The sequence below is a fragment of the Mustelus asterias genome, chromosome 8 (assembly GCF_964213995.1).
Source record: "Mustelus asterias chromosome 8, sMusAst1.hap1.1, whole genome shotgun sequence".
Taxonomy (NCBI): domain Eukaryota; kingdom Metazoa; phylum Chordata; class Chondrichthyes; order Carcharhiniformes; family Triakidae; genus Mustelus; species Mustelus asterias.
In genome coordinates this window covers 124392872-124521074 of record NC_135808.1, presented here as the reverse complement: position 1 = coordinate 124521074, position 128203 = coordinate 124392872, and the positions used below count along the sequence as shown (strand labels likewise).

Here is a 128203-nt window from a genome sequence, read left to right as displayed (position 1 = left end):
GGGGGGGAAGAAGGGACAGCCCAATTTTGGGGGGGGGGGGGGGGGAGAGAAGGGACAGCCAATTTTGGGGGGGGGGGGGGGGGGAGAGAGAAGGGACAGCCAATTTTGGCGGGGGGGGGGGGGGGGGGAGAGAAGGGACGGCCCAATTTCTTTGGGGGGGGGGGGGAGAAGGGACGGCCCAATTTTGGGGCGGGGGGGAAGAAGGGACGGCCCAATTTTTTTGGGGGGGTGGAAGAAGGGACGGCCCAATTTTGGGGGGGGAAAAGGGATGGCCCAATTTTGGGGGGGGGCGGCGGAGAGGGAAGGCCCAATTTTTGTGGGGGGGGGGGGGGAGAGAGGGAGAAGGGACAGCCCAATTTCGGGGGGGGGGGGGGGGGGGGGGGAAGAGAGAAGGGACGGCCCAATTTTCAGAGGGGGTGGAGAAGAGAGAGAAGGGACGGCCCAATTTGGCAGGGGGGGGTGTGGAGAGATGGGACGGCCCAACTTTTGGGGGGAGGGACCGCCCAATTTGAGGGATGGGGGGGGGGGGGGGCACAAAGGTTCCCAATGCCAATTCTGGCAGCTGTGTTTTGTACCAGCTGCCACTGATCAGCTTGGGGGCGGGGTGTGGGCAAATCTTCCGAGGGCTCGGCCCGGTTTTATGGGCATTCGCCGCTCGGAATGGAGGCCGCGCGGAAGGGGCTTGTTGAGGGATTTGGGGGTGAGGACGGCGGATTAAAGCGACCGCCCCCTCCTCACACACCGCGCTCCCCCCACCCTCGGGGTCCGGGCAGCCTCCCCGCGCACGCGCACTGGCGGAGTGGGGGATGGGCCGCGGGCTCGCGAGGCGGAATCTCTAGGCCGCTCGGACCGCAGCCGCGCGCCGCACCCTCACCGCGCTCCCAACGGCCGCAGCGACCTTCCTCCCCTCCCCTCCCCTCAAACCAGCCAGCCTGTGCAAACTCCCCTGGCCACCATCTCCTTTCATGACTCATCCCTCCATTGTGGCGACGTGAGTATATAATTTACTACTTAATTGAAAATTGTCCTCAACCGCCCAGGTGAGCAGGAGGGCGAACCGAACCATGATCATTCCTAGCCTCCCGCCGCTTACCGACTACCAGACGCCATCTTGTTGGTGAGGAGTCAGCGCCGGTGCCTCTGCGGGCCTCCTTTTATAAACGCACGGCGTCACGTGACGCGCCGGACTAGACGCCGCAAAGCTCGCGTTGCCTGAAGACGGGAGTGGCGGCCGAGAGGGGGAGGGGCATCCTGCCCTGAGAGGGCGGGGCGTCCTGCCCTGAGAGGGGGCGGAGCCTCCTGCCCTGAGAGGGGGAGGGGCCTCCTGCCCCGAGAGGGCGGGGCCTCCTGCCCTGAGAGGGGGAGGGGCCTCCTGCCCTGAGAGGGGGAGGGGCCTCCTGCCCTGAGAGGGGGAGGGGCCTCCTGCCCTGAGAGGGGGAGGGGCCTCCTGCCCTGAGAGGGGGAGGGGCCTCCTGCCCTGAGAGGGGGGGGGAGCCTCCTGCCCTGAGAGGGGGAGGGGCCTCCTGCCCTGAGAGGGAGAGGGCAATGCCAGGCCCTCCTGCACTGAGAGAGGGAGGGTGGGGCCCTCCTGCACTGAGAGGGAGAGTGCGGAGTGCCTCCTGCACTGACAGAGGGAGAGTGCGGAGTGCCTCCTGCACTGAGAGAGGGAGGGCGGGGCCCTCCTGCACTGACAGAGGGAGAGGGCGGAGTGCCTCCTGCACTGAGAGGGAGAGTGCGGGCCCCTCCTGCACTGAGAGGGAGAGGGCGGAGTGCCTCCTGCACTGACAGAGGGAGAGGGCGGGCCCCTCCTGCACTGAGAGGGAGAGTGCGGAGTGCCTCCTGCACTGAGAGGGAGAGTGCGGAGTGCCTCCTGCACTGAGAGGGAGAGGGCGGAGTGCCTCCTGCACTGAGAGGGAGAGGGCGGAGTGCCTCCTGCACTGACAGAGGGAGAGGGCGGAGTGCCTCCTGCACTGACAGAGGGAGAGGGCGGAGTGCCTCCTGCACTGAGAGGGAGAGGGCGGAGTGCCTCCTGCACTGACAGAGGGAGAGGGCGGAGTGCCTCCTGCACTGAGAGGGAGAGTGCGGAGTGCCTCCCGCACTGAGAGGGAGAGGGCGGGCCCCTCCTGCACTGAGAGGGAGAGGGCGGAGTGCCTCCTGCACTGACAGAGGGAGAGGGCGGAGTGCCTCCTGCACTGACAGAGGGAGAGGGCGGGCCCCTCCTGCACTGAGAGGGGGAGAGGGCGGAGTGCCTCCTGCACTGACAGAGGGCGGGGCCTCCTGCACTGAGAGAGGGCGGGGCCTCCTGCACTGAGAGAATTGAATGGCAGAGCAGACTCAATGTGCCGAATGACCTACATCTTATGGTCTAACTCACCTGTTATTCTTCAGAATATTGTCATGACAATCTTTCATATCCACCTGAGGGGGCAGGCAGAGTGTGAGATTAATGTCTCATTTCAAATACAGCAACTCCAAAGGTGATCATTTACCTAGACATGATGTGGAGATGCCTGCATTGGACTGGGATGCGCACAGTAAGAAGTCTCACAACACCAGGTTAAAGTCCAACAGGTTTATTTGGTATCACAAGCTTTCGGAGCGCTTTGGACTCCACTCACCAGTTTTGGTCACCTAGTTACAGGAAGGATGTAAATAAGGTTGAAAGAGTGCAGAGAAGGTTCACAAGGATGTTGCCGGGACTTGAGAAGCTGAGTTACAGAGAGAGATTGAATAGGTTGGGACTTTATTCCCTGGAGCGTAGAAGATTGAGGGGAGATATGATAGAGGTGTATAAGATTTTGATGGGTATAGATAGAGTGAATGCAAGCAGGCTTTTTCCGCTGAGGCTCGGGGAGAAAAAGACCAGAGGGCATGGGTTAAGGGTGAAAGGAGAAAAGTTTAAAGGGAATATTAGGGGGGGCTTCTTCACGCAGAGAGTGGTGGGAGTGTGGAATGAGCTGCCGGATAAAGTGGTAAATGCGGGGTCACTTTTAACATTTAAGAAAAACTTGGACAGGTTCATGGATGAGAGGGGTGTGGAGGGATATGGTCCAAGTGCAGGTCAGTGGGACTAGGCAAAAAATGGTTCGGCACAGACAAGAAGGGCCAAAAGGCCTGTTTCTGAGCTGTAATTTTCTATGGTTCTACGGAAGGAGCAGCACTCCGAAAGCTCGTGATACCAAATAAACCTGTTGGACTTTAACCTGGTGTTGTGAGACTCATTTACCTAGAGTTTACACTCAAGTCCCATGCTGAGACTTGAATCCTCAAACAACCTTTTGCTTCAGAGATGTGAATGCAGTTCGCTGGGCTACAGCTGACAGTAATTGTTCTCTGCCATACTAATTAAAATTAAGCTTTTTACTTCCTGCGAAGAGCAGCTGGTTGTTCTCAGAGGTGAATCAACTCGCTACATCAGCACTACACTGGAACCTTTGGGTGAGCAAGGAGAGAAATGTGATGACATACAGGAAGAGGTGCAAAGACAGGGGCTACAATATTAGTGTGTCAAGGAAGAGAGATGTTTCATCCCATCACTATCAAAATACTTGTTCATGCCTCTTCAGGTCAATTACTCTGTTGATTGATCATTATACTACATCACTCCTCTCTGTTCTCCAATTCTACTGTGCTACTTGTGATTCCATTTCCTCCTGAGGAAAAGATCTACAGGCATTTAGAGAGGCAAAGACTGATTTGGGACAGTCAGCGTGGCTTTGTGAATGGAAAATCATGTCTCACGAATTTGATTGAGTTTTTTGAAGGGGTAACCAAGAAGGTAGATGAGGACAGTGCAGTTGATATTGTCTACATGGACTTTAGCAAGGCCTTTGACACTGCATGGTAGGTTGTATAAGGTTAAATCTCACGGGATCCAAGGTGAGGTAGCCAATTGGATACAAAATTGATTAATGACAGAAGACAGAGAGTGCTTGTAGAGGGTTGTTTTTCAAACTGGAGGCTTGCGACCAGCGGTGTACCTCAGAGATCGGTGCTGGGCCCACTGTTTGTCATTTATATTAATGATATGGATGAGAATTTATGAGGCATGGTTAGTAAGTTTGCAGATGACACCAAGATTTGTGGCATACTGGATAGTGAAGAAGGTTAACTAGGATTGCAAGGGGATCTTCATCAATTGGGCCAGTGGGTTGATGAATGGCAGATGGTGTTTAATTTAGATAAATGCGAGGTGATGCATTTTGGTAGATCGAACCAGGGCAGGAGCTACTCAGTTAATGGTAGGGTTTTGGGGAGAGTTATAGAACAAAGTGATCGAGGGATACAGGTTGATAGCTCCTTGAAAGTGGAGTCACAGGTGGACAGAGTGGTGAAGAAGGCCTTCGACATGTTTGGTTTCATTGGTCAGAATATTGAATATAGGAGTTGGGATGTCTTGCTGAAGTTGGGCAAGACATTGGTAAGGCCACACTTGGAATACTGTGTACAGTTCTGGTCACCCTATTATAGAAAGGATATTATTAAACTAGAAAGAGCGCAGAAAAGATTTACTAGGATGCTACCAGGACTTGATGGTTTGAGTTATAAGGAGAGGCTGGATAGACTGGGACTTTTTTTCTTGGAGCGTAGGATGCTTAGAGGTGATCTTATAGAGGTCTATAAAATAATGAGGGGCATAGATCAGCTAGATAGTCCAACATCTTTTCCCAAAAGTAAGGGAGTCTAAAACTAGAGGGCATAGGTTAAGGTGAGAGGGGAGAGATACAAAAAGGATCCTGCAGGGCAATGTTTTCACACAGAGAGTGGTGAGTGTCTGGAACAAGCTGCCAGAGGTAGCAGTAGAATATTATCTTTTAAAAAGCATTTGGACACTTACATGGATAAGATGGGTACAGAGGGATATGGGCCAAAGGCGGGCAATTGGGACTGGCTTAGTTGTTTAAAAAAAAGGTGGCATGGACAAGTTGGGCCGAAGGGCCCCTTTCCATGTTGTAAACCTCTGTGACTCTATGGCATTGAGATAGAAAATCAGCCATGATCTAGTTAAATGGTGGAGCACACTCAAGAGACGAGTGGCCTACTCCTGCTCCTATGTTTCTATTTTCCTTGTGGCTCAGTTAATGCCCTTACCTAACAGAAACAGTGACTCTCATATTTGAATCAGAATGTTCCATGTCAGGATTTCAGTGCAAAAATCTAGGCTGACACTCCTGTGCTACACTGTGCGGGATGACACCTTTGGATCAGATGTTAAAATGAGGCCCATTCTGTTCTCTCAGGTGGATACAAAAGCTCCTATGGCACTATTTTGAAAAAAGTAGAGGAGTTATCCCTAGTGTCCGAGCCAATATTTATCCCTCAATCAACACCACTAAAAACAGAACATCCGGTCATTATTGCATTGTGGGAGCTTGCTGGGTGAAAATTGGCTGCTGCATCTCAACAGTGACTACACTTCAAAAGTACTCCATTGGCTGTGGAATGATTTGGTATGTCCTGAGGTTGTGAAAGGCTGTGTAAATACAATACTTTGTCTGAGTACAGCTGTGGAATCTCCCGCAATAGCTTCTTGTGATCATTTCTGGGATCCCTCAAGGATCTATGTCCAGTTGTCTCCTCTTCCTCATCTATGCTGCCACTCGGTGACAACATACACAAACGCAGCACCAGCTTATATGTGATGGTTCTAACACTCACTTCTACCTCTTTGTACTTCCCTGACAATTTTCACATGATTAGCTGGCTTGTCCCGCATTGCTTTGGGTGAGTCAAAATGTGCTTCAGCAGAATACATGGTACCTAGGAATAGAACCAGGCCATTTAGAATATAGAAGCATAAGGGGTGATTAGACTGAAGATTTTGAAAGTAATTGATAGGTTTCATAGAGATAAACATTTTCTGTTGGTCAAACGGTTTACGACAAGGGGACAGAACCTTTTAATCAGAGCCAGGCTATTCAGAAGTGAAGATAGGAAACACTTCTTTACACAAAAGATGCTAGAAGTGTGCCATTCTGACCTACAAAAAGCAGTAGATGCAAGCTCAATTAATAACTTTAAATCTGAGATTGATGAGACTTTTGTTGGGGGAGGAGGGGGGGGAGGATATGGGAACATGGAGTCACAATTAGTTGGATGCAGTTAGGATATAGATCAGTCATGATTCCATTGAATGACAGTGCCTAATTGTCAGTGCCTGACAATGGCCTAATTATATTGCCATCTCCTTTGGTTCCATATACCGAACAGGTGCCGGAGTGTGACGACTAGGGGAATTTCACAGTAACTTCATTGCAGTGTTAATGTAAGCCTTACTTGTGACTAATAAATAAACTTTACTTTACTTTTAGTCCTTCAATTCTGTTACACCACTCCATTAGATTACGGCTGATTGGTATTTCAACACAATTTTCCTGTCTTTTTCCTACCCCTTAATGCCCTTCCCTAACAAAAATCTATCGATCTAAGTCTTGGAAATTTCAGTCAGATCCATCATCCACAGCCACTTTGGGACACAGTTCAGATTTCCACTATCCTTTATGCGGAAGATAGAAGCCAAAACCTTTATCCATTTACTGTTCTTTTGCAAGTGACTTCACCCTCCTTCTGATTCGGACTGTGCAAACATTCCTGTCTTACTTGCTCCAGATTTGAACTTCATAGGATCCCTATAGTACAAAAGGAGGCCATTCAGCCCATCGAGTCAACCACAATCCCACCCAGGCCCTACTCCCGCAACCCCACACATTTACCCTGCCAATCTCCCCGACACTAGGGTCAATTTAGAATGGCCAGTTAACCTAGTCCGCACATCTTTGGACTGTGGGAGGAAACCGCACTGACCATACTCAATTAAGCATTTTGTCCTCATTCCTCCTCACCATGGTGACAGAGCATGCAAGAACCTTAACTCATTTCTTTGGAATGCCTTCCTCTCAAAACTTTTTTGCCTCTTCACTTCCCTTTCTTTGCACTTTTTAACATTTCTCAACAACATATTTTCAGTTAAGCATTTTCCTTTTCATTTCCTTTATGTTGTTCTACTCCTGGGTAAGCATCTTGGAACTACAAAAGTCGTGAATGTAGCCCAATCCATCACGCAAACCAGCCTCCCATCCATTGACCCTGTCTACACTTCCCGCTGCCTCGGCAAAGCAGCCAGCATTATTCAGGACCCCACGCACGCCGGACATTCTCTCTTCCACCTTCTTCCATCGGGAAAAAGATACAAAATTCTGAGGTCTCGTACCAACCGACTCAAGAACAGCTTCTTCCCTGCTGCTGTCAGACTTTTGAATGGACTTACCTTGCATTAAGTTGATCTTTCTCTGCACCCTAGCTATGACTGTAACACTACATTCTGCACTCTCTCGTTTCCTTCTCTATGAACAGAATGCTTTGTCTGTATAGTGCGCAAGAAACAATACTTTTCACTGTAAATACATGTGACAATAAATCAAATGAAAGGGACACTTTTTATATTAAAGGGGTGATAGATACAAATGCCATTTGTTGTGAAGCTGCTACTTTCAGTTATGATAATCATCAGTAATATTCAACATCTGGTACTAACTGTGTTTGAACTAGAACAGTCGATAGTATGTTTGCGCCACTAATACTGATGGTTTTTTTAAATATTAGTCCAGATTTCAAAGTCAGTGGTGAAGCAGCATTACTTGTCACTGACCTTGAAGAAAGTTTACCACAAAGATCTAGCAATTTCTCCTTTCCCAACATTAGTTTCAATCTGACGCTAATCACAGAAGCCCTGGTACAGAAGCAGGCTATTCGGCCCATCGAGTCTGCATCAACCACAATCCTACCCAGGCCCTATCCCAATACATGCATTTACCCTAGCCATTGCCCCTGACACTGAGGGGCCATGGCCAATCCACCTCTTTGGACTGTGGGAAGAAACCGGAGCACCCAGAGGAAACCCACGCAGACACGGGGAGAATGTGCAAACTCCACACAGACAGTGACCCGAGGCCAGAATTGAACTCGGGTCCCTGGCGCTGTGAGGCAGCAGTGCTAACCACTGTGCCATCGTGCCCCAAGTCAAGGGTTTATCAAGGCATCCAACAACAGTTATGTTATCAAACAGGGCAAGCAACAAATCGCATTGCCGTAATCTCACAGACAGAAAAACAGGAAGTATAAACTGAATCTTTTCACTTTTAAATTAAATTTTAGAGAGAATGAATTTTGCCGCATATAATTAAATTAACATCAAGACATAGAAAATAGTAGCAGGCCAATCAGTCTTTCGAGCCTGCTCTGCCATTCAGTATGATCATGGCTGATCATCAAATTCAATATCCTGATCTTACGTTCCCCCATATCCCTTGATTCCTTTAGCCCCAACAGCTATATGCAATTTGTTCTTGAAAACATACATTGTTTTTGCCTCAACTACTTTCTGCGGTAGTGAATTCCACAGGCTCACCACGCTGGGTGAAGAAATTTCTCCACATCTCTGTCCTAAATGGTCTACTCTGCATCCTCAAGAGTGTTCCCCTGGTTCTGGTCTCCCCCACCATCAGGAACATCCTTCCTGCATGTCCACTACAACTCTCACCAACTTTTACAGATGCACCATAGCTAACATTCTTCCTGGTTGTATCACAGCTTGGTATGGCTCCTGCTCTGTCCAAGACTGCAAAAATGACAAAGGGTTGCGAATGAAGCTCAGTCCATCACTCAAACCAGCTTCCCACCCCATTGACTCTGTTTGCACTTCCCACTGCCTTGGAAAAGCAGCCAAGATAATCAAGGATCGAATGCACCCCGGACATACTCTGTTCTACCTTCTTCCGTCGGGAAAAAGATACAGGTGGCTGAGGACACGTACCAGCTGACTCAAGAATAGCTTCTTCCCTGCTGTCATCAGACCTTTGAATGGACCTACCTCGTTTTAAATTGATCTTTCTCTACACCCTAGCTATGACTGTAACACTATATTCTGCACTTTCTCTTTCCCTCCTCTCTGTATGGTATACTTTGTCTATATAGCACGCAAAAAACAATACTTTTCACTGTATACTAATACATGTGACAATAATAAATCAAATCAAACCCTGTCTAGTATGTGAGAATTTTATAGATTTCTACATGACCCCCGCCTCATTCTTTGGAACTCTAGTGAATATAACCCTAACCAACTCAATCTCTCATCATACGCCAGTCAAACCATCCCAGGAATCAGTCTGGTTCTTTATCTGGAATTAAGAAAGAAGGTGAAATATCAGAAGAATAAATTTCCTGTAAGCTCCTCTGATCTGAACTTAATTTTTGGGACAAGACAAAAAAGGCAGCAGACAATAATATCAGTGCAACAAGTTAGCAGAATTTATTAAGTAAATGATTGAACATAAATACTTAACAATCGGTGATGGTATTCAACCTGCTTTCGATCCTTGTTCCTTAAAGCTGTCTGGAATCCTCTCTGGATCCTCCTCTTGTGTCAAGGTTCCTACTTTTGTATCCCCAGGTCTGCCGAAGTGAAATCTGGGACATGATCCTCTGCCTATGTGCAACTGGGCTATCTGACCTCTTGCTTACATGTGGCCTGGCTATTTACACTGGGCTTATTGATACCATTGGCTGTCCATGTGACACTGAAGCCCATGTTCGGCACCAAAGTTATAGAATCCCTAGAGTGCAGAAGGAGGCCATTTGGCCCTTTGAGTCTATACCAACTCTCTGACAGAGTGTCTTATCGAGGCCCTCTTGCGCATTCACCATGGCTGATCCATCTAACCTACATATCTTGGGTTGCTAAGGGAGAATTTAGCATGGCCAATCCACCTAACCTGCACATCTTTAGACTGTAGGAGGAAACCGGAGCACCCATTAGACATAGGAGCAGAATTAGGCCACTTGGCCCATCAAGTCTGCTCCGCCATTCAATCATGGCTGATTTCCACCCCGAGAAAACCCATGCAGACATGGGGTGAATGTGCAAACTCCACGCAGTTACCTTAGGCTGGAATTGAACCTGGTTCCCTGGCACTGTGAGGTCTCACGACACCAGGTTAAAGTCCAACAGGTTTATTTGGTAGCAAAAGCCACTAGCTTTTGGAGCAGCGAAAGCTAGTGGCTTTTGCTACCAAATAAACCTATTGGACTTTAACCTGGTGTTGTGAGACTTCTTACTGTGAGGCAGCAGTGCTAACCACCGTGCCATCCAGCAATCTTTCTGTGGCAAGCCCTCTTTTTTTTCATAATTAATCCTTTAGTTCTCCCATAGTTGCAAACAGTACAATCAAATATTACAAATCAGAACATTCCCATAAATAATACAAACATATTAATCAGAACTTCTTAAATGAAATAAGTAACGTATTTACAATTTCCCACATTATTATGAATTTAGTACACCATCAAAAACCTAGTTGCATCTCATACATTAGGGTGTAACTTCGTTGAGGGATTTTCCAAGGTGAGAGTGGAAGTTCTTGTCATTGGTTTCAAATTCAATGCAGACCAGTGAGGGACTGCAAAAGTGCATGTTGTGGGAAATGTAGAATCACTTATAGCAGCTTCTGCATTTCTGTGTCTAACAGTACATGTGTGGACTCCAGAAGGAGCTGTAGCAAAACAATAATTGCAACAAATGCTACTAGTTATGCCGCCATTACTGCTGCAAAATCCAGACCATTATATTTGCCACTTCAGCAGACGTTGCATAGTAGCCCAGCTGAAGCTGGGAATTCGGAGCAAATTCACAGAGAATAGGAAAAGAATTGTGGAGTGGAATTGATGGGAGCAGGTTAGAAGTCCAACAATACAAAAATCGCAGCTGAATTTTCTAGTGGATAATTAATCAGGGAAGAAATGTGAAGTAGGAGAGCATTTTATTAGTAATGATCATAATATAATAAGGTTAAAGTACAGTTTATTTATTAGTCACATGTATGGCTTACATTAACACTGCAATGAAGTTACTGTGAAATTCCCCTAGTCCCCACACTCCAGCACCTGTTGGGGTACACTGAAGGAGAATTTTGCATGGCCAATGCATCTAACCAACACGTCTTTCAGACTGTGAGAGGAAACCGGAGCACCCGGAGGAAACCCACGCAGACACGGGGAAAACATGCAAACTCCACACAGACAGTGACCCAAGCCAGGAACGCGGGTACCAGGCACTGTGAGGCAGCAGTGCTAACCACTGTGCTACCGTGCCGCCCCCGATTAAGATCAAGAGTAGGACAAAGACTAAGGGTAACAGATTAGGAAAAAGCAAATTATGAGGTAATGAGGGCGAAATTTAGAAAAATAAACTGGGAGAAAATCTTGAAAACAAGGAGAAAGAAAATCAGTGTGAAATCTTTAAATCTCACTCCCCTGCAAATTGTACCAGAACACCAGTAAATGCATGATGCTTGAGTATGTTGCATTGGAAGTGCCATCTGCAATCTTATTTAACTAATAGCGGAGAATACTGACTCCCTCCACTTCAACCCTGTGTTACTTGAAATAAACATCCTGCATTTGTTGCTGTAAATTGTTTTACCTCAGCAAAAGTTAGGTGGGCGGGAACAAACAGTTTGTGTCTGTTCAATTAGACTGTCAGACAGCAAGATTATTGAGTAAATTACATCAAAAGTGCCTCTGAATTTAATATGAGCATTGTGCCTCCCAACGCTATCAAATTAAGGAATAGGGCTTTTTTGTTTTCAATTCTCACGGGAATGTTGGCTGCCTAAATTACTGCCTGCCTGAAAATCATTCCTCTCGACATGGTGTAAACAAGTTAAAAATCAGCCCCACTGGATTCGGTTCCCAAATTGACAGTTTCCGACTGAAGCTGTAAGTATTTCCCCTTAGAGGGGAGGAGAGATCTTGACATTCAACTTGAGCTTGCTTTAGACACTTTATAGCTTTCAGTTACAGAGCTTGAAGCAACATTGGCTTGTTTTGCCTGACAGAAGAAGCATTTAGAATATGCATAAATGCTTCACAATTAACTATCCCCCAAGCCAGTAGTGTGAGAGGCTGCTGGAACATGTTCTGTTATTTATAATTCATTGAATTTGAATAAAGCCACATTTTTCCACTAGTGAAAAGCTCTCCCAAGGCAGGATATGATAAAAGCTGAGAGCTATACAGCTAAATTTAAAATGTTCTGTTTGTATCTTCAGATCTCTCCATGGCACTCAGCCTCTGCAATATTCTTCAGCTTCTTTCTTTCTCTTTTGCAACTTTCAAACGTGGCTTTTTGTGCATCTCCTTTTCCTATCATTAATAATAGACTCTTCCCCTTTATCTATCATGGCCTCCTGCCCAGATCTCCTTCCCCAAACATCTTGACCTCCCCAGTTTAAAAAAGAAATAATCTCAAAACCCTAAGGTTTATTTACTAGTGTCACAAGTAGGCTTACATTAACACTGCAGTGAAGTTACTGTGAAAATCCCCTAGTCACCACACTTTGGCACTTGGTCAGGTACACCGAGGGAGAATTTAGCTTGGCCAATGCACCTAACCAGTATGTCTTTCAGACTGTGGGAGGAAACCGGAGCACCCGGAGGAAACACACACAGACACAAGGAGAATGTACAGACTCTGCACAGACAGTGACCCAAGCTGGGAATTGAATCCGGGTTCCTGGTGCTGTGAGGCAGCAGTGCTAACCACTGTGCCGTCATGCTGCCCGAATGGGATGAATCTAGGAACAGTAACCCTCATTGTTAAAGAAAGAGGGAGAAAGAAAATGAGAAATTGCAGGCCTTTTAGTCTGACATTAGTAGGAAAATTGTTAGAACAGTTATATAGGATGTGATAACTGGACATTTAAAAAATAATGATATGATTGGGCAGTGTCGGATTTATGAAAGAGAAATCATGTTTGACAAATTTGTTGGAGTTGTTTGAGGATGTTACTAGCAGAATAGATCAGCAGGAAGCAGTGGATGTGATGTATTTGGATTTTCAGAAGGCTTTTGGGCGGCACGGTAGCACAGTGGTCAGCACTGCTACTTCACAGCTCCAGGGGCCTGGGTTCGATTCCCGGCTTGGGTCACTGTCTGTGTGGAGTTTGCACGTTCTCCTCGTGTCTGCGTGGGTTTCCTCCGGGTGCTCCGGTTTCCTCCCGCAGTCGAAAGATGTGCGGGTTAGGTTGATTGGCCATGCTAAAATTGCCCCTTAGTGTCCTGAGATGCGTTGGTTAGAGGGATTAGCGGGTAAATGTGTAGGGATAAGGGGGTAGGGCCTGGGTGGGATTGTGGTCGGTGCAGACTCGATGGGCCAGATGGCCTCTTTCTGCACTGTAGGGTTTCTATGATTCTCTTGATAAGGTCCCACACGGGAGGTTAGAAAGCAAAGTTACAGCACATGAGATTGGGTTAATATACTCGCATAGGTTGAGAATTGGTTAACAGACAGAAAACAGAGAGTAGGGATAAATGGGTCATTTTCAGGATGGCAGGTTGCAACGACTGAGGCGCCAGAAAGATCAGTACTTGGGTCCCAGCTATTCACAATCTGTATCATAATTTGAATGTGGAGTCCAAATAATGGCCACGATTCTCCCATTGCGACCCACAACTTTTTTGTCGGGTCGCGGTGGGAGATGTGTGTCTTCGGCCTTGAACAGGGATTTGCGCATGTATCGGGTAAGTAATTTAAATCTTTTTTGCATATATTTGAGGTATGAATATTAGTTAATTATCGGGACCTTTCAGGAAAACCCTGCCAGAATGAAGGGGGGGGGGGCAAACAGAGCCCCCCAGGGGATCGGGCTGGTGGGGTGGATGGTACTCCCTGGCCATTGGTACCCTGGCAGTGCCAGCCTGTGCCCCTGGAACTGCCCAAGGGGCAAAGTGCCCATGCTCAGAGGACACCTTGGCACTGCCCACCGGGCATCAGGTAGTGCCAAGAGGGCGGGGCCTATTGTGGGCGGGGCCTAGGGACAATTGGTGGGGTGAGGGGGGTCCCGCTTCCACTCTGCATGGGGATCGGTCTGGGATAGAGGGAGGGCAGTGATTGGAGCGGGTTGGGTGAGGGGGTGGTCAGGCGTAGGGGTGGGAGTGTGTTGCCTCCGGGGGGGGGTCTGATCCCGGGGGGCTCAGCAGGGGTGCAGGGGCAGAGTCTGCTGGGGTGAGAGGGGTGGGGGGATTGCCACTGCTGGGGAGGGGGGTGGATTATACATCGGGGTGCTTCAGGGCAGGGGAAAGCCTCAGGGCTGGCCCCACACAGAATTGTTGTGGGGGTCGCAATTGGGGGGCTGGAGGGACAGCACTGCGGTGGCCCCGGACTGGCCAGCAAACGGGATGTTGACAGTTTGGGGCCACTGCGCATGCGCAGAGTTCCAGAACTGTCAAACTCTGACATGAATACGCCCCGCCCCCCCCTAGGTTTATAATGAGGTTCCCGACTGGGACCTCTTCAGTGCGCAGAGTGCGGAGATTCAGGTGAGAAGCTGAACTGACAGAATAGTCGGGATTTAGAATAGTTCTCCCACCAATTCAGCACTTTTGGGAGAATCGTGGCCAATATTTCCAAGTTTGCTGATAACACAAAACTAGGTGGGAATATCAGTTGTGAGGAGGATGCAAAGAGGCTTCAAGGGGTTTGAGATGGGCTACGTGAATAGGCAGGAACTTGGCAGATGGAATATCGTGTGGATTAGCCCACTTCAGTAGAAAAAAACAAAAATGCAGAGTATTTTTTAGATGGTGAGAGACTGGGAAGTGTTGATGTCCAAAGGGACGTGGGTGTCCTTGTTTATAAGTCACTGAAAGCTAACATGCAGGTGCAGCAAGCAATTAAGAAGGCAAATGATATGTTTGCCTTTATTGCAAGAGAATCAGTGCAGGAGTAGAACCTTAGTGTGACTGCACCTGGGTGCTGTGTACAGTTTTGGTTTCCTTACCTAGAGAAGGATATACTTACCGGAGAGAACGTGTAACTAAGGTTCACCAGACAGACCCCTGGAATAGTGGGATTGTCCTATGAGGCAACATTGTGGAGACAGGGCCATATTCTATAGCGTTTAGATTGGAGAATTAGAACTGATTTCATTGAAGCAGACATAATTCTTATAAGTCTCATCAGAATAGATGCAGGAAAGGTGTGTGTGTGTTCGTTCGTTCTATATTTGAAGATATCAAGGGATTTAGGAATGGTGAGGAAATGGTGTTGAGGTAGATAGTCAGCCATGTTCTAGTTGAACAGTGGAGCAGACTTGAGGGGGTTAATGGCCTACTCCTACTTCTCCTATTTCCTAAGTTCCATTACTGATTTTAAGTATTTGTTTCTCTTCCCCATCTCCCCGTGTAAAACATCATTGGATGGTTTCTACCTTAAAGAGCTTTTTTAATTGTAACTTGTTACTGCTATAGTGACAAACTGATGCCAGTAGACATTTCAGTACAAGGCACCTGTTACATTCCTGGTGCACTGGGCAAATGAGGCAACAGAGTTGCAGTAAAATACAGAATTGCAAAGTTGGTCCTTTTATGGTTTCTGAACAAATGTCGTGAGTATGTGAAGTCCAATCTATCCCCATCTAGGGTAGCATGGTGGCACAGTGGTTAGTATTGCTGCCTCACAGTGCCAGGGACCAGGGATCGATTCGCGGCTTGGGTCACTGTCTGTTCTCCCATGTATGCGTGGGTTTCCTTGTGTCTGCATGGGTTTCCTCCCACAGTCCAAAAGAGGTGCTGGTTAGGTGCATTGGCCATGCTAAATTCTCTCCCAGTGTACTGAACAGACACCTGAGTGTGGCGATTACGGGATTTTCACAGTAACTTCATTGCAGTGTTAATGTAAGCCGACTTGTGACAATAATAAATAAACTTAAGACTTAAACTTTCATAACTGAGCAGATGACACGGAAAGAACGTGCTCTCATTCAGGAATGTTATTGACAAATTCAGGAGCATCAGGCACTGAAGTACAACTTCTTCATGAAAGAACACTGTTAAGTTATGAAATCCAAGATCACATTGGGCCTGAACTTTCACAGAGTTGGATTGTCACTCCGCTCTTGCTTTCTTACCTTGCAATTTAGCTGATCCTTTCTCGCACGACCTTCCAATTCAGGCCGAGCGGGTACGGTGGGGGGTAGTGAATTCCTGTGATCTTCAGCCCAGGGTTCAGAGTCGGAGATAAGGAAGCCACGTCTCCTTCTTTAGTGGGGTTGGGGGGTGGCTCGGGTGCAAGGGTGGGCTCCACATTTCTCACCTGGACTTCCAACCTGGGCTTCCTGAGAAATGTGGAGTGTACTTGCTTCTGGAGTCCTTCCCTCATAGTACAGGAAACAAGCCTTTATGGCACTAGCTGCCGTAGTCGGTTTAAATTTAAGGTTTAAAGCAGTGGTTCCCAAAGGGTGCGGAGCGCCACACTGCTGCAGCAAGAGAGGATTGAAGGCAAGTGTGGCGGGAAGATTCAAGGACAATCAAAGAAACATTTACATATGGATTAGATATTTTTCCAAAGTGATTGTTTTATATTTTCTGGATGTCCCATGATATTATAAAGTAGTTGTGTTCTATGTTATGAATCAAGCACTGCTAGGAGTTTTTTTTGTTTTTGAATGTATTTCTTATCAATAAAAAATTTGGTGTGGCGTGAGCAAATTTTTATTCCGAAAGTGCGGCCCAGTGAAAAAAGTTTGGGAACCACTGGTTTAAATGTCTCAGCCACTTAGACAAGCTAGGAGAGAAGTTAAGCGTAAGGTAAGTGGGGGTCAGCTGCTCTGGAGGTGTGTGGGGGTTGGATGGTCAAGGGTGTATTCAGTAGGTCTTGGGGTAGTTGGTCAGGTCAAGTGGAGGGTCAGTGCGATAGTTATCATGAGCTTTGAACTGGTTTTAATCCTCCCAACATTCCCTGAGCGACCATTCTGCTAAGTAAGTCAGAAGAATGCTAAATTGCCCCTTAACGTCCAAAGATTTGTAGGTTAGGTGGATTGACCATGCTAAATTGCTCCACAGCGTCGAAAGATGTGCATGTTGGCTGGATTGGCCATAGTAAATGTTATGGGGATAGGACAGAGGGGAGGGCCTGGGTAGGATGCTGTTTTGGACAGTTAGTGCAGACTCGATAGGCCAGATGGCCTCTTTCTGCACTGTAGGGATTCAATGGATTCTAAATCTCTGACATTAAATCGGAGCTTTGGGTGATTTCCAGACACAACGGAAGTTGAAATTTCCTGGGCATTTTCCACGTAGTCAGTGTGTGGAGTCTTCTGAGTGGTCTTTCAGTGCATCTTCCAGGGCACCTCTGAGGTACAACTCTCGGAAGATCTGGACCATTGAAAAATATAAATTTTGGCCTAAAAGCTTTTCCCTGTTACGAAAACTAATATGAGAAGCAATTTGTAATTTCAAGTTGGAAATATCAGCTTCAGGGCAGGTGGGAGAGTTGCCTGGCAATTCTATTAGTTTGGGAGAAGCTGTATATAATTTCCCAATAATATATGACTTAACCTTTTGAATGTGATGATCCGAGTGTTATTTCGTCTGTTAGGTTATTAAATGGAAATAGCAGGCACTACACAACAGCACCATCTGCAGCCTAAAGATGCAACCACTCAATTATCAAGGGAGACGGTGGCATAGTGGTAATGTCACTGGACTAATATTTAGAGGCCCAGGTTTATTCTCTGGGGAATCCTACCATGGTAGCTGGTGGAATTAAAATCCAATAAATCTGTAATTAAATGTGAATCTCAGTGTTGTCAATTCAAAACCATCAGGCTCACCAGAAATCTGCTGTTCTCACCTGCTGTGGCCTACATGTGAGACCCACAGCCTACATGTGAGTCTAGGCAGTGGTTGACTTGAAATACCCAAGCAAACCGCCATTCAGTTGAAGGGAAATTAGGGGTGGGTAACAAATGTTGGCCTGGCCTGTGATGCCCAAGAAAAAAAAATCCACTTTCACTTCATTTCCCTTTCCTCTGTTGTATAGTTTATTGCCTTTAATGTAGTAAGCTCTCCCCTAAAGCACAGGAATAATAGCAAGTCACATAAGGAGTACAGGTGACTACAAGTTACTCAAAGAAGTATGTTTTGAGGAGAGAGAAGTAGCAAGATGGAATGGTGTTGAAAGGGAATTCCAGATAGTTTAAAGTTTATTTATTTATTAGTGTCACAAGCAGTGTTAATATAAGCCTATTTTTAAGTAGGCTTACATTAACACTGCAGTGAAGTTACTGTGAAAATCCCCTAGCCGCCACACTCTAGCACCTGTTCGGGTACACTGATGGAGAACTTAGCATGGCCAATGCACCTAACCGGCACGTTTTTCGGACTTTGGAAGAAAACCAGAGCACCCAGAGGAAACCCATGAAGACACGGGGAGAATGTGCAGACTCTGCACAGACTCACCCAAGGCTGGAATTAAACCCAAGTCCCTGGTGCTGTGAGGCAGCAGTGCTAACCACTGTGCCACCCAGATCTTAGAGTGTCGGCAGTTGAAGGCTTGGCTGCCAATGGCAGAGTGATGAAAATGGGAGTTGGCAAAGGATCAACTTTAGGGCGGTTCAGGAACCTTGACTGCTAGAAGGGCTGGAGGGGGTTACAGAGATGGGAAGGACTGAGACCATGAAGGGATTTGCAAACAACGATAGTGCCTGTTATGGATCATTGTTCTCTGCTAACTAAAATTAAGCTTCTGTAAAAATTGCATGATATAGAATAAGGTCAGACTCCCACAACAGTTCCAATCCGTGTGTCTGCAAATCAAGGACACTACTAATGTAGCAGGTTCCAATTAGATTATACCAAGGACACATCTGACAGAAAAGACCAAATTTTGATACATAGAGTGAACTATCACCTAATGAGTATATAGAAGCAAATGATGTACAGAAATGATAAACTGTTGAAAATACCAGAGGACTGTGAACAAACCAAGAGGCTTTAAGGTGGTTGAAAGAAATATAGAGAAATAGCTGGATTTCACATGTCCAACCTTATGCTCCAAGTACAATGATTAGGCCATGGGTGCTTTAGAACATAGAAAAGCTACAGCACAAACAGGCCCTTTGGCCCACAAGTTGCGCCGAACATGTCCCTACCTACTAGGCTTACCTATAACCCTCTATCTTACTAACTTCCATGAACTTATCCAAAAGTCTCTTAAAAGACCCTATCAAATCCGCCTCCACCACCACTACCGGCAGCCGATTCCACGCACTCACCACCCTCTGAGTAAAAAACTTCCCCTAACATCTCCTCTGTACCTACTCCCCAGCACCCTAAACCTGTGACCTCTTGTGGCAACCATTTCAGCCCTGGGTAAAAGCCTCTGAGAATCCACTCTATCAATACCTCTCAACATCTTATACACCTCTATCAGGTCACCTCTCATCCTTCGCCTCTCCAAGGAGAAAAGACCTAGCTCTCTCAACCTATCCTCATAAGGCATGCCACCTAATCCAGGCAACATCCTTGTAAATCTCCTCTGCACCCTTTCTATGGCTTCCATATCCTTCCTGTAATGAGGCGACCAGAACTGGGCACAGTATTCCAGGTGGGGTCTGACCAGGGTCCTCGTAATTGGATTATAAGAAGCCCAAAGAGGATAGGTGAAATGGCCACTGTCAGGCAAGAAATGCCAGTGGCACAGGAACAGTAGGACCAAGTCCTTGCTCGTGACTACAGATCCAGATCACTCGGAAGGACAGACTGTCAAAGGTCATAGAGGAATGTGTATGAAAGGAAATTTTTGTGAAAAACATAAGTAAAGCATATTTATTAGTCAAAGTAAGGCTTACATTAACACTGCAATGAAACCCACATATACTTTTTAAAGTTTAGAGCAGAATTTCTCATTTTTTGAGGAGTGTTTCAGCAGGAGTGAAACGGCATGGAAGCCATTAGCCCCAGTGGCAGCTTCCTCCTATGTGAGCAACATATAATAAAAATCCAAGGGATCGGGTCCTACAACGTCATACTAGTGGAGCGGGCTCAATTGGGGTGACCGTTATAAAGGGTATCCCAAGACAAAAAAAAAATCAAAAATAGAGCCCCCTCTGAATACCACCCTCCCAAACACTTCCCCCCCCCCCCCCCCCCACTCCCTATGGAACACTCTCCCACACAACAACCTCCCCCCACCAACGGAGCAACCCCACTGACACTGCCCCCTGAGCCAAGCACTCACCTGACCTCTTCTGCCAGGTTCTGTGGCCAGGTGCACACCGTGGGAAAATTGTTGTGACTCACACCAGTGTGCCCTTACACTGGCTTGAATGGACAATCTAATAGAATGCGTATAAACCTGATTACATTTATATGTATTCTAATCACGATCTCGGCATTGAACATTGAGATTCCCATTATGCCACTGGCCAGGTTGTTGGGACAAATCCCACCGGCATAAATCGCATTTTGGGGCTCCCATATATGATGCTACTGTGCCTTTAAGCAATGTATTTTAATTATGTTTCTCTGCAGTTCATTTATCACAGAAATCACAGAAACCCTACAGTACAGAAAGAGGCCATTCGGCCCATCGAGTCTGCACCGACCACAATCCCACCCAGGCCCTACCCGCAAATCCTTACATATTTACCCACTAATTCCTCTAAACTACACATCTCAGGACACTAAGGGGCAATTTTTTTTTTAGCATGACCAATCAACCTAACCCGCACATCCTTGGACTGTGGGAGGAAACTGAAGCACCCGGAGGAAACCCACGCAGACACGAGGAGAATGTGCAAACTCCACACAGTGACCCAAGCCGGGAATCGAACCCAGGTCCCTGGAGCTGTGAGGCAGCAGTGCTAACCACTGTGCTGCCCCAGACCTTCTGTGCTTGTTGCTGACCTGTCTGATTAGATGGACTTTTATTGCTGCCTCAGTGGTTTAAATGGGTTTTGTTTACTTTTAATCTGGACCTAATGCCCAGATCCTGGAGTGTTACAGGTTTACGACCCTTTTGAATTGTTAGCGGGGGAAGAGTGGTTGACAGAGCAGGTGACAAGAATTTACTTTCAGTTTTGGCTGCTGGCTGCTGTTTAGTTAGAAGGTATGTGGAATCCAGGCTGACAACATTGTTTCTGTGTGTCTTCCTGGTATTAGAAATTCTGCTGGCTAGTTTGGAAGCAGTCTTTCTTCCTTTTTGGAGTGCAAATTTTGCTGTTGGTGGTTTGTTAGCTAGAGGCAAGCAGTAACATTATTTTTACCTCGGGATGTTGGAATTTCCAGAACGGAGAAACCAGAGTTTCAATTTTCTATCCAACGGACCAATTCACAGCTAGTATTGCTGAGATTGCGAAACCACGTGAGCATTCTTATTTTTCTGTGCTAAACCTGTGGAAGGTGTATGTTTATAAGGAGGTTTGTTGCGTTGGAACAGTACATTGAGCTGTTAAGGTTTATACAATATCATTGTTGCTTTTTTTCTTGTTTGTAATTGGTAAAAGCTATTTTCTTTCTATGCGTTAACTATATTCTTAAGTAAACTTTGTTTGATAAAAGCTCCCTAGTGGGTCATTTGAATCACACCTGAAGTGAAACATTTCATGCCAACCCTAGCCAAATTCAAAGTGCAAACTTATGGTCTAGCTTGACTTCATAAAACATCTTGGAGTTTCTGATCTGGATTATGACACATGAGATTTACTGCTCTTGCCACCTATCCTGCCCCTGGAAATGGGAGCGGAAAATCCCTCCCTTAATATACTGCATTCACTGCTCACAATACATTCTCCTCTGCTTTGTACTACTCAGCTACTAATTTAAACACCCTCCAAGTTCTCCAGTTTAATGTGACAAACAAGAACAGGAGCCGACTCTTAATTCTCTTAACAATCTTTCTTTATTTAACACTTTAGGTACCAACTCAAACTTAAACAGTTGCAATAATATAACTCTTTTACTGAATTTTAACTCTTAACTGAACATTAGCCCTTTAACTGAAAACAAACACTACTCGGTTAGAACAAGGTGGCCACGTCCATTCCTGATGTAGGATCTATCCTCATGGTCTTCTCTGAAGATGTTCTTCAGGACACACTTCTGCAATGGTTGATCTCTAGAGTTGTCCCCAGAGACAAAGAACTGCACACCTCTTTTACCCACAAATTGTTTCACATGCTTCCAGAAGATTCTCTGGCACCCAGCCAATGGTGTAACCAGAAACCGATCACATGATTCAAACAGCCAATGAAATTACTTGTAAACGATGCCATTATGCTTGGTTCAGATTGCATGTGAAACACATAAACTCGGTGCCGTCAGGTCTAAGTCAAAGTAAACACTTTCCCATATTTGGTCAACACAGGAAGCTTCAGGTTACAGTTCACAGACCAGGCCATGGCTCACAGTAACTTTACGACCTGCATCCGTTTTTAGTTATAAATTGACTGAAAATCTGAGCATGTTTAACTCTCAGCCAGAATAGCCCTTCAAAGCCAACATTGCCATTACTGTTGTTAAAATCATTGTTGTAGTCGTTCTTTCTCAGTCTACATTTGGGAAGACCAGACATGGATTGAATGACTGCGAAACACCTCTATTCAGTCCACAAGCATGAACTTCTAGTCGCCTGTCATTTTAATTCCCATGATGTGGAGATGCCGGCGTTGGACTGGGGTGGGCACAGTAAGAAGTCTCACAACACCTGGTTAAAGTCCAACAGGTTTATTTGGTAGCACAAGCTTTCGGAGCACTGCTCCTTCATCAGGTGAGTGAGGAGCTGTGTTCACAAACAGGGCACATATAGACACAAAATCAATGTACAAGATATTCCAACCATTATCTTGTAATTGAGTTTGTGTCTGTATATGCCCTGTTTGTGAACACAGCTCCTCACTCACCTGATGAAGGAGCAGCGCTCCGAAAGCTCATGCGAGCAAATAAACCTGTTGGACTTTAACCTGGTGTTGTGAGACTTCTTATTTTAATTCCCCACATTGCTCTCACACTAAGCTCTCTGTCATTGACCTATTTGCAGTGTTCCAGTTCAATGCAAGCTTGAGAAACAGCACCAGATCTTTCGATTAGACGCTAGAAGGCCTCCCGACTCAAAACTGAGTTCAACTATTTCAGACCATGATCTCTGTCCTCATTTTGTTTTCTTTCTCTTTGAGCTTTTGATGTCATTCTCTTTCTCCCCCTTTTGCTTTCTGACTGGTGCTGTTCATTATTCTGCCATTCACACATTCTCTAAAGACATATAATCATAGAATTCTACAGTGCAGAAGGCCATTCGGCCCATCAAGTCTGCACCGATCACAATCCCACCCAGGCCCTATCCCCATGCATTTACCCCAGCTAGTCCCCCTGACACTGAGGGAGAATTTAGCATGGCCAATGCACCTAACCCGCACATCTTTGGACTGTGGGAGGAAACCGGAGGACCCGGAGGAAACTCACGCATCTTTTGCTTCCTTACTTGTCTTATCACCACTCCCTTTTTCACTCTGTAGCCCCAATTCTTTTGCTATTTAACCCCTCCTGTAATCCACCGTACGGCAAACCTTCCCTTTTGCTTTTTCCACCCTTGTCAGGCTTCACTTGTCAACTTTTTTTCCTGTTCTGATGAAAGATTTCTATCCACAGGTGCTGACTATTTCCAACATTTTCTCTCTATTTCAAATGTTCATTATTCAAAGTATTTTGCTTTCTCTCAGGAGCGATTTAGGAAACATTTATACGCACAAAATGTGGTAGAAACTTGGAACTCTCTGCAAATGGTAATTGTCGCAATATTAATTATAAATCTTAAATCTGAGATTGATAAGTTATTGTTAGCCAAAGGTATAAGTTATATGGGGCAATAGCTGGTATATGGAATTAGGTGGCAGGTCAACCATTTCAGTGAATGGTGGAACAGGCTCAAAGAGCTAAAAGGCCTACTCCTGTTTCCATGTTCCTAAATTGATAACATCAGTGCCTTGATGTTGTGCATGAGATACAATGAGTGGAAACTACAATAACAAAAAAAGTAGAAGTTTAACTTAGAGTTTAAGGTTCCAATGCTAGGCACAGAGGTGTGGTATTGTTCAGATCATTCGCTGGAAAGAAGGTGTAGGTGTTCACAATTGGAGACAATGGTAGCAGCATCTATGTTTACTGTGCTTAGAGTGCTATAGTCTCCAAAATCCCAGGGAGATACATATCAACTAGGAACAGGAGTCGGCCACTTTGACCCTCGAGCCTGCTCTGCAATAAAATCATGGCTTAACTGATTGTAACTTCAATTCACATTCCCCACCTGTCAACCCCCTGCTTATCAAGAATCTACCTCTGCCTTAAAAATATTTAAAGACTGCTTCCTCTGGAAAGTGTTGAGAATGTCAGATTATAACCAGTTATCCTTTAAACGGTTCAGTTACTTCCAAGATAAAAGAGAGTTAGGATATCAAGCATTTCTACCCTGAATACAAGGTCCAAGTGCTTTACGTTGCCAAGGAGTTGGTTTTTAAGACAGAAGATACCCCTGAAACACTCAGACACAGTCACCGGAATTTTACCGTCCTACCCGCCGCGGAGATCGGAGCGGGCAGGGGCGGACCATGGAAAATTCCATTGACCTCGGGGGGGGTTTTATGGTTTAGGGACGAACACAGCCGTAAAATCCCATCCAATGAGTCTGGCAGAATACAGGAGATGGAGCAGCTCAAGGCCAAGTGTTTTTGATGGTTCACCACATAGGAATCCAGTCAAGAACTCTTGCTTGAATTGGATTGGAAAGACCTAATTTGTGAAGACTTGAAACAAAGCCCGACGATTCACCTAGATTGCACGAGAGGAGGATTCTGTGGGAAAATCCCTCACATGAAAGACAATTCTGGTGTTAATAGCTATCGGGAAAAAGTCAGGAAAAGAAAGGAACGGAAGTAAATACTCAGAGCTAAGAATCACTTCGGATTGGGTCCGGGAAAATTGAATAAGTACTTAAGGGTTAGTGTAAAGTATACCTGTGAAGTGGGTTTTTTGGTTATGTTGAAACTAAAAGGGGAAAGTTGTGTTCTGTAATTTAAAGCATAAGTTGCCTACAAAAACAGCAGTTAGTCAATAGTGCTTTTAGTCTGTTACAGCAAAGGTCTTAATGTGAAATCTTGTGTTAATCTTTCAGCTATTCTCTGGAAGTTCAAATTTCTTTTATAAAGGTCACTACAGAAATAAGATATGGCAATTGAGTTTTGAATGAACTGATGGAATCCATAGAGGGTAGATGATGGGAGGCTGACCAGGAGAGTAATGTAGTAATTCTATCAAAAAATAATTATCACATGATCAAACAAAAGCAGAAATTTAGTTTAATTAGACATATTTATATATTCAGAAATGCACAAAGATAACAGTACAGTGACCATGAAACAAAGTTAATCACCAAAACCAACCTTTACATTCCGTGCAGAGTGCACGCTGTTGGAGTAAAGTCAAAATTAAAGGACACAAAATAGTTACCTGGCACAAAATGGACTCTGGGAAAAGACATTAAGATGTGCTGACTTGGGCACAAACATTGCACTGCAAGTTAAAACCTGTTAGTGTTTAAATTGCTGCAGGAAACAGATCAGACCTGGAGGCACCTTAACTTTAGATAAATGCAGGACCCAAAACAAAGAGTTTTGATAATGAGATCAGTCATTGATGGGGGACATAAATGCATAAATGTATCTACTCTATGTACAACGATGTGTTAACTGCCGATGTCCGTCCTTGTCTACTCTATGTATAACGATGTGCTAATGGCTAATGTCCGTACTTGTCTATTATTTGAAAAAGTATAAAGATGCTCAACTGCCATTGTAAAATTGAGAAGGTGACTGCGCGCACTGTGGAGAGCCCAGCGCTTCTCCCAAAGCTTTGTCCGATAAAACTGCGTGTTGAATGTTTAAGTCTGACTCCAAGTGGTGATTTTCCCACAACAATTGGCGTAGTCGGGCAGGATCTCACTGCTGGTGAGTTGGATCGGTTGGCCTCGATCAGCGAACTGGGGTAGAGATCATTGAATCTATGGGAGTCAGACTGAGCCAACAATGCAGTTAGAAATGCGTGAAAATTAAGGGAATTTATGGTATAGAAATAAGTATTGATTGTTAACGGTATAGAAGTAAGTATTAACCGTTACTTGTGCTGATCGACTAAAGAACAAGGAAGTGCCTGTCTCAAACGCGCAGCCTTAGACAGGTTGTTAAGAGGGGAAATCCCCCACGCAAAGGTCAGGACCCTGAAGTGGGCGTAGAGGCACAAGGTCACTTAGGATCGTGAAGCACAAGTGGCAAAGGTCATTTAACATCAAACTCTGTAGTGGCGAACAAACGCAGAGTTTGCCACCTGTTTGCATGAAAGTTTGTGTAGTTTGTGTACTTGTCTGTCACATTGAAAAGCGGTGCAGAAAAGGAGCTGATCACTCTGACCTAGAGCTGGACTCCGGTGGAGAAAACACGTTGCCGAGGAGGTAATCGTGGCCGGGGGTGTAGAAGTCTGTGAGATGGCAGATAGAGAAACTAAGTGGGGACCTGCTGGTTCTCTCATTGATAAATATATGACAGACAGACATGCGTTGATTAGGAAGATGCAAAGGGATGACTGGGATGTTTCTCAGACCTTAGAACAACAGAGAAAGTGGGTAGATGGGGAAAAGAGAGACAAAACAAAAAAGGCAGGGGTATTATTAGTACATCAATTAGCTGGACTAATTGAACAAGTAGCCGCTTCCACTAAAAAGTGGAACGAGGATAAGGATAAGATTAGAAATTTAGAATCCAGAGTAAGGGAATTGGAGAAAAGGAATCGAGTATTAGAGCAGAATCAATGGAGGGGAAACTGTTCCTCTGCCCCCTTATGAGTCCATACAACAGGGACCAACCGCCCCTCCAGAGGAAGGGGAAGCGCTAGAACACAACTTGATGCCAGTAACCGAGGGGGAACAGATGCGCAGCCAAAAGCAAATTACAAACCATTCACCCCGGGCGAAAGACAACAGATAATGGCCTCCCTGGGTAAACTACAACCTAGAAGCGCAAACACTAAATTTTGGGAAGAATTAGATACGGTTTGGGTCGGACACCAACTGCACCTAAGGGATATACACCAATTGGTCAGAGCCGCATGTCCAGCGGATAAATGGAGGCAGGTAGCCGGAGGGCCCGCCAGTCCCCCAGCACAAGACTACAGTGGGGGACGTTGGACACACGCAGTAGCCCTAATAGCAGAAATAGATGCCCAACAGGCACCCTTCGCCCTGTTTAAAACAGAAGTCCAGAGAGTTTTAGGAAATGCTCCTACCAATTGGAGTAAAATCACAACAACCAAGCAACAAAAGGGGGAAGGAGCTTCTGAATACGGGGAACGGTTGTTCCAAGTATACCAGGAATGCTCAGGGCAAGGGAACCCGGACCGTGGGGATCGAGCCTTCATCCAGGCTTTCAAGGATGGGCTCTCCAGCGCTCACCAAACCATCCTAAAGATGGGAGTGATCATGTCCCAGGATTATGATGAACTAGTGGAATGGGCTAGTGGTGTACTTGGAGGCAGGGAGGAGAAATCTCAGACGAGGATAAAACCGGAGAGATTGTTGGCTCAGTCTGACTCCCATAGATTCAATGATCTCTACCCCAGTTCGCTGATCGAGGCCAACCGATCCAACTCACCAGCAGTGAGATCCTGCCCGACTACGCCAATTGTTGTGGGAAAATCACCACTTGGAGTCAGACTTAAAGATTCAACACGCAGTTTTATCGGACAAAGCTTTGGGAGAAGCGCTGGGCTCTCCACAGTGCGCGCAGTCACCTTCTCAATTTTACAATGGCAGTTGAGCATCTTTATACTTTTTCAAATAATAGACAAGTACGGACATTAGCCATTAGCACATCGTTATACATAGAGTAGACAAGGACGGACATCGGTAGCGGGAGCGGAACTAAGCCCAAACTGACCTGTCTCAGTTGTGGCCGACAAGGACATTTTGCAAAGGAGTGCTGGGTCCCAAGGAAAGGGAATAAAATTGGAAACAATGGGAAACATTGTAATCGCTGTCATAATAAAGGACACACGGAAGCAATATGTTGGGACAAACATGGGAGACCCCCGCCCCGATCCATGTCCACAGCAGAATCGGAGGAACTAAGGAACCTCCGAGATCAGCAAGACTGACGGCCTGCAGCCCCCATTCATAAGGGTAAGAAGGAGGGAAGGATCTATGTGTCTGCACTCGTAGGGGGCAGGCAATGTGAGATGCTGGTGGACAAAGGCGCATCCATATCTGTCACCGACCTTCCCTTACCCACTACAAGTAGGATGATTTATCTAACAGGGATAGGAGGGAACAAAACACCCGCCTACCTGAGCGAGACCACGTTAGTAGAAATAAATAATTTGTCTCTACCTATAAGATTCTATGTATGTAAAAATAACGAGGGTACAATAATGGGAAATGATTTAATGAAGGAGTATGAGATTTTGATTGACTGTGGGAAGGGAGAATTAATCTGGCCAAAACAGGACGGCCGGAAAACCGGAGTAGGAAAACTCACAAGTCACCTCGAGACTATCAAGGTGGCCACAGCCACCACCAGAGATTGGCGACTAGAAACAGAAGGGTTTGGAGCCATCTGTGCCTCCGTCCCCGGAGTTTGAGCCGAAACAAAATTAGATACTGGCTTAACCAAAACTGACCTGATAAAGGTGCCCGGACCGGAGCACAAGCCCCACAGACAATACCCGATAAAACCGGAAGCAAAGGCAGCTGTAGTAGAAATAGTTAAAGGGTTAGTGGAGAAAGGAATCCTGAGGGAAACTACGAGTGCCACTAACTCCCCTACCTGGCCGGTGAGCAAACCCGATGGAAGCTACAGGGTCACAATAGACTACACTGGCCTCAATAAAGTCACGTCCAAATTGCACCCCATTGTAGCAAGCCCCTCGACAATCCTGAACGGATTGTCACTGGAGCATAAAATCTTTACTGATATAGCCAATGGATTCTGGTCCCTACCCTTGGATCCCGAATCCCAAGACAAATTCGCCTTTACAGTGGGAGACAAACAGTACACTTGGACTCGCCTACCGCAGGGATTCCACAATAGCCCCACTATCTTCCATCGAGTAATGAGTGACATCCTGAACAGGGTAGAACTACCAGAGGGTAGCACGGTTCTACAATAAGTGGATGATATATTAATAGCCTCAGAATCTAAGTCAGGACATCAGGGAGCACTATACCTAGTGTTGAATGAACTGAAAACCGCAGGGTTAAAGGTGAGCCCCAAAAAGGCACAAATCGGGAAAGCACAAGTCCTGTACCTAGGACATTTAATATCACAAGGGCTTAAAGAGATGGCAACAGACCGAAAGAAGGCGGTACAACAAATGCCACGGCCAGTCACCGTAAGAGGAGTCAGGAAGGTGCTGGGACTGTTTAACTATAGCCGAAGTTTTATCCCGGAATTCGCAAAGTTGGCAGAGCCTATACAGGGACTAGTTAAAGGGGGAAAGCCAGCTTTAAACCCCGTAGAATGGGGATCTGAGCAAGAAGAGGCTTATAATAAATTAAAGGCAGAACTGATATCAGCCCCCGGACTGGGACTACCAGATTCCAATAAAGATTTCCACATACACTGTAATAATGAAGGGGGGTTCTACTCTGCAGTAGTAACGCAAGATCATGGCGATAAACGGAGACCCATAGGTTACTATTCAACAGCAGAAGGGCCGATAGTTACTGGACTGCCAAGGTGCATAGCCGCCTTAGATTGTGCCGCCTGGGCCGTAAAGGTTAGCGAACCAAAAGTAATGACAGGAAATATAATCCTCCACACCAAACACCCCTTGGTGGAAATGCTAAATACAGGAAAACTAAGGTCCGTCTCGAACATGAGAAGGGCTAAATGGGAAGCTGTCCTCCTACCTCCCAGCAAATCAGTTATAATAGTAAGGGACACAGGAGATAACCCAGCAGCAGGAATCTTGGTACAGGAGAACCACATAACTGTGGAGATGTAGATATGGATGTAGAGGAAGGTAGGGTAAAGGATGTACCTTTAGCAACAGCTGAGGAGACCCTTTTTGTAGATGGCTCACCTAAATATGTGGAAGGATCACCCCGGACAGGGTGGGCAGTAGTAAATGACAAATTAGAAACAGTAAGGTCAGAAAGAATTGACAGAGGTCTATCCGCGCAAGTGGCAGAACTAGTGGCACTCACACAGGCACTAGAAGTGTCTGAAGGAAAAACGGTAAACATATATACCGATAGTAGGTACGCATTCGGGGTAATACACGATTATATGACGGCATGGAGTAGAAGGGGGTTGGTAACCACTGGAGGAACTCCTATTAAACACCAACAAAGGATCGAGGCATTACTATAAGCCAGCGAGAAACTCCGAGAAGCGGCAGTAATAAAAATTAAAGCGCACCAGAAAGAACCAGAAAGGGATAACCCCGATTGGTTAAATTACAAAGGGAACCAAGCTGCAGATAGAGCAGAGCAATTAGCGTTAGAGCAGGAGGCAGTTGGCGAGCTGCCAATAGCAGTAACGGGCCAGACAGGAGACTAAATAGATATTCGGGACTCACACGAGGATACCTCGAAAGAGGAAAAGGGGTAGTGGGAAGCACAAGGAGCGAGCAGAGGGACTGATAACGTTTGGAGACGAAATGATAAGGTACTGGCACGGGAGTGCATACAAAACACCCTCTTGGAACTACACCATGGACTCTCACATGCGGGAAGAGATGCCATGGCAATTAGTATAGGAAAAGAATGGTGGTGGAAAGGGATGGGGAGGGACATAGCCCGACATTGTCACCGATGCGTGACAAGCGCGCAATACAACCCTGGTTGACCCATAAAAATTAAGATGGGACACCAGCCCCGACCAAAGGGGCCCTGGGAACATCTGCAAATAGATTTCACAGGGCCACTACCACAATCCCACAGCAAAACCTATTGTTTGGTTATTATAGACCAGTTCACCAGGTGGGTAGAAGCATTCTCTACCAGAAATTGTACTGCTACCACGGTGGCTAGAATATTGGCGGAGGAGGTAATCCCTAGATGGCGAATACCCATACAAATTGATTCAGATCAAGGGACGCACTTCACCGGAAAGGTGGTAAACAGTGTGCCAACTGATGGGAATAAAACAAAAATTCCACATCCCTTACCACCCGCAGAGTTCTGGAATGGTAGAACGCATGAACAGAACCCTTAAGAATGCCCTGGCCGAAGCCATGCAAACGCCAGGAAAAATGTGGACAGAAGTATTACCTACTATATTAATGAGGTTAAGAGCCACCACAAACTGGACAACCGGATTAACCCCTTATGAACTAATGACAGGACGGGCGATGCAATTACCAGAAAGCATCATAACAGGTGGGGCCGATGTAGGCCCACTAAAAGACAAAATTAAACGATATGTTTTGGAACTAAGCGCCCAACTAAAAGGGATGCGTAAATTAGTAAAGGATAATCAGGACGAAAGAGACGCACAGAGAGAGCTTGAAATGCTCCCTGACGTCCCAACAGCAGGAAGTCGTGTCCTAGTAAAAACATTACCTGAAAAACCAGGGTTTGCACCAAAATGGAATGGGCCATATGAGGTTATAATTAGTGGAGATACCTGTGCCTGTCTGGACTTAAGGGGGAAAGGTGTATAGAAACATTGGACCCAGCTGGAATTATACAAAGAAACGAATGAATGATATTAAAGTGACCAGAGTGCTTTCCCCAAAACAGGTGACGACTACAAGCAAGGACTTCCCAATCGGCACAGAATTCCTTGCTGATGGCCCGTGTCACTATCTTTCTCCGGATATGCCCCTTTTGAAGGCATGGAACAGTGAGTGGTCCTATTGTCCCCACCGCAAAAAGGATCGGGAGGCGGCACGGTAGCACAGTGGGTTAGCACTGCTGCTTCACAGCTCCAGGGACTTGGGTTCGATTCCCGGCTCGGGTCACTGTCTGTGTGGAGTTTGCACATTCTCCTCGTGTCTGCATGGGTTTCCTCCGGGTGCTCCGGTTTTCTCCCACAGTCCAAAGATGTGTGGGTTAGGTTGATTGGCTATGCTAAAATTGCCCCTTAGTGTCCTGAGTTGCGTAGTTTAGAGGGATTAGTGGGTAAAATATGTAGGGATATGGGGGTCGGGTCTGGGTGGGATTGTGGTCGGTGCAGACTCGATGGGCCGAATGGCCTCTTTCTGCACTGTAGGGTTTCTATTTTAAAAGAAAAAAAAAATTAACTGACGCGTTCGGGTTGGCAATACAGCCTTTGGAAAGTTGTTAACATAAAGTAATAAGATTGATACTTGCCTGTTGCGAACATGTCTAAGCTCGTGTATATGATTGTATTACTCTATGTTGTCGCGATTGTAAAATTGACTGGGCTAGAGGATAACTTATTCCACAAGGTTCATGTACATTTACACGGTAATCGAACCGTGTGTTACCCACTAGCCCAATCTATAGAGGCCCTATTTGTGGCCACTGGGTGGTCCCCCCATGACTTATATACGGCAGGTACCTCAGACGCACCCTGTAAAGGCCAAATAGGCAAATATAAAAGGGGTATACAGGGAAGATGTGTGAAACTTATAAATCCCACAGATCCTGTGTGCAGGGGGCTCCAGGGAGTGGGAGGAAGAGTATGCTCAGATGATGCAAGCTACCCGCTTTGCTTCGCAGGGCAGGGATGGGGATGTGCATATGCCTTGGTCCCCAAGAATGTTTCCTGTGTACAGACACAGTGTGTCCGTCAGCACTGTCGGGTAAATAGAGATCAGTTTACTTGTACCTGTAACGAGCAGAGATGCCTGAACGTAACCGCGGGGAGGCAACTCATTTGTGGTCAGTGTAATGGGACTCATGTCAGCTCAGCCGAATGGACATACCCGTTTGATACTTACCAAGTGGTAGGATCAGGCAGGGAGTCAAGTGAACCAAGCAATTGGCGGTATACACAAACCAATAACCATGATATTAAATGCTACCGGGCCAAGAAGGGATTTGTGTTCCTCTTCAACGGCACCTTCACGACAGCAACACCAACCCTCCCGATCCTTTTTGCGGTGGGGACAATAGGACCACTCACTATTCCATGCCCTCAAAAGGGGCAAATCCGGAGAAAGATAGTGACACGGGCCATCAGCAAGGAATTCTGTGCCGATTGGGAAGTCCTGACTACACTGGGATCGTCACTCGGCTACGGGTTCCTTGGGACCCTGTCTCTGGGGGGGGGGGGGGGGGGGGCAGCAGGAGTAATTAGTGCCAAAAATAGAAACCATATTATCTGTGGATTAACTGTCCTGGGAAACAGCACATCAAAGGCACTGGAGGCTGTCAACCAAGAATTGGCTGAATTAAGATTATACGCACAGCAGACCCGCTATGCAGTAGACTATCAGTTAGCCCAACAGGGGGGAGTATGCACAATAATAGGAGACAAATGTATAACGCATGTTACAGATGAATCTTACAACATCATCCAAGCAATTAACAATATAAGGAAGCAGCTCAATGACTTTAGACAAGGCCCCAAGAAAGGGAATAGCTGGCTCTGATGGTTAGTGGGGGGGATCCTGGGGATCCTATTTAATGCATGGACTGATCATTCTTGTTGCAATAATAATTGTCTGTTGCATAATTGTCGGATGTCTTAATGTCTGCTGCAAAGTAATGATGACTCGGATTGTGCCAGGAGCCAGTGTGATCATCGAAGAAGTACACCTGATGGGAACTCCCGAAGATACCGAGGACGACGAGGAAGGAAAAGGCGAGAAAGTGGACATCTACCTGTGAACGCGCAACCTGTTGGTTGCGAGTCAGGCATATCAATTGCCGAATCCGTGATGCTGCTACTGTTGGTCCATTGGATTGTTAAATCATAATCCTGATCAAAAGGGGGAGTTGTTGGAGTACAATCAAAATTAAAGGACACACAATGGTTACTTGGCACAAAATGGACTCTGGGAAAAGACATTAAGATGTGCTGACTTGGGCACAGACATTGCACAGCAAGTTAAAACCTGTTAGTGTTTAAATTGCTGCAAGAAACAGATCAGACCTGGAGGCACCTTAGCTTTAGATAAAAGCAGGACCCAAAACAAAGAGTTTTGATAACGAGATCAGTCATTGATGGGGAACATAAATACATAAATGTATCTACTCTATGTATAATGATGTGATAACTGCCAATGTCCGTACTTGCCTACTCTATGACAGTTATCACATCGTTATACAATGTCCATACTTGCCTACTCTATGTATAACGATGTGCTAATGGCTAATGTCCGTACTTGTCTATTATTTGAAAAAGTATAAAGATGCTCAACTGCCATTGTAAAGTTGAGAAGGTGACTGCGCGCACTGCGGAGAGCCCAGTGCTTCTCCCAAAGCTTTGTCCGATAAAACTGCGTGTTGAATCTTTAAGTCTGACTCCGAGTGGTGATTTTCCCACAACACACGCTACATACATTTCTAATAGATTTGTTATTAAAATCTTGGAAGCTAGCGTTTGCTTCAATTCAATTCTAAAAATTAACTTAGAATTTATTGCCAAATGATTTTCACTGGTAACCAGAAAATGCAGCATCTCCCTCAAAACAATTGCAACACATGTAGACCGGACAACTTTATCTTCGACCTTGCTGCTGCGTTTGAAAGAAACACACTCTATTGTCAGTTAAGAACAAGTCCTTTGCTGTAGTGAGTAGTACTGACATTGGAACATCAAGTTAAAAGTAGCAAAAACACATAACTTGATGGAGCTTGCAAAGTACCTCACCCTGGGCAGGATCTGGGTAAACCCACTTTTATTTCAATGCTCTCTGTTCATAGAGTGAATCATGATGATAACCGGACATGTACCATATGGATTGCAACACTGATATGTGTTATTATACTGAGGAATCACACCAATCTCAATCACTACCAGGTGAAACCTCAAAGCATGAATGATATTTAAAATGGCTGGTGGTTCCTGCAATTTTTAACCCGTTCACTTCAGTGCTTTGAGGAAAGAAAATAAGTTGAAGATTTCTGTCATAAGGCCAGCACAGGTTGATAGGTAGAATTCTGCTCCTTGAGTGAAGTTAATGGCTTTCATTTCCAGTTCCTCAGAATGGTCTCTGCTGAATCCAGTGTGCTATCTTGCTGTAAAGAGGAAACAGAAAGACAACTTACATAATGTACTAACTAGAGACAAAGAACAAAGAACAAGAACAAAGAACAATACAGCACAGGAACAGGCCCATCGGCCCTCCAAGCCCGCGCCGCTCCCTGGTCCAACTAGACCATTCTTTTGTATCCCTCCATTCCCACTCCGTTCATATGGCTGTCTAGATAAATCTTAAATGTTCCCAGTGTGCCCGCCTCCACCACCTTGCCTGGCAGCGCATTCCAGGTCCCCACCACCCTCTGTGTAAAATATGTCCGTCTGATATCTGTGTTAAACCTCCCCCCCTTCACCTTCAACCTATGACCCCTCGTGAACGTCACCACCGACCTGGGAAAAAGCTTCCCACCGTTCACCCTATCTATGCCTTTCATAATTTTATACACCTCTATTAAGTCTCCCCTCATCCTCCGTCTTTCCAGGGAGAACAACCCCAGTTTACCCAATCTCTCCTCATAACTAAGCCCCTCCATACCAGGCAACATCCTGGTAAACCTCCTCTGCACTCTCTCCAAAGCCTCCACGTCCTTCTGGTAGTGTGGCGACCAGAACTGGACGCAGTATTCCAAATGCGGCCGAACCAACGTTCTATACAACTGCAACATCAGACCCCAACTTTTATACTCTATGCCCCGTCCTATAAAGGCAAGCATGCCATAAGCCTTCTTCACCACCTTCTCCACCTGTGACGTCACTTTCAAGGATCTGTGGACTTGCACACCCAGGTCCCTCTGCGTATCTACACCCTTTATGGTTCTGCCATTTATCGTATAGCTCCTCCCTACATTATTTCTACCAAAATGCATCACTTCGCATTTATCAGGATTGAACTCCATCTGCCATTTCTTTGCCCAAATTTCCGGCCTATCTATATCCTTCTGTAGCTTCTGACGCGAATATACCTGCTTTTAGTGTGTGCTCTGTGATTTATCAGCAGCACGGTTGGTAAATAGACCATGCCCCCAACCTCCATGTGTAAACCAGTAGGCTTACCTTGACAAAGCAGAAGCGAATGTACTTCTCAAATTGGCTCTTGGCCTGGTCACTGACAAATGAGGTCACAGGGATGGCTGCCAGTCGCTGAAAGAAAATTAATGTTTTAAATTATAAACTCTTGAGCAATGTACAGAGATAGACGCATCCAGGTGCAATTCCATGGCCGCGATCTAACGTTGACTGTCGGCACAAATCCCGTAATGGCCACTAAATCTCCCAAGAAGCCTAAAATGGGATTTGCACTGGCGAGATCTCAGAACAAAATCCTCTGCACCGCCTCCCCCCCCCCCCCCTCCCTTCGCCTCCGATGACGTGATCAGGTTCACACCCAGGATGGGCGCAAGCCTGATTTACATAGATGAGCATACATTATAATATAATTATAGGGTTTGACGCCATAACATTTACCCTCTCCATATCCTCCCATCCAGTCGGCGTGATGTCACGCCGGTGCGAATCGCTACTGGGGGTGTGCCAACCTGGCAGCGCCATGGACTGGGGAGACCCATTGGGGGAGTTCCCCTTTATGTGTGGTGTGGTGTGGGGGGAATAGGGGGTGGGGGGGGGGGGTGCGGTGGAGGAGCTTTTATTTAAATTGGAGAGCAGAGCATCCTTTAAAAAGGGTGCCCCGATCTCAGGATTCTTGACCTTGCGGAATTCTTTAGGCTCCGCCCCTCCAGCTGACTGTGTGATTGCCGCTTCCCCTTTGAAATTGCACAAAGTGTTGTTTGATACGGCGAGAAAATCCGGCTGTGCCGCCTGCGAGCTGCACGTAGGTTTTCCTGCCTGAGCCAAGATTCAGCCCCATGTATCTGCATCGCACACGATCATAACAAGTAAACAACCATTCCAAAAGCAACCTATTATGGTGGTAAGGAAAACAAAGGTATGCTATATTTTAGTTCTCCAGTCTGTGTCTGTTTCCTATCCATCTTTCTTCCAACGTCAATTTTTATATCCATATTAAATGGAGTTTGCAGCATAGAAAAAGTCACTGCCATTTAATTGATCTACACCAGTGTTCATACCCTACATGAACTCCAAAAGAGAAAACGCTGGAAAATCTCAGCAGGTCTGGCAGCATCTATAAGGAGAGAAAAGAGCTGACATTTCGAGTCCAGATGACCCTTTGTCAGGAATGCTGCTCTTTTCTCTCCTTACAGATGCTGCCAGACCTGCTGAGATTTTCCAGCGTTTTCTCTTTTGGTTTCAGATTTGAGCATCTGCAGTAATTTTGCTTTTATCCCAGTGAAGAACTCCATCCCATTCACCTTTCCCACTCTTTCCCTTATAACTTCCTGTTCCCATCTCCCTCGTACATCCCACATTTATGAGTGCCTATGAAAACTTGCCATGCTGTAATTACACCCTCACGTCAATGATGGTGCTTTCATGTTTTGTACCTCCCAGTTTTGCATCTCCCAGTTCCTTGTCTTTTCTGCAAGTCTGTGTTCCAGCCAACTCTGCAGCATTTCCATCCAAAGCAATGGAAAAGAGGAATGAACTGCTTTAGTTTGCAGCAAGAAAAGAACTTTGCGAAAAGATGCTTTTAAGTGGATTCTTTTCTTGGATGGTTGTTAAATTAGAGGCTTTATTTTATACTGCAGTTTATTGATAGACACTGAACTCCGATAAAAGCAAATTACTGCAGATGCTGGAATCTGAAACCAAAAGAAAAAAATGCTGGAACATCTCAGCGGGTCTGGAAGCATCTGTAAAACTGAACTCCAATGCTTGGTAATGTGCCATGTGTTGGACCCAGCTTTGTAAAAAACCTGAGATCCTTCTGTCTGCAAAGCCATGGATATAAATTCTCTCTTTTTAAAGATTCATTCATGGACTGTGGGTGTTTCTGGCCAGGTCAGCCACGGATATCAATTCTGTCTTTTTTTAAATTCATTCACTGGATGTGGGTGTTGCTGGCTAGGCCAGCATTTATTGCCCATTCCTAACTGCCCTCAAGAAGGTGGTTAGCTGCCTTTTAAACCGCCGAAATCCAAGTGGCGTCGGTACACCCACAATGCTGTTAAGCAGGGAATTCCAGGATCTTGACCCAGTGACAGTGAAGAAACGTGATATGTTACCAAGTCAGGATTGTGAGTGCCTTGGAGGGCAACTTGCAGGTGGTAATCTTCCCATGTTTCTGCTACCCTTGTCCCTAGATAGTAGCAGTCGTGGGTTTGGAAGGTGCTGCTTAAGGAGCCTGGACAAGTTCCTGCAGTGTATCTTGTAGACGGCGGTGGAGAGAGTGAACGCTTGTGGATGGTTGCCAATCGAGCAGGCGGCTTTGCCTGGGTAGTGTCAAGCTTCTGGAGCTGCACTCATCCAGGCAAGTGGAGAATATTTCATTACACTCCTGACTTGTACTTTGTAGATGCAGACTTTGGGGAGTCAGGAGGTGAGTTACTCGCCATGGGATCCTGAGGCTCTGACATGCTTTGTCGCCACAGTATTTCTATGGCTAGTCCAGTTCAGTTTCTAGTCAATGGCAACCATCAAGATGTTGATAGTGGGGGATTCAGTGATGGCCCAATCCACCTAGTTTCTTTTTCCAAAGACAAATACGCTGAAGGTATAACTTCCTGTACAACACAAAATAAGAACATGATTTCTCTTCACCCAAAACACAAGACAAGGAGCTCTTGTGGCAGAGCGGGTAGTCCATATCTTTAAGCTAGAAGCTCTGATTTCGAGTACCACACCAGGAATAACGATGAAGGAAAACGCATTCATTTTGCGATCAAACAGGTTGATTATCAACCTATAAATCTTTTTGGTTTGATTTATTATTGTCACATTTATAAGCATTCAGTGAAAAGTATTGTTTCTTGCGCGCTATACAGACAAAGCATACATTCAAAGAGGAGGAAAGGAGAGAGTGCAGAATGTAGTGACATAGCTAGGGTGTAGAGAAAGTTCAACTTAATGTGAGATAGGTCCATTCAAAAGTCTGACAGCAGCAGGGAAGAAGCTGTTCTTGAATCGGTTGCTATGTGATCTCAGACTTTTGTATCTCTTTCCCGACGGAAGAAGGTGGAAGAGAGAATGTTTGGGGTGCGTGGGGTCCTTGATTATGCTGGCTGCTTTTCCAAGGCAGCGGGAAGTGTAGACAGAGTCAATGGATGAGAGGCTGGTTTGCGTGATGGATTGGGTTACATTCATGATCTTTTGTAGTTTCTTGTGGTCTTGGGCAGAGCAGGAGCCATACCAAGCTGTGATACAACCAGGGGAAGTTTTTGGAGGGTTTAAAAGTGCACCAAAGTATACAGCGGGCAGCATCGTAGTGGGCAGCAGAGTGAGTGGGAAGCTGAGTGAGCTGTCAGGGCTTTGGCTCACAGGGCTTGGACGAGCAGGGGTGAGTTTTTGTTTCCTTACACTCTTATTAACTTTTCACTGTCTTACTTGACATAAAGTGTCCAGTATGAGTGTGAAACCAGTGTGTTGTTCCCAGTGTAGGATGTGGGAAGTCCTGGAGGCATCTGGCCTCCCGGACATCCACATCTGTGAGGGGTGTGTCGAGCTGCGGTTCCTGAGAGACCGTGTTAGGGTTGGAGTCACACCCAGCACAGTGGAAGGTGGTTGTGGTTGTTGGAGGTCAATCATCTCAGTCCCAGGACATCACTGCAGGAGTTCATTCATCAGGATAGTGTCCTAGGTCCAACCATCTTCAGCTGCATCATCAATAATCTTCCTACCATCATAAGGTCATAAGTAGGGGTGTTTACTGATGATTGCACCAGCAAATTTTGGCACCATTTGTGACTCCTCAGATACTGAAGCAGTCAGTGTCTATATGCAGCAAGACCTGGACAACAATCAGGGTTGGGCTGATCGCTGGCAAGTCACATTTGCTCTGTACAAGTGCCAGGCAATGACCAAAAAGAAAGAATCTAACCATCTACACTTGACGATTAGTGCTGAATCCCCCTTTATCAACATCCTAGGAGTCAGCATTGACCAGAAACTGACTGGACTAGTCATATAAATACTGCGGGAACAAGAGCAAGTCAAAGGCTGGGAGTTCTGCTGTGAATATCTCATTTCCTGACTCGCCCAAGCTGCTCCAACATCTACTAAGGCACAAGTTAAGAATGTGTTCCACTTGCCTGGATGGGTGCAGCTCCAACAACACTGAAAAAGCTCAACACCATCCAGGACAAAGCAGTCTCCTTGACTGGCACGCTATCCAATAATGCCCAGTCCGCTGAAAGGCCTGTGTGAATCATATTGATGCCAACACCCTGATGTCAAGTTGGGTTAGGTTGATTGGTCATGCTAAATTGTCTCTTAGTGTCCCGGGATGTGTAGGTTAAAGGGATTGGCGGGATAAATGTGGGGGGTTGTAGGAATAGGGCCTGGATGGGATTGTTGTCGGTGTGGACTCGATGGACCGAATGGCCTCCTTCTGCACTGTAGGATTCTATCATCAATTCCCCATTCCATTTGGTGGATTCTGGACCTGCCTCTTTGCCCTACCTCTTTGCCTCTGTGTGGTGGAGATAGTGGTGATGCGGGTTGGAACTGTCTTCAGGCAGAGTGCTCAGGAAGAAGAATGAGGAAGAAGATTGGGAGCAGTATTTTCACCCGTCTCTTGAGTACAGAAGCAGACAGTTGAGCAGACAGGCTCGAAAATTCATGCTAGCTGTTTGGTGTGCTGATTTGCTGGCATCATCCAACCCAACAGGCGGGACCAGTGGCTGAAGGGTCACCCATCCACATGCAGAGGTTGGCCAACTGAGGATTGTTAATGGCCTATTAAAGCCTTTGTCAGAAGCTGATTAGAGTTTTCCAGTCGGCTCAACACCCAACTCCCACCCCCAGCCACTCCTGCGCTGAGGAGTCAGGGAGTAGACCAATTGCCTGGAGGTGGCCTCCTAGTGACAGAATGGGAGGGTGTGAGCAGATTTGGGGAGGTTTCCAGGCAGGCTTTGTGCACCCCCTCCCCCCCCCCCCCACCCCGCCCCCATCCCGGTGGCTTAGCCTCAGCTTGTGGCCATAGCCACTGAGACCATGGCAGGTTTTTCTGGCCCTCTTGCAACGTGCTTTCCAACAGTGGAGGCAGCTCGCCATCAGCCATTGGCAGGATCCTCCGGTCCTGCCAAAAGGTCTACAGAGTTATGTCTGGCTTACCTGCCCCTCGCCAGGGAACCTGCCATGGGTGAAGGGATCCCAATTTGACCTTCAGGTTGGGGTCCCGACCCCAAAGGCAAATTCTTATCCTGGAAGTTGAAATGCCACCATGGCAAATTGGGAATTTAAATTCTGTTAAATTTGGTTATTTTGTGAATTGTTACCAGGTAAGTTAGCATGTACTCGCATTCATATAGCACCTTTAACATCTTACAACATTAATAATCAAAGCTGCTGGGTTGCCATATTGGTTCACTAATATCCTTCAGGGAGAAGATCCAGCCTCCCCTACCTAATCTGTCCTGCACCCAATTTCAGTCCCACATTGTTAACGTCTTCATATTAATGTCTTAATGTTGGACGGCACGGTGGCACAATGGTTAGTACTGCTGCCTCACAGCATCAGAGACCCGGGTTCAATTCTGGCTCCAGGTCACAGTCTGTATAGAGTTTGCACGTTCTCCCCGTGTCTGCATGGGTTTTCTCTGGGTGCTCCGGTTTCCTTCCACAGTCCAAAGATGTGCGGATTCGGCTGATTGGCCATGCTAAATTGCCCCTTAGTGTCAGGGGATTGGCAGGGTAAATACGTGGGGTTACAGGGATAGGGCCTGGATGGGATTGTAGACGCAATAGGATGAATTGCCTCCTTCTGCACTGTAAGATTCTATGATTCAATAAATATAGCCTTGACAGCATCGCCCATATCCGCAGAATGGATACTAAAATAATCTTGATAATGGATACTAAAATAAACAGAAAAAAGACTTGCATTTCTATAGTGCCTTACATATCCTCAGGATGTCCCAGAATGTTTTATAGCCAATTAAAGTACATCTGAAGTGTAGTCAATGTTATAGTGTATGAAATAATAAAGTCCTGTGATTTGAATTTGCATGCATAGGAATATTACCATCGAGCAGATCAAAGGAGAAAACTAGTTTTAATAGCAGAATGGGGCCTCGAGCACAAATGCGAAATCATTGATTGACTCGAGTTTTCAAGGAGACACCAAGGACAACTATTTCCTTACACGCCTATACAATGTAAAATAATCATCTGCAAATGTGCCAATGCCTCAGCAAAAAGAGGGCCAGGAAATGTAAGTAAAAAATGAAAACTACCTGCTCGGGTCTCCTCTGATCAAAGCCATCTTCCTGCTCTTTTAGCCAAGTGAGAAGCTACAGTGACTTCATCGAACAAGCCTCTGGTTGAAATAGCAATGGCACCATTGGATATTCAAAGAAGAACCCTCGTTGGTTCTGACAAGAGTCTTTCCCACCTGCTCAGAAGAGCAAGTTCAATCTTGGACCCGTGGGAAGGCAGCAGAACTCGAAACAACTCAAAGGTGACCTTAACTAGCTGCTCAACCAATTACTGTCTTGACAGCTGGTTAAAGGCGGTACAATGGCACAGTGGTTAGCACTGCTGCCTCACAATGCCAGGGACCTGGGTTCGATTCCCAGCTTGGGTCACTGTCTGTGTGGAGTTTGCACGTTCTCCCCGTGTCTGCGTGGCTTTCCTCTGGGTGCTCCTGTTTCCTCCCACAGTCCAAAGATGTGCAGGTAAGGCGCATTGGCCATGCTAAATTGTCCCTTATTGTCCCAGGATGAGTAGGGATTAGTGAGGTAAGATGGCAGATGTGGGATTACGGGGATAGGGCCTGGGTGGGATTGTTGTTGGTGCAGACTCGATGGGCTGAATGGCCTCCTTCTGCACTACAGGGCTTCTATTCTAAGGTTGCTCCTTAGAATATTAGAAATGAAGGTCGGGATTTTCCATCTGTTCCTACCCACCTCATGGCATGTTTTGCGGTGGCGGAAGCAGACCACCATTGGCTGGCAGCAGGATCTTCCATTCCCACCACTGTCAGTGGGTTTTCTCATTGTTCACAACCTCTACTGCCAGGGAACTCGCAGCGGGGGACTGCTGTCAGTGGGACCAGTTAATCCACTGGTCGCAACAGCTGGAAAATCCTGCCAACAGCTTATGATCTATACAGCTTCTGCCTTTGCTACTACCTGAATCGCTGTAAATTGGGAGAGGGGAGTGCGGAGCGAGACAGGGTAGATGCAGGGAGGATGTTCCCGATGCTGGGGGAGTCCAGAGCAGAGGTCACAGTCTGAGGATTCAGGGTAGACCATTTAGGATGGAGATGAGGAGACATTTCTTCACCCAAAGAGTGGTGAGCCTGTGGAATTCATTACCACAGGAAGTAGTTAATGCCAAAACATTGAATGTATTCAAGAGGCGGCTGGATATAGCACTTGGGGCGAATGGGATCAAAGGTTATGGGGAGAAAGCAGGATTAGGTTATTGAGTTGGATGATCAGCCATTATCGTGATGAATGGCGGAGCAGGCTCGAAGGACCGAATGGCCTCCTCCTGCTCCTATCTTCTATGTTACATTTCAACTTAGGAAGGAGTCTCTGCTGCATATCTCTCTATGACAGAAACGATGATAGCTGAACCATGGACTACTTTCAGGGAGATAGTATTGTAGGCAATGTTAAGGTATAGTCCCTTGAAGGGGAAAGGTAGGACAAATAAATCTAGAGCACCTTGGATGATAAGAGAGATGGAGGTGAAGGTGAAGGTGATGGAGGAAGAAGCACACTTATGACAGATATCAGGTAGAAAATACAATGGAGGATCAGGCTGAATATAGAAGGACCAGAGAGAAGTGAAAATCTAAGAAGAAAAGCAAGGAGGGAGTATGAAAAATGAATAGCAGCTAACACAAAAGGGAATCCCAAGAAATTGAAGAGGCACTGGTGATAATTTTCCAGTCTTCCTTACACAGGGGTGGTGCTGGAGGACAGGGGAATTATATCCTTCTTCAAAAAAATGGGTGCACAGGATAATGTAGCAACTAAAACTAGGCTTCAGTCGTAGGGAAACTTCTGGAAACTATAGTTCGGAACAACAATCAGTGGTCACTTATGACAAGTGCCGGATTAAGGAAGGCCAGCATGGATTCATTAAGGGAAGATCATGTTTAACTAACTTGCTGGAGTGTTTTGAAGAGGTAACAAAGAGGGTTGATAAGGGCAACACTGTTGATGTGGTGTAGGTGGAATTTTAAAATGCATTTGGCATAGTGTCGCATGACAGACTTGCGAGCAAAATTCTAGCTCATGGAATAAAAGAGAAAGTAGGCACTTGTTTAAGAAACTGGCTGAGTGACAGGAAACTGAGAGTAGTGATAAATAGTTGTTTTATAGATTGGAGGAAGGTTTGTAGTGGAGTTCTCCAGGGGTCAGTGTTGGAACCCTTGCTCTTACTGATTTATATTAACAAGCTAGACGATGATGTGCAGGGCAGGATTTCAAAATTTTAAATTTTGCAGATGACATGAAGATTGAAAGTGTTGTCAACTGTGATGAGGATAGTCTAAAGGAGGTGCAGGAACAAAGAGACCTCGGTATAGATATACATAAGTCATCAAAAGTGGCAGGGCATGTTGAAAGAGCAGTCAATAGAGAATATTGTATCCTAGGTTTTATTAATAAGGGCATTGAGTACAAGAGTAAGGAGGTCATGTTGAACTTGTATACGGCACAAGTTAGGCCTCATCTGGAGTACTGCGTTCAGTTCTAGATACCAGACTTGAGGTAGGATATGAAGGCATTGGAGCGAGTACAGAGGAGATTCACAAGAATGATTCCAGGGATAACCAACTGCAACTATGAGGATAAATTGGAGAGGTTGGGACTGATTTCCTTGGAGAAAACAAGGCTGAGAGGAGACTTGATAGAGGTATTCTAGATCCTGATATGTATGGACAGGGTAAATAGTGAGAAACTGGCCTCTTTCAAGAATACGTCAAGAGCTGAAGGGCACAGATTCAAAATAATGGGGAAAAGGTGTAGAAGTGATGAGAGGAATAATCTTTTCACCCAGAAATCTGGAATGAGCTTCCTGATATGGTAGTGAAGGCAGGTTTGAAACATAGAAACTTAGAAATTGGCACCAGGAGTAGGCCATTCTGCCCTTCAAGCCTGCACCTCCATTCAATATGATCATGGTTGATCATGCACTTTCAGTATCCCACTCCTGCTTTCTCTCCATACCCCTTGATCCCTTTAGCCACAAGGGCCACATCCAGCTCCCTCTTGAACATATCGAATGAACTGACCCCAACAGCTTTCTGTGGTCGAGAATTCCACAGGTTCACAACTCTCTGAGTGAAGAGGTTCTTCCTCATCTCAGTCCTGAATTGCTTACCCCTTATTCTTAGACTGTGACTCCTAGTGTTGGACTTCCCCAACTACAGGAACATTCTTCCAGCATCTGACCTGTCCAGTTCCATTATATTATAATATATAATAATTATCATATTATATTGTTATATTATTATAGTATAGCATTATATTATATCCCTATCCAGTTTGACTGAGGAATTCAATAGGGAATTGGATAGCTATCGGAAAAGAAAGATCAACATAGGTCCAAATATTCTGATGAAAGATTATTGACTCAAAATATCTGCTTTTCTCTCCACACGGGCTTCTTGACCTTCTGAGTACTTCCAGCAATTTTTGTTTTCATCTCATGTTTTGTGGAGGCTCTGCGAATCTTTAGAAACAGCAGTCAGGACCCAGGTCTGAAAGTTCAGTGGCACAGTGGTTAGCACTGCTGCCTCACAGCACCAGGGACCCAGGTTCGATTCCTGGCTTGGGTCACTGTCTGTGCGGAGTTTACACATTCTCCCAGTCCCCGTGGGTTTCCTCCGGGTGCTCCGGTTTCCTCCCACAGTCCAAACGACGTGCTGGTTAGGTGCATTGGCCATGCTAAATTCTCCCTCAGTGTACCCGAACAGGCGCCGGAGTGTGGCGACTAGCAGATTTTCCCAGTAACTTCATTGTAGCGTTAATGTAAGCCTACTTGTGACGCTTATAAACTTAAAACTTTCCTGTTAGCTAACCAATCTCCAATCCATGACAATATGTTGCCCCTTACACCATGAACCTTTATTTTCTGCAATAACCTTTGATGTGACACCTTATCAAATGCCTTCTGAAAATCTAGGTACAGTACATCAACTGGTTCCACTTCCTCCACAGCACAGGTTACTTCTTCAAAGAATTCCAATAAATTGGTGAAGCAGTATTTCCCCTCTGAAAAAAACCATGCTGACTCTGCCTGATTACTTTGAATTTATCTAGGTACCTCATTAGAGCACATTTAATAAGAGCTTCTCATATTTTCCCTCTGACAGATGATAAGCTAGCCTGTAGTTTCCTGCTTTCTGTCTTCCTCCCTATTTGAACAAAGGAGTTACATTCGCTATTTTCCAATCTCATGGAATCTTCTCCAAGTCCAGGGAATTTTAGAAAGCATCGGGGGGGGGGGGGGGGGGGGGGGATTCTCCCAAAAGTATTGAATTGGTGGGAAAACTGTTCTGGATCACGACTGTTTTCTCAGTTCAACTTCACACTCGAATCTGCCCACTCTGTGCAATGCAGAGGTCCCAGTCATGAATATCATTAAAAACCCAAGGGACGGGGCCTTTTCACGCTGGAGTTTGACCGTTCTGGAACCCTGCGCATGCGCAGTGGCCCCGATCTGGCAGTCTCCCCCTTTGCTGGCCAGCCCGGGACTCCTGCAGTGCTGCCCCTCCAGTTCCCCCCCCCCACCACAGCCCGACCGCAGACCCCACAACAATTCCCGGGCCAGCCCCGACCTCCCACCCGTCCCAGAGCGCCCCGATGTCCAGCCCCCCGCATCCAGCAGTAGCGATCCCCTCATCTCTCTCACCCCGGCAGTCCCCCCGCCCAGGGTCAGACCCCCCCTCCCCCACCCCCCCCCGGAGGCAGAACGCCCCCCCCGGGAGGCAGGCTCCACCCCGGCAGACCACCCCCCCACAGCCCACCTCGATTGCTGGCCTCCCTCCACCCCAGACCGATCCCCATGCAGACTGGCAATGGGACCCTCCAACCCCACCGATCACCCCTAGGCCCCGCCCACAGTAGGCCCCACCCCCTTAGCATTGCCCAATACCTGATGGGCAGTGCCAAGGTGCCCCCTGGACATGGGCACTTTGCCCCTTGGGCAGTGCCAAAGGGCACAGGCTGGCTCTGCCAGAGTGCTAATACCCAGGGGGCACCAACCCCCCACCGCCCAGCCCCCCTGGGGGCCCCGATTGCTCCGCCTTCATTCAGGCGGGGTCTCCCGCTAGTTCCCTGAACATGGGGAGCTACCCTAAACCCTGCTGGAATGAAGTACTCCTGGCGGGGTGGGAGATTCTATCGGGCCGGCAAATTCCCGATAATGAAATGCTAAGCATATTTAAATTACATTAAAAAAAGATTCAAATTACTTACCTGCCTTCCCACCGGTTTCCAGCATGGTCTGGACTGCGCGACTGTTCTCCGGCTCTGGGAGATGCGCATGCGTTCCTGGCGCATGCGCAAATCCCGGAAAAAATCCGACGACGCGCATCTCCCACCGTGAACCCGTCAGAAAAGATGCGGGTCGCGATGGGAGAATCGCGCCCATGATTTCCCTTTCACGAAACCATGTTGACTTTGCCCGATTACCTTGAATTTTTCCCAAGGGCCCTGAACAACTTCAAACATTTTCCCTATCTCTATCAAGGGATAGGGGACAAAGACAAGTAAATGAAAGACAGATCAGAATGAACGGCCTCCTCTTGTTCATATGATTCACCAGGAGGTAGAAGGGAAGCAATGATCAAAGCCAATTCTCATTCCTATGGCTTGAATTCCCAAAGCTGAGGTCGATGAGAAGAATTTGCATTTAGAGAGCATCTTCATGTCCTGAGGACATTCCAAAGTGCTTCACAGTCAATGAAGTAGGTTGAAGTGCAGTCGCTGTGGGTAGTAAAGGCCCTGTATGCCCTGTTTGAGAGCAGATATCCACTCCATCTGATGAAGGAGCAGCGCTCCGAAAGCTAATGGCATTTGCTACCAAATAAACCTGTTGGACTTTAACCTGGTGTTGTTAAAACTCTTACGGTAGTAAAGGCAAGCAGGACAGCCAAATTCCAAGAGATCTCATGAACAACAATGACAAAACGATGAGATCAACACTTTTTAGTGGTGTCAATTAAAGATTAAGCATTGCCCGGGTTATGAGAAATGCTGTGCTGTGATCTCCCTTTATGAGAAGGCTGGGCCTCAGTTTAATGTGTTATCCAAAAGCCCAGCACCTCCAACAGTTAGCTCCTTTAGTAAGGCATGCTAGAGAGCTCAAGTCTCTGGAGAGGGGTTGGAACTCACAACCTTCTGATTCAGAACCACAGTCCACATTGACATAAAAAATGGCATCTTTCTGTGCCGCAACATTTCTGTGATAATCAACATGTGAACACTTATTTTATATCATTGAAATCAAGTTGACCGTACCTTGTTTTTAATCATCCACTTCACAAAGAGGTTGTCATAAGGCTCATTCCCTTCCGTCTTTGGGAGATCCACATCTGGAGGGAATATTGTGCAAAAGGATGAGAAGAAATCGATAATTTCATTGGCTACGTTAGCAAACTTAAAGGATCAGGTATGACATTTTTCAGATTTTGGTGACTCAGCGTCATACTGGACAATGAGCATTGACCAAACAACTCTAGGGCTCCAACGCTCTTTCAAATGAAAAAATAAATTGAGTATGCGCCAAAAAAGTCTTCCTTCCTCCTTGTCCTTACTGTTCACTGCTGCTCAAGGTGGGCACTTAATCTACAACAGAATCTTACATTCTTTGAAGGCTCACCCCGTTTGCTCATTGCCAAAATGGTGAACTTTGGCAGCAAATGTCAATAGACCATTCAACCCCACTGGGGGAATCACCACTGAGTGGAATACTGTCCTGATCCACCCAAAAATCACATGCCTTTCCCCCAACGTGACAGAATGACAAGCATCAGGGGGAAGGAACCAGGACCTCTGCCCTTGCTTAGAGATCAAAAGATCATTCAACCACTGCCTCAGCTGCCAAACCTGCCCCACAGCAGGTGTCTGACAAGAACCTTGGTTTAATGGGTGAATCTACCATATTTAGTTCTTAACTGGAACACTCTTAGTCTGGCGGTTTTCTCACAGTGTTTGGCAACAGGCCCAGTAAATGGTGTGAGTATTTCTTTAGCAATCCCATGACTATTTCTGATTAGACCAATAGCGAAGTAAAGCAGCAGGCAACCTCCTACTGACAGCTGTCATCTGCATCTACCCTTGGATCACTTTCAAATCAGAACTGTGGGCCCATTTATCCTGCACCGTGTCTTTAATTTGTTGAGTCTAAAGTCAGACTTGAGTATACGATGGGACAAATCCAATTTTCCATTCACAACAAAACTCCTCTGTTACTTTAATACATCATTCAAGAAAGAGAAGGAAACGGTTACGTGTCCCAGTGGGCACCAGCACAGGATCCAAGTACCCAAGCAAAGCTCAACAATGGTGTTGAGTTAGTGAACAATCAGTGCTTTAAGCGGGGGAGGGGAGGAAAAGGAAAAGCACTTACTTGGCACAGTGGTTAGCACTACTGCCTCACAGCACCAGGGACCCGGGTTCGATTCCCAGTTTGGGTCACTGTCTGTGTGGAGTCTGCACATTCTCCCCGTGTCTGCGTGGGTTTCCTCGGGGTGCTCTGGTTTCCTCCCACAGTCCAAAAGATGTGCTGGTTAGGTGCATTGCCCATGCTGAATTCTCCCTCAGTGTACCTGAACAGGTGCAGGAGTGTGGCGACTAGGGGATTTTCACAGTAACTTCATTGCAGTGTTAATGTATGATGTGGAGATGCCAGTGTTGGACTGAGGTGGACACAGTAAGAAGTCTCACAACACCAGGTTAAACTCCACTCCCTGAGGCAGGAGCAGCGCTCCGAAAGCTCGTGATTCCAAATAAACCTGTTGGACTTTAACCTGGTGTTGTGAGACTTCTTCGTGTTAATGTAAACCTACTTGTGACACTAATAAATAAACTTAAACTTAAAACTTACTTAGAACTGAAATATTGGCAATCATGAAGTATCCGCCTTCAGGGATGACCGGCCTCATCCCAGCAGCATGAAGAAATTCCGCCATCCGATTCCGCTTGGCTTCCAGTTCCCGGGATAGAGAGAGGAAGTAGCATTCCTGCTCCTTCAAGATGCTATGCTCCTTCCGAATACCTTGGGCAACAGCTTCCTGTGCAATAGAAGGTGACAGACAACTTCAGTCAGCGTGCTTTTATAGCTTTCCAATCAGACCCAAGTTGACATATTTATTAGCTCGTAAAGATTCAGTGCAAACATGACACAGGATTCATGGCACAGAAATGGCCTCCTTAGCCCACATGTACATGTGGACACTTAGGGCCACAGGAGTCTCTTCCCATCAATCATCATCTTGCCCCATCAATACAATCTTCTATTTAAGAGCAAAATACTGCGGATGCTGGAATCTGAAACAAAAACAGAAAATGCTGGAAAATCTCAGCAGGTCTGACAGCATCTGTGGAGAGAGAATAGAGCCAAGGTTTCGAGTCTAGATGACCCTATGTCAAAGCTGATGAAGGGTCATCTAGACGCGAAACACAAGCTCTATTCTCTCCCCACAGATGCTGTCAGACCTGTTGAGATTTTCCAGCATTTTCTGTTTTTGTTGGCAGCACGGTGACACAGTGGTTAGCACTGTTGCCTCACAGTGCAAGGGACCTGGGTTCAATTCCCACTTGGGTCACTGTCTGTGCAGAGTCTGCATGTTCTCCCCAGTGTCTATGTGGGTTTCCTCCAGGTGCTCCGGTTTCCTCCCACAGTCTGAAAGACGTGCAGGTTAGGTGCATTGGCCATGCTAAATTCTCCCTCAGTGTACCCGAACAGGCGCCGGAGTGTGGCAACTTGGGGATTTTCACAGTAACTCCATTGCAGTGTTAATGTAAGCCTACTTTTGATCAATAAATAAATGTATTTACTCCTCTCTCACTTATCTAGCTTCCTCTGAATCACACCTATACTAGTTAGCTCAGGTAGTGAGTTCCACACTCCAACCATTCTGAAAAGTTACTTCTGAATTCCCTACTGCATTTTTAACAACTTATATTTATATTAAAAATATTAAGCTCATCCAAACACAGCATACATTGGGTAAATATTATTGATATATTTTGCTGCTATAAAGCACATTCACATTGGGTTCCACCATTAATGTCATTGCAGAATAAAGCGTAGAAAGATCCCAGGTTCAACCATGGCCTGCACCAAGTTACTTGATCCCCCCTGACAACTGCCTCATGGGACTGCAGGATGCCTGCATCATATAACCCTTTCTCCACTGCCACCCAACCTCCCCATCCGGACATAACCCCCGTGGCCAAGCAACCTGCTTTTACAATCCACCATAAAGTAAAGTTGGGCCGAAGGGCCTGTTTCCATGCTGTAAACCTCCGTGACTCTATCTCCATTGCTTCAAGGACAACAAGCCCAGCTGCTCCAACCTAACCTTGTAACTAAGTCCTCTCATCCCTGAAGCCATTCTGATAAATCTCTGCACCCTTTGAGACCCCTCACATGCTTCCTAAAATGTGGTGAGCAGGACTGGACATCCTACTCCATCTGCAGCCTAACCAGAGCTTCATAAAAAGTTCAGCATAACTTTTTGCTTTTGTACTTCTGATTCCCAAGGTCCCACATGCGTTGCTAAACACTCTTTCAATATATCCTGCCACCTTCATAGATCTATGGTGCACATAAAGCCTGAGGTCCCTCTGGCCCTGCACACTACTTCAGGGGGATGAAATGCGGACTTGGGCAGGGAATTTTACGATTAGCTTTGCAAGAGAATGTCGAATAGCCCAAAGCTTTGTTTCATTTCTTTGTTCAACAGCTGGTAGGAGAGGCACTGGTAAGGAACAGAGCAGGACACTTTTTTTAAAAATGTGCATGCAAATAAATATTTGACTGAGCCCATTACACTCTTGGCAAGGGCAAAGGTCAGTTTGAATAGTAAAATTCCCAAGTTGATAGTTACAACGTTGGCATCATTTCTGCAAATCTACAAACAGAACAAAACCTTTGGAGACTTTTATGAGAAATATGGATAATTGAGAGGCCCACACAAATGTTTGTTCATCTCTATGGGGGCATCACAGGGGTTAGCACTGATGCCTCACAGCTCCAGGGAACCAGGTTCAATTCTGGCCTTGGGTGACTGTCCATGTTTAAGTTTTATTCAGTTTAAGTTTATTTATTAGTGTCACAAGTAGGATTACATTAACCCTGCAACGAAGTTACTGTGAAAATCCCCTAGTCACCACACTCTGGCGCCTGTTCGGGTACACTGAGGGAGAATTTAGCATGGCCACTGCATCTAACCAGCACGTCTTTCAGACTGTGGGAGGAAACCGGAGCACCTGGAGGAAACCCACGCAGACACGGGGAGAACATGCAGACTCCAGACAGACAGTGACCCAAGCCAGGAATCGAACCTGGATCCCCGGCACTGTGAGGCAGCAGTGCTAACCACCAAAGGCAGCAGAATGCAATCAAAATAAGGAACTTACCCCAAGCATGGGGAGGGATTGGTTGCATCTGGAATCAGTTAAAGAGGTCAGAGCAGCCATGATGATACAGTGTGATTTCTATGTATGTATTGTCTGATGTTGTTGCTGTTCTGGTTTTTAATACTGTGCCTCTGTGCTTTGCGCTGTATGGCAATAAAGGGAAATAAAATAAAAATGATTTTGTTGAATGGTGGTGAAGCAGGCTCGAGTGGCCTACTCCAGCTCCTAATTCATAGCTTTGCACCAAACTGCAGCACGGTGACACAGTGGTTAGCACTGCTACCTCACAGCGCCAGGAACCTGGGTTCGATTCCCAGCTTGGGTCACTGTCTGTGTGGAGTTTGCACGTTCTCCCCGTGCCTGCATGGGTTTCCTCCGGGTGCTCCAATTTCCTTCCACAGTCTGAAAGACGTGCTGGTTAGGTGCATTGGCCGTGCTAAATTCTCGCTCAGTGTACCCGAACAGGCACCGGAGTGTGGCGACGAGGGGATTTTCACAGTAACTTCATTTCAGTGTTAATGTAAGCCGGCTTGTGGCACTAATAAATCAACATTAAAACATTAAACTTTAAAGACAACCTTGCTGCGTTGGTAGAAACTCAAGTCAGAAACAACTTTTAAAAATCAGATAGAACAAAGAACTGTGCAGCCCAATTGGAGCTCCAGATTCTCAGCTGGACTATGGTATAGCGAGGCACTGTGCAGCCAGTCAGCGAGCTGCGGTGGGCAAGATCCACAACCCAACAAAGAAGCTGGAAAAGAAAGCACATGGAGAGAAATGAGACAGCTGAACGGTTTAACGTAGACAGAATGTGGCACAGTGGTTAGCAGTGCTGCCTCACAACGCCAGGGACCTGGGTTCGATTCCCGGCTTGGGTCACTGTCTGAGTGGAGTTTGCACATTCTCCCCGTGTCTGTGTGGGTTTCCTCCGGGTGCTGCGGTTTCCTCCCACGGCCCGAAAGGTGGATTGGCCATGCTAAATTGCCCCTTAGTGTCCAAAGACGTGCGGGTTAGGTGAATCATAGAAACCCTACAGTTCAGAAAGAGGCCATCTGGCCCATCGAGTCTGCACCGACCACAATCCCACCCAGGCCCTACCCCCACATTCACCCGCTAATCCCTCTAACCTGAGCATCTCAGGACACGAAGGAGCAATTTTAGCACGGCCAATCAACCTAACCCGCACATCTTTCAACCGGGTGGATTGGCCATGCTAAATTCACCCTAGTATAGGGGGATTAGCAGGGTAAATAAATGGGGTTATGGGAAGAGGGCCTGGGTGGGATTATGGTTGATGCAGACCTGATGGGCCGAATGGCCTCCTTCTGCACTGTCGGGATTTTATGATTCTATGATTTGTGGCAGTGTTTTCGTTTGGGTTGGTTGATATTCAAACTACCATCTGTACAGCATCATATACTGAAACAGTTTCAGTGGCTAATAAAAGCTAAACATTCAGATTTAATAGTAACTTTCAAACAGGAAATGAATTTTTTTTTATTCATTCGTGGGACATGGGCGTCGCTGGCTGGCCAGCATTTATTGCCTATCCCTAGTTGCCCTCAGAGGGCAGTTGAGGGTCAACCACATTGCTGTGACTCTGGAGTCACATGTAGGCCAGACCAGGTAAGGATGGCAGAGAACTTAAGGTGAAGGAACCCTTAGGGAGCAGTGACCACAATATGATAGAATTTACCCTGCAGTTTGAGAGGGGGAAGCTGGAATCAGATGTAACGGTATTACAATTAAATAAAGGTAACTACAAAGACATGAGGGAGGAGCTGGCCAGAGTTGATTGGAAAGGGAGGCTAGAAGGCATGACAGTGGAACAGCAATGGCAGGAGTTTTTGGGGGTTATTTGGGAGGCACAACAGAAATTCATCCCAAGGAAGAGGCAGCATGCTAATGGGAGGATGAGGCATCCATGGCTGATGAGGGAAGTCAAGGACAGCATAAAAACTAAAAAAAAACATACAAAGTGGCGAGGATTAGTGGGAAGCCAGAGGATTGGGAAGCCTTTAAAAGCGAGCAGAGGACAACTAAAAAAGCAATAAGGGGGGGAGAAGATGAAATAGCTAGTAATATAAAAGAAGATAAGAAGAGTTTTTTTTCAATATATAAAAGATAGGAGAGGAGCAAAAATAGCCATTGGACCACTGGAAAATGAGGCTGGAGAACTAATAGTAGGAAACAAAGCAATGGCAGAGTAACTGAATAGTTACTTTGCATCAGTCTTCACGGTGGAAGACACCAGTGGGATGCCAGAGCTCCAGGAGAATCAGGGGCACAGGTGAGTGTAGTGTCCATCACTAAGGAGAAGGTTCTGGGGAAACTGAAAGGTCTGAAGGTGGATAAATCACCTGGACCGGATGGACTATACCCCAGGGTTCTAAAAGAGATAGCTGAGGAAATTGCGGAGGCATTGGTGGTGATCTTTCAGCAATCACTGGAGGCAGGGAGGGTACCAGAGGACTGGAAAGTAGCTAATGTAACACCACTATTTAAGAAGGGAGGGAGGCAGCAGATGGGAAATTGTAGCCCAGTTAGCCTGACTTCGGTCATTGGCAAGATTTTAGAGTCCTTTATTAAAGATGAGATAGCAGAGTACTTGGTAGTGCATGATAAACTAGGACTGAGTCAGCACGCCTTTGTCAAGGGGAGGTCATGTCTGACAAATCTGTTAGAGTTCTTTGAGGAGGTAACAAGGAAGTTAGATAAAGGAGAACCAGTGGATGTGATTTATTTAGATTTCCAAAAGGCCTTTGACAAGATGCCGCATAGGAGACTGTTAAATAAGTTAAGAGCCCATGGTGTTAAGGGTAAGATCCTGGGATGGATAGAGGATTAGCTGACTGGCAGAAGGCAGAGAGTGGGGATAAAGGGGTCCTTTTCAAGATGGCAGCCACTGACTAGTGGTGTGCCTCGGGGTCAGTGCTGGGACCACAACTTTTCATAATATACATTAACGATTTGGAGGAAGGAACTGAAGGCACTGTTGCTAAGTTTGCAGATGATACAAAGATATGTAGAGGGACAGGTAGTATTGAGGAAGCAGGGGGGGGCTGCAGAAGGACTTGGACAGGTTAGGAGAGTGGGCAAAGAAGTGGCAGATGGAATACAATGTGGAAAAGTGTGAGGTTATGCACTTTGGAAGGAGGAATGGAGGCATAGACTATTTTCTTAATGGGGAAATGCTTAGGAAATCAGAAATACAAAGAGACTTGGGAGTCCTTGTTCAAGATTCTCCTAAAGTTAATGTGCAGGTTCAGTTGGCAGTTAGGAAGGCAAATGCAATGTTAGCATTCATGTCAAGAGGGCTAGAATATAAGAGCAGGGATGTACCCCATTTGGAGTATTGTGAGCAGTTTTGGGCCCCGTATCTAACAAAGGATATGCTGCCCTTGGAAAGGGTCCAGAGGATGTTCACAAGAATGATCCCTGGAATGAAGAGCTTGTTGTATGAGGAATGGTTGAGGACTCTGGGTCTGTACTCATTGGAGTTTAGAAGGATGAGGAGGGATCTTATTGAAACTTATAGGATACTGCGAGGCCTGGATAGAGTGGATGTGGAGAGGATGTTTCCACTAGTAGGAAAAACTAGAACCAGAGGGCACAACCTCAGGCTAAAGGGACAATCCTTTAAAACAGAGATGAGGAGGAATTTCTTCAGCCAGAGAGTGGTGAATCTGTGGAACTCTTTGCTGCAAAAGGCTGTGGAGGTCAGATCATTGAGTGTCTTTACGACAGAGACAGATAGGTTCTTGATTAATAAGGGGATCAGGTATTATGGGGAAAAGGCAGGAGGCAGGATGAGAAAAATATCAGCTATGATTGAATGGCTGAGCAGACTCGATGGGCCGAGTGGCCTAATTCTGCTCCTATGTCTTATTTCCATCCCTAGTGGACATTAGTGAACCAGATGGTTTTTTCCGATAATTGACAATGGTTTCATGGTCATCAGTGGATTCTTAATTCCAGATATTTTTTATTGAATTGAAATTCCACCAGCTGCCGTGGCGGGATTCGAACCCGGGTTCCCAGAACATTAACTGAGTTTCTGGATTAATAATCTAGTGATAGTAATCTAGGGCGGCACGGTAGCACAGTGGTTAGCACTGCTGCTTCACAGCTCCAGGGACCTGGGTTCGATTCCCGGCTTGGGTCACTGTCTGTGTGGAGTTTGCACATTCTCCTCGTGTCTGCGTGGGTTTCCTCCGGGTGCTCCGGCTTCCTCCCACAGTCCAAAGATGTGCGGGCTAGGTTGATTGGCCAGGTTAAAAATTGCCCCTTAGAGTCCTGAGATGCGTAGGTTAGAGGGATTAGTGGGTAAATATGTGGGGGTAGGGCCTGGGTGGGATTGTGGTCGGTGCAGACTCGATGGGCCGAATGGCCTCCTTCTGCACTGTAGGGTTTCTATGATTTCTATGATAATACCACCAGGTCATTGCCTCCCCATTATGGGGAGGGTGTGGGGAATTGCAGGATTATACAGAGCGAGTGAAGGAACTGGACTAACTGGATCGCTTTTTCAAAGAGCTGGACTGCCGGGGATGATGAGATGAATGGCCTCCTTCTGTGCTGGAATCTTCTAGGATTAACCTGTTCAAGCACAGAACACTTTAACTATACAAGGACTCAAAGAGTTGAACCTTCCTACCTGAATAGGAGTGCAGCAAGCATAAATGGTATTCTGTTGAACAGTCTGCAGATGTTTTATCAAGTGTTCTGGACCAATAGACCAACCAAGCTGCCAGAGGGGAGAAAAAGCCACACCATAATTAATTATTCTATTTGTTTTGTACAAACTAAACATTACATTTTTTTAAAAAATCATTTGGAAAGCAGCTTTCACAATCTCAGAATGCCCCAAAGTCTTTTACAGGTAATTAAGTATTTTGAAGTATAGTCATTGTTGTAATGTAGGAAATGCAAAGCAACCACAAACAGAAATACAATAATCACCAGGTAACCTGGTTTAACCGATGCTGACTGAGGGAGATATATAGCCAGGGGATAACTCCCCTGTTCTTCCTCAAAATAGTGCCAGGAGATCTTTCCTCATCCAGCTGAGAGAGGGAGAAAGAGAGGGAGGGAGGGAGGGAAGGAGCTTTGAATTATTGCTATATCAAAAGACGGCACCTCAGACAGTGCAGCACCCCCACAGTACTGGACTTTCAGCCTAGATTTGGTTCACATTTTTGGGACGAGTCTTGAACCTTCAACCTTCTAACTCAGAGTGTGAGAGTACTATCCACTAAGTCACGGCAGATGAGAATGCTACCCACTGAGTCACAGCTCAGTGATCACGAGTTGTACAGTGAGGTAATCCTGGCACGTTCCATAATGAGCTGCTCACCTTTTGTCCAAAACAAGCAAATAGGAAATTCAGAACGTACACACCTTCCAGCCAGTCACACTAAAGGCTTTGCCAGCACTTCCTATCGTAATGGTCCTCTCCCACATTCCTGGCAAAGTGGCTATGGAAGTGAAGGGAAGAAAACATATCAGATGTAAACAATTAGCCACATAACACTGTTTGTGTTCGAGAGCTAACAAACATCAGGGAGTACACCTCAGCACAGTGAAAACACAAGGGATTCAAAATAGCTTAGGCTGCCGAGGGAAAATGTGGATGAAGCATGGGGAGGCGGGGCAGGAGTGCCTATCCCCGGGCACACGCCCCCTGAGTACTATCTAGTACTTTTGTTGAATGTTAGTGAAGGATCGGCCTTAACCAATGATACTTTAAGGTTTAAGGTGAGAGGGGAGAGATACAAAAGTGTCCAGAGGGGCAATACTTTCACACAGGGGGTGGTGAGTGTCTGGAACGAGCTGCCAGAGGTAGTAGTAGAGGTGGGTACAATTTTGTCTTTTAAAAAGCATTTAGACAGTTACATGGGTAAGCAACTCAGCAACTCAGTAAGATGGATATAGAGGGATATGGGCCAAATGCAGGCAATTGATTTGATTTGATTTGATTTACTATTGTCACATGTATTGACATACAGTGAAAAGTATTGTTTCTTGCGCGCTATACAGACAAAGCATACCGTTCATAGAGAAGGAAACGAGAGAGTGCAGAATGTAGTGTTACAGACATAGCTAGGGTGTAGAGAAAGATCAACTTAATGCAAGGTAAGTCCATTCAAAAGTCTGACGTAGCGGGGAAGAAGCTGTTCTTGAGTCGGTTAGAACATAGAACATTACAGCGCAGTACAGGCCCTTCAGCCCTCGATGTTGCGCCGACCAGTGGAACCAATCTAAAGCCCCTCTAATCTACACTATTCCAATATCATCCATATGTTTATCCAATAATAATTTGAATGCTCTTAATGTTGGCGAGTCCACTACTGCTGCAGGCAGGGCATTCCACGCCCTTACTACTCTCTGAGTAAAGAACCTACCTCTAACATCTGTCCTATATCTCTCACCCCTCAATTTAAAGCTATGCCCCCTCGTGCTAGCCATCACCATCCGAGGAAAAAGGCTCTCACTATCCACCCTATCTAATCCTCTGATCATCTTGTATGCCTCTATTAAGTCACCTCTTAACCTTCTTCTCTCTAACGAAAACAACCTCAAGCCCCTCAGCCTTTCCTCGTACGATTTTCCCACCATACCAGGCAACATCCTGGTAAATCTCCTCTGCACCCTTTCCAACACTTGCGGTTGGTATGTGACCTCAGACCTTTGCAATTTTTCCCGACGGAAGAAGGTGGAAGAGAGATTGTCTGGGATGCGTGGGGTCCTTAATTATGCTGGCTGCTTTGCCAAGGCAGCGGGAAGTATAGATATAGTCAATGGATTGGGACTAGCTTAGTGGTAAAAACTGGGCAGCATGGACAAGTTGGGCCAAAGGGCCTGTTTCCATGCTGTAAATCTATAAATGGAAATCTTTGGAATGGCCCACATGGTTTGGGGCTGATTTTCCTCCATTATCCCACCTAAAATCAGATGATGGGGATCCTACCAGGATCCTCCCTGAATGTCCAACCACATCGCACCCAGGAAAAGAAGCCTTAGGTCGGATGGCCAGCGGAAGTGTTGCCAGGAAGAGCGAAATCAAGCCCTCGCTGTCAGGACTATTAACCGTCTGGATGAGGTACCGGAGGGTAATCAATATCCCCAGAAATGTAACCCACCGTGGAACCAACGAGCTCAGGAGAGAGAGCAAGGGGAACAGATAAAGAGAGCAAGCCCACTCAAAAAAATGGTTTAAATCTTTAATTGTTGCATCAGAGGAGGCGATGGCCTAGTGGTATTATCGCTAGATTATTAATCCAGAAACTCGGCGAATGCTCTGGAGACTCAGGTTCAAATCCCGTCACGGCAGATGGTAGAATTTGAATTCAATAAAAAAATATCTGGAATTAAGAATCTACTGATGATGATTGTCGTAAAAACCCATCTGGTTCACTAATGTCCTTCAGGGAAGGAAATCTGCCGTCCTTACCTGGTCTGGCATCCAGAGTCACAGCAATGTGGTTGACTCTCAACTGTCCTCCAAGGGCAACGAGGGATGGGCAATAGATACTGGCCAGTCAGTGATGCCCCATGTCCCACATTTAAAAAATAGGAAAAGACTAGCAAAAGGGAATAAGGTCATTAAAGATTTAGATGAGGGAGGCAATTTTAACATAATTTAGTTACAGTACTGTAACTGTTAAGAAGTTGCTGATTAAGTAACACAGTGCATGTTTTGTCCATGTCTCTCTCCAATGTACTTATTTAAAGTTAATCTATTTCATATTCTATTTGTTAGCATTGACTAAACTGCCATTGTTTAGTTAAGGCATCGTATCATCCTCAATCTCATCCATGGTAAAAAAGGGATCTGAACAGCAAGATTAAAACTTCCACAGAATTCACATCAATCTTTCCCAAAGTATTCTTGTAAATTGAGCTGTCAAATCGGACCAGAACTGTTAAGGCCTCTCAACAGCAGGTCATGGGTCTTCCCTCTTATAGTTAGTGTTGATCCAGGAGGTTGGGAAGAACCGAAGGTTAAAGAGAAAGTATTTCATACCCACAATGAAAAAAGTCAAGGAGAAACTCATGTCAAAGATCCGTCTGAATGATATAACCACACAATTATCATTCACCATTACATAGAACATAGAAACCCTACAGTGCAGAAGGAGGCCATTCGGCCCATCAAGTCTGCACCGACCACAATCCCACCCAGGCCCTACCCCCACACATTTACCCACTAATCCCTCTAACCTACACATCCCAGGACTCTAAGGGGCAATTTTTACCTGGCCAATCAACCGAATCCGCACATCTTTGGATTGTGGGAGGAAACCGGAGCACCCGGAGGAAACCCACGCAGACACGAGGAGAATGTGCAAACTCCACACAGACAGTGACCCGAGCCGGGAATCGAACCCAGGACCCTGGAGCTGTGAAGCAGCAGTGCTAACCACTGTGCTACCGTGCCGCCCATTAAAGTGAGGACTGGCAGCCTTGTTGGTCTCAGAGGGAGATGCTCAAAAGCAGCCAGAACACAATGTCATCTATCCAACCCTCAGCTGGCAGACCCGTCACAGTGAGTCCTTAACAAACTTTAAAACGCTTCCCACCAAATATTCTTGGGGTGGCGTGGAGCTGATGAGGACATTGTCTCACTGACAGAGCAGCCTTTGCCTCAGCAGGTTTACAGAACTGCTCTTTACATCAGTTAGTGAAAGGCATGAAGTCCTATCCTCTCAAAATGAACTTGTACTTATATAGCGCCTTTAACGTAGCAAAACATCCCAAAACCCTACATAGGTGTGCAATCTGACAGGAAAACACATAGCCAAGGGATGAGGTATTAGGATACATGACCAAATGTTAGTTCATAGATATAGGTTTTAAGGAGTGCCTTAAAAAGTTTAAGCATTAGTGTCACAAGTAGGCTTACATTAACACTGCAATGTAGTTACCGTGAAAATCCCCTAGTCATCACACTCTGGCGCCTGTTCGGGTACACTGAGGGAGAATTTAGCATGGCCAAGGCACCTAACCAGCACGTCTTTCGGACTGTGGGAGGAAACCGGAGCACCCAGAGGAAACCCACGCAGACACGGGGAGAACGTGCGCACTCCGCACAGACAGTGACCCAATCTGAGAATCGAACCCAGGTCCCTGGCGCTGTGAGGTACACTGCTAACCGCTGTACCATCATGCCAGTTGAGAGAGAAGTAGGTGAGAAAGGGACAGAAAAGTTTGAGGGAATGCCAGAGAGAAGAGCCCAAACGGCTGATGTGAAGCGCTGTTTTCAGGATGTGTGCTGACCCCAGAACAAGCCCAACCCTTTTTGGAAGCCTTTCGAATAAGCTAACATGTTCAATGTTACCTATTTTGATGTGTTTATGTCCACTGTATACCAGCCACTCATACACCTCATCGCTGATGCAGAGAACATCATGCTTAATGCACAGGTCTGCGATTATCTTCAGTTCTTCCATTTTAAATATCTAAATGCATAAACCACAGTTCATTGGAAAACAGAAACAAGAGTTCCCTGGCCAAAGCAATAATTAGACCATTTTATTTTTAAGGCTAGGTTAAATAAAAAACAAATTCCCTCTTTACAGAAAGCTGTTAAACCAGCACTCAAAAGGCACACAACATTGCAAGATTCGAATCACAACGCTGATCACCCTAACCCATTAAAACAAATGGGTTTTAGAGGAGGCGATGGCCTAATGGTATTATCGTTGGACTATTAATCCAGAAACTCAGCTAATGTTCTAGGGACCCGGGTTCGAATCCCGCCGTGGTAGATGGTGGAATTTGAATTCAATAAAAAATATCTGGAATTAAGAATCTACTGATGACCATGAAACGATTGTTGGAAAAACCCATCTGGGTCACTAATGTCCTTTAGGGAAGGAAATCTGCCGTCCCTACCCGGTCTGGCCTACATGTGACTCCAGCAATGTGGTTGACTCTCAACTGCCCTCCAAGGGCAACCAGGGATGGGCAATAAATGCTGGCCAGCCAGCGACACCCATGTCCCACAAACGAATTACAATAAAGCATTGTGATCAGATAACTTGTACCAATTAGTTTATCAATAATATCTTATGGGTCTTGCATTATCATCTTCATTTTTAATTTGAAGGGCAGTAACACTTTCAAAACCTCTTCTGCTTCTTTGATTTGAGGAAGTAGAGGTTGATAAGACAGCTTTCGTGGAAGCTATGACAGTTTCATAAAGAAGAAGCACGAAGTGAACATTAAGAAAACAGCGTGAACATCCATAATTTAGAGAATGAGTGATAAAACACTCCAATGATCCACAATGTCAGTGGAATTAGCAGGTGTGCTGTAGCCCACAGAGTACACTAGAGGAATTCTCTGTGCAACTGAAATACGTAATCCAATAATAACAATGGACTTTGTATGATTGAGCTATTTCCTTTCAGTGCACGAGGTTACCTCCAATTCTGCAAATATAAATGGAGTTCAGCTGGCCACGAATCAATATTATAAAACAGAAAATGCTGGATAAACTCAGCAGGTCTGACAGCACCTGTGGAGAGGGAAGCACAGCTAATGGGCAGAATTCTCCCAAAAAAAGGTCGAAGGGTGCGATCTTACCGGCTGTTCACGCCACACTCCCGCTGCAGCGCCCAGCCAAGTCTCCGTTCACTGCAGAGAGTTGGGAAAATCCTGTCGGCGTGAACGGTCGTGCCATTCTGGCCGAATTGTCATTTTGGGTGAGAAAACCGGCGCGATTCGTGCCAGCAGTTCCGGCGCAAATCGGATCGGGATCTTCCTCCACTTAGTCACTTTTTGGGAGAGTGGTGAGTTTGGCACAGGTTCAGAGAGGAGCGGGACCTAAACATGCCAGCAAGCCCAGCTTTGACAAAGAGTCATCTGGGCTCGAAATGTCAGCTCTTTTCTTTCCTTACAGATGCTGCCAGACCTGCAGAGATTGTCCAGCATTTTCTCTTTTGGTTCCAGCTTCACAAAGACTGGGCACGGGTTTTTAAAGGGCCCCCCTGATCTCAAAGTGAAATTGAAGACCTCCCTCCACCAACGGACATTGGGGATCACCTCCACCGCATCGAAGGCATGTTTCCCACCCCCTCCCTAACATAGACCACCCCCTCCCTAGTCCTGAACATAGAATGCCGGAATTGGGGTATGGTGACCCCCCTCAATGTGTCCCCCTTCATTTCCCACCCCATTGGCACCCTGGCAGTGCCAGGTTGGCAGTACCAGCTTGGCAGTGCCAGGTTGGCATGAGGCAGTGCCCATCCATGTCCCCAATCACCCAGGGGCTTCAATGGCTTTAGAGGCCCCAGCATGGCCATCACACCTGATCTCCAATTGTACCCGCTGTGCCCGAGGGTCGGAGAATCCCAGGAACAGGACGAATCTGGCTTGAAATTGACTAAGCATATGACAAGGATGCAACACGGCCAGTAAATCACCCCCAATGTTTCGAGTCAGTGTTGTACAATTTAAATTTAAATTCAAAGATCTTGCTTCTGGTGCAGCCCATTCAAATCCTGTGATCTAACATTGAGGGCAGTTTCCTTTGCATACCTAAGAGCCATACAAGCAATATACTTGACGCCTGACATTTCAAAAGGTCAGATTTTGAATCCTTACCTTGCCCAATGGATTGTTGGGCGTATTAATGATTATTGCTTTAGTCCGAGAATTAAATTTACTGGCAAGTTCTTCTTCATCGAGTTTCCAATCTCCACTGCTGCTCATGCCCTGCTCAACTTTTTCTTGTACCTTCACGAAAGACACAAACAGCATATTTGACATTTTCACCAGATATTCTAGCGTTTACAATAAAGAAATGGTGTAAAATACTTAACAACACAAGAAACCACACAGCCCCTCCAGCATACTCCACCACTCAATAAGATCATGGCTGATTTATGCTGGCCTCAGTCCCTTTTCTCTGCCATTTCTCCATAGCCCTCTATTGCTCGATCTATTTCTCCACCTCCCCTTTCAATGCTTCCAATGATCCAGCCTCAACTACCTTTCGGGGCAGAGAATTCCAGAGATTCACCACCCTCTGCGAGAAGAAATTTCTACGCACCTCAGTTTTAAATGACCGCCCCTTTATCTTGTAGCGATGTCCCCTTGTTCGAGACTCTCCCATTAGGGAAAACATCTCACCATCTACCCTGTCAAACCCCCTCAGGATCTTATATGTTTGAATAAGGTCACCCCTCACTCTTCTAAACTCCAAGGAATACAGACCCCGACTATTTAGTCTCTCTTAATACGACAACCCTTTCAACCCAGGAATTTGCCTGGTGAATCTCCATTGGACTGTCCCCAATGTTACTGTGGCCAGAATTTTACTGGCCTGCCCGCCATGGGAATCAGGGCGGGCGAGGGGTGGATAGTAGGAAGGTCTGTTGACCTCGGGTGGGATTTTACGGTTTTGGGATGAGTGAGGCTATAACATCCCGCCCTGTGTCTTTGTTTTTAGGTAAGGGGACCAAAACTGTTAGCAGTATTCCTGGTGAGGCCTCACCAACACCCTGTACAATTGCAATAAAACCTTCCTATTTTTAAACTCCAATCCCTTTGCAATAAAGGCTTTTCCAACTGCTCCCCAAATCCCTCAATTCCTTCGGATAGCGGTGTCCAAACTGTGGAATGGTCACTTGGTGCCGTGAGGTCACAATGCCAACTGTGGAATGGAGACTCAGACGGGACAGTCTTGGCATTGGCTCCAAGGTTCCATTAAATGTGTGTGGATGATTCTTAGCTCCGAGACTCCCTCAGCGTCTTTGAAATGGTTGTGGACAAAACCTGTTGACTCCTGTTCATCAGGCCTCCCACTCCCTTATTTAACGATGCCCCCAGCTCATCAACTCTCCACTCCCCCAAACAACTCATCCCGACTGCTCCAGTATGCAAGGATAAAAATGGGATCACAACAGGAAAAGGCTTGAGAAGCACTGGCCAAGGAGATCAAAAATCTCTTTATCTCAGTCTTGAATATACTCAACAATGCAGAATCTACAGTCCTCTGGGCTAGTGACCAGCAAAGATTCACAATCCTTTCAGTGAAGAAGTTTCTCCTCATCCTAGACCTGAGGAACGGCATGGTGGCACAGTGGTTAACACAGCTGACTCACAGTGCAAGAGCCCCCGGTTCAATTCCCATCTTAGGTCACAGTCTGTGTGGAGTCTGCACATTCTCCCCGTGTCTGCGTGGGTTTCCTCCAGGTGGTCCGGTTTCCTCCCACAGTCCAAAGATGTACGGTTTAGTTGGATTGGCCATGCTAAATTGCCCCTTAGTGTCAGGGGGACCAGCTAGGGTAAATGCATGGGATTATGGGGATAGGGCCTGGGTAGGATTGTGGTCGGTGCAGACTCGACGGGCCAAATGGCCTCCTTCTGCACTGCAGAATTCTACGAAGAAAGGGGATAAGGTTGCCCTTATCCTGCGACCATCTCCCATACTCTAGATTCCCCAGCCAGGGGAAACAATCTCTCAATGGCGAAGATAAAAGCAAATTACTGCGGATGCTGGAATCTGAAACAAAAACACAAAATGCTGGAAAATCTCAGCAGGTCTGACAGCATCTGTGGAGAATAGAGCCAATGTTTCGAGTCTGGATGATCCTTCATCAGAGCTCTGACAAAGGAGGGAGTCTTTTGATTCTCCTGGTACGAATCACACTGTCTGACCAAGTCTGTAATGTCTGCATCAAGACCGGGCCACCATACGTAGCTCCTGGCTAGCGTTTTCATTTATGAAATTCAAGGCTGGCCATGGCATTGTTCCATAGGCATTAGACACGGCCCTGGGCAAGGGACAGCTACGCGGGACACCCAGAGGATGACATCGTCCTCAACACTGAGATCATCTTTCTACGTCAGATAGGGTTCCATTTCATTGGAGTGGTGTCCTCGGAATTCGCCATTCAGAATCATAGATTTTAATTTAGATGGGACCGGGTCCTATTTTATCCAGGCCCCGATTTGCCTTGCAGACACCGGCAGAGTCTCCAAATATTTAGGGTCATCACAATCTCGTTCAGAGCTGGTACTGAAGCTTGGCTTATGGGCAAAGGCAGACCACTCAGTGCATTGCCGTTAGCTATCTGGGTCCTGGGGAGGTGCTCTCGGAGGTAATCATAAGCTTCCAGTAACACGGCCCAACGCTGTAGCTGGACGGAGGCAATAGGCCTTGTCTGCTTTAAAAAGTCACAGCAATGGTTTATGATCAGTTATGATGATGAACTGTCCACTGTAAATGTATGATTATATTTTTTAACGCCAAAGATAACTGCCAACTCCTCTTTCTCGATCGGGAATACCTCTGTCCAGCATCCAAAAGGGACGTGAACACAATAGGCTTCTCTGATCCATCTTTCCAGTGATGTGCCAGTGCTGCCCCCAACACCATATGGGAAGGCATCACTTGTAAGGACAAAGTCCTTTTTGGGATCAAAATGGGCCAATCAATTAAAAGAGCTGCTGTTTATCGCTATTGAAAGCCTCCAGCTGTGGAGATTATGGAGAATCACCCACCAGATGAAGACCCTTTCCATCCACCCAGTAGCCTAAATAGGTCCCAAAACTTGCTTGGAAGAGACACATTTTTCCCTCTTCAGGCATATCCCGACTTCTGAGAATCTCCTCTTCCAGGTTTTCTAAGCGTTCGCGCTCCAAAGTTCCTGTAACCTGGACATTGTCCAGGTACACTTCTACCTGAGGTGACTCTTGGAGTATGTTCTCCATGTCCCATTGAAAAGTAGTGCATATGGACGAGACCCCAAAGGGCAGGCGAGTGTATTTGTATCAACCTTTGTGCATATTAATTGTCACATACCTCCAGAAAGGCTCATCTAATTCAAATTGGAGATATGCATGGCTCATGTCCAAATTGCTTGGCCAGCAGTTAACTTGGCTTCACCATTATTATTAGCCGTGGATCGGGCTGACAAATGGCAAGTAAAATTCACACCACACAAGTGCCAGGCAATGGCCATTGCCAAAAAGAGAGAATCCAACCATCTCCCCTTGACATTCAATGACATTACCATTGCTGAATCCCCCACTGTCAACATCTTAGGGAATACCATTGACCAGAAACTGAACTGGACTAGCCAAATAAACACTGTGGCTACAAGAGTAGGCCAATGCTTAGGAATGCTTTCATGACACCTTCCCATGCAATCGCATGGGAAGGTGTCTCTTTACACCTTCTATGCTCACCTCCAAGGTCCAAAACATTCATTCCAGGTTAAGCAGTGTTTCACTTACTGGCCATTCACACCCTTTATTCTCTCTGTGGACAGCTATTAACTGGTTTCCCTGGTTTCTGTGGCTATGACTCATCTTTCATTCCCTCCCCCTGCAGTATAAATATCTCCCACTTTCTTTGCCTTTTAGCTTTGACAAAGGGTCACCTGGACTCGAAACATCAGCTCTTTTCTCTCCTTACAGATGTTGCCAGACCTGCTGAGATTTTCCAGCATTTTCTCTTTTGGTTTCAATGCTTAGGAATCCTGCAGTCGGTAACTCACCTCCTGAATCTCCAAAGCCTGCCCACCATCTACTAGGCACAAGCCAGGAGTGTGATGGAATACTCTCCACTTGCCTGGATAGGTGCAGCTCTAACAAGACTCAGGAAGCTTGACACCATCCAGGACAAAGCAGCCCACTTGATTGGTAACCTGTCCACAAACATTCACTCCCTCCACCACCAAGGCACAGAAGCTGCAGTGTGTACCATCTACAAGAGCCACCACAGGAATTCACCAAGGATCCTTAGACAGCATTTTCCAAATCCACAGCCACTACCATCTAGAAGGACAAGATACCTGGGAACACCACCACTACCTGGAAGTTCCCCTCCAAGTGACTCAGTGTCCCTTCCCTGTCACTGGTTCAAAATGCTGGAACCACCTCCCTAACAACACTGCGGGTGCACCTACACCACAGGGACTGCAGCAGTTCAAGAAGGCAGCTCACCGCCACCTGCTGAAGAGTAATTAGGAATGGGCAATAAATTATGGTTTAGTCGGTGAAGCCCACATCCCTTGAATAAATAAATAAAAATTCAATGTATGAAGTTGGTGACAATAGAAATGATTAACATACAAATCATGGGCGGAGTTTTCCTGTGCCGGCCCCCACAGGAATCATAGCGGGCGGGACACGGACCAAGCACGGCACGGTAGCAGAGTGGTTAGCACTGCTGCTTCACAGCTCCAGGGTCCCGGGTTCGATTCCCGGCTCGGGTCACTGTCTGTGTGGAGTTTGCACATTCTCCTCGTGTCTGCGTGGGTTTCCTCCGGGTGCTCCGGTTTCCTCCCACAGTCCAAAGATGTGCGGGTTAGGTTGATTGGCCAGGTTAAAAATTGCCCCTTAGAGTCCTGGGATGCGTAGGTTAGAGGGATTAGCGGGTAAAATATGTGGGGGTAGGGCCTGGGTGGGATTGTGGTCGGTGCAGACTCGATGGGCCGAATGGCCTCCTTCTGCACTGTAGGGTTTCTATGTTTCTAAGCAAAGATTCGTTGACCTCGGGTGGGATTTTCGGCCCTGGGGCCAGAAAATTTCTGTCCATGTAAATGTAACATCCATCACCAAACTTGAATGGAAAACAGTGTTTTATTTTGTGTTAAATGGCTCTGTTGGATCAAATACTCACAGGCCTTAATGGGATGAAGACTGGGGTGCCTCCGGCCATCTTAACCATTGGCTCATAACAGTCAAAGAATGGCTCAATGATTATCACCTGCAAGTAAATATACATTAAAAATTGATTCATGATACAGAAAGAAAAAAAACTCATTCTGGTACATTTGTATTTCAGGACCTGGGGACAATATAAATGCACACCTCAGCCAATGAATTATGACTGACATGTCACTGTTGTAACATAGGCAAACACAGCATCCAATATACACCTAGTGAAATCTCACAAAAAACAAGGAAAATCATTTTTAATACACACACACAAAGTAAAATAAAGTTTACATTTATTTATCAGTGTTACCAGTAGGCTTACATTAACACTGCAATGAAGTTACTGTGAAAATCCTCTAGTCGCCACATTCTGGTGCCTGTTCGGGTACACGGACGGAGAATTTAGCACGGCCAATGCTCCTAAGCAACATATCTTTCGGGCTGTGGGAGGAAACCGGAGCACCCGGAGGAAACCCACACAGACACGGGGAGAACATGCAAACTCCACACAGACAGTGACCGAAGCCAGGAATCGAACCTGGGTCCCTGGCATTGTGAGGCAGCAGTGCTAACCACTGTGCCACCGTGCCACCATGACCAAAACTAAAACTATCCTGATCCTGGATCTCATTCACTCACTGGGCAAACGCACGTAGCGAATGCATGAACCGGGGCACTCTGACCTTCTTTATGTTGGTCAGCACATATTTACACACACACACACACGAAGATAAATAACTGTTTGTTATTTTACCTCATCTCCCTCATCAACCAGTCCTTGTATAGAGCTGGAAAGAGAACCGTACCCTCCAACTGTTACCAAAATCTCTTTATTCGGATCGATGGAACGTCCACATACATTTCCATATAGGTCCGCAAGTGCCTTCACTAATGGAGGGTGACCCTTGTGTAAAAGAGCAAAACATTAGTCAGAAATGAGCAGAATAGAAGTATATTCATTCAGCATTTTGTAAATTCAGTGAAGGCAGCTTTATTTCTGAATAGTTATTCATAGAATCATATAGCGAGGAAGAGGCCCTTTGGCCCATCGAGTCTACACTGACATATTAGAAACACCTGAACTCCCCCTAATCCCATCTGCCAGCATTTACCCATGGCCCTAAATGTTATAACATGGCAAGTGCTTATCCAGGTACTTTTTAAAGGGTGTGAGGCAACCCGCCTCCACCATCCTCCCAGGCAGCGCATTCCAGACCGTCACCACCCTCTGGGTAAAAAGGTTTTTCCTCACATCCCCCCTAAACCTCCTACCCCTCACCTTGAACCTATGTCCCCTCGTGACTGACCCTTCAACTAAGGGGAACAGTTGACAAGTTAACAATAGCAGCACAATAGAGCAATGTCTACTTCCTGGGCACTGGACCCACCAACTGTGATCACTTCAACTGTTCATCCATCTGGTTCACTAATGTCCTTTAGGGAAGGAAATCTGCCATCCTTACCCAGTCTGGCCTACATGTGACTCCAAAGCCATGTGGTTGACTCTTAATGCCATCAGGGATGGGCAATGAATGCTGGCCCAGACAGCGACGCCCACATCCCATGAATAAATAAAAACAAAACTGCATCTCGAAACACTGATTTTACTGGACCAAAGCTCAGAAGCAAAAAGCTTTTTCTTTTTAAAACACAAACACATTTGGAGAAGTGGCCCAATGACTTCAAAACCCGATGAATTTGTGGAATATGCACATAGGGTTTTGGTTATCCATTTCTGTTTGTAAAATATTCAGTGGCCCTGCCTCCACTGCTCTCCGTGGCTAAGAGTTCCAAAGATTCACAACCCTCTGAGAAAAAAAAAGTTCTTCTAATCTCCATCTTAAATGTGAGAGCCCTTATTTTTACCCTGGTTCTAGTCTCTCCCACAAGGGAAAACATCCTTTCAGCATCCACCTGGTCAAGTCCCCTCAGGAACCTATATGTTTCAATCAGATAGGGTGGCATGGTGGCACAGTGCCAGGGACCCGGGTTCAATTCAGGCCTTGGGTGACCGTCTGTGTGGAGTTTGCACGTTCACCTCGTGTCTGTGTGGGTTTCCTCCGAGTGCTCCAGTTTCCTCCCACACTCCAAAGATGTGCAGGTTAGGTGGATTGGCCATGCTAAAATTTGCTCTAGTGTCCAAAGATGTGTAGATTAGATGGATTAGCCATGGTAAATGTGTGGAGTTATGGGAAAAAGGTGGGGACGTGGGCCTGAGTAAGATGCTCTTTCGAATAATCAATGCAGATTCAATGGGCTGAAAGGCCTCCATCTGCACTGTGGTGATTCTATAGATTAAGATCACCTCTCAATCTTCTATACAGGCCCCATCTGTCCGACCTTTCTTCCCAAAGTAACTCACTGATCCCAGGTATCAGTCGAATGAATCTTCTCTGAACTCCTTCTAACGCAATTGTGTCCTTTCTTAAATAAAGAGACCAAAACTGTACACTTATCCTTCATCCTGTAAGGATGAAGGATAATTATGGCAAGTTTTGGGAACCTTGGATAACGAGAGATATTGTGAGCCTACTCAAAGAGAAAAAGGAAGCATTTGTCAAAGCTAGGAGGCTGGGAACACACGAAGCAAGTGTGGAATACAAGGAAAGTAGAAAGAAACTTAAGCAAGGAGTAAGAAGAGCTAAAAGGGGTCATGAAAAAGCATTGGCCAGCAGGATTAAGGAAAATCCCAAGGCTTTTTACACATATATAAAGAGCAAGAGGGTAGCCAGGGAGAGGGTCGGCCCACTCAAGGACAAGGGAGGGAATCTATGCGTGGAGCCAGAGGAAATGGGCGAGGTATTAAATGAATACTTTGCATCAGTATTCACCAAAGAGAAGGACTTGGTGGATGATGAGTCTGGGAAAGGATGTGTGGACAGTTGAGTCATGTTGAGATCAAAAAGGAGGAGGTATTGGAGTTCTTGAGAAGCATTAAGGTAGACAAGTCCCCAGGGCCTGATGGGATATACCCCAGAATACTGAGAGAGGCACGAGAGGAAATTGCTGGGGCCTCGAGAGACATCTTTGTATCCTCACTGGCTACAGGGGAGGTCCCAGAGGATTGGAGAATAGCCAATGTTGTTCCTTTGTTTAAGAAGGGTAGCAAGAATAATCCAGGTAATTACAGGCCGGTGAGCCTTACATCAGTGGTAGGGAAATTATTGGAGAGGATTCTTCAAGACAGGGTTTGTTCCCACTTGGAAATAAGTGGACTTATTAGTGAGAGGCAACATGGCTTTGTGAAGGGGAGGTTATGTCTCACGAACTTGATCGAGTTTTTCGAGGAAGTGACGAAGATGATTGATGAGGGTAGGGCAGTGGATGTTGTCTACATGGACTTCAGTAAGGCCTTTGACAAGGTCCCACATGGCAGACTGGTGCAGAAGGTGAAGTCGCATGGGATCAGAGGTGAGCAGGCAAGGTGGGTACAAAACTGGCTTGGTCAGAGAAGACAGAGGGTGGCAGTGGAAGGGTGCATTTCTGAATGGAGGGCTATGACAAGTGTTGTTCCTCAGGGATCAGTGCTGGGACCTTTGCTGTTTGTAATATATATAAATGATTTGGAGGAAAATGTAACTGGATTGATTAGTAAGTTTGCAGACGACACAAAGGTTGGTGGATTTGCAGATAGCGATGAGGACCATCAGAGGATACAGCAGGATATAGATCAGTTGGAGACTTGGGCGGAGAGATGGCAGATGGAGTTTAATCTGGACAAATGTGAGGTAATGCATTTTGGAAGGTCTAATACAGATAGGAAATATACAGTAAATGGCAGAACCCTTAAGAGTATTGATAGGCAAAGGGATCTGGGTGTACAGGTACACAGGTCACTGAAAGTGGCAATGCAGGTGGAGAAGGTAGTCAAGAAGGCATGCGGCATGTTTGCCTTCATCGGCCAGGGTATTGAGTTTAAAAATTGGCAAGTCATGTTGCAGCTTTATAGAACCTTAGTTAGGCCGCACTTGGACTATAGTGTTCAATTCTGGTTGCCACACTACCAGAAGGATGTGGAGGCTTTGGAGAGGGTACAGAAAAGATTTACCAGGATGTTGCCTGGTATGGAGGGCATTAGCTATGAGGAGAGATTGGAGAAACTTGGTTTGTTCTCACTGGAACGACGGAGGTTGAGGGGAGACCTGATGGAAGTCCACAAGATTATGAGAGGCATGGACAGAGTGGATAGTCAGAAGCTTTTTCCCAGGGTGGAAGAGTCAATTACTAGGGGGCACAGGTTTAAGGTGCGAGCGGCAAGGTTTAAAAGAGATGTACGAGGCAGATTTTTTACATAGAGAGTAGTGGGTGCCTGGAACACGTTGCCGGGGGAGGTAGTGGAAGCGGATACGGTAGTGACTTATAAGGGACGTCTTGACAAGTACATGAATAGGATGGGAATAGAGGGATATTGTCCCCGGAAGGGTAGGGGGTTTTAGTTAAGTCGGGCAGCCTGCTCAGTGCAGGCTTGGAGGGCCAAAGGGCCTATTCCTGTGCTGTAATTTTCTTTGTTCTTTGTTCTAATACTCCGGATGTGGTCTCACCAGTGCCCTGTATAACTGCAGCACCTCGTCCCTAGTTTTCTATCCCAATCAAAAAATCCCAATTTTCACTCAGAGGGTGGTGGGTGAGTGGAATCGGCTGCCGTCAGTGGTGGTGGAGGCAAACTTGATAGGGTCTTTTAAGAGACTTCTGGATGAGTACATGGAACTTAATAGGATTGAGGGTTATAGGTAAGCCTATATATAAGCCTAGGTAGGTAGGGACATGACCGGCGCAACTTGTGGGCTGAAGGGCCTGTTTATGCTGTATTTTTTTTCTATGTTCTATCTCCTTGCAATAAACAACATTTCATTTGCCTTCCTAATCACTAGCCGTAGTTGCATACTAACCTCTCCTGACTCATGTTCCAGGACACCCAGATCCCTCCTTACCTCAAGAGTTCTGCAATCTCACTCCATTTAAACAATATACTGCCCTTTTATTCTTCCTGCCAAAGTGGAGAGGTTCACATTTTCCCACATTATATACTCCATCTGCCAATTTTTTGTCCACTTTCCTTTGCAGACTCTTTACATCCACGTCACAATTTACTTTCCCACCTATCTTCATGTCATCAGCAAATTAAGCAACCTTCAGCCCCTTCATTCAGGTCATTGATACAAAAAGTTCAGGCCTCAGCACTGATCCCTGTGGCACACCATTTATCACATCCTGCCAACCCTTAAATGACCCATTTATCCCTACTCTGTTTCCTCTTAGAAAGCCAATCTTCTATCCATGCTAATACATCGCCCCCTACACCACAGCCTCACTTTGCGCAGTAACCTTTGATATGACAGCTTTTCAAATGCCTTCTGGGAATCTCAATACAGCACATCCACAGATTCCCCTTTATCGACGTTGCTCGTTACCCCCTCAATAAATTAGTCAAACATGGTTTCCCTCTCAAAAATCATGTTGACTCCGCCTGATTGCGAAGTGCCCCGCTATAATCTACTTAATAATTGATGTCAGCAATTTCCCCACTATAGATGTTAAACTAACTGGCCTGTAATTTCCTGCATTCTATCTCTTTCCTTTCTCAAATAAAGGAGTCACGTTCACTAGTTTCCAATCTGGTGAGAGCATTCCAGAAGGAGACAGACCAGAGAAATGTCAGAAGGAACTTAATGTCATTGGGAAGGAAACCAGTGGAACTTTTGACATTCTATTTGGATCCGGCTGGAGACCAGGAACCAGGGACAAATAGAAACTCTCCCAGCAGCTCGGTGGAAGGCACTCCGAGAGAGAGCAAAGAGAATACAATTCATTCTCAACCTCATGATGAAATCAGGACCAAATCATGGACATCAGTCAAGACACCGCAAAGACTAGCCCCTGACCCCATTGTGAATTCATACTCAGCCAGCTTTGAGATTGGAAACTTGGCGGACCCAGATCCCAGGGAAGTTATCACAGAGAGGGAGCACAATTACATGAATGAACCAAAGTGCCACATGATCGAAGATTACCTGAAAGGAGGGTGAGAATGTGATGAGTGGGCAATAAGTATCTAGGATGAAGTATGGCGCACCTATAAATACAGCCACTTTTCCATTGCGCTGGGGCACTTGTCCAAAATTAGCAGCTCCTCATAAAGGTGAAGACAGTGTCCATTCGGAATCCAAGGCAGAGCTAGCAGTCCTCCATCAACCTGCACACCTTCCTCTGTAGCTAAAGACTGATACATGGAGAGGATCTGAGGGAACTCAAACCAGCCTCCCATCCATTGACTCTGTCTACACTTCCTGCTGCCTCGGAAAAGCAGCCAGCATAATTAAGGACCCCACCCACCTGCCGGCAGGAACAGCTGGAAAATCCCGCCCACTGAATGCTAACTTTGCCAGAGCTACGCCCTGCAGTCACGCATAGCAATATAGAGAAAAAAAACTATCCAACTATACCACACAAAGCATTATTCTGATACTCAACAGTGTAGATTGGAAACCAGCTTAGGTAAAGAGTCATGAAAAGAACTTACAAATCCTCTTGTATACTGGTTCAACATGAAATCTTCGCCCACCGCAGCATCAGCCAAGGCTTCTCTTATGTGAGAAGGAGGGGGCAGATCTGGGAATCCCTGACCAAGATTGACCACCCCTGGCATAGCAGCCAGCTTGGTAAATTCAACCCTATAAAACAGGGGCACACTTTAGCAAACAGAAAAAGAGGTGGAAATACCAATCCGATCCACAAAGAGAATGTTTCAAAGTTACTTATTAGCGTCACAAGTAGGCTTACATTAACACTGCAATGAAGTTACTGTGAATATCCCCTAGTCACCACATTCCGGCACCGGTTTGGGTACATTGAGGGAGAATTTAGCATGGCCAATGCAACTAACCAGCACGTCTTTCAGACTGTGGGAGGAAACCGGAGCACCCGGAGGAAACCCTCGCAGGCACAGGGAGAACGTGCAGACTCCGCACAGACAGTGACCCAAGCCGGGAATCGAACCCAGGTCCCTGGCGCTGTGAGGCACCAGTGCTAACCACTGTGCCACCCTGAAGGACAGGTTAAGACATTCCGGGTGTTAATGCTGTATTGGATGAGGAAAAAGAGTAGATGGATAATTGATAGGGATTTGCTGGACTCTCCACGCACTCAATGCAAACAATTCTTTCATTTAGATCATTAAAAAAAAATGCAAATTGGCCCTGTGCTCTGGAATTGGCAGTTTTGAAAGCCAGGTAAATAGGTTATAGTAGCATTGCAGTTAGATTACCTAACTAGTAATCCAGAGGCCTGGACTAATGAGTTTAAATCCTACTACAACCCACCTGGGGGATTTTAAGTTCAGTTAATTAAACTAATAATATTAAAAACTAAATGGACCAAAGTTTCACTTCTGAATTGAAAGTGCAGAGGTGGAATGTTCCCAATTTGCAAACTCGACTCAGAAGAAAGTGCCCTGAACCTTCAGATTTTTGTTCCTGTGGTGATGGGGAGGGGCTACAGGTGCCCACCAGCTCTGGGAAGTTTGTAATGGCTACTGGGCGCTGAGGAAGTGTAATAGGAAGTGGGGCGGCACGGTGGCACAGTGGTTAGCACACAGCGCCAGGGACCCAGGTTCAATTACGGCCTCAAGTCACTGTCTGTGCTGAGTCTGCACGTTCTCCCCGAGTCTGCATGGGTTTCCTCTGGTTGCTCCGGTTTCCTCCCACAGTTCAAAGATGTGCGGATTAGGATGATTGGCCAGGCTAAACTGGCCCTAGTGTCGGGGGATTACCAGGGTAAATATGTGGGGTGATGGGAATATGACCTGGGTGGGATTGTTGTTGGTGCAGATTCGATGGGCTGAATGGCCTCCTTCTGCTGTAGGGATTCTATGGATTGTATGATACAAAAGGCTGGCCTTGGTGCTGTTTGGTTCAGTTACAACAAAACAAAAAATAGCCCACTAGCGCTCACCCCTCAGCCCCCACATGCCCCATCCATGCTAACTCATGCCATCTCACACACCCACACCCTCCATGCCAACCTATGCCCTCCAGTCCTCCTCATGGTCCTTCATAGCTCCTATGCCAACTTAATTCCAACTCGGGCCCCCACACACTACCCTTTGCCTTTACACCCTCTATGCCAACCCATGCCCCTCATACCTCCATACCAACACATATTGCCCACTCACCTCCATGGCCTTTATAGCCCCCATCCCAAATTAGTTCCAACTCATGCCCCCATCCACCACCTTTTCTCTTACCCCTCCATTTCAACTCACCCAATATTCACAAAAATGCTCACCAAATGTCCACTTCCGATTTCACTATATTTAAAAATAATACTACCATTGATAAGATTTAAATCCTTTCTAGAACTTAAGCTCTTATTAAAAAAAATATTTCCTTCAAGTACTTAACCTCTTTAAGAACAAAAAACTCTTCAAGTACCTAGTCCCTTATGAAAATACATATTTATATTCCTTGCCCCACATCAAACAGAGCTGATCTGTTATTAACTACATGGAGCTATCAATCAAACAGTGAACTTACTAGCTGCCCCTACTGTGATAATGATAGGTTGTGAAAACAGTCAGGTAGCACTAATGCTTTATTGTTTCCCCAAAATTTAAAGAGCCTGGGGTTTAAATGACTTGACAGCTTGGCAATTCCACAGAGCTTATCCACGGTTTACGTACATTCATAATTCCAATAACTGACACCTCTCCAAGGGGTTTCTTATCTCACCAAAGGGGCACCTTTCCTCTCCCATACTTTAACGCTCCAAAATGGACCATACTTCTCCAAATAACCCCGGTATCTTTAGAACCTTTCCTCAAATAGAATAGCCCACTGGTGACTTTAGAAGTAGCAACTGCCTGTTGCCACTAAGCAAACTCAGTCCATTGCAAGTTCCTCTATAACTTGCTGGGGTTTAGCACCCTTAATAGTCTTCTTACCAGGAGCAAGAGGACATGGATAAGAGATCGGTACCAATTCTGTTTGCTTGTTATCAAAGACAAGGAAGTAGTTTAAACAGATGAATGCATTTAAGGGCATTGCTAGATAAACACCAGGGAGGAAGGATCATGTTAGATGCAATGGAGCAAGCTCAAGCGAAGCATCACAGAATCAGCATCACAGGATTATTACAGCAAGGAAGGAAGCCATTTGTCCCATTGTGTCTGCACCAGCTCTCCAAACGAGCATCATGGCTTTGTGCCATTCTCCCGCCTTTTCCCTGTGCCCCTGCATGTTGTTTCTATTCAAGTAATCATCCAATGCCCTCTTGAATGCCTTGATTGAACCTGCCTCCACCACACTTCCAGGCAGTGCATTCCAGACCCCAACCAAGTTTTTTCTCACATCACATTTGCTTCTTTTGCAAATCACCTTAAATTTGTGCCCTCTCGTTCTTGATCCTTTTATGAGCTGGAACAGTTTCTCCCTGTCTGCTCTGTCCAGCTCTCTCATGATTTTGAACATCTCTATCAAATCTCCTCTCCAAGGAGAAGGGTCCCAACCTCTCCAATCTATCCTCATAACTGAAGTTACTCTTCTCTGGAACTATTCTTGCAAACCTCTTCTGTACTCTCTCCAATGCTTTCACATTCTTCCTATAGTGTGGGCTCCCAGAACAGTACACAATATTCCAGTTGAGGTCTAACTAGTTTCTTGTATAAGTTCAGCATTACCTCCTTGCTCTTGTACTCTATGCACCTATTAATAAAGCCCACAATACTATAGGCTTTATTACCTATTTTCTCCACCTGTCCTGCCACCTTTAATAATCTATGCACATATACACCCATCACCAGCATCCCATTAAGAATTTTGCCCCTTATTTTCTATGGTCTCTCCATGTTCTTCCTACCAAAATGCATCACCTCACACTTCTCCATTGAACTTCATCTTCCACCTATCTGCCCAGTCCACCAACTTGTCTATGTCCTAGTGTCCATAAATACCAGTACAGGGCAACTGAGTCGAACAGCCTGTTTCTGCACTGCATACGCCATTTAAACTATGTAGACACACAACTAACTAGACTACAATCCAACCAGCAAGAATCTTAGGACTCTGTATTTACTCAGATTTGAACCAAGAAAGATATAACTTGTTAACAGTGAAAATACATTGGGCCTTAGGACTCAGGAGCAGGAGTAGGCCATTCAGCCCTTTGAGCCTGCTCCGCTATTCAATAAGATCATGGCTGATCTGGCTGTGGTCTTGACTCCACTTTCCAGTCTGCTCCCCGTAACACAGCTTTGTACCTGCAGAACTTTTATGTGGATACTTACCATACATTCTTATCCAGGCCTTCAATCCTTTTTGCATTCTTGTGTCTGAATGAAGTCATCTACAAATTGAAGGAAACAAATGACTTCATTCACTTTAAATAATGCACAGATCTTTATAAAATTATGTTTGGTTCAATCAACTAAAATGTCAGAAAAGGTCCCAACATGCACGTGTAAAACTTTGCAGGAGTGTCTCGTTCCAAAAAGCAGAACTTCCATTGGGTAAAATGAGCAAGTATTTTGAATGTCAAATTGCAGCAATGCTTTTAAAACTGGTCACTAATTTTAATAATCACTTCTCCCTTCCCCCATTGGTGAATGCCTATATACAATGCTTATATTCACCACAGAAAGCATCACTTCACAGCTTGGTATGGCTCCTGCTCTGTCCAAGACTGCAAAAAACTACAAAAGGTCGTGGATGTAGCCCAATCCACCACGCAAACCGGCCTCCCATCCATTGACTCTGTCTACATTTCCCGCTGCCTCGGAAAAGCAGCTAGCATAATCAAGGACCCCACGCACCCCGGACATTCTCTCTTCCACCTTCTTCCGTCAGGAAAAAGATACAAAAGTTTGAGATCACGTACCAACCCACTCAAGAACAGCTTCTTCCCTGCTGCTGTCAGACGTTTGAATGGTCCTATCATATATTAAGTTGACCTTTCTCTACATCCGAGCTATGACCATAACACTACGTTCTGCATTCTCTCCTTTCCTTCTCCCCTATGTACTCTATGAACGGTATGCTTTGTCTGTATAGTGCAAAAAACAATACTTTTTACTGTATGCTAATATATGTGACAATAAAGCAATCAATCAAACCATCTTTTTACATACATAAATGTTTGTTTCAGATCTGTTATGTTGCTGTCCTGCCAACAAGCCCCCCGGATGTTTCTACTCTTCTTGTACTTCTAATGATGGTGGCTGGAGGTTTGTAAGGTGCTGTGTAGGGAGGCTGACAGTCTAGGTTACCTTCTCAATCCTAGAATCGAGTTACCAGCTACTGGATCAGAAGCAAGAGCCAGAAGTGTTATTCCACACTGTGACTTCCAGAGTGGGGCAAGATCCCCTGGAGGAGTAGTGGATTTGTTATAGAAAAATAGAAGATAGGAGCAGGAGGAGGCCATTCGGCTCTTCGAGCCTGCTCCGCCATTCATCACCATCTTGGCTGATCGTCCAACTCTATAGCCTAATCCTGCTTTCTCCCCATAACCTTTGAACCCATTCACCCCAAGTGCTATACCTGGCCGCCTCTTGAATACATTCAATCTCTTGGCATCAACTATTTCCTGAATTCCACAGGCTCACCACTCTTTGGGTGAAGAAATGTCTTCTCATCTCCATTCTAAATGATCTACGCTGAATCCTCAGACTGTGACCTCTGCTCTGGACTCCCCCACCATCGGGAACATCCTCCCTGCATCTACCCTGTCTAGTCCTGTTAGAATTTTATAAGTCTCTATGAGATTTCCACCCCCCCCCCCTCCCCCCGCACCCCTCATTCGTCTGAACTCCAGTAAAAACAATCCTAACCTAGTCAATCTCTCCTCATACGTCAGTCCCGCCATCTCTGGAATCAGCCTGGTAAACCTTCGCTGCACTCCCTCGAGAGCAAGAACATCCTTCCTCAGAAAAGGAGACCAAAACTGCACACAATACTCTAGGTGTGGCCTCACCAAGGCCCTGTATAGTTGCAACAACACATCCCTGCTCCTGTACTCAAACCCCCTCGTAATGAAGGCCAACATGCCATTTGCCACTTCATAAGGAGGCAAACTGCAGCCAGTCTGCAGCAAGGAGCAAAAGGCCCCTTTAAATTCTGCAATGGAACAACCAACTGCTTACCATGGAGGTGGAAAACCTTTGTATGCGTGAAGAACGAAGAAGTTTCTGTGTGGTTTTGATACGTTTCAGCCAACAAACAAGCTGCATGCCTGCAATATGAAACATTAAAAAAAAACACTTCAGAAAATTAAAATGTGGGCTCGATAGTAGTTTGGGAAGCCCTGTAGATTTGAAGGGAGGTTATATCAATGCAAATTCAAATCTTATTTCTTTGTTTTCAATGCAAACTCCGACGTTTTCAAAAATATGCTATATTCTGACTGGACTTAAAGTGCCACAAAACATATAATTTTCATAGAATCCCCACAGTGCAGAAGGAGGCCATTCGGCCCATCAAGTCTGCACCGACCACAATCCCACCCAGGCCCTATCCCCATAACCCCATGCATTTGCCCAAGGCTAGTTCCCCCTGACACCACGGGACAATTTAGCATGGCCAATCCACCTAACCCGCACATCTTTGGACTGTGGGAGGAAACCGGAGTAGCCGGAGAAAGCTCACGCGGACACGGGGAGAAGTGCAGACTCCACACAGAGAGTGACCCAAGGCCAGAATTGAACCCGGGTCCCTGGCGCTGCGAGGCAGCAGTGCTAACCACTGTGCCACCGTGCCTCTTATCATGGATGCTGACTCATCTTCTATCCCTTTCAAGCAATAGCATTCCTTTTTCTTTTTTTACAAAAGCAGAACACATTGACATCGTTGATGTTCCCATGTTACTGGATAAGGTGCCACAGTGCAGACTGGCTGACAAGGTCAAAACGTATCACAACAACAATTTATTTGATTTCTACAGCACCTCCACTGTAGCAAAATATCTCAGGAATGTAGTCAGACAAAACAAAATGATAGTGAACCCAGCAAGGGGATATTAGATGACTAAAAAGCTTAAATGTGAAGGTTTCTGGAGCAATTATAAGAGGCAGAGTTGGAGGCTATTAGGAGGGTTTCATAAGGTCACTGTTCAGACAGCACAGTCACCACTATGACTGTAACACCACATTCTGCACCCTCTCCTTTCCTTCTCTTAGGGGTGGCACAGTGGTTAGCACTGCTGCCTCACAGCGCCAGGGTCCCAGGTTCAATTCCAGCCTCAGGCTACTGTCTGTGCGGGAGTCTGCACGTTCTCCCAGTGTCTACATGGGTTTCCTCCGGGTGTTCCGGTTTCCTCCCACAGTTCAAAGATGTGTGGGTTAGATTGATTGGCCGTGCTAAATTGACCCTAGTATCAGGGGGACTAGCAGGGTTAATATGTGGGGTCATGGAAATTGTGGAATGGGTGGGATTGTGGTTGGCGCAGATTCGATGGGCCGAATGGCTTCCCTCTGTACTGTAGGGATTCTATGTACAGTATGTTTCGTCTGTATAGTGCAATACTTTCCACTGTGTCCCAATACATGTGACAATAATAAATCAAATGAAAAAGATAGAGTAGGCTTAGTAGGGCAAAGAAAGCTGCCAACAAAAGGCCAGAGCTGGAGAATGCAGAGCAAAACAATGCAATGTTATTAATTAGTTAAAGCGGGAGGGGGAGAAATGACGACCGCCAGTTGGTAACTCGAGACTTTAAAGATCAGGAGGAGAGTTAAGATTTTTATCTCAGTGCAGAAGCTGTTAGGATCTATAATGGACCCCCTCCCACCGCCCTCCCCAAAAAAGTAGCAACAGAACTCATGATAGATTACAGGAAGCAGTACAGCAAAAGACTGAAGATTGGCAGAACGCTTTACAAAGCTGCACACAGAGGGTGTGAATGGCCTTTTCTCCAGCCACAGTCTTACTGTGCGGTGTCAGTTCGGGATTACCTGGGCGGTTGAGGGACAATTCTGGAGAAGCTCTCACCTGGGAGGTCAGATCTGTAGGTTAGCAGTGACACACAGTGACTGCTACAAGCAGAAATGGCTCCGGGAAGTGGCAGGATCGTGTTAGCAGCTACCTCCCACGACAGTGCTACCGGCGGCACTGCACAAGCTGCCTGTCCCAGTGAGAGAGCCGGGACAACAATCACTCAACTTTAACCCTTCATTTTCACTGGAGCGGGTTTATTAAGAATGCATTGCGCCTTCCGACCCACCGGACACATCACACGCTGGCACTTTGCCCAGGAACGAAGCAGCTTGCTCCGCCCCGGACAATGTCACATCTCCCTGCTGTGGAGATGCCGGCGCCAGTCCTCCAGCAGCACCCAGATCCGGCACCCACACTGACTCCCAGCACCCACACTGATACCCAGCACCCACACTGACTCCCAGCACCCACATTAACACCCAGCACCCACACTGACACCCAGCACCCACACTGACACCCAGCACCCACATTGTCACCCAGCACCCACACTGACACCCAGCACCCACACTGACACCCAGCACCCACATTGTCACCCAGCACCCACACTGACTCCCAGCACCCACACTGACTCCCAGCACCCACACTGATACCCAGCACCCACATTGTCACCCAGCAACCACACTGACACCCAGCACCCACATTGTCACCCAGCAACCACACTGACACCCAGCACCCACACTGACAGCCAGCACCCACACTGACACCCAGCACCCACATTGTCACCCAGCACCCACACTGACTCCCACACTGATACCCAGCACCCACACTGACACCCAGCACCCACATTAACACCCAGCACCCACACTGACACCCAGCACCCACACTGACACCCAGCACCCACATTGTCACCCAGCACCCACACTGATACCCAGCACCCACACTGACTCCCAGCACCCACATTAACACCCAGCACCCACACTGACACCCAGCACCCACACTGACACCCAGCACCCACACTGACACCCAGCACCCACACTGACACCCAGCACCCACATCGTCACCCAGCACCCACACTGACACCCAGCACCCACACTGACACCCAGCACCCACATTGTCACCCAGCACCCACACTGACTCCCAGCACCCACACTGACTCCCAGCACCCACACTGATACCCAGCACCCACATTGTCACCCAGCACCCACACTGACACCCAGCACCCACATTGTCACCCAGCAACCACACTGACACCCAGCACCCACACTGACAGCCAGCACCCACACTGACACCCAGCACCCACATTGTCACCCAGCACCCACACTGACTCCCACACTGATACCCAGCACCCACACTGACACCCACACTGATACCCAGCACCCAAACTGTCACCCAGCAACCACACTGACACCCAGCACCCACACTGACACGAAGCACCCACACTGACTCCCTGCACCCACACTGACACCCAGCACCCACACTGACTCCCTGTTTCACACTGACTCCCAGCACCCACACGGACACCCAGCACCCACACTGACACCCAGCACCCACACTGACTCCCTGTTTCACACTGACTCCCAGCACCCACACTGACTCCCTGTTTCACACTGACACCCAGCACCCACACTGACACCCAGCACCCACACTGACACCCAGTACCCACACTGACTCCCTGTTTCACACTGACTCCCAGCACCCACAAAGACTCCCAGCACCCACACTGACTCCCAGCACCCACACTGACACCCAGCACCCACACTGACACCCAGCACCCACACTGACTCCCTGCACCCACACTGACTCCCAGCACCCACACTGATACCCAGCACCCACACTCACTCCCAGCACCCACACTCACTCCCAGCACCCACACTGACACCTAGCACCCACACTGACCCCCAGCACCCACACTGACACCCAGCACCCACACTGACTCCCAGCACCCACACTGACTCCCAGCACCCGCACTGACTCCCAGCACCCACACTGACTCCCAGCACCCACACTGACTCCCAGCACCCACACTGATACCCAGCACCCACACTGACACCCAGCACCCACACTGACCCCCAGCACCCACATTGACTCCTTGTTTCACACTGACTCCCAGCACCCACACTGACTCCCAACACCCACAAAGACTCCCAGCACCCACACTGACTCCCAGCACCCACACTGACACCCAGCACCCACACTGACTCCCAGCACCCACACTGACACCCAGCACCCACACTGACTCCCAGCACCCACACTGACACCCAGCACCCACACTGACACCCAGCACCCACACTGACTCCCAGCACCCACACTGACACCCAGCACCCACACTGATACCCAGCACCCACACTGACACCCAGCACCCACACTGACTCCCAGCACCCACACTGACACCCAGCACCCACACTGACTCCCTGCACTCACACTGACTCCCAGCACCCACACTGACACCCAGCACCCACACTGATACCCAGCACCCACACTGACTCCCAGCACCCACACTGACACCCAGCACCCACACTGTCACCCAGCACCCACACTGACTCCCAGCACCCACACTGTCACCCAGCACCCACACTGATACCCAGCACCCACACTGACTCCCAGCACCCACACTGACTCCCAGCACCCACACTGACACCCAGCACCCACGCTGACACCCAGCACCCACACTGTCACCCAGCACCCACACTGACTCCCAGCACCCACACTGACACCCAGCACCCACACTGACTCCCAGCACCCACACTGACTCCCAGCACCCACACTGACACGAAGCACCCACACTGATACCCAGCACCCACACTGACACCCAGCACCCACACTGACACCCAGCACCCACACTGACTCCCTGTTTCACACTGACTCCCAGCGCCCACACTGATGCCCACCACCCACACTGACACCCAGCACCCACACTGACACCCAGCACCCACACTGTCACCCAGCACCCAAACTGTCACCCAACACCCACACTGACTCCCAGCACCCACACTGACACCCAGCACCCACACTGACACCCAGCACCCACACTGTCACCCAGCACGCAAACTGTCACCCAACACCCACACTGACTCCCAGCACCCACACTGACACGAAGCACCCACACTGACTCCCTGCACCCACACTAACCCCCAGCACCCACACTGACACCCAGCACCCACACTGACCCCCAGCACCCACACTGACTCCCAGCACCCACACTGACACCCAGCACTCACACTGACACCCAGCACCCACACTGACCCCCAGCACCCACACTGACACCCAGCACCCACACTGACTCCCAGCACCCACACTGACCCCCAGCACCCACACTGATTCCCAGCACCCACACTGACTCCCAGCACCCACACTGACACCCAGCACCCACACTGACACCCAGCAGCCACATTGACACCCAGCACCCACACTGACACCCAGCACCCACACTGACTCCCAGCACCCACACTGACACCCAGCACCCACACTGACACCCAGCACCCACACTGACACCCAGCAGCCACATTGACACCCAGCACCCACACTGACACCCAGCACCCACACTGACTCCCAGCACCCACACTGACACCCAGCACCCACACTGATACCCAGCACCCACACTGACTCCCAGCACCCACACTGACTCCCAGCACCCACACTGACACCCAGCACCCACGCTGACACCCAGCACCCACACTGTCACCCAGCACCCACACTGACTCCCAGCACCCACACTGACACCCAGCACCCACACTGACTCCCAGCACCCACACTGACTCCCAGCACCCACACTGACACGAAGCACCCACACTGATACCCAGCACCCACACTGACACCCAGCACCCACACTGACACCCAGCACCCACACTGACTCCCTGTTTCACACTGACTCCCAGCGCCCACACTGATGCCCACCACCCACACTGACACCCAGCACCCACACTGACACCCAGCACCCACACTGTCACCCAGCACCCAAACTGTCACCCAACACCCACACTGACTCCCAGCACCCACACTGACACCCAGCACCCACACTGACACCCAGCACCCACACTGTCACCCAGCACCCAAACTGTCACCCAACACCCACACTGACTCCCAGCACCCACACTGACACGAAGCACCCACACTGACTCCCTGCACCCACACTGACCCCCAGCACCCACACTGACACCCAGCACCCACACTGACCCCCAGCACCCACACTGACTCCCAGCACCCACACTGACACCCAGCACTCACACTGACACCCAGCACCCACACTGACCCCCAGCACCCACACTGACACCCAGCACCCACACTGACTCCCAGCACCCACACTGACCCCCAGCACCCACACTGACTCCCAGCACCCACACTGACTCCCAGCACCCACATTGACACCCAGCACCCACACTGACACCCAGCAGCCTCATTGACACCCAGCACCCACACTGACACCCAGCACCCACACTGACACCCAGCACCACACTGACATCCAGCACCCACGCTGACACCCAGCACCCACACTGACACCCAGCACCCACACTGACACCCAGCATCACACTGACATCCAGCACCCACACTGACATCCAGCACCCACACTGACACCCAGCACCCACACTGACACCCAGCACCACACTGACACCCAGCACCACACTGACATCCAGCACCCACACTGACACCCAGCACCCACACTGACACCCAGCACCCACACTGACCCCCAGCACCCACACTGACTCCCAGCACCCACACTGACACCCAGCACTCACACTGACACCCAGCACCCACACTGACCCCCAGCACCCACACTGACTCCCAGCACCCACACTGACTCCCAGCACCCACACTGACCCCCAGCACCCACACTGACTCCCAGCACCCACACTGACTCCCAGCACCCACACTGACACCCAGCACCCACACTGACACCCAGCAGCCACATTGACACCCAGCACCCACACTGACACCCAGCACCCACACTGACACCCAGCACCACACTGACATCCAGCACCCACACTGACACCCAGCACCCACACTGACACCCAGCACCCACACTGACACCCAGCATCACACTGACATCCAGCACCCACACTGACATCCAGCACCCACACTGACACCCAGCACCCACACTGACACCCAGCACCACACTGACACCCAGCACCACACTGACATCCAGCACCCACACTGACACTCAGCACCCACACTGACATCCAGCACCCACACTGACACCCAGCACCCACACTGACACCCAGCACCACACTGACATCCAGCACCCACACTGACACCCAGCACCCACACTGATACCCTGTTTCACACTGACTCCCAGCACCCACACTGACACCCAGCACCCACTCTGCCTCCTCTGTGTGGTTAAAATGGACTTTAGCTGAACCACAAAATGGCGACTGCAGGCCACAGGATTCTCAAGATTTGCCATTGTTCGAGAATCTTCCCACAGAAATTCTAAGAATAAAATAATTCTGCTTTCATTCTTCTTGAATCTTGCACCTCATTATAAGGCCAGATTATAATACTGAAACTGGAAGACTAACAGGCAGACCCCACTCCAACCAGGACAATAAGTAAGGCAGAGGCATTGAAAATGACAAAGGCAGGTTACTATCTGAATGGCTGTAAATTGGGAGAGGGGAGTGTGCAGCGGGACGTGAGTGTCTTTGTGCACCAGTCACTGACGGTAAGCATGCAGGTGCAGCAGGCGTTAACGAAGGCAAATGGTATGTTGGTCTTCATTGCGAGAGGGTTCGAGTACAGGAGCAGGGATGTGTTGTCGCAACTATTCAGGGCCTTGGGGAGGCCTCACCCTAGAGTATTGTGTACAATTGGTCTCCCTTTCTGAGGAAGGATGTTCTTGCTCTCGAGGGAGTGCAGCGAAGGTTTACCAGGCTGATTCCGGGGATGGCGGGACTGATGTATGAGGAGAGATTGACTAGGTTAGAATTGTTTTTGCTGGAGTTCAGACGAATGAGGGGGGATCTCATAGAGACTTATAAAATTCTAACAAGTCTAGACAGGATAGATGCAGGTAGGATGTTCCCGATGGCGGGGGAGTTCAGAACCAGGGGTCACAGTCTGAGGATACAGGGGAGACCATTTAGGACGGAGGTGAGGAGACATTTCTTCGCTCACAGAGTGGTGAGCCTGTGGAATTCATTACCACAGGAAGTAGTTGATGCCAAAACATTGAATGTATTCAAGAAGCGGCTGGTTTTAGCACTTGGGGTGAATGGGATCAAAAGTTATGGGGAGAAAGAAGGATTAGGCTATGGAGTTGGACGATCAGCCATAATCGCAATGAATGGTGGAGCAGGCTCGAAGGGCCAAATGGCCTCCTCCTGCTCCTATCTTCTATGTTTCTATGAAACTTGTTATACCCGAAGAGGTGTTAACAACCACCATTTTGCTCCTAAGGGAAACAATAGATTTTGGCCAGAAACACTGCTTGGTCAGCTGCAATTCACTCATTAATGGGGCATGTCACATGACCCCCATGCTTCTAGCCATTTGGGCCATGTGAATATTTATTTTGAGCTTCACAACTCAGCTTGCTGATTTAACGCCATTGGTAAGAACCCCATTAGATCTCCTGGCCACCATCTCTCAGAGACTCGAAGTCTGGATGATTTTAAAAACTCTCTGATCATTACCTGCCAAGTGGTCCAAGCATCGGAACCCCATCGTGCCGCCGTGTTATTCATTTCAAGGATTTTCCTGTTGCTGTCTCCAACCAGAAACTCATCTTGACTGAACTTGTCCACCAAGGAAACACCATCTGGACTTTGACTTCTTGGATTCTAAAAATCACATTAATTAATATTCATTAATTGCTCCCAGGCAGCGCATTCCAGACCATCACCACCCTCTGGGTACAAAAGTATTTCCTCACATCCCCCCTAAACCTCCTTCCTCTCACCTTGAACCTATGTCCCCTCATGAATGACCCTTCAATTAAGGGGAGCAGCTGCTCTTCATCCACTCTGTCCATGTCCCTCAAAATATCATACACAACCAGGTTGCTGTGGCTCTGGACTCACATGTAGGCCAGACCGGGTAAGGACAGCAGATTTCCTTCCCTAAAGGATATGAGTGAACCAGATGGGTTTTTCCGACAATGGTCATCAGTAGATTTTTAATTCCGGATATATTTTAATTAAGTTTAATTTCCACCATCTGCTGTGTTGGGATTCGAACTCAGGTCCCCAGAGCATTAGGTGAGTTTTTGGATTAATAGTCTACCGATAACACCACTAGGCCATCGCTACCCCTGTGAAGGTATAAGAGGGCTGTCACACAACTTTGCTGTTGTGGCTTCTTCCACCTCCCCAGGCAGTGAGATGTAGTCTCTCTCTTCATCTGTCCTACACCTTTGGGGGCGATCTTACCGGCTCACCGCACGGATTTATCAGCACGGCAAGCCAGTAAGATTGGGCGAGAGGTGGAAAATTGGATCTGTGCCCGGTTTATCAACTCTTGCGATGTTACTGGCCCCATTTTTGTGGCAAAATCAACTCCGTGCCCTGGCACTACCCCCCGTGGGCAGGGCCTGAGGAAAGGGGCAGGTCATGATGGGGAGTCGGGGCCATGATGGGGAGGTGGAGGGAGCTCCATATGGTGTGAAGGGAAGCAATCGGCTGGGACGGTGATCGGGGGGGGGGGGGGCAGCGATCGGCCAGGGCAGCGATTGGGAGGGGTGCGGTGATCACTAGGGGGGCAATCGGGGGATAGACGTGATGCCTGGAGAGTGGGGGGGAATGACAGATCTCCCCATGCACTGTGTGCGCATTGAGAGATTGGGGTGCCCGCGCAATGGTGCCCCTAAAGCTCAGCAGCCGGCTTCCCACTGTGAATAGGCTCCACCCACTCCCCCTGCTGGCGAGAATCATTTTTTTTTCTAAGTGCTCTACGATTGCATCTGGGATCTCGCCCAAAGAATCGGCGTGATTCTCTCCCGTTTTCACAATCGTTCGGCACTTCAAATTTTAAAAGAAAATATCGCCCACTACCCCCCAAACGATGTTTTGGACCTCACTTTGTCACGCAATTCCTCCTGACCTGGCCACCCATAAGTGGGCGCTATCGGCATTGCTCAAAGCATTGTTGGAGTATCCAGATCCCTCCCCCACATCACGGTGCCAATTCAAGGAGAGGGTGAGTTTTAATATTGGTGCAGGATTGAAAGCATGAACTCCTGACCTGGCAAGGGGAATGTAATCTTAAAGCAAATAGCAAAGAGGGAATTGGAGCCCAGGCTGTTATTAGGGGGTCTAAAAAAGCCTCCAATATAGTTTTTAATGATCCATCACTCTGCCTTCATGCACCTCCATCAACCTCATATCTGGTAGAACATATGAAAAATGATTCCATTCATAAGACCATAAGACATAGGAGCAGAATTAGGCCACTCGGCCCATCGAGTCTGCTCCGCCATTCAATCATGGCTGATATTTTTCTCATCCCCATTCTCCTGCCTTTTCCCCACAACCCCTGATTCCCTTATTAATCAAGAACCTATCTATCTCTGTCTTAAACACACTCAATGACCTGGCCTCCACAGCCTTCTGCGGCAAAGAGTTCCACAGATTCACTATTCACTTTGTTCATTACTTAACGAACCCAAAAACGATTGGGACAAGCATCCTTCTGTAAAGTGTCTAACAAACCACAAGGGGGACAAAAAATGGGATTTAAACAAATAGGACACAGGCTACCATGCTTCGACAACTTAAGTTCAATCCATGGTCATTTTTTCAACCAAACAATGTACTGGAACTGTGACCTCACGCCAGAAAGATTTACATTTTCAAACCCAAATAAGGTGCTACATGAATCACAGCTAATGTTTATTGAATCACAGCAACAGTCATGACCATGTCAAAGGCATTTCCTTAAAGTGGTTCCAGTGCTAAGACTTTGTGTGTGTGTGTGTGTGTGCGTGACATCCTTTTAGTCTATGAGTGGTTCAGTATTAAAATAACCCAGATGACACCCTTTATTCATAAACGCAATAAAGATTAAAAACAATGGCTGAAAGCTGTTTAGGTGACAGTGATAAACTTATTAAGTAAACAAAAAACCAGAGACAACGATTGAAAACAGACTAAGATTTAAAAAGATGCTTAAAGATGAGATTTCAAAGCTGTCCCTGTGAACTATCATTGCGCTTCTTTGCTTGCCTTCCTGCTTTCAGAAGTGAAGGGGTTGAAACTTGAGATTCTACCCAACAGCTGTAATGGCTTCTGTGATTGAAGAGTTGGAGTTTTCCTTTGTAGGCAGTCTCAACAAGCAGAACTGGCTCTGGGAGTGAGCGAAGGTTTTATAGTACCGCTGGTGGTTGCTCTCATTCAGTAGCTCTTTCTGGAAACCTTCCTCAGTCTCTCGCTGTTCAACTGATAGCCAAGTTCCACACACATGAGGACGGCCTCAACCGGGATCTTGGGTCCATGTCACACTATCTGTAATCCCCACGTCTTGCCTGGGCTTGCAAAATCTATTAACTGTCCTGGCTGGCACTGTTTGAGAGCAGATTTCCACTCCATCTGACGAAGGAGCAGTGCTTCGAAAGCTTATGGCATTTGCTACCAAATAAACCTGTTGGACTTTAACCTGGTGTTGTGAGACTACTTACTGTGGAGACAATTCTCACCTCTTTAACCTGTGCTTAACCCTCTCTCCACTCACATTGTCTGCATCTGTAAAGACTTGATTACCCGCTAAGACTCGCAGTCCAGCCATTACCTTGTAATTGAGTTTGTGTCTATATATGCCCTGTTTGTGAAACAAATCCTGCACTCACCTGATGAAGGGGCAGCGCTCCGAAAGCTCGTGCTACCAAATAAACCTGTTGGACTTTAACCTGGTGTTGTGAGACTACTTACTGTGCCCGCCCCAGTCCAACACTGGCTGTTCAGAGGCAGTTTCTGTTTCAAGGTGCCTCTCTCATGATGTTCGAGGTGGTTCTGCAGACAAAGGGGCTATTTGCAGCCAGACTTTAGACAGTTCTAAACTTGCTGCAACAAACTGTCAAACCATGCTTCTGAATTAGATCTTGGGTTAGTCTGGAGGCCAGTAGTCCTGTTTATTGTCTTTTTGGCCAAGGTAGTTAACCTTTCAAATGTCCCAGCCATTAACTCAAAGGTTTCCCATTCTCCCTGGTTTGAGGAGATAGCAAAGGGCTATTTACCCATCTTCAGTGAAGCTACAATGGGAGGGTTTTTCCAGCTGCACTCACCCCGAAACCGGAAAATCCCACCCGAGGTCAACAGACCTTTCCATGGTCCACTCCTCACCCACTACGATTCCCCTGGTGGGTGGAATGGGAAAATTTGCGCCATTGAGTCTCTGTTTACCCTTTGTGGAAATACAAATTGGTTTTCAAATGTCTTCACGTGGCTGGGTAGGTCTTCCTGCAATCCATTTGGAACTTTCCGGAATCTTGACCACATTGCAGCGGCAAAGGTCAGGTGACTTTTGGCAGCCATCTTTAAGAACTCTCGTGTTTAAAAAAGATTAACTTTTTTTCACAAAATCTATGATATCACTATTCCACATTCGTGACAACGACTTATAACTTGTGACGTGGTAGCAACATGCATTGATCTCATTAACTGCTTCATACCTCCGTGGCACAATGGATAGCGCATTGGGCTTCCAGCTGATTGCAAAGACATTCAAAGTTTCCGGGTTCAAGTCCCGGCAGAGTGGTGGCCTTACCTTGGGCTGGCACAGTGACACAGTGGTTAGCACTGTTGCCTCACACCGCTAGGGACCTGGGTTCGATTCCAGCCTCGGGTCGCTGTCTGTGTGGAGTCTGCACATTCTCCTCGTGTCTGCGTGGGTTTCCTCCGAGTGCTCCGGTTTCCTCCCACAGTCCAAAGATGATTAGGAGGATTGGCCATGTTAGATTGCCCTTTAATGTCTGAAGATGTGTAGGTTAGATGGGTTGGCCGTGCTAAATTACCCCTTAGTGTCCAAAGATGTGTAGGTTAGATGGATTCACCATGGGAAAACTGTGGGGTTTCAGGGATGGGGCGGAGGAAAGAGCCTGCTTGGCAAGATGCTCTGTCAGAGGGTCAATGCAGACCTGATGGGCTGAATGGCCTCCTTCTGCTCTGTGGGGATTCTATGATACCTCACACCCAAAAACTAATTCGACACTTTGGTACGGGTGTGAACAGTCGCTCTCTGCAGCTGCTCCAAGGCTTTCAGGAAATCTCAGCCCACACCAATTACTACATCTTAGTCCTTGTGGCCACAGAATAAATTCTTTGCTGGACAGGTTTCAACTTTTCAGGTCAGGAGGATTTTCTTTTTGCGCAGAAGTGTCGTTAGACATGTGGAATGCTCTGGCAGGGAAAATAAAAATCCACTAATGGCTTTTACAAGGCAAGTCGGGTAAAGAGAGGGCTTGTTCCTGGTGCTGACGCAGCTGCGACAAGCTGAATGAACAGTCTCCTTTTGTGGCATACAACTTGATGATTCATGGCCCCTGGTTCAAAGTATCTGCTTTGTCAAGAAGCGAGTTTAATTTTCCTACGGCCAATTGTTGCCAATGCGCAGAATGTTTTAATAACTCCACTGTCATTTTTCACTGATATTTACTCCACTAAGCTCACATTTGGATGATTAGTATGACTGTGCTACATTTCCATCTGTGTTATTTTTACATAACATTTTTGCATAGGCATGGTTAACCATAGGACTATACAGTGCGCGAAGAGGCCATTCTGCCCATTGTGCCTGGGCATGCTCTTTGAATGCACTATTGATTCGCTATTCTTTCCCTTTTGTCCTGCACATCTTTCCTTTTGATGTAAATATCCAATTTTCTTTGAAAGAGAAATATATTATTAATGTCTAATAATGTTGATAAAGATAAGGACCAATTGACTAAAGAACAGCTTCTTCCCTGCTGCCATCAGATTTTTGAATGGACCTACCTTATGTTAAGTTGATCTTTCTCTACACCCTAGCCATGACTGTAACACCACATTCCGCACTCTCTCCTCTCCTTCTCCCCTATGTACTCTATGAACAGTATGCTTTGTCTGTATAGCTCGCAAGAAACAATACTTTTCACTCTATCCCAATACATGTATAAATAATAAATCAACTCAATTCAATTCTCTGGCTGTTCATGCCATAAGACCATAAGACATAGGAGCAGAATTAGGCCACTCGGCCCATCGAGTCTGCTCCGCTATTCAATCATGGCTGATTTTTTTCTCATCCCCATTCTCCTGCCTTTTCCCCATAACCCCTGATCCCCTTATCAATCAAGAACCTACCTATCTCTGTCTTAAAGACACTCAATGACTTGGCCTCCACAACCTTCTGCGGCAAAGAGTTCCACTCTTTGGCTGAAGAAATTCCTCCTCATCTCTGTTTTAAAGGATCGTCGCTTTAGCCTGAGGTTGTGCCCTCTGGTTCTAGTTTTTCCTACTAGTGGAAACATCCTCTCCACATCCACTGTATCCAGGCCTCGCAGTATCCTGTAAGTTTCAAGAAGATCCCCCCCCCCTCATCCTTCTAAACTCCAACGAGTACAGACCCAGAGTCCTCAGCCATTCCTCATACGACAAGCTCTTCATTCCAGGGATCATTCTTGTGAACCTCCTCTGGACCCTTTCCAAGACCAGCACATCCTTCCTTAGATATGGGGTCCAAAACTGCTCACAATACTCCAAATGGGGTCCGACCAGAGCCTTATGCAAACTGACAGGGTTCTCTGCCGTGGGTTTCCCGGTAATGTGGAGTGGCTTCAGTGGGAATTTCCAGTGGAGGGACCAGAAGATTCAGCGAACAGCATACTGCCTCCTGCCACTGAGAAAAACACTGAAAGGAGGCCAGAGAACCTCCCTGGTAGTATGAATAGTTTAAATATCCGTACAAGTATTTCCCTGTGTTCTGAGAAGCTTTAGAAGCAGGAAAAAGTTTTCAAGCTTTTGATTTGAGAACATTACGGTAAGCAATGTCGTAGATGGATCATGTTGCTCAAATGTTGGAATTGTTCAGGGAAATTCATAAACTTATTTTTCACTCTTAACATCAAGGAAATGAGACCTTCGTGTTTGGTCTCTCTTTATTGTCAAACATATCCCACCATCAGGGGTGTTAATGCACGTGTGTACAGAGTCCCTTTCTCAATAAGTTCAATGCAAGATGCAGTATCATTAAATCTCCTGACTGGGAAATCTTCTGAATGGGAAAGAAACTACCAAAGATCATGAATGTAGCCCAATCCATCACGCAAACCAGCCTCCCATCCATTGACTCTGTCTACACTTCCCGCTGCCTCGGCAAAGCAGCCAGCATAATTAATGACCCCACGCACCCCGGACATTCTCTCTTCCACCTTCTTCCTTCGGGAAGAAGATACAAAAGTCTGAGGTCACGTACCAACCGACTCAACAACAGCTTCTTCCCTGCTGCCGTCAGACTTTTGAATGGATTTCCCTTGCATCAAGTTGATCTTTCTCTACACCCTAGCTATGACTATAACACTACATTCTGCACTCTCTCCTTTCCTTCTCTATGAATGGTATGCTTTGTCTGTATAGTGCGCAAGAAACAATACTTTTCACTGTATAGTTATACATATGACAATAATAAATCAAATCAAATCAAATCGATACTAGCTGAGACTTGAGAGAACAAGTTGGCATGCTTTTGCATAACCTTTTTTCGCTAGCACCTGAACTAAGCATGTAGAAGAATTCCAATAGATCACCACACTTTTATAATCTTGACTTCATAGTAGACTGGAGTTATACTCCACATACTGAGATGACCCCTTGGAGGGGACTTGCACCATTTTGTTCGAGTGTGGCAGAATGTGATGTTAGCTCCTGCCAATGGGGTTGTATTGGCATTTCCCATCATGATAGATCTAGAGCAAGATCCTCCAGCCCTAAGGTGTGGGAGAGAGGGATGGAGGGGGTGGTTAGGGTGTTTTGCTTTGAGTGGATCCCCATCAGATTTGTGTTCATCTGTCATCAGACCTTTGCTTTTTTATCTAAATTTTCACTGATACATAGCGCATAATTCGAAAGCAGTCACAGTGTGTGAGCATGGGAACAAGAGTAGGCCTCAAGCCTGTTCCTCACTCAGCGGGATCACGATTGATCTACATCCCAGTTCCATTTACCTACCTGGGGACTGTAAACAGTAAAACACTCACCTCACAAAAATCCATTCATCTGAGTCGGCAGAAAATAATAAGTCAGCTATTAAATCAGATTATAAAAAAATCTTGCGAGCTTAATCAATGTTTTAGTTAAGGTTGTTACCTTCTGAAGCAGAGTAAAATCTTAAATAAGATTCTCTTCAGACCATTGGTTCTTAACCTGAGCTCCCTTTTCCCGTCCCGCCTGCCACGGGAATCGTAGCGGGTGGGATAGGACCATGCATAGGCCTGTGGACCTTGGGTGGGGATTTCTGGTCTTGGGGTGAGCACGGCCAGAAAATCCCGCCCTTAAATCTGTGAGGAGGCCCTGGGCTGTTCCCGAAGCCACCAGAGGTCTCTGTCCATCTATCAGATTTTAGTATTTTCTGATGAATGTTGACTTATAACCCTTAACTTCCAATGCTGATAAAGTCTGTTCTCTGCAATGATAGAACTCTTTTAATTTGGGTGACTGTGGAGAGTGTCAATGTTTACAGGGGTTTAGGATCGCAATGAAACATTCACCAATCACTATCTGAGAGGATGTTGAAGTATTGATAGAATCAAACAGGTGAAGGACAGCAGTCTTTGTCGGTGAATTACATTGCTAAAAGGTATTTTAGAATCAGTGCACATGCCTGTGTTTCACGAGGAAGGATTTCCACCGGTGGAACTCTGTGGTGTATCTAGGTAATGTTATATGGTAGAGAGGGTAAGAAAATGTCGCTATCCTGAAAATGGACTGATTTTTAAAAAATTTTAAACTTTACTGATGTTCTTGCTATGATTCTATCAGATCCACTTTTGATCCAAAAACAGAAAATGTTGGAAAATCTCAGTAGATCTGACAGCATCTGTGGAGAGAGAATAGAACCAATGTTTAGAAACATTGGATTGCTAGCCCAGTGACAATGCCACTACCTCCCCATCATGAGTTCAAATCCCACTATGGCCCGTTGTGAAATTGAGTAAATAAATCCTGAAATTTAGAATCATAGAATCTCTACAATGCAGACTGAGACCATTCAGCCCATCGAGCCTGCACCGACTCTCCGACAGAGCATCTTACCCAGGCCTTAGCCCCGTAACCGCACATATATACCCCTCTAATCCATCTAACCTACACATCTTGGGATACTAAGGGGCAATTTAGCATGGCCAGTCCAACTAGCCTGCATATCTTTGGACACTAAGGGACAATTTAGCATGACAAACCTACCTACAAGAAACTACAAAGGGAATGTCGTCCAGTCCATCACTCAAACCAGCCTCCCACCCATTGACTCTGTCTCCACTTCCCGCTGCCTCGGAAAATCAGCCAGCATAATAAAGGACCCCACACACCCCGGACGTACTCTCTTCCATCTTCTTCTGTCGGGAAAAAGATACAGAACTCTGAGGACACGTACCAACCGACTCAAGAACAGTTCCTTCCCTGCTGCCATCAGACTTTTGAATGGACCTACCTTGCATTAAGCTGATCTTTCTCTACACCCTAGCTATGACTGTAACACTACATTCTGCACTGTCTCCTTTCCTTCTCTATGAATGGTATGCTTTGTCTTTATAGCGCGCAAGAAACAATACTTTTCACTGTATACCAATGCATGTGACAATAATAAATCAAATCAAAATTACCTAACCAGCATGTCTTTCAAACTGTGGGAGGAAACTGGAGCACCTGGAGGAAACCCATGCATTCAATGTGCAAACTCCACACAGACAGTCACCCAAGGCCGGAATAAAATCCGGGTCTCTGGCGCTGTGAGGCAGCAGTGCTAAACACGGCGCTACTGTGCCGCCCACAACATGGTGACATACAGCAGAGAAAATAGCCTTGAAAACTATTGGATTGTTGAAACAGTCCAGCTGGTTCCCTTTAGGAAAGGGAATCATCCATCCATCATTAATGTGGCCCACAGGCATGTAACACTAAACTGAAGCTATGTGGATAACTCCTCATCCCCTCAGGGCAGGCAGGGACAGGTTATCCTGGTGACTTCCGTATCCCTAACTCAGACTATTGAGGCCAATTGGAAAGACATTGGAACCAGCAGGCTGAAAGTATATAAGGCTGTAATCACGTTATCGCAAGGGGCAACTGAAATACAGAGACGTATAGAAATAGCAGGACAGACATCCCTGTTTTGTTTCAAATTGATGGGAAATTGAGAATCAGCCCTATTACAAACATGAGATCCTCCCAGATAGACTTTCCTCACTGCACCCCTTTATGTTGAATTAACAGACAAATCTGCTCTATTGCCTGTTAAATATGTAGTTCTGTTGAATCGATAACATGTTTAAATTACTCAATTCCTTAATGTCTCAGTCAAAATAATGGAGAAAGGAATGTGGTAAACTCTTGAAGTCCAATGATGCAAATTTTATTTGTAATCTCAAATGCGGGAGTGGCAATGGCCTAGTGGTATTATCCGCTAGACTATTAATCCAGTAACTCAGCTAATGGGCGGCACGGTGACACAATGGTTAGCACTGCTGCCTCACAGCGCCAGGGATCCGGGTTCAATTCCCAGCTTGGGTCACCGTTTGTGCCGTGTCTGCATGTTCTTCCTGTGTCTGCATGGGTTGCCTCTGGGTGCTCCGGTTTCCTTCCACAGTCTGAAAGACTGTATTGGCCTGCTAAATTCTCCCTCAGTGTACCTGTACAGGCTTCGGAGTGTGGCGACTAGGGGATTTGCACAGTAACTTCATTGCAGTGTTAATGGAAGCCTACTTGTGATGCTAAGAAATAAACTTTAAACTAATGCTCTGGGGACCAGGGTTCGAATCCTACCAGATGGTGGAATTTGAATTCAATTTTAAAAATCTGGAATTAAGAATTTACTGATGACCATGAAATCATTGTCGATTGTCAGAAAAACCCATTTGGTTCACCAATGCCCTTTAGGGAAGGAAATCTGCTGTCCTTATCTAGTTTGGCCTACATGTGACTCCAGAGCCACAGCAATGTGGTTGACTCTAAAGTGACCTCTGAACAAGAGTGAGCTAGGGGTGGACAATAAATGCTGGCCAGCCAGCGACACCCATGTCCCATGAATGAATAAAAAAAAGTTGTTGTAAATAATCAGTTTATAGGCTCTAATATTTGCTTTAATTTGAACTTTAGGAGTAACCACTAGTCCCTTAGATACTCTGTACGTTCCTGCATTACCTGCTCGTGAATGGTAGGGTATTTGCTTAAACTGGGGCAATCATTAACTACTTATCTCAGTTCATGGACTGGAGTAATGCCGAGAAGTCAATGCGGATATGGAATTCCATTGTCCTCCACAGAGTTTATCTTGGCAGACGGCAATGTATATTCTTTCCACATAATCTAATCACAATTGATTGGTGTGATGCCTTGCTCCTGACTAATGTTCCTGACATTGAGAAGACAATCCATTTTGTCTGCTCTCCTGCTTTGGATTGCATTCTACGACAAGAACTGGATGGATTACAGTACCTGATATTTCATGGGATTTACTTCAGTCTTAGTTGGGATGCTGGCGAAACCACCTGTGTCGTTCATCCATAATATGTCCTGGGAAGAGATGGTGGACCTTCACCTTGAACTGCTGCAGCTTATGTGTTGATAGTTCTCCCACGGCAGCATTAGGTAAGGGAGCATTTTATTTTTCTGGGGCTGCTATGCTGTGTTTTGAAGGATCTCACCTGAAAATTCCTGTTCAAACTAGCTTTCCGTGAAATAGATGACTTCAAGTGGACTGAGCATTAATGTGGAACGGAAGAGGGAAAGGGAATCCAAAATGTGGGAAGGCAAATCGGCGATTTATTTTTTATTATTCATTCGTGGGACAATGGGCGTCGCTGGCTGCCCAGCGTTTATTGACCATCCCTAGTTGCCCTTGAACAGAATGGCTTGCTCGGCCGTTTCAGAGGGCAGTTGAGAGTCAACCACATTGCTACGGCTCTGGAGCCACGTGTAGGCCAGACCTGGTAAGGACGGCAGATTTCCTTCCATAAAGGGTATTAGTGAACCAGATGGGTTTTCCCGACAATTGGCAATGGTTTCATGGTCATCGGTAGATTCTTAGTTCCAGATTTTGTTTATTGAATTCAAATACCACCATCTGCCGTGCCGGGATTCGAACCTGGGTCCCCAGATCATTGGCTGAGTTTCTGGATTAATAGTCTAGTGATAATAGCACTAGGCCATTGCCTCACCACTGAACTCAAAATCTACCACTGGGCAACCGTTAAAAGATATTCCCTCAGACATTTATGGTGACGAAGATTGATTGAAGCAGTTGAAAATGGATTCTTCATAAAATCTCAATGACAGTGTCTTGTGGCCAACCAGATTTTGAATTGATGAACGTGACTTCAGAAAAAATAAAATAGCAATAAAAGCAAATTACTGCAGATGCTGGAATCTGAAACCAAAGGAGAAAATGCTGGAAAATCTCAGCAGGTCTGGCAGTGGAGAGAGATGATGTGGAAATGCTGGTGTTGGACTGGGGTAAGCACAGTAAGAAGTCTCACAACACCAGGTTAAAGTCCAACAGGTTTATTTGGGAGCACAAGTCACAAGCTTTCACAGCGCTGCTCCTTCATCAGGTGAGTGGGAGTCGTGTTCTATCAGGAACTTGGCTATCAGTTTCTGCTCAGCGATTCTGCATTGTCATGTGTCGTGAAGGCCACCTTGGAGAATGCTTACCCGAAGATCAGAGGCTGAATGCCCGTGACCGCTGAAGTGCTCCCCAACAGGAAGAGAACACTCTTGCCTGGTGATTGTTGAGCAGTGTTCATTCATCCATTGTCGTAGCATCTGCATGGTCTCCCCAATGTACCATGCCTCGGGACATCCTTTCCTGCAGTGTATCAGGTAGACAACATTGGCCGAGTTGCAAGAGTATGTACCGTGTACCTGGTAGATGGTGTTCTCACGTGAGATGATGGCATCCATGTCGATGATCCAGCACGTCTTGCAGAGGTTGCTGTGGCAGGGTTGTGTGGTGTCGTGGTCACTGTTCTCCTGAAGGCTGGGTAGTTTGCTGCGGACAATGGTCTGTTTGAGGTTGTGCGGTTGTTTGAAGGCAAGAAGTGGGGGTGTGGGGATGGCCTTGGCCAGATGTTTGTCTTCATCGATGACCTGTTGAAGGCTCCGGAGAAGATGTCGTAGCTTCTCCGCTCCGGGGAAGTACTGGACAATGAAGGGTACTCTGTCCACCGTGTCCCGTCTTTGTCTTCTGAGGAGGTCGGTGCGGTTTTTCGCTGTGGCGCGTCGGAATATCGATCGATGAGTCGAGTGCCATATCCTGTTCTTATAAGGGCATCTTTCAGCGTCTGGAGGTATCTGTTGCGATCCTCCTCATCTGAGCAGATCCTGTGTATACGGAAGGCTTGTCCGTAGGGGATGGCTTCTTTAACGTGTTTAGGGTGGAAGTTGGAGAAGTGGAGCATTGTGAGGTTATCCGTGGGCTTGCGATATAGTGAAGTGCTGAGGTGACCGTCCCTGATGGAGATGCGTGTGTCCAAGAATGCAACCGATTCCGGAGAGTAGTTCATGGTGAGTCTGATGGTGGGATGGAACTCGTTGATGTCATCATATAGTTGTTTCAGTGATTGTTCACCATGAGTCCAAAGGAAGAAAATGTCATCGATGTATCTAGTGTATAGCATCGGTTGAAGGTCCTGTGCGGTGAAGAGGTCTTGTTCGAACCTGTGTATGAAGATGTTGGCATATTGAGCTGCGAATTTAGTTCCCATGGCTGTTCCAGGTGTCTGGATGAAAAACTGGTTGTTGAAGGTGAAGACGTTGTGGTCCAGGATGAAGCGGATGAGTTGTAAAAATGCATCTGGAGATTGGCAGTTGTCGGCGTTGAGTACTGAGGCAGTTGCAGCAATGCCATCGTTGTGGGGGATGCTGGTGTAGAGTGCCGAGACATCCATTGTGACGAGGAGTGCTCCTGGTTCAACTGCTCCATGTGTGCTGAGTTTCTGTAGGAAGTCTGTAGTGTCGCGACAAAAGCTGGGGGTTCTTTGTACAATGGGTTTCAGGATGCCCTGACGTAGCCGGAGAGGTTCTCGCACAGGGTCCCATTGCCCGATACGATGGGACGGCCGGGTGTGTTTGCCTTGTGTATCTTCGGAAGGCAGTAGAGATCTCCAACGCAGGGAGAACGTGGGATGAGAGCACGGAGGGTGCTCTGAAGGTCCAGATCAAAGGTCTTGATCAGAGTGTTGAGTTGACGGGTGTGTCCTTTGGTCGGATCTGCGGGTAACTGTCTGTAGTGTTCCTCGTTGTTCAGTTGTCGGTACACTTCTTTGCAGTAATCCGTTCTGTTCAGTATGACGGTGGCCCCTCCTTTGTCTGCTGGTTTGATGACAATGTCGCCGTTGGTCTTGAGAGCGTGGATGGTGTTGTGTTGCGCTTGGGTGGCATTCGGGGCTGTTTTGTGAGTGCGGCTGATGAATCTGGCATTGACACACCTCATGACAGCTTGGGCATACATGTCGAGTCGAAGGCAGCGGCCTTCCGGAGGAGTCCAGTTCGACTCTTTCCTCTTTGGTTGCTGCACCACGGATCTCTCTGTCGGCTGCTCCGGTTCGTTGGTACAAAGAATTGTCCAAAGAATCCCCAGCTTTTGTCGTGACACTACGGACTTCCTACAGAAACTCTGTAGGTATTTCCCAGGATGTTTGAACTTCTGATAGAACATAGAACATAGAACATAGAACATTACAGCGCAGAACAGGCCCTTCGGCCCACGATGTTGCACCGACCAGTTAAAAAAAAAACTGTGACCCTCCAACCTAAACCAATTTCTTTTCGTCCATGAACCTATCTACGGATCTCTTAAACGCCCCCAAACTAGGCGCATTTACTACTGATGCTGGCAGGGCATTCCAATCCCTCACCACCCTCTGGGTAAAGAACCTACCCCTGACATCGGTTCTATAACTACCCCCCCTCAATTTAAAGCCATGCCCCCTCGTGCTGGATTTCTCCATCAGAGGAAAAAGGCTATCACTATCCACCCTATCTAAACCTCTAATCATCTTATATGTTTCAATAAGATCCCCTCTTAGCCGCCGCCTTTCCAGCGAAAACAATCCCAAATCCCTCAGCCTCTCCTCATAGGATCTCCCCTCCATACCAGGCAACATCCTGGTAAACCTCCTCTGCACCCTCTCCAAAGCCTCCACATCCTTCCTGTAATGTGGGGACCAGAACTGCACACAGTACTCCAAGTGCGGCCGCACCAGAGTTGTGTACAGTTGCAACATAACGCTACGACTCCTAAATTCAATCCCCCTACCAATAAACGCCAAGACACCATATGCCTTCTTAACAACCTTATCTACTTGATTCCCAACTTTCAGGGATCTATGCACACATACACCTAGATCCCTCTGCTCCTCCACACTATTCAAAGTCCTCCCGTTAGCCCTATACTCAACACATCTGTTATTCCTACCAAAGTGAATTACCTCACACTTCTCCGCATTAAACTCCATCCGCCACCTCTCGGCCCAACTTTGCAACCTGTCTAAGTCTTCCTGCAAACTACGACACCCTTCCTCACTGTCTACCACACCACCGACTTTGGTGTCATCAGCAAATTTGCTAATCCACCCAACTATACCCTCATCCAGATCATTAATAAATATTACAAACAGCAATGCCCCACTCCCCAGACCCTCCCTGAAAGTCTCTGACCTAAGTTCGAGTTAGATTTTCACCCCTGGGTCAGGTGGGTAGAATAGGGAGATGTCACCCCTCTGCAAAACAGACCTTTCAAAATATTTGCCCGAATTTTTGGTCGGGGTTGGTGGGTAGGGAGGAGGGTGGGTGGGGAGGGGGCTGCGGTGTGGCTGCTCGGCTGAAATTGGAGTCAGGGTGGGCAACTCCAGAACTGTGTTTAAGTAAATAAAAGATTAAGACAAAAAAATAGGCATCACCCTTCACCCCTCAACCCCCAACACACATCTATTCCCCATCCATGTCGACCTATGCAAATCCATGCCCCACCACCACCACCCATTGCCCCCCATTACCCTATGCTACTAATGCCCCCCCATCCACCACTCTTTGCACTTTTACCCCCTTCATGCCAACTCACCTAGTATCGTTGGAAACTTCTTTGACAGTTTTAATATTTCTTTGAGAACCCTGACAGCCTTGACAGTTCCTTGACAGCTGGGCAGTTCTTTGATAGCTTTGACTGTTCTTTTGCAGGTCCATGAGAGTTGGACAGTTTTCTTTGATGATTGTTTGACAGCTGGAAAGTTCCTTGGCAGTTTATTGACAGCTGGACAGTTCTTTGACAGCTTGACAGTTCAAATGAGTTTGATGTTAAAGAAAATTTTTAAAGAATAATCTACGTCATGGCAAATCCACACAATATTACTTTATTTTGCACTTACAATGGCCATTGGGAATGATCAGAAGGATCTGCTCAAAGTTGTTCTGTTGCAGCCATCTTTTATAAAGATCATACAAGTATATTCAAGTCCTTACAGATCTAATCACATTAGCCATCTTTTATACAGATCTAATCAAAGCAGTATATTCAATTCTTTACAGATCTAATCACATTCCTCAATACAATGGATTTCCTACATTGTTTACCCAATATGTCTTTACCAGAATTCAATTACACCTATAATTAAATTACTTACGTGGTTGTAGCTTTTGTTTTCCTAAAACATTCCATCCTTTGTATGCCTTCATTTTATTTGAGTTATGCTATGCTCTCTAATTTCTGTCAAGCCATGCTAACCCATATTTTCTGAGTTAGCCCTTTATTTATATTCTACTTTCTCATTGAGCTTAAGCATGATTATGTTTAATTCTAACAATCCCAAGGGGTGACCTACCTCTCCCAAAGGGGTCCTGGGACCATATCAAAGGGGGATACCTTATCAGAGCTACCCTGCAACCTCCATGAATCACATATGCATGAATACCCATCTGCCTCCAGCCCCTGTCCCTGCAAAGCTGGGAAACGCCTGGTTCGGGGGCAGGACTTAGAAATTTTTGCTGTTTCCAGGATTTTCAGCATGATGGAGATCCTCTCTGGTGTCGTGAAAATCTGACTTATTTACCTGCATACTTTTTCCAGAAAATGTTACTGAGAAAAATCCCACTATAATTCCTGGATAACTAAAGAAATGCCACCACCTCCCCCCCCACCTCTCCCCCCTCACACATATTTTCTGGCCCCCTTCCCTGTGATGCATTTGCATTGGGGGAAGATGGTGACATCGTGGAAATGTCACTGGACTAGTGACCCAGAAGCCCAGGTTAATGTTCAAGGACATGGGTTCAAAACCCATCACAGCGGCTGGTGGAATTAAAATTCAATTAACGAATCTGGAATATAAAGCCATTCTCAATAATGGCGACCAAGAGAGTACATCGATTGTCGTAAAGACCCCTCTGCTTTCTCATGGAAGGAAATCTGCCATCTTTACCTTGGGCTGGACTCTTCGGCTGTTCACGCCAGCAGGATTCTCCTGTCCTGCTGCAGTGAATGGAGATTCTCCGACCTCTCCTGAAACAGAGGCAGGGCATGAACACCTGGACCTGGGTGGAATGCTCTGTCAGGGGGTTGGTGCAGACTCGGTGAGCCTTGTGGCTCCTTCTGCACTGCAGGTGTTCTATGAAAGTGCAGTCTCATGACAAGCCACAATCAGAGCCACAATTTGCTATTCACAATATTTGTTACTGATTTAGATGAAGGAACTAAATGTAATGTCTTTACATTTGCAGATGACACAAAGCTGGGGGGGCGGTGGGGGCGGGGGGGGGGGGGGGCAGGGTGAGCTGTGAGGAGGATGCAGAGATGCTTCAGTGTGATTTGGACAGACTGAGTGAGTGGGCAAATGCATGGCAGGTGCAGCATAATATGGATAAATGTGAGGTTATCCACTTTGGTAGCAAAAACAGGAAGGCAGACTATTATCTGAGTGGCTGCAGATTGAGAGAGGGGAATGTGCAATGAGACTGGGTGTCCTTGTACACCAGTTGCTGAAGGTAAGCTTGCAGGTGCAACAGGTGGTAGAGAAGGCAAATGTTGGCCTTCATAGCGAGAGGATTTGAGTACAGGAGCAGGGATGTCTTGCTGCAATTGTACAGGGCCTTGGTGAGACCGCACCTGGAATACTGTGTGCAGCTTTGATCTCCTTATCTGAGAAAGCATGCTCTTTCTATAGGGAGTGCAGCGAAGGCTTACCAGACCGATTCCTGGAATGGCAGGACTGACTTATGAGAAGGGATTGAGTCGGTTAGCATTACATTTGCAGTTTAGAAGAATGAAGGGGTATTTCTATGAAACCTATAAAATTCTAACCGGACTAGACAGGATAGCTGCAGGAAGGATGTTCCTGACTCAAGGGCCACATTTTAAGGTAAGAGGTAAACGATTTAGGACTGAGATAAGGAGAATTTTCTTCACCCAGAGGGTGGTGAGCCTGTGGAATTCGCTACCACAGAAAGTAGTTGAGGCCAAAACTTTGTATGTTTTCAAGAAGGAGTTGGATATAACTTGGGGCAAAAGGCTTCAAAGGATATGGAGGGGGGAAGGCAGGATCAGGCTATTGAATTGGATGATCAGCCATGAACATAATTAATGCCGGAACAGGCTCAAAGGGCCGAATGGCCTCCTCCTGCTCCTATTTTCTGTTTCTGTATTTCTATGACTCTTAACAATGTTGGGATATTTAGACATGGACAATAAATGATGCATTGCCAGTAATGTCAACAATTTGAGAATAGTAGTAATTTGATGATGCTCTTACGGGGCCCGGCCATACGTGAATGTGGGTTATAAAATTAGCTTTGTTACACTGGAGCACTAACCCTGGCCTGCATCATGTCGGTCGATATACTTCACTGAATTTACACACAAACAATATCTAGTGTTTACAACATTCTCACAGCAGATGGCAGCCCATCTCACTCTCAGAATGGGAGCACTGTTACTACGCCTCGCCGTTGTGTGATACATTGTGGGTGTTTCGTTTTGTTAGAATCATAGAAACATAGAAACCCTACAGTGCAGGAGGAGGCCATTTGGCCCATCGAGTCTGCACCGACCACAATCCCACCCAGGCCCTACCCCCACATATTTACCCGCTAATCCTTCTAACCTACGCATCCCAGGACTCTAAGGGGCAATTTTTAACCTGGCCAATCAACCTAACCCGCACATCTTTGGACTGTGGGAGGAAACCGGAGCACCCGGAGGAAACCCACGCAGACACGAGGAGAATGTGCAGACTCCACACAGACAGTGACCCGAGCCGGGAATCGAACCCAGGAGCTTGTGAAGCAGCAGTGCTAACCACTGTGCTACCGTGCCGCCCCTTATGCTTATGCTTACTCAAAGCGACTGATGGCATCTGTAAGTGTCAATGTGAGTGCAGGTCCATCTGAGCTTGGAGAAGAAAGACATTTTAGTTCCTCAATAAATGGAAGATTGGAACAGAGAAGTTCCATTCATTACTCAAAGAAGCAGTCTCTCCGTACATATGGGGCGGCACGGTGGCACAGTGGTTAACACTGCTGCCTCACAGCTCCAGGGACCCAGTTTCAATTCCCACCTTGGGTCACTGTCTGTGTGGAGTTTGCACGTTCTCCCCCGTGTCTGCTTGGGTTTCCTCCGGGTGCTCTGGATTCCTCCCACAGTCCAAAGATGTGCAGGTTAAGTTGATTGGCCATGCTAAATTGCCCCTTAGCGTCCCAGGATGTGTATCTTAGAGGGATTAGTGGGGTAAATATGTGGGGTTTTGGGGATAGGGCCTGGGTAGGATTGTTGTCGGTGCAGATTCGATGGGCCTAATGGCCTCCTTCTGCACTGTAGAGATTGTATCATGCTCATTTTCAGTATTTTCTGAGTCTGCGACATAAGGAGTAGTGTCAGGTTAACTGCCTAATTATGTCTCAGTGCCATGTAAATCACTGCAGTCTCCGAGTGTCTTACCATCGATAGTGCAAAGAAACAAAACTGCTCCTGAGGTAGAGTTGCCAACATTTGGTTGAACATATGCTGTTGGAGATTTGATCGCACATGATGCCTTATCACAAATTTTCCAGCACCTTTACAAATGTGTTGCAAAAGGTTTACCAGGATGCTGCCTGGTCTGGAGGCTATTAGCTATGAGGAGAGGTTGGGTAAACTCGGTTTGTTCTCACTGGAACCACAGAGGTGGAGGGGTGACCTGATAGAGGTTTACAAGATTATGAGTGGCATGGACAGAGTGGATAGTCAGATGCCCTTTCCTAGGGTAGAAAAGTCAAGTACTCGGGGACATAGGTTTAAAAATCATGGGGAAAAGTTTGGAGGAGATGTGCGAGGCAGGTTTTTTACGCAGAGAGTGGTGAATGTCTGGAACTCGCTGCCCAGGGAGGTGGTGGGAGCAGGTACGATAGCGGCATTTAAGGGGCAACTAAAAGAATACATGAATAGGATGTGAATGGAAGGATACGGACTCTGTAAGTGCGTATGGTTTTAGTTTAGGCAGACATCATGATTGGCGCAGGCTTGGAGGGCCAAAGGGCCTGTTCCTGTGCTGTACTGTTCTTTGTTCTTTGTGATTGCATTTACTTTGTCTAGTAAATGCCAAACACGTTTCTCTCTCTATTGTCCCACTGGGGAGTCAAAATGAAAATAAATAGTAAACTCAAAGGTGCAACTTAATACCAGAAAGGTGAGATTCTGAGGAGTTGGCACTGGGATTATTTTAATGAGGTTACTGGAGGAAGGACCTTGAAATTTTAGTGGACAGATCTCCAAAACGATTAGCACAATGTTCTGATAAAAACAAACATAATTTTAAAAAATTCATTCGTGGGTATCACTGGCCCATCCCTGGTTCAGAGGACAGTTGAGAGTCAACCACATTGCTGTGGCTCTGGAGTCACATGTAGGCCAGACCAGGTAATGACAGCAGATTTCCTTCCCTAAAGGACATTAGTGAACCAGATGCATTTTTCCGACAATGGTTTTATGGTCATCAGTAGATTGTTAATTCCAGATACTTTTGTATTGAATTCAAATTCCACCGTCTGCTGTGGTGGGATTCGAACCCGGGTCCCCAGAACATTAGCTTAGTTTCTGGATTAATAGTCTAACGATAATGCCATGAGGCCATCGCCTTCCATATGTCTGGGTGCATAGCAAGAGAGACAATTTCAATTCAGGTCATTTTAAATCTGTATTTGGAATTTTATAAGAACATAAGAACATAAGAAATAGGAGCAGGAGTAGGCCATCTAGCCCCTCGAGCCTGCCCCGCCATTCAATAAGATCATGGCTGATCTGACGTGGATCAGTACCACTTACCCGCCTGATCCCCATAACCCTTAATTCCCTTACCGATCAGGAATCCATCCATCCGCGCTTTAAACATATTCAGCGAGGTAGCCTCCACCACCTCAGTGGGCAGAGAATTCCAGAGATTCACCACCCTCTGGGAGAAGAAGTTCCTCCTCAACTCTGTCTTAAACCGACCCCCCTTTATTTTGAGGCTGTGTCCTCTAGTTTTAACTTCCTTACTAAGTGGAAAGAATCTCTCCGCCTCCACCCTATCCAGCCCCCGCATTATCTTATAAGTCTCCATAAGATCCCCCCTCATCCTTCTAAACTCCAACGAGTACAAACCCAATCTCCTCAGCCTCTCCTCATAATCCAAACCCCTCATCTCCGGTATCAACCTGGTGAACCTTCTCTGCACTCCCTCCAATGCCAATATATCCTTCCTCATATAAGGGGACCAATACTGCACACAGTATTCCAGCTGCGGCCTCACCAATGCCCTGTACAGGTGCATCAAGACATCCCTGCTTTTATATTCTATCCCCCTCGCAATATAGGCCAACATCCCATTTGCCTTCTTGATCACCTGTTGTACCTGCAGACTGGGCTTTTGCGTCTCATGCAAAAGGACCCCCAGGTCCCTTTGCACGGTAGCATGTTTTAATTTGTTTCCATTGAGATAGTAATCCCATTTGTTATTATTTCCTCCAAAGTGTATAACCTCGCATTTCTCAACGTTATACTCCATTTGCCATATCCTCGCCCACTCACTCAGCCTGTCCAAATCTCTCTGCAGATCTTCTCCGTCCTCCACACGATTCACTTTTCCACTTATCTTTGTGTCGTCTGCAAACTTCGTTACCCTACACTCCGTCCCCTCCTCCAGATCATCTATATAAATGGTAAACAGTTGCGGCCCGAGTACCGATCCCTGCGGCACGCCACTAGTTACCTTCCTCCAACCGGAAAAACACCCATTTATTCCGACTCTTTGCTTCCTGTCGGATAGCCAGTCCCCAATCCACTTTAACACACTACCCCCAACTCCATGTGCCCTAATCTTCTTCAGCAGCCTTTTATGGGGCACCTTATCAAACGCCTTTTGGAAATCCAAAAACACCGCATCCACCGGTTCTCCTCCATCAACCGCCCTAGTCACATCTTCATAAAAATCCAACATGTTCGTCAAGCACGACTTTCCCCTCATGAATCCATGCTGCGTCTGATTGATCGAACCATTTCTATCCAGATGCCCTGCTATCTCCTCTTTAATAATGGATTCCAGCATTTTCCCTACTACAGACGTTAAGCTGACCGGCCTATAGTTACCCGCCTTTTGTCTCCTTCCTTTTTTAAACAGCGGCGTAACATTAGCCGTTTTCCAATCAACCGGCACTACCCCAGAATGCAACGAGTTTTGATAAATAATCACTAACGCATCCACTATTACCTCTGACATTTCTTTCAATACCCTGGGATGCATTCCATCCGGACCCGGGGACTTGTCCACCTTCAGTCCCATTAGTCTACCCAGCACTGCCTCTCTGGTAACATTAATCGTATTAAGTATTTCTCCTGCTGCCAACCCTCTATCGTTAATATTTGGCAAACTATTTGTGTCCTCCACCGTGAAGACCGACACAAAAAACTTATTTAAAGACTCAGCCATATCCTCATTTCCCACTATTAACTCCCCCCTCTCGTTCTCCAAGGGTCCAACATTCACTCTAGCCACTCTATTCCTTTTTATATATTTATAAAAACTTTTACTATCATTTTTTATATTAATTGCTAGCCTAGCTTCATAGTCTATCCTTCCTTTCTTTATCACTTTCTTAGTCTCTCTTTGTTGTTTCTTAAATTTTTCCCAATCACTTGTTTCTCCACTATTTTTGGCCACTCTGTACGCAGCTGTTTTTATTTTAATACTCTCCTTTATTTCCTTCGTTATCCACGGCTGGTTCTCCCTTTTCTTACAATCCTTGTTTTTTGCTGGAATATATTTTTGCTGAGAACTGAAAAGGATCTCCTTAAAAATCCTCCACTGTTCCTCAGCTATCCTACCTGCCAGCCTGCTCTCCCAGTCTACCTTAGCCAATTCATCCCTCATCCTATCATATTTCCCTCTGTTCAAACAGAGGACACTGGTTTGAGACCAAACTTTCTCCTCTTCCATCTGAATCAGAAATTCGACCATATTGTCGTCACTAGACCCAAGAGGGTCCTTCACAATAAGATCCTTAATTCTACCTACCTCGTTACACAATACCAGATCCAAAATAGCTCGTTCCCTCGTTGGTTCCGTAACATGCTGTTCAAGGAAACTATCCCGACAGCATTCTAAGAACTCTTCCTCCATTCCACCCTTACCGACTTGAGTCTGCCAGTCAATGTGCATGTTGAAGTCCCCCATGATTATTCCCGTTCCGTTTTTACACGCATCCCTTATCTGCTTGTTTATAGCCCTCCCTACCTCAACATTATTATTTGGGGGCCTATATACCACACCTACTAGTGTCTTTCTCCCTCTACTATTCCTCATCTCTACCCATAACGATTCCACGTTTTGTTCCTCAGAGCCTATGTCATCCCTCAGTACTACCCTGATATTATCTCTTATTAATAGCGCGACCCCACCACCTTTTCCTTCCTGTCTACTCTTCCTAAACGCCTGATACCCCTGGATATTCATCTCCCAGTCCTGGTCACCTTTCAGCCACGTTTCTGTAATGGCCACCAGATCGTACCCACTTGTGCTGATTTGCACCATCAACTCATTCACCTTGTTCCGAATGCTTCGTGCATTCAGGCAAAGTGTCCTTATTCCAGCTTTTATCTGGACCCGCTTTGATGAGTCGCGAACACCCTCTCCCTCTACTCCCTTATCTAAATTACCGCCTTCATTCACTTGCACCCTCTCCTCTACCATTAATTTTGTAATTCCCCTTACCCCTGCATCCTCCCCCCCATCAATTAGTTCCTTGATCCTAGTCAACTCTTCTAGCTCCCCTCCCCCCAACCTATCTAGTTTAAATTCTCCCCAGTAGCCTTAGCCAACCTACCGGCCAGGATATTGGTCCCCGTGTGATTCAAGTTCCACCCGTTTTTTGTATACAGATCACCCCTGCCCCTAAAGAGGTCCCAATGGTCCAGGAACCTGAATCCCTGCCCCCTGCACCAGTCCCTCAGCCACACATTCATCCTCCACCTCACTCCATTCCTGCCCTCACCTTCCCGTGGCACAGGCAGTAATCCTGAGATTACTACCTTTGCTTTCCTCTTTCTCAGCTGTCTCCCTAATTCCCTGTACTCCCTTTTCATGACCCCTTCTCCCTTCCTACCCACATCAGCGGTACCAATATGTACCGCTACCTCAGGCTCCTCTCCCTCCCACCTCAGGATTTCCGGGACGCGACTAGCGACATCCTGGATCCCGGCCCCAGGGAGGCAGACCACCATGCGAGAATCCCGCCTACCTCCGCAGAAACGCCTGTCTGTCCCCTTCACCATCGAGTCCCCGATTAATACCGCCTTCCTCCTCTTTTCCTTAGCCCTCTGAGTTACAGGGCTGGACTCCACTGCGGAGACACAGCCACTGCTGCTTCCCCCAGGCGGGCTGTCCCCCCCAGCAGTACTCAAGCAGGAGTACTTGTTGTGCAGGGGCAAATCCACCGGGGTGCTCTCAACCACCCTAGCCTTACCCTTCCTGGCCGTCACCCACTTGGCCTCCTCCCGTGGCCCTGGTGTGACCACCTGATGATAGCTCTTGTCTATCACCTCCTCATTCTCCCTCATCAGCCTAAGATCCTCGAGCTGTAGTTCCAGCTCCCTAACACGGAGCTTGAGAGGGTAGATACTGATGATAATGATGTGACATTGAACATACCTAAGGCTGGGATAGACAGATTTTTCCTCTCAGAGAATTAAGGGTTATGGGGAGTTTTTAAAAATCTACTTATGGGATGTGGACTTCACCGGCTAGGCCAGCATTTATTAATGATCAAGATCATAATGCATTAATTGTCAAGATTCGATTAGATTAATAATCGAGAACTAATTACATTCATTACATGGTTCCTGGTGCATTAATAATCTGTGGCCTACTGCTTCAACAAGCAGGAAATTATTGCATTAATAATCAGAATGCTAATACATTAATAATCAGAAATGTTTCAATTAGTAATCAGAGTCCCATCGTATCAATAATCAGGATCCGATTACATTAATTTGCCAACTGGATCAATAATCATGATGCTATAATCAGGATGCTTTTTTTATTTGTTCCTGGATGTGGGTGTCTCTGGCTAGACCAGTATTTATTGTCAATCCTAAGTGCCCTTGAAAAGGTGCTGGTGAGCTACTTTCTTGAACCACTGCAGTCCATGTGACATAGGTGCGCCCAGAGTGCTGTTAGCAAGGAAGTTCCAGGATTTTGATCCAGTGACAGTGAATTAACAGTGATATATTTCCATGTCAGGATGGTGAGAGGCTTGAGAGGAACATCCAGGTTGTGGTGTTATCATAGACTCTCTAGAGTGCAGAAGGAGGCCATTCGACCCATTGAGTCTGCACCGACCACAAGATCACCCTACCCCTATCCCCGTAGCCCCACACATTTACCTTGCTAGCTCCCCTCACACTGAGGGAGAATTTAGCACGGCCAATCAACCTAACCCGCACATCTTTGGACTGTGGGAAGAAACCGGAGCACCTGGAGGAAATCCACGCAGACACGAAGAGAATGTGCAAACTCCACACAGACAGTGACCCAAGGGAGGAATCGAAACCGGGTCCCTGGTGCTGTGAGGCAGCAGTGCTAACCACTGTGCCACCGTGCTGCCCCAATTACAATTCCCAGGTATCTGCTGCTCTTATCCTTCTAGATGGTAGTGATCGTGGGTTTGTCAAAGGAGCCTTTTGTGAGTTGCTGCAATGCAGCTTGTAGGTTGTACACACAATGCGTCGGTGGTGCAGGGAGTGAATATTTGTAGATGTGGTGCCAATCAGGTGGGCTGCTTTGTCCTGGATGGTGTCGAGCTTCTTGAGTGTTGTAGGAGCTGCACCCATCCAGACAAGTGGCGGGTATTCCGTCACACTCCTGACTTGTGTGACGGAATGGCTTTGTGTGGAGTCAGGAGGTGAGTTACTCACTGCAGAATTCCTAGACTTTGACCCGCACTTGTAGCTACATTAATAATCAGAGCCCAAATACATTAATAATCTGTACACTTTCACATTAATCAATGATATGTTGCATCAATATCGTGGCTCCTGTTATATTAATCTTAGTCCTGTGATATTAATAACCAGGATCCTAGTACATTAATATTGATGTTCTTATTACATTCATAATAAGATTCAATTACTTTATAATTCAGGATGCTATTACACGCCTTTTCACACTTTGCTCAGTCCGATCACCACACACCCCTCAGCCAAAGCTTCCACCACCCCTCTAGCCCCAGCGCTCAACAACTCTTGTACCCACCCCCCACCCCCTACACTGTTCACTCTTCGGTCACAGGAGGTTTGCGACATTGAAATAAGGACACACAGCAGGGAAAAGGCTTGGGAAGCACTGGGCTTAGGGCTTAGGAGGCGCGGTGGCACAGTGGTTAGCACTGCAGCCTCACAGCGCCAGGGACCCAGGTTCGATTCCCGGCTTGGGTCACTGTCTGTGCGGCGTCTGCCCGTGTCTGACTGGGTTTCCTTCGGGTGCTCTGGTTTCCTCTGAATGACGTGCTGGTCAGCTGCTAAATTCTCCCTCAGTGTAATTGAACAGGCGCCAGAGTGTGGAGACTGGGGGATTTTCACAGTAACTTGATTGCAGTGTTAATGTAAGCCTACTTGTGACACTAATAAATAACGTTTATAAACTTTAATGGGTACCTTCTATGTCTGTCTGGCTCCACTGCTGATTGACTGGACAATCTTGCTAAGCCATTGGGAGAGTTTGATTTCGCTCTGCTTCGTGTGAGTGGGAGTGTGAAGCAGGATGTTTACGACAAGTGATTATTTAGCTGCAATAATGGATTTTGGTTTGGCACAAGTTTCACCAGAGAATCATCGAATCTCTCCAGTGCAGAAGGAGCCCAGCGAGTCTGCACTGCCTCTCTAACAGAGTGTCATACCCAGATCCTCTCCCCTGTCCTAACCCCATAACATATTTACCCCGCTAATCCCCTAATTTACACATCATTAGATATTAAGGGGTAATTTAGCATGGCCCATCCACCTAATCTAAGTTAAGTTTATTTATTTGTCGCAAGTAGGTTTACATTAACACTGCAGTGAAGTTACTGCGCATCCTTGGACTGTGGGTGGAAACTGGAGCACCCAGAGGAAACCCACACAGACACGGGGAGAATGTGCAATCTCCACGCAGACAGTGACTCGAGGCCAGAATTGAACCCGGGACCCTGGCGCAGTGCCACCAGGGTGGTACAGTGGCACAGTGGTTAACACTGCTACCTCACAGTGCCAGGGACCCTGAGTTCGATTCCTGCTTGGGTCATTGTCTGTGTGGAGTTTGCATGTTCTCCCCGTGTCTGCGTGGGTTTCTTCCGGGTGCTCCGCTTTCCTCCCACAGTCTGAAAGACAGGCTGGTTAGGTACATTGACCTGAACAGGTGCTGTAGTGTGGCAACAAGCGGAATTTCACAGTAACTTCATTGCAGTGTTAATGTAAACTTTACTTGTGACTAATAAATGAACTTTAAAACTTTACCATGCCGCCCTTTATTTCATCTTCAGATTTCACCAGCCGTAAAATTATAACCTCTCAAAATTGGATGCGTTGTAATGCAGTTTCCTTAGTAACACATTCCTTTACTGAACATAGAGTCAGGATAAGGAGCTGGGGCAGTCGGGGCACGGGAGGGGAGGGCTGTGTAGTGGAATTAATGGATGGTATAAAACGTCTTGGGGTAATTTAAAATAAAAATAATTGTCCCCTGAATTGTTATAAGACTTGATGAGTTTTTAAAATGTATTTATTAGTGTCACAAGTAGCCTTGCATTAACACTGCAATGAAGTTACCGTGAAAATCCTCTAGTCGCCACACTCCAGTGCCTGTTCAGGTACACTGAGGGAGAATTTAGCATGGCCAATGCACTTCACCAGCATGTCTTTCAAACTGTGGGAGGAAACCGGAACACCCAGAAAAAACCCCACGCAGATAAGGGAAGAATGTGCAAACTCCACACAGACAGTGACCCAAGCCAGGAATCGAATCCAGGTCCCTGGTACTGTGAGGCAGCAGTGCTAACCACTGTACCACCGGGAGGGACACTAGGGAATGAAATGAACTCAGCTGAGTTGCTGCAGTTTGATGGCACATTTATTGGTTTGTCTTAATTACTGCCAAAACTGCAATTTAACCAATGAACAGACAAGTTACAAGATTAAAATCTGATTCCACTGCTTTATCCGAACAGAAGAACTGTATTAACCCAGAGATTGAGCAACTGTTGTGTTTCCTACTGCATCTGAGGCCAGAGAAATTCGTTTAATAATTTGAAGATTGAATTCGAAGACCATGTTTCTACTCTAGCCTTCCTTGCTCTGTGACTGTGTGTGGTACCAGGAGCTAGAACATAGTTTATGGGATCCTCCCCTACACTATCTCCGTTACTGTTTTTACAGCTTCATTAATATCTTTCCAAGTTAAATAAGAGCCACTCCATCTGCATGGATAGACATTTGAAGAACTCACATAAACACTGCCCATGTATGTGGTGCAAACGTTAAAACTCCAAGCACATACCCTGCACAAAGGGATCTGAATCCTCCTATCCCACAGGAAAAGATTAGAAAGCAAGGATTACAAACACTGGCAGACTCATTTTCCAAGTGCTGTAGTTATTACAGTCCCTAATGGCACAGTGGTTAGCACTGCTGCCTCAGAGCACCAGGGACCTGAGTTTGATTCCCGCCTCGGGTCACTGTCTGTGTGGGTTTCCTCTGGGTGCTCTGGTTTCCTCTGGGTGCTCTGGTTTCCTCTGGGTGCTCTGGTTTCCTCCTGCAATCCAAAGATGTGCAGGTTAGGCAGATTGGCCATGCTAAATTGCTCCTTAGTGTCCCAGGATGTGTAGGTTAGGAGGATCAGTGGGGTAAATATGTGGGGTCATGGGGAGAGGGCCTGGGTAAGATGCTTTGTTGGAATGTTGATGGGCCAAATGACCTCCTTCTGTGGGCATTCTATATTCTAATGAGTGTTAGCCTAGTTATCATCAGGAATGGAATGGGTGGATGCTCTTTGAATGGTGATGAGAGTTAACGTGCTTTCTGATGGTACTTTTTTTCGATCATTTTGATCTAATTTAAGGAACAAAACGCCTCTTGGAATTTTGGGTTGCACATTCTTTGTGGCCTATTTCAGGACACGGACATCACAGTGCGTAACTGGGCCGCACCTGTAGCCATTGAAGCAAGCAGCATGCAAACTTGGTGATTTACCTGATGGTGCTGGTCTAAGGGGGGTCTGTTAGAGCAGGGGGCTGATCGCTGATTCACTTGATAGCATGTGGCCTATTCGTCCAATGGCAGTCTGCTCCTCTTGAAGGGAACTCAAGGGCCCTCCGCTGATGCTGACAGAATATTTATATTTGCTACATTTATTTTTATTCATGGGCGCCGCTGGCTGGCCAGCATTTATTGCCCATCCCTTGGAGGGCATTTCAAACACATTCGTAGGGGAGGGGGCTGTAAAATGCAGCCCATTGTGAACAAAGCACTTTGGGACATTTAGAATCATAGAATCCCCACAGTGCAGAAGAGGCCATTCGGCCCATCGAGTCTGCACCGACTCTCTGACAGAGTATACTACCCATACCCTCTCCTCCGCCCTATCCCTATAACCCATGGTTAATCCATCCAACCTACACATCTTGGGACACTAAGGGGCAATTTAGCATGGCCAATCCACCTAACCTGCACATCTTTCGGACTGTGGGAGGAAACCGGAGCAACCCCGAGCAGACACAGGGAGAACGTGCAGATTCCGCCCAAGCCAGGAATCGAATCCGGGTCCCTGGCGCTGTGAAGCAGCAGTGCTAACCACTGTGCCACCGTGCCACCCCACTTGGGAAACAAGATGAAAACATTATGCAAATCAATGTTTCACTCACTCACAGCCTTAAAATTACACAGTGTGAGATCGTCAACACTCTGAAAACAGCGGAGTTGCTAAGCGAATTATTTTAAAGGGGGGTAACTGGTATTAAGTGGATTCCAAGCCACCATGTTAAGCACTTGATAAAAAAAAGATTGATAAAATCTGGCCACAAACAAAAAAAGTCAAATTTTTATAGGTCAGTGAAACAAAATTACTTTTATGGTGCAATGTTCGTGTTCAGGATATCCCAAGTACTTTTGCAATGTAGCAAAGATATATATGACCAAAAAACATGTTTTTAGCGACAGTAATTAAGGGCATCAAATGGAAGATCAAATGCTGAAGTACCTCAGAGTGCAGAACTATCTGGAATTGAAGTACTCATCGCCAGATGGAGTTGGCATGTTTTTTTTAATGTAGTAAACATGACTAATTATAAATCGGCCATAACTTAACCCAGGAACCCCACCTGCGCCGGTTCAAGGTTCAACTCCTTGCAGGTAGACCTCGGTAAATGCGGCATGTCCCCCACCGATTGGGAGGAAAATGCATCAGAAAAGACCTACCCGGAGAATAATCTCAATCAATGACCAAAAGAGAAAATGCTGGAAAATCTCAGCAGGTCTGGCAGCATCTGTAAGGAGAGAAAAAAGAGCTGATGTTTCGAATCCACGTGACTCTTTGTCAAAGCCAACAAAACTTTGACAAAGGGTCATCTGGATTCGAAACGTCAGCTCTTTTTTCTCTCCTTACAGATGCTGCCAGACCTGCTGAGATTTTCCAGCATTTTCTCTTTTGGTTTCAGATTCCAGCATCCGCAGTAATTTGCTTTTAGTCATAGAGTCATAGAGGTTTACAGCATGGAAACAGGCCCTTCGGCCCAACTTGTCCATGCCGCCCTTTTTTTTAACCACTAAGCTCGTCCCAATTGCCTGCGTTTGGCCCATTTCCCTCTATACCCATCTTACCCATTTTAATCTCAGTCAATGGCTTTGCTTCACTTGAAAGCAAAGAATAAAGGCAGCTAAGGACCAAAAGGCAAGCTAGAAAAAGGAGGCAGAAGTCCCAGCAACATCAGACAATTCACCCTTGACCGCACAATGAATAGCCAATCAATGGAACTCCATCGACACGTTAAAACCCATCTGGTTCATTAATGTCCTTTAGGAAAGGAAATCTGCCGTCCTTACCTGGTCTGGCCTACATGTGACTCCAGAGCCATAGCAATGTGGTTGACTCTCAACTGTCCTCCGAAATGGCCAAGCAAGCCACTCACTTGTTCAAGAAGGCAGCTCACCACCACCTTCTCAAGGACAACTAAGGATGGGCAATAAATGCTGGCCTAGCCAGCGACACCCATGTCCCTCAAATTAATTTTTTTTTAAATGCCACCCTGACAATATCCCCAACCTTCCAACCCCCTTTCCCTCACCTGTCACCTCTACTGCAACCCAAACTGACTTGCCCCATCACTGGACTGCACCCTTTGACCCGAACTGACTGGCATCTGAGAGAAATCAGGGGGGCAAAAGGGGGACACGAGATTGTTTTGGCAGATAAAGCAAAGGAGAATCCAAAGAGCTTCTACAAATACATAAAGGGCAAAAGAGTAACAAGGGAGAGAGTAGGGCCTCTTAAGGATCAACAAGGTCATCTATGTGCAGATCCACAAGAGATGGGTGAGATCCTAAATGAATATTTCTCATCAGTATTTACTGTTGAGAAAAGCATGGATATTAAGGAACTTGGGGAAATAAATAGTGATGTCTTGAAGAGTGTATATATTACAGAGAAGGAGGTGCTGGAAGTCTTAAAGCGCATCAAGGTAGATAAATCCCCAGGACCTGATGAAGTGTATCCCAGGACATTGTGGGAGGCTAGGGAGGAAATTGCGGATCCCCTAGCCGAGACATTTGAATCATCGATAGCCACGGGTGAGGTACCTGAAGATTGGAGAGTGGCAAATGTTGTGCCTGTTTAAAAAGGGCTGCAGGGAAAAGCCTGGAACTACAGGCCAGTGAGCCTCACATCTGTGGTGGGTAAATTGTTGGAAGGTATTTTGAGAGACAGGATCTACAGGCATTTAGCGACGCAAGAACTGATTAGGGACAGTCAGCATGGCTTTGTGACGAATGGCAGATGGAGTTTAATTTAGATAAACGCAAGGTGATGCATTTTGGAAGATTGAACCAGGGCAGGACTTACTCAGTTAATGGTAGGGCATTGGGGAGAGTTACAGAGCAAAGAGATCTAGGGGTACATGGTCATAGCTCCTTGAAAGTGGAGTCACAGGTGGACAGAGTGGTGAAGAAGGCATTCAGCATGCTTGGTTTCATCGGTCAGAACACTGAATACAGGAGTTGGGACGTCTTGTTGAAGTTGTACAAGACATTGGTAAGGCCACACTTGGAATACTGTGTGCAATTCTGGTCACCCTATTGTAGAAAGGATATTATTAAATTAGAAAAAGTGCAGAAAAGATTTACTAGGATGCTACCGGGACTTGATGGATTGAGTTATGAGGAGAGGCTGGATAGACTGGGACTTTTTTCTCTGAGGTAGGGGAGTCTAAAACTAGAGGGCATAGGTTTAAGGTGAGAGGGGAGAGATACAAATGTGTCCAGAGGGGCAATTTCTTCACACAGAGGGTGGTGAGTGTCTGGAACAAGCTGCTAGAAGTAGTAGTAGAGACGGGTACAATTTTGTCTTTTAAAAAGCATTTAGATAGTTACATGGGTACGATAGGTATAGAGGGATATGGGCCAAATGCGGGCAATTGGGATTAGCTTAGGGGTTTTAAAGAAAAGGGTGGCATGGACAAGTTGGGCCGAAGGGCCTGTTTCCATGCTGTAAACCTCTATGACTCTATCTACCACCCAACTCCCCTACAACTTGACTTAAATTGACTAACCTCCAACCTGACAAGCCCTCCTGACCTGACCGCCTACTCCCTGACCCAGGGACCAACGAGGGATGGGCAATAAATGCTGACCAGCCAGCGACGCCCATGTCCCACCAATGAATTTTTTAAAATGCCCAACAAAAATGCAAGGAATAGCCTTTCTAGCGGAGGGAAACTGATAACAGTGAATTAAGTGATAAATTAATTATTACTCCGGGTATTTTCATGGCCTACTTTTAATGTCAGCAATTATTGCACTGCAGGTGCGACTGATCATATTCCTGACAAGCTGGATGTCACTGCAGTCTCTATTTTTAGTCTCATTAATGATGCATGGCGTTATATTGGAAATAACATTCTTTATTTTCCCTGAAAGCAGTTTTCCAAACTGCTTGCTTTAAGACCAGATGTGCACTAATTATATAGTACCAAAATAGAACTAAATACAACTCAGCATTGTAACTCACAATTTCACCCCTCCAGCCCCCGGTCTCCTTTGTGAAGGGGGTGTTTCCAATGCCACGTGCAAGTCAAACAGTTACAATATGCAAATGAGTTTTTCATTCTCATCTGCAATATTCAGCGTTCCTTGCTGCTAATGTTTTTCATTTCACTTGATTTGCTCTTCCAGAGTACAAATAACTGGGATTGAATCTGCTAACAGGGTATGTTTACAAATGGGTTACTCTCAGTTATGTGAATGGCTGTTGACATCTCTCTCTCTCTCCCTCGCAGTTGGGCTGAGGTGGTAGGATTTGGACCTTTACAGAGCAATGGATTTAAAATGGCCAGGTCTTCGATGTTGTTTCATTCTAAACCTCCTCTCTCTGTGGCTCTTCCAGACTAGGAAATGGGAGGTTCCCCTATCAACAGCTTGTGTCTTTTGAACTGATGGCAGGATATCCTACCTCGCATGCTTTACCCTTTAGATAAATAAATCTGTGCGTCTGATATGACTGGTAAGCTGGGGTCGTGTGAGAGGGTCAGGGAACCTCACGCTCCTTGGAGGTGGATAAAAATAGAATGTTGGACCAGCAACATCTGCATCATTTCCTCTTGGCTGATTCGGACGGCCAGTGGGAGTCGACACTGCGATTGGGAACTTGGATCAGGAAAGCTCTTGCTGCTGAGACCAAGATGTACAATTAATGTCATCTTCAGCTCTCAGCTGTACCAACATGTGGTTATCCCTGGAGTAATGTGCATGCTGGGGCTTATTGAGAATTAGTCTCTTTCAAAAGAAAATGGCCTTAATTGTTTCCATAGCACCAGTCACTCCGCAATGTGATCTCAAGTGGAATTGCATAGAAGAAAAGCAGTTCTGGAGACTCACAGACCAAAGAACAAAGAAAATTACAGCACAGGAACAGGCCCTTCGGCTCTCCAAGCCTGTACCGACCATGCTGCCCGAGTGAATTAAAACCCCCCCACCCTTCCGGGGACCATATCCCTCTTGATTAATAAGGGGCTCAGGGGTTATGGAAAAAGGCAGGAGGATGGGGATGAGAAAAAAATCAACCATGATTGAATGGCGGAGCAGACTAGATGGGCTGAGTGGCCTAATTCTGCTCCTATATCTTATGGTCTTATTCCCATCCTACTCATGTATTTGTCCAGATGCCCCTTAAAAGTCACTAAGGAGCAACCAGTCAGTCCTTTGTGGTGAACCATGTTACTACATGTATGTGCCTGGACACACCCATGCTGCACCTGGCCCGAGACTCCTCCCTTTCCACCTGAGACTCCTCCCTTTCCACCCAGAGTGGGGTATAAAGGTGATGGTCCCTCCTCCTTGCCTCAGTCTAGACCAGGTCAGCTACAAGGGTGTGCTCCTGTTCTCTGTGAATAAAAGCCTATTAGTTTCCCTCACTCACAGGAGTCTTTGTGTCATAATTGATAGTGCATCATCCCTTATCTATGATACGTGCCTTGATCCTAACTCCATGAGCCCTTTCCATTCCTTTTATTTCCTTTTAATTCAGTCACTTATTTTCCTCAATGTTGACATATGGGGGAATCTTGTGCCCTCCTCCGCGGTGGGTTTGGTGGGCGGGGGGCATTTAATCAGACAGGAATGTGCCATGTAGTGCTTCTGCCACCCTCCCGCCTCCACCCTGATTAAATCTATGGTGGGAAGGCCCATGGACGGCCCTTAGGGCCAACTGAAGTCCTCAATTTGGCAATTAATATGCATGTAAGGGCCTCATCTCACTGCTGCTGGTATCATTCCAAATGAGAGCCAACCATTGTCCTTGCTGCTGGCCTCCTCCCCTAAATCCCCCACCCAGACCTCCTCCCTGTCATCATTTACCCATGGCCTGCTCCCCTCCTCGATCAGAGGCCTCAGGTGGGTGTAGTACCAGCAGCAACCACCAACCTCCTTGACAGTGCTGCTGAGCACAGAAGAGTTGCCGGTCTCTGATGGGCCAGCAGCTATTGATGGGCAGAATTGCTTCCCTGGATCACAGGGGAAGGCCCCAAATCATTGGAATGATTCTGAGTGAAATACGCTCATTTGACTAAGTGCAGTGGTGGACGAACATGGCGGCACTTGTCCTGCTGTCCAGAGTAGCGGGATCCTACGGCAGATTCTGCATTTGGGACCTCATTAATTATGCATCGGCGAATTCACCTCCAAACCATCTGTGAGCCGGCAGCTGATTTGTACACCCGCCATCAGCTGCTGGGTTCAAAGGTCCTGGTGCCATATTTAACTATACATCCAAGACACTCATATCACTCTCTCCACCTATCTTCACCTGGTTTGCAAAATCTTACTAACTGTCCTGGCTTGAGACAATTCACACCCCTTTAACTGTGATTATCCCTCTCTCCACCCACACTGCCTGTACCTGTAAAGACTTGGTTACCTGTAAAGACTCATATTCCAGCCATTCTTCACATCCAATCTATAATTATCTCGCAATTGTGGCTTTGTCTATATATACTGTGTTTGTGAACCTACCTCCACTCACCTGATGACGGAGCAGCACTCCGAAAGCGCGTGATTCCAAATAAACCTGTTGGACTTTAACCTGGTGTTGTTAGACTTCTTACTGTACCCACCCTAGTCCAACGCCGGCATCTCCACATCATGTCTACACCAGACTGTGCAGGGTGTTAGCAACCCAGAGGGAAAAGGCTAGCAGCCTCAAGAGGAAGTCTATTCCTCAATTCAACCACCCTCCCCCCTCCTTCCCAAGACCATGAGCTACTTGGACCTCTACCCACTGCGTCTGGAGTCTTCATGCATCCTGTCGCAGTGAACGGTGTGGTATCCCTTTGACCTTCTTGTCTTTGTTAGTCCACACCACCCGTCGCCCTCAGTCTCACCTCGCAATCCAACCCTGGTGAAGCTTCGGGCCTTTGTTGTGATGGCTGCAGTCCAGATAGACGCTGGTGAGCGGCACTAGGAGGGAAGGAGACCCTGTGCTCCCCAATCCCAGTACTGATTCAGGCTCGGTGATACAGGAGGGTCCATGGGTCCGACAGCATGGTGCTGTCCATGAAGACTAGCTCAGCATGGAGATGGAGGGCAGGAACCGGCCTGCCCTTGCACAGTGGTGAACAGCGCATCAGGAATTTCACAGTAACTTCATTGCAGTGTTAATATGAGCCTTACTTGTGACGAAGAAATAAACTTTACTTTACTTACTTTCCTTTAGGAGCAGTGCGGCATTATGGCAGAAATGTTGTTGCACTCACCCTGAGGTCCCTGACGAATTAAGGACTACCTGGGTGCATGTCACTCATTAGCAATCAGGGTTTGACACTGATGTAAAGAATGACCAATCTAACTTGGGGGGGTGGACACAGACTGTTAGGTGCAAAGGGCTGATCACTCGATTTAAATACGTCCAGTCCATCACACAAACCAGCCTCCCATCCAGTGACTCTGTCTACACTTCCTGCTGCCTCGGCAAAGCAGCCAGCATAATTAAGGGCCCCATGCACCCCGGACATTCTCTCTTCCATCTCCTGGCGCTGTGAGGCAGCAATGCTAACCACTGTGCCATCACGGCACGGTGGCACAGTGGTTCGCACTGCTGCCTCACAGCACCAGTGACCCCAGTTCGATCCTGGCTTGGGTCACTGTCTGTGTGGAGTTTGCACATTCTCCCCGCGTCTGCGTGGGTTTTCTCCGGGTGCGCCGGTTTCCTCCCACAATCCAAAGATGTGCGGGTTAGGTGGATTGACCATGCTAAATTGCCCCTTAGTGTCAGGGGGACTAGCTAGGATTAATATATGGGGTTGTGGGGATGGGGCCTGGGTGGGATTGTGGTCGGTGCAGACTCGATGGGCCGAATGGCCCCCTTCTGCAGTGTAGGAATTCTATGATTCCGTTGGGATAAAGGTACAAAAGTGTGAGGTCACGTACCAACCAACTCAAGAACAGCTTCTTCCCTGCTGCCATCAGACTTTTGAATGGGCCGACCTTATTAAGTTGATCTTTCTCTACACCCTGAATTTGACTGTAACACTACATTCTGTATTCTCTCGTTTCCTTCTCTATAAATGGTATGCTTTGGCTGTATAGCGTGCAAGAAACAACACTTTTCACTGTATCCCAATATATGTGACAATATATCAAATCAAATCATTTAAATGGGGGTGTTCAATGTAGGGATTCCTGTTATGTCATTTGCAGCGGGGTGTGCAGACAATCGTAACGGGAAACCCTGCCGGCATAAACCACATTGTGAGACTCCCGCGGGATATCCCTCTCCGCTGCTGACCTTGCCCCCACTTCCCAAAAACAGAAGCGTAAAATCTCTATCTGTCCCATATCTTATACGTTTTACGTATCTCTATCAACTTGCCCCTTAATCTCCACTGTTATAAGAGAAAGAAGTGAAAGTACAGTGGTCACTAGATGTAGAAGGATCTAAAAGACTGGGAACCTATGTAAGGAGTCCAAGAAGGAGGGAGCAAGGACAAAATGTGGGGAGAAGGTTCCAACTACATCAAAAATCCGGAAAAAAGTTAAAAGGAAGGAGAACTCAGGAGATGTTATTAATGGATGTGTTAGAATTCAAAAAGAAGGTACAAAAACTAGCATAAGGGCACTTTATCTGAATGCTCGTAGCATTCGAAACAAGGTCAATGAGTTGACGGCACGAATCATTGCGAACGAGTATGATTTGGTGGCCATTACAGAGACATGGTTGCAGGATGGTCACGACTGGGAGTTGAATATCCAGGGGTATCAAACTGTTCGGAAGGACCGACAGGAAGGTAAGGGAAGTGGTGTAGCTCTGATATTTAAGGATGATATCAGGGCGGTAGTGAGAGATGATATAGGTTCTATGGAAAAAAGGGTTGAATCCATTTGGGTGGAAATTAGAAATAGTAAGGAGAAAAAGTCACTGATAGGCGTAGTCTATAGGCCACCAAATAATGACATCATGGTGGGGCGAGAAATAAACAAAGAAATAACTGATGCATCTAAAAATGGTACAGCAATTATCATGAGGGATTTT

At 46.7% G+C, this 128203-nt stretch overlaps 2 protein-coding genes across 4 annotated transcripts in view; both read right to left on the bottom strand.

Annotated features, from left to right (window-relative positions):
- gtf2b (general transcription factor IIB) overlaps positions 1 to 1235 on the bottom strand; it is a 36864-nt gene extending 35629 nt beyond the window's left edge. Inside the window, exon 1 of the mRNA XM_078218917.1 lies at positions 1094 to 1235. Coding sequence (XP_078075043.1) covers positions 1094 to 1110 — 17 coding nt within the window. The 5' untranslated portion in view covers positions 1111 to 1235. The remainder of the gene's footprint in view (positions 1 to 1093) is intronic.
- A 29671-nt stretch (positions 1236 to 30906) lies between these two features.
- On the bottom strand, positions 30907 to 83597 carry LOC144497522 (kynurenine--oxoglutarate transaminase 3-like). Of its 3 annotated transcripts, none has more exons than XM_078218914.1 (14): positions 83326 to 83597; positions 81483 to 81571; positions 79632 to 79690; positions 75873 to 76023; positions 70107 to 70256; positions 69315 to 69401; positions 64286 to 64417; positions 62016 to 62136; positions 58076 to 58152; positions 57333 to 57422; positions 50136 to 50322; positions 48548 to 48621; positions 36048 to 36134; positions 30907 to 35032 (listed from the first exon to the last, which is right to left on the bottom strand). In XM_078218914.1, exons 2-14 carry the CDS (start codon positions 81567 to 81569, stop codon positions 34982 to 34984), a joined length of 1353 nt encoding a protein of 450 aa, XP_078075040.1. In that variant the 5' UTR covers positions 81570 to 81571; positions 83326 to 83597; the 3' UTR covers positions 30907 to 34981. The 3 variants fall into 3 exon arrangements, with proteins under 3 accessions (XP_078075040.1, XP_078075041.1, XP_078075042.1); XM_078218915.1 differs by having other exon boundaries at positions 83289 to 83564; XM_078218916.1 differs by lacking the exon at positions 81483 to 81571 and having other exon boundaries at positions 83289 to 83564.
- Between the last annotated feature and the right edge of the window lie 44606 nt (positions 83598 to 128203).

Excerpts from the sequence above, each read along its gene's own strand:
- LOC144497522 (XM_078218914.1), bottom strand. The coding sequence starts at position 81,569 with ATGCAGCTTGTTTGTTGGCTGAAACGTATCAAAACCACACAGAAACTT. Across the intron at positions 70,257-75,872 it reads ACCAGTATACAAGAGGATTT|GGTCACCCTCCATTAGTGAA; the intron begins GTAAGTTCTTTT and ends CTTTTACACAAG. Across the intron at positions 35,033-36,047 it reads TTCGCTTCTGCTTTGTCAAG|CAAGATAGCACACTGGATTC; the intron begins GTAAGCCTACTG and ends TCCTCTTTACAG.